This window comes from Myodes glareolus, chromosome 2 (genome assembly GCF_982192425.1).
Source record: "Myodes glareolus chromosome 2, mMyoGla1.1, whole genome shotgun sequence".
Classification (NCBI taxonomy): domain Eukaryota; kingdom Metazoa; phylum Chordata; class Mammalia; order Rodentia; family Cricetidae; genus Myodes; species Myodes glareolus.
Window position 1 is genome coordinate 116,196,122 of NC_142027.1, and position 143,413 is coordinate 116,339,534.

The 143,413-nt window shown below is 46.4% G+C and overlaps 3 protein-coding genes, 3 long non-coding RNA genes and 1 other non-coding gene across 12 annotated transcripts; 3 read left to right on the plus strand and 4 right to left on the minus strand.

Moving 5' to 3' along the window:
• Positions 1–2,346: 2,346 nt before the first annotated feature.
• Positions 2,347–58,651, minus strand: Tpst1 (tyrosylprotein sulfotransferase 1). 3 transcript variants are annotated; one of them, XM_087903590.1, is made up of 6 exons: positions 58,483–58,650; positions 36,741–37,689; positions 23,463–23,661; positions 8,072–8,122; positions 3,468–3,511; positions 2,347–2,864 (listed from the first exon to the last, which is right to left on the minus strand). In XM_087903590.1, exons 2-5 carry the CDS (start codon positions 37,583–37,585, stop codon positions 3,494–3,496), a joined length of 1,113 nt encoding a protein of 370 aa, XP_087759716.1. In that variant the 5' UTR covers positions 37,586–37,689; positions 58,483–58,650; the 3' UTR covers positions 2,347–2,864; positions 3,468–3,493. The 3 variants fall into 3 exon arrangements, with proteins under 3 accessions (XP_087759716.1, XP_087759715.1, XP_087759717.1); XM_087903589.1 differs by having other exon boundaries at positions 58,479–58,650; XM_087903591.1 differs by lacking the exon at positions 8,072–8,122 and having other exon boundaries at positions 58,479–58,651.
• Positions 2,860–4,752, plus strand: LOC125400065 (uncharacterized). Its single transcript, XR_007231872.3, has 2 exons — positions 2,860–3,628; positions 4,601–4,752. It is a non-coding gene; the product is annotated as an uncharacterized LOC125400065 (long non-coding RNA).
• A 3,698-nt stretch (positions 58,652–62,349) lies between the features above and the next one.
• Crcp (CGRP receptor component) lies at positions 62,350–113,126 on the minus strand. Of its 3 annotated transcripts, XR_014999087.2 has the most exons (9): positions 113,036–113,126; positions 104,117–104,153; positions 101,437–101,535; positions 99,974–100,068; positions 92,299–92,356; positions 82,768–82,935; positions 65,343–66,898; positions 64,626–64,697; positions 62,350–63,395 (listed from the first exon to the last, which is right to left on the minus strand). XR_014999087.2 is itself a non-coding variant. In XM_048433746.3 (6 exons), exons 1-6 carry the CDS (start codon positions 113,041–113,043, stop codon positions 82,786–82,788), a joined length of 447 nt encoding a protein of 148 aa, XP_048289703.1. In that variant the 5' UTR covers positions 113,044–113,126; the 3' UTR covers positions 78,095–82,785. The 3 variants fall into 3 exon arrangements, 2 of the variants coding, with proteins under 2 accessions (XP_048289703.1, XP_085538003.1); XM_048433746.3 differs by lacking the exons at positions 62,350–63,395; positions 64,626–64,697; positions 65,343–66,898 and having other exon boundaries at positions 78,095–82,935; XM_085681877.2 differs by lacking the exons at positions 62,350–63,395; positions 64,626–64,697; positions 65,343–66,898; positions 104,117–104,153 and having other exon boundaries at positions 78,095–82,935; positions 113,036–113,123.
• On the plus strand, positions 66,069–70,107 carry LOC125400063 (uncharacterized). Of its 2 annotated transcripts, XR_007231871.3 has the most exons (3): positions 66,069–66,118; positions 67,035–67,782; positions 69,807–70,107. It is a non-coding gene; the product is annotated as an uncharacterized LOC125400063 (long non-coding RNA). The 2 variants fall into 2 exon arrangements; XR_015737288.1 differs by lacking the exon at positions 66,069–66,118 and having other exon boundaries at positions 66,896–67,782.
• A 5,015-nt stretch (positions 113,127–118,141) lies between the features above and the next one.
• LOC146895453 (U6 spliceosomal RNA) lies at positions 118,142–118,244 on the minus strand. The gene has a single exon (XR_015000692.1). It is a non-coding gene; the product is annotated as a U6 spliceosomal RNA (small nuclear RNA).
• Positions 118,245–120,659: 2,415 nt separating this feature from the next.
• Positions 120,660–121,918, minus strand: LOC146895452 (uncharacterized). Its single transcript, XR_014999080.1, has 2 exons — positions 121,792–121,918; positions 120,660–121,049 (listed from the first exon to the last, which is right to left on the minus strand). It is a non-coding gene; the product is annotated as an uncharacterized LOC146895452 (long non-coding RNA).
• Positions 121,919–121,959: 41 nt separating this feature from the next.
• Asl (argininosuccinate lyase) lies at positions 121,960–137,303 on the plus strand. The gene is made up of 17 exons (XM_048433744.3): positions 121,960–122,054; positions 122,225–122,279; positions 127,427–127,621; positions 128,143–128,226; positions 128,461–128,517; positions 128,666–128,763; positions 131,015–131,092; positions 131,209–131,286; positions 132,381–132,433; positions 133,326–133,388; positions 133,812–133,926; positions 134,051–134,135; positions 134,230–134,289; positions 134,543–134,626; positions 136,704–136,784; positions 136,895–137,001; positions 137,101–137,303. The coding sequence occupies exons 2-17, from the start codon at positions 122,268–122,270 to the stop codon at positions 137,243–137,245; spliced, it is 1,395 nt and encodes a 464-aa protein (XP_048289701.3). The 5' UTR covers positions 121,960–122,054; positions 122,225–122,267; the 3' UTR covers positions 137,246–137,303.
• Positions 137,304–143,413: the final 6,110 nt, after the last annotated feature.

The following is a 143,413-nucleotide window of genomic DNA, read 5'->3' on the forward strand; positions in this document are numbered from 1 at the left end:
TCAGTTACTCTGTAGGGCTTCATTTGATTTTATGAAACAGTGACCTTCCACAAACATAGGCATATTTATTAAATGACTGAGGACACTTGGTAGGAAAAGGCAGAAACATGGCCACAAGGCTGAAGACTACCTAGAACAAACAGTGAATTCCAGGTCAGCCTGGGCTCTGCAGAACTAGTAAGATCCTGTCTGAAAAACTACTAAGTAGATGAATAAGATGCTGGAAGGAATCTGTGATGTCATAAGGGAAGAGAAAGGCCTTTCTTAGTGGAGCTTAGGAAATACATGCTAGACCACAGCCAGGCATAGTAGCTTATCCCTATATCCTGGCAGGTTTGCTTCAATTGTTGGGCCAGCTGGGACTACATAGTTAGACTGGCCTGGCCTACAGAATGAGACCCTGTCTCAAAATAAGAAAAAAGAGCCACAGGATTGTGGCCCATAAATTTAATCCCAGCACTAGGCAAACAGAGGTAGACAGATCTTTATGAGTTCAAGGCCAGCCTGGTCTACAGAGCGAGTTCCAGGACAGCCAGGGCTACACAGAGAAACCCTGCCTGGGTGAGGGTGGGTCAAAAAAGGAAAATGGCCAGAAAAAAAAAGACGTTATGAAGAAGGGTGTCAGTGAGGTACAGAAGCCACATCATGGACTTTTGCCATATGTAAGCGGTTCCATCTTTCAGGGGCCCCATGGAGGTTTAACTTGTCATCATGGCTGTGGAAGGTCTTGGGCATGGGCTTTTTCTTTGTGTTTGTTTTTTTTGTTTGTTTGTTTATTTGTTTGATTTTTCAAGAGAAGGTTTCTCTGTGTTAACAGTCCTGGCTGTCCTTGAACTAGCTTTATAGACCAGGCTGGCCTTGAACTCACAGAGATCCGCCTCTCTCTGTCTCCCCAGTGCTGGGATTAAAGGTGTGTGCCACCACTGCCCGGCTAGGACGTGAGTGTAAGAGGAGCAGTAAGGACTGTTGAGGAGAATTATTAAAGCTATAGACAGACAAAACATGCTGCAGCTCTAAAGAATTCAGGCCCCAGCCACCACAGACAGACATGATGAGTTAGCCGGAGGGAGAAGTCAGGGCCTACATGGCAGAAGCAGGGGTCCCTGCTAACTTTGTGAGGATGGGAAGACAATCCTCCACGCTCTCCCATTACAGGCAGGAGGCAGAAAGTAGAAAGTAGGATGGCCACCAAGACCTCCGTTAGTGCTAGCTAACTTCTCCTAGTCAGAAATCTGGTCACATGGAAGTGTGTTAGCCAGGGACTCCCTGGCAGTGTCTCATTAAGAAGCCTGTTGGAATGTGAGAGGGAGATGGCTCAAGTCCTGTGGTCTGGCCATTACCTTCTTCCAAGGTGCACCTTTAAAGGCTATGCCCATGCCTGGCTCCTGCCACTGTGCTTCCTGGCCAACTGGACTCAACATCTCAGCATCCACTCCCCATGCCTTTTCTCCAGGATGGACTGTAAGCCAAAAGAACCCTTTCTTCCCATGAAGCTGTTTCTGTCGAGTATCTTGGTCACAGCAACGCAAACATAACCACCGCAGGTTGAGTAGTTTTAGTACAGAGCTAGGAGAATCTTCCTGAGGACACCGGACCTGCAGGGACCTCAGGATAAGGAGGTAGCTACCAGGCCAGGAGCAGAGGGAACAGCGTTCCACGGAGAGAGGCCTATGGTGGGGATCGAGCAGAGAGCCGGCTAAGGCTGGATCACAGCAGTGTGTGCGCTCTACTCCCAAGGGGGCAGTGAAGTCTTCCGTGGAGAGGACGGGGCAAGAGAGGGTCTGCAGATACTGTCCCGACCCTCTACTGTAACGGTGTCAGGATGACAGAGGGTGTACTCTTTGATCAGGGCTGGGACAGAGGAGCTGGAGGCAAGTGGATAATTTCAATAAATATGTGAAGGTAGGATCAAAGGTCTTGTCTCCTTGTGCATGCGTGGATGGAAAGAGAAGAGAGCGAAAGCAGAGACGACCTTTAAGTTTCTGGCTGAAAGTGCTGTGGTTGGTGACGTAGACGTATGTGACTAAGCCAGGGCCAGGTGTGAAGATGGAACAATAAGTAAAACATCTTGTTCCGTGCCTGGCACCTGAAACAGAATCAATAATAATACCCAATAGATGTGATTATTATTACCTCTGTTATTCTGTGTTCCACAATAACGGCTTCTTGGAAATGGTAAGTTCTTTGACCTGAAACACACGCACATCCACACACACCCCAAATACATACACACATGCACACACACAGGGGAGGGACGCGAGGGAGGGAACCTACGGCACAGCCCGCAAGAAGCCGGTGTGGCACTGTCTGAGAACGACAGTACTGGAAACAAAACCACTCGAATGCTTCACAGTTAAGCTTTTATTTTGAAAAATAAAATACAAAAGTCATTAGGTTGTAAATGTATACAGTAATTTCCCAACGTCTCTGAAACAATACAAGGAATTATTTAAATAATTAAGGTATTTACTATTATCCACATCAATATATTTAAACAGGCACAAGTGTTCTACAAAACACTGGAACGTGTACAGACAACCGATTCTGAACGAGACTGCCAATTTTGTTAACAAACTGCCTTCTTTAAACTCTCCTTCTCTTGAAATTAAAGACTGGAATCTGGTAAGAACGACAAGGACAAGAGGAGCTGGAACAGAACTGGGTCCCCGCTGGGCTCCTCATCTTGAGGGCTGTGAGAGTCACTGGGCTCGAGAGCCATCACTCAGGGAGGCCGGCAGCGGCACCTCCCCAGGGACAGGAGGCTGGCAGGTGAGCAGGAGCGATGGGTTGGGTCAGAGCACTTCTCCCCGCAGAAGACAGCAGCTCAGGAGATTTCCCTTCTGTAGAAAAGGCAGCAGTCATCCCTAGAGCAAACACACACATGTGGTCACAGGCACAATCAAAGCTGCCCTTCCTGTACCATCCCCGCCCGCTTCCCTGGCTGGGTGCGCTCCTGCAGTTCAGGGGCAGGACGGACAACCACGCCTCTGAGGGACATGGAGGACACACTTTGCCATCTGGGCTGTTGCCGGTACCTGCAAATACTTCAAGGTACAAAGCAAGAGAACACAAGGACTGGTACAGACACTTCCTAATGGTGGCAACGGTCACCTGCGTCCGAAGCTACCACTAATGGCCAACGTCCAAAGCCACCATGCTGACTTTTCATTATGTGCCATGACCTTAGGAGATGAATGGGCTCTCCAGGATCACTCTTGTCAGCCCTAGGTGACTGGAATCCCAGTCTCTGGGTCCCTCCTAACGTTACAGACCCCTTCCAAACGCCATCTCCACACTTACTCCATGCCTTCATTTCACAGATAAGGGAACAGACATGGAGTTAAGATGCTTGGTGCCAATGCCAACCCAGGCTGCCTGAGGCCAGAGCTGTGCACACTATCCGGACACACAGCTGTCTCTGTCGGCTCAAGTGGAGACTCCCCCCAGCAGCACCCGGCAGGCCTCACCTCACTGTGGGAAGTTCCAGGCTCAGCTACTCCAATTGCTCCGTCTGTGGAAGGAACCATAGATACGTTAAAGTCCCGCAGTCAGCTGGTTAGCAGAAGAGGTGCGACTGCTCTCACCAACACACCAGCCATGCCTCGGAGGACTGACGGCTAACATTACAGTAAGGTTTAAACTTACCATGCTTGAGAGACTGGAGAAAAGAAAGCCTCTAGCATGCAGGCCGTGGTCTGTAAAGGCTGTGCTGCAGCAGTCCACGCCCCCTTCCCAAGACACGGACAACTATTCTTACAATTGACTGGTCTTGTCAAATCTGCTGTTCTAGCAAAACAGTAGGTCATTAAACTGACTGCTATTTCTGCTTTTGTAATTAAGCTTGCTTACTCTGCTCAAAAAGATCACTAGGTTAACTGCAAGACATACATGTTAAAGTAAGACCCTGCCCTCACACAGACAGAATTCACACATAATTTTACGGGTTTGCCTTTATACATCCTGTGCTGATATGGCTAGGGACTGCACCTTGGGAGAGCTCTCCGGTGAAGTCCTGGCCCCACATTGGGGGCCAGCACCTAAATAAAAAGTCTCTTCTTACTAAAATATATTCATGGTCATGGTGAATGACCCTCTGAGTGACCCCAGACCCATTAACAGGGTCTGCTCAGAGTTTTAGATGAACTCAGCCTGTAACTGTTCTAAGAAACTGGATTGGCCTTTCCCACACTCAGGGACGGACTAAATCCTGGACATCTCCCGAGTAACAAGGATGCCTTTGTTCCTCACGAGCCCCATGAGTCACATATGAGTCTGTGTTGGGACACGAGATGACAGGGTGGGCTCACTTTCAGGACCTTCGAGTCAGCCTGGCCTCAAGTCAAATGCTGGAGCTTTGGTTATTCACACAGGAACGAGCAGACAGAGTGTGGGCTCTGATTCCACAGGGACAGGACACGCAGAGTCTCCAGGGCCCCCCAAGACCCAGTCCCTGTACCTCCTCACTTCTGACTGACCTTGAGCTCCACTATGTGGAGCAGGCTGGCTGAACTTGCAGTGGTCCCCCTGCCTCTGCCCCCTCACTCTGGAATTATCGGCATGTGCTGCCAAGCTTCTCAAGTTTGTTTCTTTGTTGTGACAGGGTTTCGTGCAACCCCGAGGGCCTTGAACACTCTGTGTATCTGAAGACGACCTGGAATTTGGTGCTTCTGCCTCATTCACAAGTACTGATACTACAAGCATGTGCCCACACTTGGACCCATTTCTAAATTAAACCATAATCTTTCTTTTAAATTTTTATGTATTTATTTAATGTGTATGGGTATTTTGCCTACATGTATGTCTACGCATCATGTGCATGCCTGGTTCCCAAAGAAACCAGAAGAAGGCATCAGATCCCCTGGACCTAGAGTTACAGCCACATGGTGGCTGGGAACGGAACCTGGGTCCTCTGGGAGGGCAGCCGTTCTTAACTGCTGATCCATTGCTGTAGCACACATTTTCGAGATTTCTATTTTTTAATGTGTGTATGTGCGTGTGTGTGTCTTTCTGCCTGTGTAACAGTACACACATGTGAGTGTGATGCCCCAAGGGGCCAGAAGAGAGTGTCAGATCCCCCGGCACGGGCCAGAAGAGAGTGTCAGATCCCCCGGCACGAGTGCTGGCAATGGAACAAAGCTCCTCTGCAAGAGCAGCCAGCAACCTCAGTGGTTAAGGCATTTGTTGCTCTTCCAGAGAACTCAGGCTTGATTCATAACACGCACATGCTGGCTCACAAAGGCTTTTTAACTCCAGTTCCAGGGGATATGACACCCTCTTCTGGCCTCCTTGAGCACCGGGCATGCATGAGGTACAGATATGCATGCAAGAAAAACAAGCATACACTTAAGATAATAATTAAAAGTTTAACATTAGATACTATATTGAGACAGGGTTTACTAGGTGCCACTGGCTAGCCTAGAAGTCACTATATAGACCAGGCCAGCCTTGAACTCATAGAAATCCACCTGTCTCTGTCTCCCAGGTGCTGGGTTTCAAGGTTATATTACCATACCCAACTCTGCCATTCATTTTTAAAAATTCCTTGTTTGCTTATTTAGCTTTGTGTAGACGGGTGTTGGCGTGAATGCTCTGTGGGGAAGTGTGTACCACAGCACGCATGTGGACGTCAGGAGTCAGTTCATCCTTCTACCTTTATGTGGGTTCCGGGGTCAAACTCGGGCTGGCGGGCTGGGGGGCAATGCCTTGACCCTCTGAGCCACCGTACCAACTCTAGCGTTGTTATTTCTGTTAGTTTAGGATGGGGTCTAGCTCTATAGCCCAGGCTGGCCTTGAGCATGTGATCCTCCTGCTTCCATCTTCCCAGTGCTGGGGAAACGGACGTGTGCCACTATATCCAGCTACGGTAAGTTTTAATAAGCAAATATTCTCAACTCTGGTGTGTAATTTACCATTCCCCCCGCCCCACTAGAGACAGAGTTTCTCGAGTATCCCTGGCTGTCCCAGAACTCACTCTATAGATCAGGCTGGCCCTGAACCAGAGACCCACCTGTCTCTGCCGGGATTAAGGGTGTGTGCGGCACTGTCCTGCACGCTATCATCTTCAAACTCATGACCATGTCTCTATGACTGCAGACGGCTTTCCCTCTAAGTTCGGGGACTTTCTCTTGCATGCTTCCACCCCCCCCTTCCCCCATCTGGAGCTGACTGGGTGTGTGCTGAAGCACAGGGAAGTCGTCAGTTTCGGTCTCAAATCCCCTTTCTTGGTTTCTTCAAGTTTATCCTGCCTCTTAGATTGCTTTCTGGCAATTTCCAAGGCTGTGAGTAACGGTCTCTTCGGGAGTCCACCCAGGGCTCTGGGATGTCATGTGCACTCTGGGCCTGGCCCTGCTCTCCCCTCTAGGCAAGCATCAGGCCCTTGAGGAGTTCCTTGAGAAGACTCCTTTTCTTCCAACTCCTGAGGACAAATCCTAATTCCTCACTCACAGCAGACCACTAGCAAACAACTGTGGAATACATGAAAAGAATGGGAAAAAGTTAACCATGCACTGCTGAGAAGATGCCTTGAATGCACTCTGAGACCTTCTGGTACCACACATCATCATGGAGGGCTGGTAACTAGAGTGGTCAGGTCGGGCACAGCCTTCACTCCTGGTGAGAGATGGCGTCACTGAGCTCCAGAGGACGGCCTGCTTACTTCAGGCTTGCTGCATGCGACATATAAGGCAGCGTTTCCCCTGCAATCCTAACTGAAACAGTCAGAAACTGAGTTCCGTATGGACAGCAGCACCCTAGAGATAGGCTGCCTCCGCCCATGCGGAACATCAAGGCTAATGACAGGCAGTGATGTCTCTTCCCCAGCTGCTACACAAGTGACGGACCCAAGGGCACGCGGTGCTACTCCAGGCACAACCACCATGACATTCTCAGTTTTCCTCCAACTCTGGACACAGTAATGGAATGCAAGTGAGCTGAAACATTACAGTTGTGATTATAGATTGGTTTCTTTTTTTGTTTTTGAGACAGGGTCCTACTATGTAGGCCTGACTAATGTGGAACTTACTGTGTATAGCAGGCTAACCTAGACCTCACAGAGATTCTTCTGCTTCTGCCTCTCAGGTGGTACTAAAGGCATGTACCACCATGCCTGGTTCAAGGATTGGTTTCTTTGTTTGTTGGCGTCAAGGACTCTGACTAGCCCTGGCTATCCTGGAACTTACTATCACTCTGTAGACCAGGATGGCCTCAAACTCACAGAGATCCACTGGCTTCTGCCTCCCAAGAGGGATAAAAGGCTTGTGTCACCATGCTCAGTGTTTGTTTGTCCTTCCTTCCTTCCTTCCTTCCTTTCTTTTTTTGCGACAGGATTTCTCTGTAGCTTTGGAGCCTGTCCTGGAACTAGCTCTTATAGACCAGGCTGGCCTTGAACTCACAGAGATCCGCCTGCCTCTGCCTCTTGAGTGCTGGGATTAAAGGCGTGCGCCACTGCCACCTGGCCGGTTTCATTTATTTTTAAGATCATAAGAATTACAGGCTTTGAACTCTCACATTTGCTGACAGCCAATTGCTGTGTGCATTACGTATTACAGGTCTTTTAGTTTCCAATGTGAGAACAGCTAAAACACCCCAAACATGAATATAGTAAAAAAATAACAAAGGTGGCTGCATATTATTATTATTATATTATTACTTTACATCTTAATGCAATGTAGATGCTCAGGAAGCAGGCTGGACAGATGCTCAGGCATTCTCCCCATTCCCATGTGAAATCCTGTGTGGCTGAGTGTGCACTTCCCTAGCTGTGGAAGACCCTAACCTCTCTCGAATCACAGCCGCTCGGCACCACCAGCACAGGTCACTGTCCTTTTCTTCTTCCCTTACTTGTCTGCTTGTTGGCATGCAGAGAAGGGAGCTGGCCCGGAACCGCACTGTGTAGCCCAGGCTGCCCTGGATCTGTGCCGATGGCCGGCATTACGGGTACAAAGCAGCACAACTGACTTTTATTTTCTTGTTTTCACTTTTTAAACTTCATTGTCCTTTCCAAAGCTTACACTGTGGAAGAGCCAGCTCTTACAGAAGAGAGGAGGAAGGGGAAGTGGTGTACGTACGGTACCTGGGGTTTTTCTTTCAGAAAGTCAGGTAGCTGAAATTCTCCTTTATAGACCTGGAAAGAACAGAGCAGGGGTGAGTAAAGGGAACAGGAGCCTCCTGGTGCACACTGCAGCCGCGTGTGAATGAGGGCTGCGTTCACTCATGAGAGAGCGAGGGAAACAGAACTCAGTGGGACCTAACTCACTCAGACTCCCTGGCAGCAGCTGCCCCAGTGCTCCTGGGCTGGCTGACTAGGGGAGGGCAGGCCATGTCTAATATTTAAGAAATATTACATGATCCTTACAGTGACATCTACTTAAAGCTCATAGATCTCTTCTTCTGGGACAAGGTCTTTTGGGACAGACTGGCCTTAAATGCATTATTTAGCCAAGAATCACCTTGAGCTCCTATTCCTCCTGCGCCTGTCCCCACTGTGGCAGTGCTGGGGTTACAGGCCTGCACCACTGAGCCTGGTCTATACAGTCCTGGGATGGAATCCAGGACTTTTGGCATACTAGGTGAGCACTCTACAAACTCAGCTACATCCCGGTTCCATGCACATAAGTTTGAATACTTGCCCCCTGCCCCAGCTGGTGGAACTGTTTTGGAAGGGTTAGAAGGAGTGGCCTTGTTGGAGGACATGTCACTGGGACAGGTTTTAAGATTTCAAAAGATTCACACCATTCCCGGTGTGCTGTCTCTGCTTCCTGTTTGTGAACTGGGAAATGAGCTCAGCGGCTGTTCCGGTGCCAACCGCCTGCTGCTGCTGCCATGCCGACTTTCATGATGGACTCTAGCCCTCTGAAACATTAAGTCCAACTAATTGCTTTCTCTTATGTATTGCCTTAGTCATGGCATTTTGTTACAGCAATTGAAAAGTAACTAATCCAGTATGTATGCATACACAAACACACATCCACAACTTTGTGCTAAACTAATTAAATAGTTATAATTGGGACAATAAAGTTTGACGTAAGGGCATACACTATAACAAACCCTAACTTCCAGATACGATATGACAAAAGCAGTCCTGAGGAACAACACAGGTAGGATGGATAAGTACACCAGGCACAGGGATGCGCATCTGTAATCCAAGCAGCTGGGAGGTGGAGACAGGAGAACCTCACGTTTAGGGCCAGCCTAGGCTACAGAGTGAGTTCAAGGCCAGCACAGGCTACTTGACACCTGGTCTCAAAAAATTCCAAATAGGCAAAATGTGATGGCATACGCTTTTAATCCCAGCATTTGGGAAGATACAGGCTGGCCAGGGATACACAGTGACACCCTGTCTAAAAATGGGTGTGGCTCATTGGTATTGTAATATCCTAGTGTGTATGATATCCTAGTTTTAATCCTGAGGGCCACTAAATAATAATAATAATAATAAAAAATATTAAACAGTCAATGTATATAGTGTCTACTCTATAGTGAAAATAATATAAATTGCTACACAACTAACAACAACACATAATCATGACAGTGTGTATGGGGGGGCGACAGATCCTAAGAAATATACTGTCTTAATATTGTAGTATTATGAGGTGTGATCTTTTATTGATATGCTAGGCATATTTCTCTGTATATATATTTCAATAGGAAAAATCAGATAACCAAATTAACTCAAAGGTGTAATGTTAACAAGTTAGTGTTTGCTGGTTGTGGAGGTTCATATCTGGTATGTAGAACTTAGAAGGCAGAAGCAGGAGCAGAAGAATTTTGAGTTTGAGACCAGCTTTGGCTACACAGTGAGAACGTAGGTCTCTTTCCAAATAAATAAATAGCTACTAAAATGCATACATACCCACCATTTAAGTATAAAAATGTTTGTTTCAACAGTTTGCAGTAGTTTTGCTTCTGTTTTGTTTTTGTTTTTTGTTTTAAGTAGAACTATTAATGTCATAAAGAATGAAAATGCAGTCTATTAAAAATAAAGGTTGACACCAGCGTGGTGGCACACGCCTTTAATCCCAGCACTCAGGAAGCAGAAGCAGGCAGATCTCTGTGAGTTTGAGGCCAGCCTGGTCTATAGAGTGCGTTCCAGGACAGCCAGGGCAACACAGAGAAACCCTGTCTCAAAAATTCACACACGCACACACGTACGCACGCACACATGCACACACCGTCTGACAGCTGCCAGGTTCAGAATTACTGTGACAAGAACCTATGGATACTGACCAGTCACCAGATAGCTTCTGAGAATACAAAAAATGCTCTAAATGGCGATTAACAAACAAACAAACACAGAAGGAATTTGATACTAGGTTCTGTTTCAGGATATTTGATCACACTATGATATCCGAGACTGCTGAATAAAGTTTACCCCGAATCAGGGGGTTGAACCCGCAACTAGCTGAAGGAATTAGACACAGAGAAGCCAGCAATTTGGATAGGGAAAACACACAGGAAGGAAAGGATAGGAACTTGAGTTTGGCGCTTCCTTTGGATTTGGGGACGAGTGAAGAGATAGGTCTCCAGCCAGAATTAGCTTAAACATAATTTTTGTGCAGAACTGGATTAATTTTAAATCTCAGTTCCTGATGGACCCTCACCAACAGGATATGCTTTGTCTGCTATTCATCACTAATACAATTCATTATTTCTATTACTTTCCCTTGGGGAATTATGACTTAGTAGTTTCACACGTAGAGAAAACACAACTCCAGCCAGGAATGACAACACAGGAAGGAGCTAGCTTTGAAGTTTACATTTCTAGTCCCTCTGGGCTTGTGTGACTCAGAGAGACTCCTTATCACCAAAACAGAAATGCTGTCTAACAGCTGGTGACATGCGTGTTTACATGTTCTCATCTAAGTGTTCTGGCAGTTGTGCACATCACAGACGGGGTTCTTAGAAAGTTCAACAGTCTTGTCCTGTCTAGAAGCAGTGGGAACAATGTTAATGCTTCCCACCATTGTGAAGAAAATGCATTATCAGCTCAGAAGCATGAAATCCACTCTAAACGTATCTTTAATACAAAAGGAAAAGTTACAGTGCCCTAACTGTCGGGTGCAGATGAGTCAGAAAGTGATTAAATGGGGATTACAAGGTCCATATGAAATAGAAACTTTCTTATCACAGCAAGCAGTACCAATAAATGAAAGTTATCATTAAGACTTGGATTTTCAGGCCCAGGATGGTGACAAATGCCTCTAATTCCAGAATTTAGGAGGTAGAAAGAGAAGAGAATATGTGAGTTCAATGCAAACCTGGTCTGTATAGTTTGTTTTCAATGTATGTGTATGGGTGCTTTGCTTGCATGTATGTCTGTGTAGGACATTCATGTAGCACCTATGAAGCTTGGAAGAGAGTATCAGACCCCCTCCAAACTGAAGTTAGAGGCAGTTCTAAGGCACCATGTGGTGCTGGGAATTGAACCTAGGCCCTCTGAAAGGCAGCCAGTGCTCTTCACTGTGAAACCACCTCTCTGGCCCCAGGATAAGGTTCTGAAGATGACAGTTCAAGATGAGTGGGCTGGGCCATGCTTGTCGAGGACTGGTGTGGGAGGCCCTTCTGTGTATGTGTTGCTTTTATTGGTTAATGAATAAAGAAGCTGCTTTCAGCCAATGGCTTAACAGAATATAGTGAGGCTGGAAAAGATGTACAGAGAGAGTAGGTAGAGTCAGCTAGATGCCATGTAGTCGCAGCCCAGAACAGATGTGCTGGAACCTTGCCAGTAAGCCACAGCCATGTAGCGATACATGGATTAATAGAATTTGGTTAAATTAAGATAGAAGAGATAGCCAATAAGAAGCAAGAGCATACAGGCCAAGCGGTGACTTAATTAATACAGTTTCTGTGTGGTTATTTTGAGTCTGGGCAGCCAGGACCAAACAAGTGGCTTCTCACTACAGAGGACTATGACAGCCACGTTGCTATGAGCGACGGATAGCGAAGAACCAGCTAACTGTCATATTAAGACGGGTATCCTGGCCCAGCTCTCCACTATTCTTGTGCAACAGCTAGGGGATATATATGTGTGCATGCATATATGTATAAATCCTAAGTCCATTTAGTGTTGCTTGTATGAACATATGTTTAGGGCGGACTACCTGGTGTCCCTGGAGAAAGCAGGTCCCCACCTCAGCAGCCAATGACTGGCTGAGCTTTTCTACCTAGTGGAGGAAGAACCTTAGCAAATTTCCCCTGACCACACTGGCATGCAAACCTTGTTTAGGTAACTCTACTGCTGAGATTTCATTGGGCAGCATCCTCGCCATGTTTAGGACGTACTCCTATGCAGCAGGCGCTACTCCTATTTGGATACATCACTAGACCACTTAAAAGGCAGGGGAGGGTCTGGAGAGACGGCTCAGCAGTCAAGAGCACTTGTTGCCACTGCAGAGGTCCTGGGTTTGGTTTCCAGCATCCACATGGTGGCTCACAATCACCAATCCTAGGGGATCTGACTCCTTCTGAACTTTGCACTCAGGTGGTGCACAGACATCCATGCATGCAAAACAGTCATTCACATAAAAATTCAAAAATCTAAAAATAAAAACTCTAAAAGGCAGTGGACGGGGCATGGTGTCACACATCAGCAATTCCAGCACTCAAAGGGTTAAGAAGTAGACTGTGGGTTTGATCACAGACTGGGTTATGTCATGAATTCCTGAATAATTCAGGCTGCACTGCCACCAGATCCTATCTAAAAACAAAAAAACAAAAAAACACCCTGAAAATGAATGAAAAGAAACCAGATGCTAAGGGACACGGTATATACAACCTACTCAAAATAGTAAGAAATTACATGTGCAGCTAGGAACCACTGCCATGTCTGCTGTCGGCTAACATGTAGTATCACAAGCGAGAACACTGCAGCCAGTATTATTCTGTTTGTTGACAATCCCCCCTCCCTCCTTCCCTCCCTCCCTCCATTTCTTTTCATTGGTCGTAGCAGCCCAAGATCCTTGAAATTTAAAAACACTACCAAACTCTATCCAGGCTCTGCCGCCTTCTCACAGTGCTTCTCAGAAATGGTGAGAACTTGTACTGCCAGGTCGCAGCAGCCCAGAGCTCCCTGTTACCCTGTCCTCTCCTTTGGAGGCATCTATTTCTCACTGGCTGTCCCTCCGTTGTGTTTCATGTGTGTGAACTTTTGCTAATTATCACCTTTACCTCTAGTCTTTTAAAATTTTTAGTGTGTGTATGGGTGTTCTGTTTGCATGTAAGTCTGTGTACCACGTGTATAGCTGGTACCCACCTAGGCCAGAAGAGGGTATCAGAGTCCAGAGAACTGGAATTACAGCTGGTTCTGAGCCACTTTGAGCGTGCTGGGAGTTGAGCCCAGGTCCTCCGGAAGAGCAGCCAGTGCTCTTAACCATGCGACCTCATGGCAGAGCCACCCCTCCAGCCTCCTCGCCTCTTGCCTTTGACTCTGCACCCTGAAAGTGCATGTCCAGCGCCCTCACCTGGACATTTCTACGTTCTGTTTGCCTTTCCACGGGCCTGCTCCTGCAATGTGCACAGGAGAGGCTAGAGGGGAAATGTCAGGGCTGGGGTCTTCACAGGCTGGCTTGTCTCTTGAGCTGCCTGACTCGAGGCAGGGTGGCCCCTCCGATCTGGATGAGAGGTGCAGCAGAGAGGAGTCAGTCTGGGTTTGTCTCCCTGCTTTAGAAGCGTGGCTGTGTTTAAGGAGTTACAAGGCACGGTCACAATCTTAGGGGAAACACTGCTCACTCTCTAGCAGAGACTTTTTTTATGTCTTAAACAGCTAGGGTATAGTTAGAGATTAGAACAAAACAGAACCCCAACTCTGACTGTCCTGGCACTCGCCATGTAACCGAGGCTCTCTGGACTCATGGCAACCCTACCTCAGTCTCATAAGTACTGGGTTACGGGAGTACATGCCACAGCCAGCTAAAGATGAAGTTGTTTTTAGGGATTTTTTAACTGAAGAAAGTATTTCAGGAACTGGAAATCAGACCTGCAGTTAACCAGGTGCCATTTTCTACACTGTGCCATGAACAGCAGCACGGGTCTTAAAAACCAACTTCTAAATGACTGGTTTACTACGGTCCCCTCCCCACATAGATGCTGGGTCTTCTAAGAGTTAGACACTGATGGTAAGTGCAACTAATTTTGAAAGCTCTAGGCTGTCTGTTGACAGAAAGAGAACTGATATCCTTCTTTAAAATTCCCGGGAATTTTAAAGTAAATTACTTTACTTTAAAATAGTTAGTTTTAGTAACTATTAGTAACTAATAGTAAGTAGTTACCCACCTAGCTTTCATAAATTAGCCCTAACTAATGAGGGCAGAAGAGAAGGGCGGAGAAGGCTCGGAACCTGCTCCCCTGTGAGGCTCCACAGGCCTTCGGATGGGTTAAGGAACAGTTGTGAAGGAAGACAGAAGACATCAGGAATGACTCAAAGAACCTAACCACACAGCAGAGGGGCCGGCTCCTGCTGCACACAGAAAAGGAGGACAAACTGCTTTGCAAAGCCAACAGGAGCACAGGAAAGAACTGACCCAAAGACGGCTTCTGGTAGACACAGAGCAGGAGCCAGGAGAGACGAGAACGATGCGACGTGGTTTGTTGTTTTTGTTTCTGCTTTGGTTTTTCAAGACAGGGTTTCTCTTCACAGCCCTGGCTGTCCTCGAAGTCCCAGAGATCCTCCTGTCTTTGCCTCCCAAGCACCACAACCAGCTGAATGATCTGAGTTTTAAGGATGAGCCAGGCCTTGCCACAGCAACTTATTGAGACAGTTTTGGGATTTTCATTTTTACACTGACCCTGTGAACAAATCTCTTTCTTTCTTCCTTTCTTTCTTCCTTCCTTCCTTCCTTTCTTTCTTTCTTTCTTTCTTTCTTTCTTTTCTCTCTCTCTCTCTCTCTCTCTCTCTCTATCTTTCTTTTTTTCTTCTTTTTATTGTTGAGACAGGGTTTCTCTGTGTAGTTTTGGAGCCTGTCCTAGAACCCGCTCTGTAAACCTGGGTGGCCTTGAACTCACAGAGATTCACCGCCTCTATCTCCAGAGTGCTGGGATTAAAGGTCACCACCACCCAGCTTCATTTCCAATACTTTTAATCCCTTTAAAACAGAGTGGAAGGGCTGAAGAGATGGCTCAGTGGTTAAGAGCACGTGTTGCTCTTACAGAGGACCTAGGTTTGGTTCTCAGCACCCATATGGTGTCTCACAACCATCCATCTTTCCAGTTCTGGGGGAATCCAGTGCCTTCCTCTGACTTATGCAGGCAACAAGCATGCATGTGATATACATACACACACACAGGAAAACACTGATACACATAGAATTAAATAAATAAATCTACATACAAACAACAAAACCTACAGTGCAGCTGGTGGGTGTAAGGGAGCACATGCCTGTAACTCCAGTACTTGGGAGGCAGACACAGGAGGGTCAGAAGTTCAACGTCATCAGAATTTCACACTGAGTTCAGCCTAGACTATGTGAAATCCTGGCTTCAAAAAGAAAAAAAAGAAAAAGGAAAAACTAAACAAACAAACCACCACCACCCCACAGCAGAAGTCTGTATGGCAGCACATGAGCTGGGTTGAGATGGGAGGATTAAGTAAACCTACAAGTTCCAGTCCGGCAGCATGTAGGTCCACATTTCCAGAACTTTCCACCCCTTTTTAAAAAAATGCCAACACTCACCAGGAAGGAGGCAGGAGGAGCTCTGTGAGTTAGAGCAGCTGGTCTATGTAGCAAGGGCAAAGCCAGCTAGCACCACACAGTGAGACTGCCTCCAGCAACAGAAAGAATGTGGAAGGACACCAAGAGTAACAGTAAATCTCCTGGTGGGCACTGTCCCCAAGGGGATTCTGCAGAGAAAGAGGTGACAGGGCAGAGCTGGAAAGCAGGACTGCAGAGGCAGCTGACTACCTCCCAAGGAAATCAGGCCTTCATCTAGATAGCACATGTGGTGTGGTGGTGTGAAAAGTCCTTCTGTGTACAGGTTGCTTTTATTGGTTAATGAATAATGAAGCTGTCTTGGGCCTGTGTATGGCAGAATAGAGATAGGTGGGGAAAACTAAACTGAATGCTGGGAGAAAGAAGGAGGAGTCAGTGAGAAGCCATGTAGCAGCTGGAGGAGACAGACGCTGGATGAAACCTTGCCGGTAAGCCGCAACCACATGGTGATACACAGATTAATAGAAATGGGTTAAATTAAGAGCTAGCCAATAAGAAGATAGAGCTAATAGGCCAAGCTGTGATTTAATTAATACCATTTCTATCTGGTTATTTCATGGCTGAGCAGCTGGGAACAAAGAGTTGGACTAAGGTCACTATCTCCCTTAATTTACTTAACTCCAAGAGGTAAAATAAAGGTAGAAGCTGGCGTTCAAGCCCAGACAAGTTCACTGTGAGACCTGAATCAGCACTCCAGGTAAATGAAGGAGGAAAGACAGAGTGTGGGGGAAATGAATTTATTTCACTTCCTATTTGTGTGTGTGTGTTACCCATGTTCACATGGGTGTTCATGTGTACATACATGTGCACACGCATGCAGAGGCCAGAGGTCAACGCTGTTTTCCTCTAGTGCTCTCTATTCTATCTTCTCAGTCTCACTGAATGGTTCCCCCTTTCAGCTAAACTAGCGGCCAGGAGTCCTGATTGGGAGGCTATCTCTGAAGCACTGGCCTGGGACAGAAAGACAGAAACCTAAGCAGGTGTGGGAAGGGAAGGCCCCTCTCTTAGCTCTGGCTGAAGCCTCTTCCCGGCTGTAAATCAATGAGCAGCGTCGCTATGAAGGTTGCTGATGTGGAGACAGCAGGCCTTTTATACAGAGATACTTCAGATAATGTCAGCACAGCACAAGCCACGCCTCACCCCTGAGCAACGGTGACCCTGACTATGACGTCACTCCTTTCCCAAATGAAAGGTCTCAGAATCTCACAGACAGTCGTCTGACTTCTCAGCTGTAATCCCACGCAGGAACCACTCTGACATCTCACTTAAATTCCTTAGCGCTCCTTCCAAGAGACAAATTCAGAACCTTCCAAAACTATACACATAGCAGCAAAAAGACAATGGACAAGTATCTCAGGGAACTCACACTGAGGGTATCCTATCCTGATCTGTCCCTGAGCATCTCTGGTTCTAAATCTATGTTAACCTCAAATCAATGTTTTTAAGTAACAATCTTCAACTCCACCTCATACAAGCTCGGAGGGAGGTCAATAATCTGGACTTCACTTGAGTACAGAGCTTGGACACAAACTCCTCAGGCTACAGCATGGAGATCGGTTTCTGGCCAGTGTCACCGACATGCTGGAGAACACAAAAGGATGAACACAATGAAGAAATGGAAGATTCCGAAGAGAAATGGAAATTCAAGAACTGGAAAATGCATTGTCTGAAATGAAAACATTACTGGGTGGCCAATTAGATTCAGAAGATAAAAGGATCAGTGAATAAAAAATAATTTAATTTAAAACTAATAAAAAGCCAGGATGGGGGTAGGAGATGGTTTAGTAGATAAAGCGCTGCTCTGCAAGAATGAGGACCCAAGTTTGCATGACCCCGATAGAAATGCTGGGCGGCTGTGGTGTCTCCCCTGCAATCCCAGTGACTGGATGGTGGAAACAAGGGATCCCCCAGAGCAAGCTGGCTAGTCTTATCTGTGAGATCTGGGTTCAACAGAGACCTCCTCAATGAATAAGGTGGAGCGTAAATAAGGAAGACATCTAAGGTCAGCCTCTGCCCCGCCCCCCCACCCGGCTACACACACAGATACACATACTTAAAGCCAGGCATGCTCCTCTCCCCATACAAAATAAGTAAATGTAATTTTAAAATTCCCAAAGCAAAACATTTAGCTAAGAGAATTAGCAGCTAGTAAACCCCAATAAGGCAGGCATCTGGCTGAAGAGAAAAGATGCCGGGAAGAAATCTGTATCAAGAAAAACATGTAGTCCACAGTGCATAAAATATTTAATAACTGTCTGTCAGCCCTTGTTCTATAGCAAACATAATAGACAAACACAAACAGAGCTAAAATGAGGAGATGATTGCCACAGTGGATAAAGCAAAATACTAAAAAATACTTGATTAATCCAAAAGAAGCCAAGAAAACAAAGGAACAGAGATAGACAGTTCAAAAATAAGAAACACTTGATGGCAGACTTCATTCAGTCCAACCAGATGAGTAGTTACCATACATACAAGGAAATCAACACCTCACTTAAAATGAAGGAACTGTCAAACTACATTACCCACAACACCATCACTTCGGTCACTTCAATACTAAGACACAGATTAAAAGTTGAAGGATGAGGAAAACAGACCACACCGTGGCTCTGCTCTTATCTGACAAGGCCAACTCCTAGGAAAGCCATCCATGCAGAGGCCACCTCACGGCAAGAGCTAATTCCTCGAGCTCTATCCAGTTATTCTCTTAGCAGCAAAGATCCGAATGCATAATGCACAGGGGACAATGAAAGAAGAAAAGCCACAACCGTGCCACTCTCCTCAAATTTATAAATCAACTAAGAATTATCAGACCAAACAATATGATGGCATTTACAGACTATCACAACTGCAGAACAATTTTTTCGCATTAACGTGAGGCCACACGCTGGCCACAGAGCAATTTTAAGCATATTTAAAGAATCAAAACCATAGTATGTATGTTCTCTGAGCACAGAACAATTAAAACCAGGATCAAAAAACAAAAACAAAATCCTCAGATATTTAAAAGTAAATTTTGTTCTAAGAAGTCTAGCCCATATACTATACTGAGAGGAGAGTTGCTTTCTGTTTGCTTCTTTGTTTCGAGACTGGGTTTCTCTGTATGGACCAGGCTGGCCTTGAACTCACAGAGATCCACCTGCCTGTGCCTCCTGAGTGCTTGGGCCCAGCCAAGTATTGCTAGATATTTAACAATAGTTTTTAAGACTAATTTGGTTGTGTGTGTGTGTGTGTGTGTGTGTGTGTGTGTGTATCACACGCATGCAGCGGGTCCAGGCGCCCGCAGAGGACAAAGGAGGGACAGATCTCCTGCAGTGGAGTTGGAGTGGGTGTGATGTGCAGGTTCTCTGCAGGAGGAGCAGCCACTCTGAACTACTGAGCCATCTCTCCAGCCCCCACTCAAGAATTTTCCCACGGGATCTGCAGTGCTAGGTGGTCCTAAGGTGGACAGCTGGACAAACCAGCATGCCATGCACGGAGACAGACACAGGCAGAAGCAGCTTTGGCTGGGTACACCTCAACATGCAGCAGCACCTTCAGGGCTCTAGCCACTATTTGTCTCACCTGCTGCAGTTTCTCTCTTCTGTAAATAATTTAATGAAGTGTGTGTGTTGCTGCGTGTGCATGTGTGTGTGTGCAGGTGTGCCATGCTGTATGTATGGAGGTCAGAGAACAACTTTCAGTAGTAGGTTTTCTCCATCCACCATGGGTCAGGATGACAGGAGCTTTTTACCAACTGTGGCTTCTGCTGCACGGTTCAGGGTTCAGGCCATTAACCCTGCTCTCCGCACTCACTGTAAGTTCCCTCCTGTCTTATACTGTGCCCTCTGCACCCTGACCCCTGCTTTCCCACCAATTACGACTTCCTCTTTTCTCACTAGGGTGGATGAGGGCTATACCATTTCATTCATACTTGGAGCTGCTTTACCCTTCCCCGCCCCTTCCCTCTTTGCTTTCTTGTTTAAATGAGAAACAAGGCTGGGCGGTGGTGCGGTGGTGCGCACACCTTTAATTCTGGCACTTGGGAAGCAGAGGCAGGCGGATCACAGTGAGTTTGAGACCAATCTAGTTTACAAAGGGACAGCCAAAACTGTTACACAGAGAAATCCTGTCTCGAAAACCAAAAAGAAAAAAAGGAAGAAAGAAAAGAGGAAAAAGAATAAAAGGAGAAATACTTATGTTTGTTTTGGGGGATTTCCTACACGCATACTACACTTACAACATCTTTACCCCATCTTCCCCCCACTCCAGCTCCTCCATGTCTCCCCCCACCCCTCCCAAATTCATGACCTCTTCAATTATTGCTGATATATAGCTTTTCTTTTTAAATTATTTATGTGAACAGATGTTTTATCTGCATGTAAAACATACTACAAACAACATCCTGACTCTTAAGTTTAGCAACCAGGTCCTTAAACAACATCAGGCTTCCTGTGTGCACCAACTCCTACCTGCTCTCTGGCTGGCAGACTACGCATGCAGCATGCAGGCCGTCACAGCTGCACTCCTGTTACCTAGCCTGCATTTTTTCCAGCCGGGAACAGTTGCAGCTAACTCTCTAGCCAGCAAGTTTAGAGAGTAAGTTTTTCTGCACACTGGATACGAGGTTCTTTCATCCACCCAAGTAGCAGTTAGGAACAATGAACCTTCAGCTCAGCCAAAGTTCCCTCGGAAAACCCCCAGAGTGACAGCCATCAGCCAATGGGTTAAAATAAAATAATTAAAGCCTTGAGGGTGGATGAGCTTGACCAGAACACTATCAAACAGGAAACCTGAATCTGTGTTCACTGAAATTCAATGTATGCATATACCTATATTTCTGAGGAAGGGAGTATATTTGGTCATATTCTCAAACAAATTCCTAGGTCTAAAAAGGTTTTAAAAAAAAAAGTATGGAAGAGGGAGAAGCTGAAATGTGACCCAGGGAGCATTATTTATAAAAGTGTGGGGATTAGAAAGTGGTGGGGAGAGGGCATGGCATGCGTTAGCATCTCATTTCCAGTTTACTCTGTGAGTCAGGGCAACCTCAACACACATGATTTCGATTTAGAATTGGGCATTGTATCCCTAAGATGTGCTGACTCAGACATCATGACTCCTAGGCTTCGTAAACTCTGTGAAAACCAGCATTTTTAGGTCTAGAGATGGGGATTTTGACATTCCCAGTCAAAATGTGATTGTTCTCCAACCCCTGTCCTCCTCTCTCCCCTAAAGACACGACTTCTCCAGGCAGCCATCGAACTCTGAATTAGAGATGTCTGTGGGACTGTATGATCATGACACAGCTCACGGCTGCTGCAGATTATCAGCATCTGAGTCATCAAAGGCAGAAAACAAAGCAAAACAGAAAAAAAGTTTTGAAGATACACGGGAATTGGTTTGAAATACAGCTAACTGGTAAGACAGACAATGAAATTCAAATTCAAAAAACAAGGATGGGGGTAGCAAGATGTCTCACTAGGTTCCAACGGCAAGCAGTCTGGCAAGCTGAGTGTGACTCTTGGAACCTGCATAAAAGTGGAAGGAGAGAACCCGCTCCAGAGCTGTCCTGACTTCCACGTGCATGCCATACACACAGTAAATGAAAAATGAGAAACAAAAATCTAAGCATGTTAATATTGCATACATTATTACAAAGGGAACAAAAATGGAATTCATCTTTTCTTTCTCAATTCTCAACCCCCCAGGATGCATTATGAAACCCTTTCAAAAGCCACAGTGGGCATAAAACACATTCTCGAATCACATGGGTTCAAACCACAGCATTCTTCCCAACTACCACTCAAGAAAGCCAAAAATAATCTAGTCAAGACAACTTGTACATGTGAGACTGTACTGAATACTGTCCTGGGAACCTTGAACTATTACTGACACACCTGTCTTTTTTACGGAAATCCCTTCTAGTCTCGTGCACAGGAGAAAGCTACCGGTTACCAGCCCATTACAAAAAGACTGTCAGGGATTGCCAAGTGAGAGGCTAGACTAATGCTGCTTAGCAAACTGTTGTTCAAAACTTCAATACGTGAAACAATAAAACTTTCAGAAACTTAAGAGGCAGTTCATAAACACAACCAACAGTCAGATGGTGGTGGCGCGCACCTTTAAGCCCAGCACTCTGGAGGCAGAGGCAGGCAGATCTCTGAGCTCAAGGCCAGCCTGGTCTACAGAGCAAGTTCCAGGACAGAGAAACCCTGTCTTGAAGAAACAAAAACATGGGGCTGGAGAGATGGCTCAGGATTAAGAGCACTGCCTCCTCTTCCAGAGGTCCTGAGTTCAATTCCCAGCAACCACATGGTGGCTCACAGCCATCTGTAATGAGATCTGGTGTCCACTTCTGGCCTGCATGGATACATGCAGACAGAACATTGTCTACGTAATAAATAAACAAAGAAAGAAAGAAAGAAAACAAATAAATAGAAAGAAAAAATAAAACAGACAAAAACCCACATATAAACAGCCAATAAACTGGAAATGTTCAATTACATTAATCAGTAAAACCTATTAAAATTTTAGCAAAAATCTAAAACAAATTGCTTCCATTATATTGGTTTTCAATAACTTCTACAGTATACATGTGTGTTCAGCAACATATATCAAGTAACTAAACAAAAAAATCACAGACACTTTGACTGGTTTAATTTCACCTTTATTAATCTAACCTTGATAAAAACCCTAAAGTACAGAACCTGAGTTCAGTACCCAGCTCCTCTTCTATCTAGTGAGTGAAAGGCCAGCCTGAGCCACAGGACACTCTGTCTAATCCTGTCCCCAACACAGATGTCAAAAAAGAAAGTTTAAATGTTATGTTTATCTTACCCAACAAAAACTTTTATGTAAAATTCTGATTTGAAACCAGACTTTACCACTAATGTATTTATTCAGGTTAGTTCTTTAAGTTTTTAGCTGTCTGAAACAACATTCAGTAAAGCTGCAACCCTGTTTATCGTTTATTTTTATTGTACGTGTTTAAATGTTTAGCCTGCATGTATGCAGTGTACCACACGTATGCAGTACCCTTAGAGGCCAAAAAAGGGCACCTGATCTCCTGGAGTTAAAGTTATAGGCAGTTGTGAGCTGCCATGTGGGTGCTGGGAACTGAATCCAGGTCCTCTCCAAGAGCAGCCTGCGGAGACATTTCTCCATGATAAACTGTATCTAGTTTTATTATGTGTGGCTTATATATACTGGGGAGAGTGCATGTCCACGTGTGTATGGAGGTGGATATCATGCCAGCTTTTCTGTGGGTTCTGGGAACTGAACCCAGGACCTGACATCTGAGCAACAAGCTTTAAGGACTGAGCCATCTCCCCAGCCCTCCCGAAACTTTCAACACAAGGATAGTATAACATCTGCCCTCAGGGGTCAAGAAATCACACCTCATCTAAACAAAGCCTTAAAGTGTTCTTACACGTTAGGAAAGAAAAAAAAAAAACAAAACAGAAGTAAAGCCAGCAATAGTTCTGCTGTTTGTGCAAACTTGGCGTGATCAGCTATGGGAACAAATGTCACCACGCACATGGAGTCAGAGGACAACACCCTACAAGCTGAGCAGAGCACAGGGCTAAACTGTCCCCACAGCTCTTTGAAAGAAAGGTTTTGCTGACATTGCAGACCTCTGATGATAAAGCATTCAGCAAGTTAGAACAATGGTAATTTGAAATGATTTTCTGGTCATAAAAAGTAAGAAACAAAGCAAGAAAAATCTACTCAAAGCCAAATTCCATGTCTAGTTTCCTTAGTTACTTTGAGAATCTCACTTACCCTTCTGGTGTTTTCAAGGATCTTGGGGTCAGGTTTTCCATAGTTAGGGGGATTGGCATATGGATCATATCCAAGTTTAGCAAGCATGGGTGCAATTACTGCCATGTCTTGCAGAACATCTGGGGGTATCTTCCCAACCCACTTTGATAGAGCCCCCATGTTGACAGGCTTGATGACTTGGTCTGTTGATCTTTCCACTCTGAAAAATAAACGAACAATTACTTACCAAAAATCTAAACAAAACAAAAACATGGTGGCATCTACCTATAATCTCAGCACTCCAAAAGCAGAGGCAGGAGGATCAGGAGTTCCAGATTATCCCAGTGTGTAAAAACAAGTCAGAGGTCAGCCTGACTCCATGGGACAAAAAGAGAAAAGAGTTACACAACTGTAAATTCTATTTGATAGCTTTAAATTCTTTGTCAGAGCTGCTGAGATGGCTCAGTGGGTTTAAAAACACTTAACAGAAGACAACTAACTCTCAAAACTTGTCTTCTGACTCATCTAGTGTGTCACTATTCTCTCTCCCTGCTGAGCCAAACAATGTGCCCATGTACACTCACTCACATACACACTCTAACACACACACACACACACACACACACAAATAATAAACATAATAAAAATGTAAAAGAATGGGCAGCAAACAAGTGTCTCCTTCAGTCTTAGAAAGCAGGCAGCATGTGGTCTTGACGTGTACAAGGGATTTCAGTTACCATTCTGGCACTCTGTCTCCCTGGAACCTTAAAACACAGTATTTGACACACTGGTGTGATTCAAAACCCACAGCCCAGCACGCCTTTAATCCCAGCACTCAGGAAGCAGAAGCAGGTGGATCTCTTTGAGTTTGAGGCCAGCCTGGTCTACAAGAGCTAGTTCCAGGACAGGCTCCAAAGCCACGGAGAAACCTTGTCTCGAAAACAAACAAACAAACAAACAAACAAAAAACAAAACAAAACAAAAAACCTAACCAACGTGAACCAGCCTGCACCCCATCGGTCATGAGAGTGCAGCCTCTGCTCAGCGCCCACTGATAAAGCCGTCCATCTCAAGAAACACCACGGTCAGGCTGTCTGTCAGACCGCGGCTGAACCACAGTGTGCAGCAACTACTACCACAACTCAGGCCCTCCAGACTGAAGCGTCCGTTTGGACACACAAAGAGGAAGAACAGAAGTCAAGAAACTGAAGCCAGATGATCACAGGAAAATACACCATGAAATGCCACCAGTAGCCGTATTTTTAAAGACTAATATTAGAAAATGTTCAGGTTTTGTCTTTGTGAAAGATGGTTTTAATATGCACAGGACCAGGAAGAAAGCTAAGCCAGTCAAAGGCACTTGTCTCCAAACCTGACGCCTCGCGCTCGATCCCCAGAACCTACTAATTTCTACAAGTTGTCCTCTGAGTTCCATATGTACACAGTGTCATATGTATATACACAGACACACACATAAATAAATACATGTAATTTTAATAATTCTAACAAACAAACTTTTGGGCTTTTTTTGTTTGCTTTTGTTTTGTTTTTCGAGACAGGGTTTCTCTGTGAAGAAACTGGGACTGGAGACACGGCTCAGAAGCTAAGAGCACTTTGCTGCTCTTAAAGAGGACCAGAGTTCAGGTCCTAGCACCCACTTTGGGTGGCTCACGACTGCCTGTCACTCCAGCTCCAGATGATCTAACATCGTCTTCTGGCCTGGGTGTGCATCCACAGAGCACATGGGTGTACACAAAGACACACACATATGCATAGATAAAATCTTTTTAAAAGTGTGTTATGTTGGAGGTTGGAATGATGGCTCAGTAGTTAAGAGCATTTGTTCTTGCAAAGGAGCAAGATTCACCTCTCAGCACCCACATGGCAACTCATAACTCTTTGAAACTCCAGTTCCAGGTGGCACCCTATTCTGACTTCCACAGGCACCAGGCACGCAGATGGTGAACATACATACATGCAGACAGAACTCATACACATAAGCAAAATATATAAACCTAAAAATAAATATATGTGCTACATACAGATGATATTTATAACATAACTGTTTACACATGTGGGCATGTGCACACAAAGAATCATGAACAAAGGCTAACAAACAAAGTAGTGGGATAATAAAATTTTATAACTAACATATGAAGGAGAAATAGAAATTAGACTATAAAAAGATACAAGATAGAGCAAACTGATAAATCTAGGCACCGAAGATCAAGAGCTGCTAACATCACAAAAGAAAGAGAACCGCGTACTGATGAATAACACTGCCAAATCAGACTGTGGGCCTGCCTAAGCCTCTAGATTCAGCTGCCAACCGGAATAGAGTATGGAATTGAGAAAAATGTGTGGGAGAACCAGCACGCCACAAATAACCTTTCAGACCTGATCCTGAATCCTGTATACATGCCTGTATCCTGCTCTTGCAGGAGACCCACACTCCTTTTCCAGCCAATATAACAGGTGGCTCTAGGGCAGTGCTTAACTTTCCTGATGCTGTGACCCTTTAATACAATTCCTCACGTTCTGGTGACCCCCAAACATAAATTACTTTCATTACTACTTCATAACTGTAATTTTGCTACTGTTATGAATCTTTTTTCAGATCTATTTATTTTTATGTATTATGAGTGCTCTATCTACATGCATCCCTGCAGGCCAGAAGAGGACATCAGATCTCACCACAGATGGCTGTGATCCACACTATGAAGCTGGGAATTGAACTCAGGACCTCTGGAAGAGCAGCCAGTGCTCTTAAACACTGAGCCATCGATCCAGACTGTTGTGAATCTTAACATAAGTATCTGTGTTTTCCGGTCATCTTAGGCAACTCCCATGAGAGGGTCATTTGACCCCTAAGGGGTCGAGACCTACAGGTTGAGAAAGTCTGCTCTATTGACTCCATCAACCCTTCTTGGTCTCCACATGCCCAAATAGACGTGGCCCATACACAGAGACATAGAAACACATAAAAATAAAAATACCCTGCACTCAGGAAATGTGGATCTCCGTTAAGTTTGAGGCTGGCTATGTCTAGTTCCAGGTCAGTCAAGGCTACACAGAGCACCTCTCTCAACAAATAAAATAAAATCTTCAATGTGTGGTAGAGATAGCTCAGGAGTTAGGAGTGTTTCCTACCCTTGCAGAGTACCTGGGCTCATTGCCCAGGACTCACACCAAGCAGCTCCCAGCACACATGCGACATACACTCACCAAGACACAAACACGGACATATAATATAGAGCCATACAATAAATTTTTTTTAAAATGTAAGTGTGTGGTAAAGAAAGGAATGGAGCACTTGGAATCCTGCAGACTGAAGGTAATTAAGACATGTCAGATTATTACTGTTTGGTTTCTGAGGCAGGGCATCACACGTAGCCAGGCAGATTACAACTCCTGCTTTCTTTCTCTTCTTCATTAAATCCTCTAACACACGGTTTTCTTACTCCATAGACAGCCTTTATCTCGCTTTGTTTGTCTGCTTCATCCACTCAAACGTCACAGGCTTTTCCTGGCGTCCCTCCAGTCGTTTCTCACAAATAGCCATCTCTCTGCCTTACTGTTTGTCATCCGGTGTTTATTACGTCTCACAAAACACACCTTTATCTTGTCTTTTAACGTATTTATAGGATGGCTTCTCAGTGCTAATAAGGGTCCAAGGAGGGGGAAACTTTGCTTTGTCTGTCTCTTAGCACTGTCGCCCACCCTGGGGAGTGCTACCTAGCACGGAAAGGGATGTGCAATAAAAACGCAGGAAATAAAAATAATGGTTACATTGAAAGGTTTTTTTTGTTTCCTTCCTTAAGACAAATAAATTTTAAGCAAGAAAGCTCAGAACTGAATGATATAATCAGGTGGGTCTTTATTCTTTAATTCACAGATTGAGTAAATTATGTTGACAGTGCTAATTAAAGTTATTTGGTCATGATATCTTAACAGTCTTTGGTATACAGATGAATTCCTTTCATTGCTATTGTTTATTGTTGTGGGAGTAACTTCCGCTGCCTCAACCAATAATCACTGGAGCAGGAGCCGGGAGCAGCAGCCGAGACCGAGCACCGGAACCAAGAGCCGGAACCAAGAGGGCCTTATCCGGAACTGCTTCTCTTTTTAAAAGAGAAATATACCACGCCCCAGTGGGCTGGTATTTCAGCAGCTATTGGCTGACGGAGCGGAAGTCGCTCCCCGCTGCACTGTGGGCTCCTGCTTCAGTGATTATTGGTTGAGGCAGCGGAAGTTACTCCCACAACAGTTTATGGTTTGAGCATCTGGCAGACATTTAAAAAATTTATCTGAAATTTCCTTCCCACAATTTCCACTGCGAATTGTGATTAAATAAAGGTTTTATGAATTTTTTTTAATGATTTAAAATTTTTTCTTATAGCTGGGCAGTGGTGGCACATACCTTTAGTCCCAGCACTTGGAGGCAGAGGAAGGCAGATCTCTGAGTCTGAGGCCAGCCTGGTCTACAAAATGAATTCTAGGACAGCCAGAGCTTATCAGAGAAATCCTGTCTCAAAAAAATAAAGAAAAAAATGTAATTATTACTTGTATGGGTGCTTTCCTGCATGCATGTCTGTGCCTCACATGTGTGGTCATGTACACAAGTCGGAGGAGGGCACTGGATCCTCTGGAACTGAAGTTTAGGTGCTAGCAGTCAAAGCCAGGGCCCCTGGAAAAGCAGCCAGTGTTCTTAACTGCCGAGTCATCTCTCCAGCCCTATTTGGTCCTTGAGGATGATGCCTCACTAGCTCTCTCTCACTGGGAGGATGACAGCCAACCAGTATTCAGTCTCCTGGGAGGCTGCCTCACTGCCCAATCAGGTGCCAGAAGCCTAGAAGGTTTCTGAAGAGCTGCTAGTCTATTCCACCATGGACCATGACAACCCTGGTTCTGCCATCATCGAAGGAGTCAGCAGCAACCAAAGGGCAAAGCTACCCAGTATCAGGAGGGAAGCCAAACAAACAAAAGTCTTCCCCGCTCCCTGGATCTGGGCTCCCACCAGAAGGTGCCACCTATAGTGGGGTGGGTCTTCCCACATCAATCAGGGCCAACAGGACGGTTCCCTACTCAGGTGAGTCCAACTTGTGGAAAGTTGACATTAAAACAACACACAATACAGTCCTTGGAATTGGGATTACAGGTGGCTGCGAATTGCCTTGACACGGGTCCTCCGCAAAAGCAGTACTCCCTAATTATTCAGTCATTTTTTCCACCCTCTTCCCTGATTTTTCTTTGCTTTTGAGATAAGGTCTTCAGTAGCCCCACTGGTGTCTGCCCTGGTTAGTTTTATGTTAACCTGATACAAACTAAAGTCATTTGAGAGGTGAGACACTTAACTAAGAAAATGCCTCCATAAAATCGATTGTGGGGCACCTTCTATATTAGTGACTGATGGGAAAGGCCCAGCCCACTGTGGGTGATGCCATCCCTGGGCTGTCGGTCCTGGGTTCTGTAAGAAAGCAGGCTGTGCAAACCATGAGGAGCAAGACCATAAGCAGACGCTTCCATGGATTCTGCATCAGCTCCTGCCTCCAGGTTCCTGCCTTGTTTGAGCTCCTATCCTGACTTCCTTTGGTGCTGAACAGCAATATGGAAGTGTAAGCCAAATAAACCCTTTCTCCCCAACTTGCTTTTAGTCAGGCTGATTCATCACAGCCAGCAGTCACCCTGACTAAGACAGCCTCCAGCTCTCCATGTATCAGACCCTGGCAGCCTTTAACTCCTGATCCTCCTAGCTCTAGCTCGTGTGCTCGGATTACAGGTGTCAGCCACAATTCTTCCCTCTCTCAAACCTAACATGATTTATGTAACATTAGACTATCTGTTCTCTAATGCTTGGAAATAATCTAGTTATGATCACCTTATATATGGCATCTCTTCACCACCTTTAATTTCTTTGATGCTAATCAATCTGTTTAAATTTAATATCCATCCTATAAAATCAGTGATTGTCTCTAGAATGAAATTAATAAAAAAATGCATTTTCATGACTGCTTTAAATATTTCATATCTGATTATTTCTCCTCATCTACTGAACAGAAGAAACTGGGGAAATCTGCTTCTATTCTTCAGAAACAAAGGGCACGTCTCAGTTTACAAGAACACTCAAGGCAAGAATAAGGAGAAAGCAGCCTCCTGTGGTCTACTCTTCACTCCCCCACATGCGGCCATGCCTCAGCCTTTATTCTTCTGTGTGGAGACAAAGCAGTCGCGCTGCAGTTCGTCCCTGGTTGTCTTATTTTCTCTGTGGAGCAACATCTTGGTGTGTGGCCAGCCAGCCCTGCATTCTTTGCAAACAGCAAATCTGATTTCATTTTTCTTAATGACCTAATGTGGTCGTAAAAACACTGCATCCCGTTTCTCAAATGTTCCCTCACTAGCACGTTCTGCTTTGGCCCTCCAGCATGAAGTGACACTCACTTTGGTTCAATGCCGCTTACAATTCTCCAGAGCCTGTTCTGGACTTCAAGAGTAACACAAGGGGCCAGTACTAAAATGCTAACTAAAATCCTGTATGTGAACTGTCTTGATTTGCTTTCTGATGCTAGGATAAGACACCATGACCAAAAGTAACTTGGGAGGGAAGGATTTATTTGGCTTACACATCCCAATCACAGTCCATCCTTGAGGGCAGTCAGAGCAGGAACTAAAACAGGGCAGGGCCTGGGAGGAGGCACGACTTGTAGCAGAGACCACAGGAGGCCACTGTTTACCCAACTGCTCTCTCCATGGCTTGCTCAGCCTGCTTTCTTACAGAACCAAGGACGGCTTGCACAAGGGTGGTACTGCCCACAACAATCACTAGTCCCACAAATGTTGTCTCTTTATTTTTTAGACTTACTCATTTTATTCTGTGTGTGTCACTGTTTTGCCTGAGTGCATGTATGTGCACCATATGTGTTGCGTGCTGTGGAAATCAGAAGGTGTTAGATCCCCTGGAGCTGGAGCTACAGATGGTTATAAGGCACTGTGTGGGGCCTGGGGACTGAAACAGGATCCTCTACAAGAGCAGTAAACGCTCTTAGCTGTAAGCCCTCTCTACAGAGCCCCTAGCAGGCATTTTCTCAATCGAAGTTCCCTCTTCCCAAAATGACCCTGGCTTGGGTTAAACAGGCAAAAACAAAACAAAACAAAAATCCCCAACTAAGCAGCAAGGGAAAACAACGGACTCATAATTGGATTTAGGTTGATGGTTTTGGTTTTTTGTTTGTGTTTTGTTTGTGTGTTGTTGTTTGAGACAGGGTTATATAAACCTGGCTGTCCTGGAACTCACTATCACCAGACCAGGCTGACCTTGAAATTACAGAGATCTACCAGCTTCGGGCTTGTTTTTAATTAATTAATCAATCAATCAATCAATAATTCAGGGCCTGGGAGCTGGCTCCATCCACCAGGCGTTCGCCTTGCAAGTGTGGAGATGAGTCTGATCCTCAGAACCTATGTAAAACTGCGTGTGCTTACAATCCTAGAGCTGGAGCAGGGGAAACAGGCAGATCCCTGGGGCTCAGAACCACGGTGACCGCACTTGAGAAACCACCCACAGTGACTTCACAGACACACATACACATGAGCATGGGCATCAGCACATAGGTGTACCTCACATAAATGAACACACACACACACACACACACATACACACACTCCAGTTTGCCCTAGCTGTTACTTAGTGTGTAATTCTCTTCAGAATGGACCCTATAAAGTCTGCATTTCTTTTTTGATGTGTGGCACTAAAGTCTGTCTGTCAAACTGGTGGTCAGCCAACACCCAACACCCAGACAGAGTTTCTTCCTGTTTGTTTTCTGAGACAGGGTTTCTCTGTGTAGCTCAGGCTGTCCTGGAACTCACTCTGTAGACCAGGTTGGCCTTGAACTCAGATCCACCTGCCTCTGCCTCCTGAGTGCTGAGATTAAAGACTTGTTCCACCACTGCCCAATTAGATAAAGTTTTTTATCTGCCTAAACCCACAAGAGCTCTGTGTGTCTTTGGGCACAGCATTCAGGCAGCTGGTTTCTAACTCTGCCCTTGCCTTTGTTTTTTTTTTTTTTTTTTTTGTTTGTTTGTTTCTGTGGAGCTTTAGGACCAGCCAGAAGTCCTCTCCAGGCATGCACGCACGTCCAGGACCGTGGCCATCTGCGCGGGCAGGGACACGTCAGCACCCTTGTACATGTTCCGGGTTTCTGGAGTCTGTCCACACTGTTATCTGCTGCTTCAGGGGCGAACCAGTTCAGGTCAAAAGGAATCGAGAGACCAAAAGAAGGAACTACCAAAAGAGGCAACAAGGACCAATTCAGGCTGTCCATTCAGCCCCGCTGGCAGAATGACGATCAGGGCTGGGTTTGGGTTTTTTTGTTTTTTTTTTTTAAATATTTATTTATTTATTATGTATACAATATTCTGTCTGTGTGTATGCCTGCAGGCCAGAAGAGGGCACCAGACCTCGTTACAGGTGGTTGTGAGCCACCATGTGGTTGCTGGGAATTGAACTCAGGACCTTTGGAAGAGCAGGCAATGCTCTTAACCTCTGAGCCATCTCTCCAGCCCCAGGGTTTGGGTTTTTTCTTCTTAGTATCACCCTTCCCGTGAAATTCAGATATTTTATGAATAAGTACTCCCTGAGATGTTTTTTAATAGATGTTTATTTTACATGTAAGAGTGTTGCCTGCATGTATGTCTGTGCCTTACAGTCATGCACTGTTGCTGCAGCCAGAAGAGTGCCGGATTCTCTGGAGCCAGAGTGACAGTTATCAGAGGCTTGGAGAGCCGAGAACCAAACCCAAGGCTCCTCTGTAAGAGCAACAAGTTCTCTTACCCGCTGAGCCACTTCTCCAGCCCCCCAGATGTTTTGAGCTTTTGTGTAATTTCTAGATTTCTAAAAAAACTTGATTCTTACAGGTTTGGTTATTTTCCTGTAGGTTGTGTACCTGTGTGTTTCTCATATGGAAGAAGAAAATCCCAGTTCTTTCCTGCATTATCTTTTTTTCTGATGTCATCCTAAAACAGCAAAATACTTTGTTTTTAATTATTACTTGTTTATTTTGCGTGTGTGTGTGTGTGTGTGTGTGTGTCTGTGTGTGGACACGTGTGTGTGTGTTGCACATATGAAGATCAGAGGACAACTTGTAAGGTGTCAGTTTTCTTCTATCAGTTGAGTTCCAGGATCAGACTGAAACTCGGGTCATCAGCCTTGAACGCAAGACTGACTTTTAGCCAGAGTCATCCCACCTGCCCAGGAAACATTTTCAGAATCAGTTTTTATCATATGCATTTTTAGAGGTGACCTGCAATGAAGAGCATGGAGGACTTGGAGGGACCGGCTCTCTCTTTCCACCGTACGGATACAGAAAGTACCCTTATCTGCTGATAACTCACCGGTCCCCGGAAAACATTTTATGATTGCTTTATTTTTATGTATACAGATGTTTTACCTGCATGTATGTATGTGCACCATGTGTGTGCCTGATATGCACAGAGGCCAGAAGAGGGCTTTGGATCCCCCTGGAATTGGAATTGCATACTGCTGTAAGCCATCATGAGAGTCAGTAAGAACAGCTAGTTTCCAGCCTCATTTCAGTCTTACTTTGAAGATTTACTGATATTTATTTATTTGACTGTATTGTGCACCTCATGTGTGCAGCTATCAGTGGAGGCGGAAGAGGGCATCAGAGCCCCTGAAACTGGGGAAGTTGTGAATCATTTATTGGGAGTCTGGGAATTGAACTTGGTTCTCTGCAAAAGGCGCAAGTGCTCTAACCACTGAACCATCACTCCAGTCCCCAGCAAAACATTTAACAGAGAAAAGTCTGCATTCAAATAATGTGATAAATGATATTGGATTTCCAATGAAATGGCAGTAACCGTGACACTTGCGTGGAGTCCACAAGCAGCCAAGATGGCGGAGACGCAGTTGTTGAGAGAACAAAAGCCTTAGGTTTCCTTCAGTCTCTACACTTTAGGAATACATACTGAAAAGTAACACAATCATGTTACAGAGACAGAGCAGAAAATTATGTACTCAGAACAGGAAAGCTGCAACTATAAAAACCAGAACATATTAACACATGACAGGAAGACGAGATGGGATTGGTGGCACGTTCCTGAAGCTCCAACAGTCCAGATATATAAGTAGGAGGGTCAGAAATTCAAGACCACGCTTGACTATTGTGATGGCTATTTCTGGTTGTCAACTTGACTACATTTGGAGTGAACTATGAAACAGAAGTAGAGGGCACACCTGTGAGAGACCTTGCGCTTGGTTTGAAATGGGTAAATCCAATTCTAGTCTGGACCTCTGAGGCTGGAAGACACACACCTTTGATCTTGAGGTGGGAAGATTGGTGATGCGGGATGCCCTTCTTTAAGCTGTGAATACCATTGGTTAATAAAGGAGCTGATTTGGCTAATGGCCAGGCAGAATAGAGTCTGGCAGGAAATCCAAGCAGAGAGACAGGAAGAAAGAAGGCAGAAGAGAAGACGCCAGCCAGTAGCTACCGAGGAACAAGATGTGAAGTAACAAAGCAACAAGTCTCATGGTAAAATATAGAATAATAGAAATGAGTTAATTTAAATTGTAAGAGTTAGTTAATAATAAGGCTGAGCTAACAGGCCAAACAGTTTGTAATTAGTATTACGCCTCAGAGTGGTTATTCGGGAACTGGTGGACAGGAGAGAAACCTCAGTTACAGACACACCTTTTAAGCAGGGCCACACCTTCTGCTGGAAGCCTATCTAAGGACATGGAAGAAGAAAGCTTTGGCTCTTTGTCAGCTTGCCCTGGCCTTGCTAGCTAGCACACTCATTCCTTCACTAGCACTGGAACCTCTCTGGAACTCCAGCATACACTAAAGACCGGCCGACACATCCAGTCTTCTGGACTGAGCAACCACTGGAGTCTTGAACTTTACATTCATGGCCAGTCATTGTTGGATTAGCTGGAATGCCTGTAAGCCATTCCAATAAATCCTCTCTACACACACACACACACACACACACACACACACACACACGCACGTATGCACATGCACACATACACACACACACACTCACAGAGAGAGAGAGAGAGAGAGAGAGAGGGAGAGAGAGAGAGAGAGAGAGAAGCATTCTATAAGTTTTGCTACTCTAGAGAGCCCTGACTCACACAACTATATAGGGCGCTATAAGGAGCTCAAGGCCACTCTGGGCTACACAATACACGTCCCGCCATGAAGGCTGGGCCAGCAGACATTTGAAAAAACGGAACAGAAAGTCCAACGAAAGGCGAGTGGCTGGAGCTTTGAGAACAGAGACAGAGGGATTCTGGGGCTGTGATACGGGGAAAAACATGCACAATAACGCATAGGGAATTCTGTCCAGTAGACAGTACTCAGGAAGGCCTTATTCATAGAAAGCATAAAGCAGTTCTTTGACTCAGCAAATAAACCATAGACAGAAAATTCTAAACACTCAATCTGGCCAAGTAATTTAAATGAACTCCAGAACAAAGCTCAATACTTTTAGAGTATTTATAGAAAGTACAAAAATATCCCAAGACCCAAAATAGCAATAGTCACAATGTCTGGCACACAAATAAGCAGAAAACGTAATGAGTAATGAAAAAATAATCAAACAAAACATCAATAAATCGAGGATTAGAAACACATTTAAAAGCTATTCCATAGATAGTTACCCAAGCAATGACATGAACAATAAAAAAAAAAAACCCTCAAATAAAACTTTGATAGGTTTTTGGGGTTTTTTGTTCTGTTTGAGAAAGGATCTCAACTAAGCAGGTGTCAGCTGGCTTGCCTGGAACTCACTATACAGGTCACACTGCTCTCAAACTCTGCCTCCTGAGCTCTGAGATTCAAGATATATGCCACCATAGCCATCATCCAATCAAAATTTGAAAAGTAAGTATCATGTATTGTTTTTAACTAGTAGAGGAGTTTGCTGCAGAAGATAAGATGGATGCGGGGCTGGAGAGTTGTCAAAGAGCTTAAGAGTGCCTGCTGCTCTTGGGAAGGACCAAAGCTTGGCCAACAGCGCCCATGTCGAGCAGTTCACAACCCTGCTACTCCAACTCCAGACAACCTGATATCCTCTTCTGGGCTCTACTGGCATTGTACTCACGGAGCACACAAATAAAATAAATCTTTTTTTTTTAAAAGATGAATGAACTTCCAGAATGAAATAGTAAGATCACCAGTAAACCCGTGTGTGTGCGTATACACATACACACACACACACACACACACACACAGAAGAAAGAGAGCACACAGAGTTTGGTTTTGGTCTTGCTTTGGTCCATTACTTCCTCCCTGTGCCCCTCCCTACACTGTGGAGCAGGAATGTATCTATATTCTGTACTGGAAGTATGTGATCTGCTTTTTTATCTTAATTTTATAGGGGAATATATAGAAATAAAAGTGAAATTTAAGTATAACCAATTTACTCTCCTCAATTTTTTAAAAATTTATTTATTTGTATTTTATGTACATTGGTGTTTTGCCTACATGTTTATCTGTGTGAGGGTGTCAGATTCCTCAGAACTTGAGTTTCAGACAATCATGAGCTGCCATGTGGGTGCTGGGACTTGAACTGGGGTCCTCTGGAAGAGCAGTCAGTGCTCCTAATCGCTGAGCCATCTCTCCAGCCCCTACTCTCCTGAATGTAACAGCAACTTCTATTCACATGACCTCACTGTAGGAATAAAAGTCACCTACAGGTTACCAGTGCCAGGACAGCTAGTTCAGGAGAGAGAAAGCAGACACTGACATCTCACCAATGCTAAAATCACTGTCTACGCATACTGAACTAACAATCTTCTTATATGAACTAGGTGCCCAAATTTTGGAGATTGTCTAGCCTTTTGTAAAAACACAATGTATCCTTCACATACCCAAAGAAGCAAGGAATGCGGTTCTGTCCTTAGGAGAAACACAGGAGCCCAGCAGGGGCAAGCTCCGGAGTCTAACTCCGGCCTTGCTCTTTCTGTGGTTGATCGATCTCCTACCTGCCGGAGATAATGATGTCCTTACCCATCCCTGTGACATTTTCTAAATTCAGCTTGGTGATGTGACTCAGCACAGGGTTTGCCCAGCAGCCCTATCCCTAGCGCTGCACAAACACACTTGCGTAGATCTTTCCTCTTCTTTCTTGAGACAGGGTTTCTGTGGCCCTGACTGGTCTACAACACTTCACAGACCTGGTTGGCCTTGGACTCTATGTCCTGGGTGGGGGGACACACTTCCACATCTTTACCATTTGAATACAGGGTCAGAGAGAAGAAACACGGCGTGTACTCACTTTGACAGAGACACTCCCCCAGCTTTCCCGATCATTTCCTCATGGTGCAGAACTGAGTGGTTCCATGGAATGTGGAGGAACTTCAAGAGCGTTCTCATCCACCGCTCAGGGTGCAAGACAAGCTGTTCATAGTGGACCAGCATGCACTTTTTATAGCCAACCTCCACACACTGGTTGTACATGGTTTCGATGGCCCGATTCCACTTGGTCAAACAGTCCCTGTAGCTGTTCAGGTCAAATCCAGCTATGGTTACTTTTCGAGAAATCATCGAATGCACTGATGCCCGGCCATCTCGGACCATCAGGAGAAATTTGGCATTGGGAAATAACCTAGCAAGGTAAGTCAAGGATTTCAGGGCAAAGGGATCTTTGTTACATAAATAAGGTGCTGGCTCCCCGTGTTTAACAATGACCTCCAGAAGGAAGGCTTGCATGGCAGAATCGAGCACTTCATCAGTGACACCAGCCTCGTCCAGGCGGATCTTCTCTTTACTGGACCGGGACCACATCTGCTTCAGGGCAAGGATCCGAGGGATGACCCGGGTTTCCTCTCCACAGCGGATGTCAGGATGTGCATCCAGCATAGCCCTCATGAGCGTCGTTCCGCTCCGGGGCACACCTCCGATAAATATTAAAGGCATATCTTTGTGATAGGTGAATGTTTTGTTGGCTTTGGTGTCCAGGCCAGTTCGCACAGTCGTCTTGGGGTTCTCCAGTCTAGCTGGCTGGCTACGTTCCTCTATTCGGTGATGGCATTCCATGGCATGCTGGCCCAAGTAAAACACTGTCACAGAGCTAATCACCAGGCATGCCAAAAGTATGTTCTGCTTCAGCTTTCCCACCATCTTGATGTGGTTATCTTCTTTTTAAACATATATTTTACTCAAAATTATTTTGGTCAAGAAATGTTCAGGCCATGGAGATTCTACTTCAGAAAGATGGTCAGCATCTGGTAGGAAAACAAAGATTACATTATGATTGTGTACAAACCAGTCAGCAATGGTTCCAGCCAGAAAGCAGCAGAAGCAATCTGGATGCTTTACTCTACTAAGTGAGTCAGTGAGGCACATGGTGCAGGTCTGTAACCCGGGTACTCAGGAGGCTGAGACCAGCGGACTGTATTAAGGCCAGTCTACATTCAAGGACAGCGTGGGCAACTTTGTAAGTCTGTCTCAAAGTAAAAGGAAGCTGGGAATACAGCATAATGGCAGAGTGCTTGCCTATCATGAAGACCCTCTAGAAGAGAGTCTCATCCCCTCAAACAAACAAAAAATGCTTATAATTAGAAACAGCTTTTTTTTAAATTTAATAAACATGAAGCTATGTACCTGGCTCATAACAGAAAAACAAAAATATTTTTAACAGCAAATTTAGCAAATACTTAATACATTCCACTTGCATTCAAATTGCTGCATGTGTGCGCGTGCGCACACACATACACACACACATTAATCTTCTAGCTGTTCTATCCTCCCTACCCCCAGAGAGTATGAGTGTATGCCAGTGTGTGTGTGTGTGTGTGTGTGTGTGTGTCCGTGTTCTCTAAACATACCCTCCTGGCTCTGTTTTCCAGCAGCATGCTATCTAAAACAGTAAGAAAAAAATCTATGTGGAGAAATGACTGGATATACTAGAGAAAAAAATACATTCTAGGCTGGGGAGATGGCTGAGCCATCTTGCTGCTCTTGCAGAGAACATGGGTCCAATTCCCTGCACCCACATGGTGGCTAATAATCATCTATAACTCCAGTTTCAGGGGATCTGATGGCCTCTCCCGGCTTCCATGAGTGCCAGGCACATGTGATACATACATACAGACAGACAGACAGATAGACAGATAGACAGACACACACACACACATAGACAAAATACCCACACACATAAAATAAAAAATTTTAAAAATCTTAGAAAAAGGGGAGGAGGAGAATATATTCTGAGAGTCAGGACTTCCAGCTCTGGCCCAGTGACAACACAGCCAGTCCCCCCTCCCCTCGCCAATTATAGCTTGATTAACAACTGGGCCTTTCAGTGCTCTGGAAATCAAAGGACTAAAACAACCCAAGAACATTTACAACTGAACACTATAAAAGCAGGTTAGAACAGCGAGTCTGTAACTCCGCCATCCCCCAGCTCGGTAGGTAACATGGGCAGCAGGACAGTGAACAGCTGGCACGGGTACCTTTTGCTCTTAAGTGGAGGGGAGCTTGCTAATCTGAGGTGGTGAACAAGACGCATGCCCAAGTGCACTGCCAAGCTGAATGGGAAGGTGAACTTCTCTAGAAGGCTGAGGCTATGGCGCTGGCTGAGCAACGCAGGCACAAATAAGTCGGGAATGGAGAAGTTTGTAGGGCTCAGATTTACAGTCCTAAGACTTAGAAATTTGAGGCAGGTAAAATGCCAGGAGTTTGGTGCTAGCCTGGGCTATATACTGAGCTCTAGGTCAGACTGGACTAGTAGATAAGGTCTGAAAAAAAATTAAAGAAGGAGAAAGGGGAAAGGGAAAAAGGCAAAAAAGGGAACACAAAAGGAAGACGTAGATGTACAAACAGCCTGAATTTGACAGCTCCCCTGCTCAAGGCCGGATGTACAGGTGGAAGAGCTTAAGGGCTCAGTTGTCTAAGCCAAGCACTAATCAAACACCCACACACAAGTATACAGTGTATCTATACGGACAAGCTTACAGGGAGAACAGTTCGCAGAAGCAAGAATTTAACTGCCAACAGGCAGTACGGACTTTGTCCAGCAGATGAAAATTTCCTGACTGTTCTGTTGTCACAGTTGAACAACTATAAATCTAATAAAATCACTGAATTGAACTCTAACAATGGGTGAGTATTATGACATACAGATCACACCTCAACACAGCTGTTTTCTACAAATGAATACATAACTAAAAAATACTTTAATCGGCTCAGTGAGCTACACCAACCAAGATCTGGTTTTTGTTCATTTATTAATCCATTTGATGTAGTGGAGTGCCTAGTATTCTGTCAGACATTGCACACAACTTCAATCAAGAACCCTGAAAATTATGTTGAGATTAAAAGAAAGATTGACTTAATTTAAAAAAGACTACAAATAAAAAGCATTAATTAAGACAACTGGTAGCAATACAGCATTTAAAAGTCTTAATACAAAATAGTAGCCATTATATAGAAGGCACTATTAAGATGTTATCCCAGGATTTAATTTAAAAGGGAGTATGTGGGAAGGGAAAAAAAAAACAATGGCAAGAAGACCAAGAAACAGAAAACAGAGCAAGAGTCAACCCTGGAACAGCAACGTTCTGGTTGATGAAATTAGAACTATATTATAAGGATAATGGGGACCTTCCCAAACTAGAAGAGGGGGGGCATTCTACAGAACTGAGGGTCTGCTTCACCCAAATGACAACAGGCCCAAGGATGACACACAGCATGACAATTTTAAACATACAGGAAATAACTCAGCAGGATATCAAAAACTATAAGAAGGGGGCTGGAGAGATGGCTCAGTGGTTAAGAGCACTGGCTTCTTTTCCAGAGATCCTGAGTTCAATTGCCAGCACCTGCATGGCAGCTCACAATTCTCTGTAACTCAAGTAGATTTGACTCCCTCACACAGACATGCATGTCCAATACCACTGCACATTAAACAAACAAACAAACAAAGAACCAAAGGGCCAAATAACCAGCTGGTGCCAAATGTCTCAACTCAATGTTTGTCCTCGTGTGTGCGTGCATGTGTGTGTGTGTGTGTGTGTGTGTGTGTGTGTGTATGTGTGTCTGTATACAGAAGTCAGGTCAACCTTGGTGTCATCCTCAGAAGCACCAGCCATGTCCTGAGACAGGGATTTCCATTGGCCTGGAATTCACCACTTGTCACACTGGCAAGCCAGTGAGTCCCGAGGCTCGACCTGTTTCTACCTTCCCAGCACTGGGATTACACGCAAGCACCACCATACTTGGCGTTTTTTTTTTTTTAAACATGGGTTCTGGGGGTCAAATTCACATCCTTGTGCTTGTAGGCAAGCGCATACTAAAGTCTTCCCTCAAATCAGTCTTTCCTTTTTTAAAAAAACTTACTTATTAAGTATACAGTGTCTTATTACATATACAGTATTCTATCTGCAATGCAGGCCTGCAGGCCAGAAGAAGGCATCTAATCTCATTAGAGATAGTTGTGAGCCACCACGTGGAACTCAGGAAGAACAAGCAGTGCTCTTAACCTCTGAGCCATCTCTCCAACCACCAGTCTTTCTTTCAAAGTGGCACATAGGCTAGAATTTGAAGAATGAGTAGGAGTGAGGCAGCGTGAAGCGAAGGGCGCGCTGAGCGCTCAAGGGCCCATGCTGAGAAGGCATTCCAACGCTGTCCAGGAGAAAAGGCCAATGTAGTTACAAGGCAGGGAACAAGGGGACAGATGAAGAGACGAACACAGACAGGGCTGGACTTCAAACCTCACAGTCGCGTCAGGATGATAATTGTGCAGCATCATTAAACGTGACTGATGGTAAGAAGAGGCATTTCATCAAACTTAGGTTCATAAGATTTCATTCTAGCCAAAGCAACCTTGACAAAGAATAAAGTTGAGGACTCCCACTTTGAAGTTTCAGAACTACAAAGCTATTGGAATGATGCCGACCTAAAATGACTAACAGAAACAGAGACTGTCCAGAGCAATGAGTTTATTTCGAAATAGCAAGAGACCGTGACCTAGGATTCATGTGCCATGACAGGGCATTCAAGGGGAACTGTTTAAAGACAGAGGGCTGGAGAGATATTTCAAGGAGCAAAATGCTTGCCTTGAAAACACTAGCACATTTCCACCCTCAGAATCCATGCTAAGGCACACACGTGAGTGTGTGCCTGTAAACAGGTAAGCATCTGCCATGCAAGCCAGACAACCGGAATTCAATTCCTCCAACACACAGTAGAAGCAGAGAGCTGACTCCCAGTGGTTTTTCCTTTACCTGCACATACATTTATATATGTATATATACATTTTATATATACACCTGTGCACACAAGTGCACATGCACACAACATTTGTGTGTAATCTCAGCAAAGGGAGGTGGAGACAGTGCTGGTCAGCCTGTGTAACCTGCTTGGCTAATAAAAGGCGGAGGGCACCAGAGGAACGACACTGGAGGTCGTCATCTGGTCTCCCAACACGCGTGTGCCCACATGTAGACCAGACAGACTGCCTCCCAACACGCGTGTGCCCACATGTAGACCGGACAGACTGAAACTGGGAGAGCATTTCCCTGGTATGCATGAAGCGCTGAGATCATTCCCAGCACCACATACACCCAGCATGGTGGTACATGCCTGTAATCTCTGAACTTAGGAGTTGGAGGCACGAACATCAAGAGTTAAAAACCAGCCTTGCATACATGAGACCCTGTTTCAAACAAACAAAAAGTCACAAAACTGTAGAAAAAGATCAGTTTTACTATATGTAAGTTTTTGTTCTTCTTTATTTTTTTCTTTTCATTTTTCAAGACAGGGTTTTGTTAAAGAAACCCTGGGATTTCAGGCGTGCATCACCACTGCCCAGCCTGGTTCTTCTTTTACTTTTATTAGTGTGTATGTGTGTGTGTGCACACATGTGCATGTGCTGGGGGAGTCTAGATGAGGGTGCTGGATGCTCTGGAACTAGAGTTGCAGGAAGTTGTGAGGTTTGCCTGACGTGGGTGCAAAAGCAGAATCCATGTTATGCAAGAGCATGACTACTGAGCCGTCTCCCAAGTTCCTGTTTTTTCTTTTTAATGAAGGGAAATTTGAGGGGAACTGTGATATTTTTCATGGAAAACAAGAAAGTGAATTAAGTCAGGAGGCCAAGGCCCTAAATTTTCCGCTAACGACATAGTGTTTCTGACCAAACAGTACTCGGTGGTACGGGTCCAGCGGCAGTGAAGGAAGTGAACGACAAACGTCACAGATGCTGACAGAGAAGTGATCCTAGGAGAAAGTTCTCGTGTCTAGTTCACAAATTCTTCAGTGAAATTTTCAAAATGATTGAGATCTGAACAAAGCACACTCAACTCAGTGAAACAGAGCAGAGCTGATTTTCGGGGCTTTGACAACGGTTGTCACAGGGGCGCCTTCCTAGTGGACTCCCTCTGTTTCGGGGCGTTCTGAGCATGCTACAGGAAAGCAGAGAAGCAAAACTCTACAGAATTATTCTGAACGAGCAAGGCTTCTGATAAAAACTTACACTATTCATATTTTAAATTATATTTAACTTGCTAACTTTTGACAACTGTCAGGACTCAATAGATGACAGATGACTCAAAGTTACCTTAGCTGCAAGGAAAGTCAACTGAAGGCAGGGGTGTGACTCAGTGGTAGTGTTTGCCCAGCATGCATAATGCCTTGGCTTCTATTTCCATGAGGGGGAAAAATTCACTCAGTTGTAAAACAAAAACAAACAACTAGCTACCCTTCTAAAATAAAAAATAAAAAGTAGATGCTTACCAAAAATTAACAAGGTGAGCTGGCCATGGTGTCACATGCCTTTAATGCCAGCACTCAGAGGCAGAGGCAGAGGCAGGTGAATCTCTCTCTTGAGTTCAAGGCCAGCCTGGTCTACAGAGAGAGTTCCAGGACAGACAGGGCTAAACCCTGTCTCAAAAAATCAAAAAGAAAAAAAAAATAAACAAGAAAGCTGAGGCAAGATGAGGACTTCAAAGCCATTCTTAGCTTCAAGGCCATCCTTAGCTACATATGGATTTGGAGGCCAACCTGACCTAGAGACTCTAGCTCAGAAAAAGAAAAGGTTAACATGGCTGATGCCTACAGTATCTTATACCATTACCAATTTCCCACTAAACATCTCAACTACCGTCTCAACTACCAATTCTGAGCATACTGATATTACCAGAGTATATCTCAGAACACAGATCTTTGTGACCCTACATGTGACTTTTGCACACTTAACAGGCCATCAAGGTCACCAACTGGATGCTCCAGCTAAGGACAGAAGGATCACTTGGGCACGTTAGCCAGACAAAAATACCAAGAAAATCCAAGGGTCTTTCGTGTCTGAAAAACATTCTTATTTTTACAAACTTATGAAATTTGACTCCCTCTTTGGATGTTTCTCAAACTGGAAGACCGCAGGTCCAGACCGCAGCTCTGCTACAAATGCCCTCGGGGTCACCCCGCTTCACAGATGACCAAGCTGAGGCTCAGGCAGTATGTTCTCCTCAGCACTTCCCTAGGTCTCACCAAATCTTCAAACGTCCTTTTGCATTTTATCTTACATAGTGTATTTACTCCAAAAGATGTTCAATCCCTAAAGCCCAAGACTTTGTCTACACTCCACCTCTCCCACAGCAGGCGTAGTGGAAAGACGGCGCTCATTATATGTGGTCATCTCTGGCGAGATTCCAGAAGGACCCATCTGGCAGCAGCGTTCTCTAGCTAAGAGACAGTGTCAAGCGTGAGGTCCCTACTCAACCCTGATGTGATTCCTTTCAAAGCCTTGTCAAGTAGCCCTTTAAGAAAGCATGGGGCCGGGGATATGGGTCAGTGGATAAAGCCCTAGACAAGTGTGAGAGTCGGCGCCTAGAGCCCACATAAAAAAGTTGGGCAGGCTCAGCAGCTGCCTGTGATCTTAGCACTTGGGAAACAGAGACAGGGATTTCCCCAAGGCAAGCTGGCCAAATCAGTGAGCTCCTGGTTCAGTGAGAAACCTTGCCTCAATAAAGTGGAGAGAGATTGAGGAAGATACCATTGAGTCCAAGCCTACACACACACAGACACACAGTGATATACACACACAGACACACACACAGATACACACAGTGATATACACACACAGACACACACACAGATACACACAGAGATACACACACATACACACACACAGACACACACAGAGATACACACACACAGATACACACACACAGATACACACACACACACACACACACACACTAAAAAGAAAAACCATGACATGGCAGGGACTGGAGAGACAGCTCAGTGTTAAGAGCACAAACTGGCCATGCAGTAGTGGCGCACACTACTGCACTTGGGAGGCAGAGGCAGGAGAATCTCTGTAAGTTTGAGGCCAGCCTGGTCTACAGAGCTAGTTCCAGGGCAGTCAGGGATACACAAAGAAACCCTGTCTCAACAAACAAACAAAGGGCACACACTGTTCTTTCTGAGGACAGCTTACAACTGGCTGGTAGTCCAGCTCCAGGGGGAATCTCAATAGCTTTGACCTCTGTGGACACTTGCATACACATTCACATATTGCCCCATATACATAATTAAAATAATAAAAATAAATCTTTTTAAAAGACATTGAAGTAGGAGGACTTGTTGGGAAGAAAGGGTCCAGTGGGAGAAGGAACTAAGAGAGGACCATGGGAGGGTATAATGAAATATTTTATATATGTGAATATATTATATGTAAATATTTCACATATATACTACATATATTATGTGAATGTTATATTCGTATATTTTATATATACTATATTTATATATATATGAAATTGTGAAAGGCTAAGTCAGTCAAAAAAGAGAAAAGAAAAAAGCACAGTAAAGGCTGGCCTGACCATGTCCCTACACATCCTACCAGTGTATACATGCAAGTGTATATGGACATCCGTGTGATAAGAGAGAGAGACTTCTTCCCAGCACCTTAAATGTTGCATCATGTCTTTTCACAAAAGTAGGAGCAGTGTTTTCTCAGCTGGGCCTTTGCAGAGATAAGGCTAAATAGAACCAGAACAGGCCTTAAAATGTTTAGTTTCATTTTTAGCTTCAAGAGGAAGACAAAGAACTGACACGCTGTAAACCACAACTTAACACTCTGAACAGAACTGGTCCACTGCGGCCTGTTCTGCCTCTCAGGCCACAGGCCACTGGCTACTTCGGAAGGCCAGAGAGCTTCTCCTCGCCTTTTCCTCCTCTTTCATTGTTTACGTACAGTCCTGGAGAGCAGATAAACGGCTCTCCATGTTAGGCGAGCATTCTACCCGCACTCCCCAAAATCTCTGCAAAATTTCCAAAGGAATCCAGCACTGAGCTGGAGAGATAGATGGCTCGGAGGCGAACAAACAGCACTGGCTGCTCTTCCAGAGGAACCAGGTCTGATCCCAGCACCCATACGGAGGCTCACACTGTGTGACTCCAGGCGCAGGGACTCCGACTGCTCTTCTGCCCTCCGTGGGCACTGCATGGATGTGGTGCACAGGCACAGAAACAGGCAAGACACCCAAACTCATAGAACAGAGACATAGTAAAAACAGCACTGCCAGATGTGGTGGGGGACACATTTAATCAAAGCACTCAGGAGGCCAAGGCAATTGTGTCTCTTTGGGTTCGAGCCTTAAGGCAAGCTCCAGGCTTGATATTTGAGACCCTATCTCAAATAAATAAATAAATAAACAAGCAAAGTGAATTAAATAAATAAAATAAAACCAGTAATGACTGGCCAGTATTACTCATGAAGCTACATCTTCATTACATCACTCATGAAGGTGAGTTCATGAGTAAAGGTGCTTGCTGCCACATCTGATGATCTACATTCAATTCTCCACAGTCACATTAAAATAGGAGAGAACAGACTCCTGCACGCTGCCCTCTAAGCTCCACACACGCGCCATGGCACAAGTCCACCCACCTCTCCTATACACACACACATAATAAATCAGTGAAATTAAAGTCCCATACTGTGCGTGTGGAGAGGTCAGAGGACAGCTTGAGGGAGTTGCTTCTTTCCTTCCTTGGGCTTAAACTCAGGTTGACAGGCTTGGTGTCAAGGGTCTCCACTGACCCATCTTGCTGGCCCTGCTACAGATTCTGTAGTTTTCTTGTTGATTGGCGGTAGGGGGCAGGAATGGCTCAGCAGTTAAGAACATTGACTACTCTTCTAGAGTGTAGGGATATTTTGTTTGTGCTGTAACAAATGAAGTTTGCCTGAAGAGCTAGCCACAATAGTCAGCCATAGAGACCAGGCAGTGGTGGCACACGCCTTTCATCCCAGCACTCTGGAGACAGAGGCAGATGGATCTCTCTGAGTTCAAGGCCACCCTGGGCTACGCAAGACTGAATCTGTCTAAAAGAGAAACAGCCAAGCAGTGGTGGCTCACACCTTTAATCCCAACACGTGGATGCTCACACCTCTAATCCCAGCACTAGGGAGGTGGGGACAGGAAATGATATGGCTGGGTGGAGAGAGGAGTATAATGCGGGAGGAGACAGGGGCTCAGGACTTAGTCTGAGGTTTCATAGAGATGGCATTCAGCCTGGGGACTTATGGAGACAGGCTACCTATTTGGTCCGAGGATTCCGTAGAGGGAAGAACTAGTGTCTGGCTGCTCTGCTGTGATCTTTCAGCTTTCACCCCCTAGTATCTGACTCTGGGTTTTTATTATTAAGATCAATTAGAAATCAAATTATACCACAGGACCTGGGTTCAAGTCCCAGAACATGGCAGCTCATAACTGTCTATCACTACAGTTCTAAGGGAACTGACCCCCTCTTCTGGCTTCAGTGAGCACAAGGCACTCATGTGATACACATGACATACATGCAGGCAAAACACCCATATGCATGACATGACATAAAAATAAATACGTCTCCCATCTTCAACACAACTCCTAAAGCTAAGGCTCAAGGAATAAGTATAGAAGAGGGGCAGGAACATTGTAAGACCAGAGGGGCAGGAAGCTGCTGTGAGGTTTCCTCTCCTAGAAACGCGAGAGAAGCTACAGCATGAAGATGAAGCTGCACCGAGGTGGCTGCCCGACCATGGTGTGAACAAGGAGGATACCTACAGATCCCAACCATGGTGTGAACAAGGAGGATACCTACAGATCCCAACCATGGTGTGAACAAGGATTATCCCTACAGATATGCAGATATGGAAGAAGGAACGCTCAGGAGGCCTCAACCCTAGACAAAGGATGGTAGCACACTTCAATAAGACATGCTATGGTCATGAGGAATGAGAGCTGGCCAGGCATTAAGAACTGCCCCAACATCCAGCATACACTTCACGGCGGGGGAAATACAAGCTAAAAGCCCAAGCACTTTTGAAAGTTCAAGTTAAATAACATAATGTCTGAGAGTTGTATTAAGAACACTGGAGGCGTCAGGTGGTGATGGTGCAGACCTTTAATCCCAGCACTTGGGAGGCAGAGGAAGGTGGATCTGAGTTTGAGGCTAGCCTGGTCTACAAAGTGAGTTCCAGGACAGCCTGGTCTATACAGAGAAACCCTGTGTTGGAAAAAACAAAACAAAGAAACGGAAGAACTCTGGACAGTAGGTGAGTGGAGGAGGACATCTAACAAGAGACTAGTGAGCTGACCTGCTGAAACTCAGCAGGGATCACAGCTGGCTCAATATAACGATCCATTTTGCCCCCAGTGATGCAAGTCGGGGACCTGAGCTCTGTCTCCAGAACCAGGGTAAAGGTGAAAGAATCTACTCCAGAAAGTTGTCCTCTGTTCTCCACAAGTGCATCATAGTGCGTGCACACACTTACACACACACACACATGTGCACACACATGTGCACACACTTACACACACACGTGCACACACTTACACACACACACACACACACACACGCCAGGTGATTTTGCTGACACAGTCCTCTTCTGGATTCTTCAACTCAAGTCTAACAGTCAGCTATAACCTACGGCAATCAACACACATGCGTGCGCAAACACACGCACACAAGGGAGAGCTGATCCACCGGCTTATTTCCATTCGGCCACTCAACCAAGCTTATGCCCTCCTAGCAACTCTGTAGAATTAATCCAGACAAGGGAAAAGAGACGCGTCTGTCTCACAGCCAGGTGTCACAGGAGATGGGAGCTGAGCTCGGTCTGAGTCACAGTTTCCTCATCCACAGAACAGGAGCAGTGACAGACCCTTTCACAGCAATCAGAGTGGAATTATGAAAGGAAGGTACAGGGAGCAGAGGAAACAGAGCACACCTGCAAGGCTCTCCCTTCTAAAGAGTAGCTTCCAAGGCGCCCACACATGCTGGTCCTTGTCCCCCACCTTCACCTCCCAAGCAGGACTGGTGCCATGGAGCCCGCCCTCAGGACTGCTCACACCAGCGCCAGCTTGTCGACAGCTGCCTGTGCTCGCCTCCCGCGCTGTTCCCCTTTTCCTTCACACAGCTCCTCAGGGAGGGCCGTTGTCTCTGGGTACTCTTTTTCCATCCTCCAACCCCAAATCAACCACTTCCCCTTTTCTGCAACCTCAAACGACTGGGTAAAAACATCTTGTGTTCACTCAGACAGACCACTGTGAGTGGTTAGTTTACTCCAGCAGGCTGCAATCTTGGTGAAAACCCATCATCATCCAGTATGTTGTGGATACGTGAGCAGTAGGTGAGGGTAAAACCAGGAACCCCTGGGTGAATATGGAGCAAAGTGTTTCCTAAATCTTCTCCAAACACCTTAGAGTCATCTGAAACAAATATTCAACAAAATAACCAAGATGAAACAAAGAACTACAAGTAAACACAAACAAAATCACCCGAAAGGGATGTATTTTGTGTGTATGGGTGTGTCTGTGTACCACTCATGCCCTGATGCCCATGGAGGCCAGAAGAAAATGTTAGACCCCTTGGGACCAGGCTTACAAATGGCTGTGAGCCACCATGTGGGTGCTAGGAATTAAAGCAGGTTCTCTGGAATAGCGGCCAGTCTTTTAACTGCTGCGCCATCTCTCCAGGCCCATTCTGTTGTTAGTTCACTATCATCTTCTTCTTGAGACAAATTTTCTCTGTGTAGCCTTGGCTGTCCTGGAACTCACTCTGTAGACCAGGCTAGCCTCAAATTCACAGAGATCCATCTGCCTCTGCCTCCCGAGTGATGGAATGAAAAGCGTGCCCAACCACTGTCTGGCCGCCTTTTTTTCTAATCAACAAAATAACTATAGGATTCACAGAAGGAGCAGCAAGACAGCTCAGTGGGCAAAGGCACTTGGCACCAAGCCTGTCAACCTGAACTGAATCCCAAGGAGGGAAAGACGCAATTCCCTCAGGTTGTCCCTGACTTCTATACATTTGCACTGTGGCATGTGTGCACACAAAATAAATATATAAACAACAACTTATCCACAGCCTGTTGCCTGAGCTTCAACTTCCTTCACTCAGTCCATTCACTATCCCAGGGTGAAAATACACTCACCATTCCCCTGCTTAAAACCTTCAGTGAGCAGTTCCTCTCAGAAAGTAACCCACAACCAAAACGTAAGACGTCTTTGGGATCCAGCCCCAGCCTTCATCTGCCTTGGCCTCTAACTCCTCTCACCAGCAGCTCTGGTCTCCCCTTCTCTCACCCAGTGCTGCCCTTGTCAACTGAAACATCTCTGAGGTGCTTGTGCAAGGTACCACACCTATACATAACCCTTTCAACTTCAATGCCATCCTCAGCGCCATGGTACTAACATCTACCACGCCTCTCCGTTACATTGGATGGTTAATTTGTCTGCTTTTCCAATCAACTTTGAGCTCCTTGAAAGCAGGACTTTTTATTTTGTTATTGTTAAATTTGAGTATGTGTGTGCACGTAAGTACAGTGTCCACAGAGGCGAGAAGAGCATCTGGAGATTCTCTAGAGCTGGGTGACAGGTGACCCCACCTGACGTGAGTGCTGGAGCTGAACTTAGATCCTGTGTGCGCTTAACCACTGAGCCATCTCTCAAGCCCCCCAAACTGGAACAAATTTGTTCAGAATGTGTTACTTTCGACTGCCGTTAGTTTCGGTGCTGGTGACGGCTGTAACGGGAGCCTGCTGGGAGTTCCTGGAGGATGTTGACAACGCTTCACCCTTTGGCTTACTCCACAGGCTACAGCATACTGTAGTGTACACATACGGGGTATTCACTACAGCACCAAGTGGTCACAGTAAACGTCCTCACCAACACTCTAGGCAGCTAACACCTTCCTAAGGTTGGACTACTGGTCCTTTCTTCCAAGCTTAACGCTATACTTTCACCCCCCTTAGAAAGGCTAGAAACACAAAGTTCACCTTCTCTCTCTTTTCCTTTGAGCCACCATTGGCTTGATTTCTTTTGCACATGCACGTCTGTGGAATGCACATACGCATGTGTGTGCTTGAATATGATTAAGACTCAAAGTCTTAACCACTCTCCACTTTGTTTACTCAAGTGGGATCTTTCATAGAGTTTGGCTTGTCTAGCCAACCAGCTCACTCCTGGGATCTTGTTTCTGGCTCCCAAGTGCTGGAAAAACAGACAGTTGCCATATTTCCTGGTTTCTACACAGGCTCTGGGAGTCTGAACTCTAAACCTCATGCTGTGTGGAAAGGGCTTTACGCACAATGTCATTGCTCCAGCCCCCTGGAACCCATTTTCTAACTGTACATGATGTTTGCCTGCAGGTATCTCTAGGCACCACATGCATGCCAAGTCTGTGAGGCCAGAAGAAGGCACTGGGTATCCGAGACCTGGAGATAGAGATGGGTGTGAGCCACTGTGTGAGCACTGAGAATTGAACCCGGGTCATCTGGAAGAGCAACAGGAACACTCACTTATGCACTGAGTCATCTCTCCAGCCCCTAATCCGCTCTTTATCTATTGATCTATTACATCTGCTTGTATCAACTCCCACTCCCACTAATATATAAGACAGAATCTTACCTTTATTTGGATTACTTATGCTTGATGCAAGAAATAACAAGGCTGGCTGGGCCTATAGCTCGGCCATTAAAGCACTTATCAAGTAGCATTAGGCCCTAGATTCAAGTTCATGCACTGTGGAATTGGAAGGGAGCAGCAAATTAAAGGAACATTTCTAAGAATAATTTTAGATGTGAAGAAACTGAGGCTCCGAAGGATGATTTTCTTCATGCGTCTTCTTGGCAAATTGTTGGTGGAGCCAGAAGCCAGCTAGGTCTGATTCTGTATTACGGAGCTTCCCAGACACTGGGGATGACAGGAGCAAAAGCCATGTGTGCAGTGTTAGAGAAACAAAGCAAATTTAAGACTTTCTAAAGTTGTCTTTCATAAGCAAACAGCTCATATTTTCTCTGGAAGAATAATCTCAAATATACTTAGAATGAGGAGAGAAAAACCTAAACCACGCATGCACGCTTCACTTTCACAGGTGGGAAGCACGCATTCCCCACGGGTTTCGCCTCTCCACAGATCACACCCGCATAAGCTAAGGCTGGAGAAGCAGGTCTGATCCTGAGGGAACAGATCTATATGGAGAATAGAAGGTGCACACACAAGTGCCTTTCCTGTTTAGTTTTATTTGGAGGGGGGGGTTAGGATTTTGTTGTTGCTAGCCGATGGTGGTGCACACCTTCAATTCCAGCACTGGGGAGGCAAAGGCAGGCAGATCTCTGTAAATTCAAGGTCAGCCTGGTCTACAAGAGCAAGTTCCAGGACAGTCAGATTACTCAGAGAAACCCTGTCTTGCTTGTGGTTTTGTTTTTTGAGACAAGGTTTTACAATGTAACCGTGGCTGACCTAGGACTCACAGAGATCCACCTGCCTCAGCCTTCAGAGTACTAAGAGTAAAGGAGTATCCACCGCACCCAGCTAGGATTTGTTATGCACATTTATGTGCCTGTGTAAGTTTATGTGTACTTCATAGACACAAGTATTTTCGGAAACCAGAAGACAATATTAAATCTCTTAAATGTGAAGTTATAGGCAGTTTGTGAGCTGCCTAATGTGAGTGCTAGAAACCAAACCCAGGTCCTCTGCAAGAACAGTGTGAGGGTTTGAATAAGAATGGCCCCCCCACAGGATCCTATTCGAATGCTTCAGTCACCTGGCAGTGGCACTATTTGAAAGGATTAAAAGGATTAGGAGGAGTGGCCTTGTTGGAGGAAGTGTGTCAGTGGGAACAGGCTCTGAGACTTCAAGTGCATGCCAAGCCCAGAGCTTCTCTCTCTGCCCATAAATCACGATGTGGCTCTCAGCTATGGCTCCATCATCTGCTTGCATGCCGCCTTGCTCCTGCCATGATGAAGATGGACCAAACCTCTGAAACTATAAGCCAGCCCCCAGCTAAATGCTCTTGGTCATGGTGTCTCTTTACAGCAACAGAACAGTGATGAAGGCAAGCAGCATGAGCCATCTCTCCAGCCCCAGTGTAGTTTCACTTTATCCCAGTCACTACCCCACATAAATCGGTTCTCCACTTCTGTTGTGGGGAATCATTGCCACCAACCTAGTTACTCACAGAAGAAATTCTGCTGTCTTCTTTTTGAGAAGACAGACATGGAATTGCTCATCAAAAAACTACTATAATTACAATGTTTATAAGCAACATGGAAATGCCTTATTATTATTTTATCTTCTTGCACCTTTCTGAGGACTACATGACAGCGGCCTGTACAACTTCTCTAGTGTAGGAAACATCCTTCAATCCGGTACTGAATAATTAAAATGCAATCCAGAGTAACAATATCTTAAACATGGACTGTTTTTGCTATGAAATCTGACTCCTACATTTCAGTCAGACACAGAGAGCACATAAACAAACGTGACTCACCATCTACCTACAAAGAGCTGGTGGGGAAGAAGACAACAGACCCTCCGCATGCCATGACGGTCACGCGGGAGAAGTTTAGGGAAGAGCTAGGCTGATGGGCTGAGGAAGGGCAGGACAGAACAAATGACACGAGAGCAGAGGATTCGTAATGCCCCACTTTGGTGGGGAAGGGCACGAGCAGAAGAGGGCAGAAACACATTCTGAGGGACTATTAAACAGTCAGCTGACTCCCAGTGAACAGAAATAACAGCACAAAAACAGAAACAGAAAAACAGATCAGTAGCATTTCAGAGTTGCCAGTGGCCTAAACAAATGTGTTAAAACCTAATGCTCGAACCCCTTCTTCTTCATAAACAGAAGGAGAGACAGGAAGGAGGAAGCAGTCCTACAATCTTCCAAAGTCTGTTCTTGATGGGAGTACAGGCACAACAGAATCCTCAACATCAGCTTTCTTAGAACTCTGAAAATTCACCAAAGGCTTACAAAAATCCAAGGAATGTTTATACAAGAGAGAAGCCCGATGCTCAGCAAGCAGTGGGCTCTACGGTGCTATAACTGGTCTCACCCCCTTCCCCCAGCTGTGAGGAAATCTTGAAAACCACCAGCCTCATAGCCACGTTTGGAACACCAGCAGTCACCGGCTGGGACAGAACAGAGCTACAGCTCCCAGCAAAACAGTGCTGAGTGGAATCGGAGCTCCCTTCATATGGACGGTCACATCCCCAAAGCATGTGCTAAAAATAATCAGAGACAACTAATGCCATGGCTTCAGGCAACAGCAACCACAACTGGAGCGATCAAGACTAAAGATTTGGGGAATGAGATATTCAGAGAGCTTAGAAAAGCCCCCCAAATGCATGCAGGTGTCTCTCAGCGCTGCTTGGCCTGCTGTTCTGTGCAAGTAGGAGATGTGGACTGAGGCACAGTGGTCAAAAGGAGTGTCTACACACACACACACACACACACACGGGTGCACACACACACACACACACACGCACAAGCACTTCTAGGATGGTGGAGGACGGCCTTTCAAAGTCTGCTTTGTATGGAAGTAACAAGAACCCTGACAAAATGGTTACCACCAGCTTTCTCAGCACTCTGAAAATTCACCAAAGGCTTACAAATATCTAGGGATATTTGTAACAGAAGAAACAAGGCTGACTCTCAGCAAACAGAGTGAGCTCTGTAACAGATACGGCACTGGGTCGTTCCTTTCCCCTTTGAAACCTGTTCCTTTTCTGGTATTTCCTAATAGGATGAACAGAAACACCTTTAGGACAGCTACCAAACCCACAAGTGGAGAAGTCTTAGGGCTTGGATGTGGCTCAGATCAGTGGCAGCATGCTTGCTTAGCATACACAAGACCCTGAAATGCCAAGTCCCCCAAACTCTCCATCCTCAAATCTACCCCTCAGCTTCGCTGGCCTCACCCCCTGCACCCGGCACTGTGGTGATCTCCATGAAGACAGTCTTGTCCCTAATTTATCTTCCACAGCACTACCAGTATCAGAAAACTCTTTTCAGAACAGATCCTCCAAGCCAGAGAGAAGGCTCAGCGGTTGCTGATCTTGCAGAGGACCCAAGCTTGATTACCAGCCGTAAGGAAGCTCATAACCACCTGTTACTCCAGCTTCAGGTGATCTGACGTCCTCTTCTGGCCTTAACAGGCATTACACTCATGTGTACAAACCTATGTAGCAGGAGGCCACTTGTTGGTTCCCGGCCACTTAGCCCCGAAATAATCACACAGAAACTGTATTATTTAAATCACTGCTTGGCCCACTGGCTCTAGGTTCTTGTTAGCTAACTCTTACATCTTAATTTAACCCATCTCCATTAATCTGTGTACTGCCTCATGACAGTGGTTTACTAGTAAAGTTTCAACATGTCTGACTCTGGCGGTGGCTCCATGGTATCTCTCTGATTCCACCTTTCTTCCTCCCAGCATTCAGCCTAGCTTTCCCTGCCTACCTAAGTTCTGCCTTGCTATAGGTCCAAAGCGGTTTCTTTATTCATTAATGGTAATCACAGCACAGAGAGGGGACTCCCACATCAAACCTATACACTCACACACATACTATTAAAAATACAATAAATCTTTTTTTAAATCTATTCACCAATGGCCATTCATGTGGCGGGCTAGAGTAGAGGATGTAGAAGTGGAGGTCCATCTTGATTTCAAAGCCCTACCCTTAGGGCTGAGAAAGAGGAAAATGAGATATAGCACAGTAGACATTAAGCATAAGATAACCGAGTGTGGTGGCTCATATCTGTAATCTTAGCACTCAGGACCCTGAGGCAGGAGAAAGGCATGACAGCTAGGAAAATGGTTCAGTGGGTTAAAGTGCTTGCACACAACCATGAGGACCTTAGTTTGGATCCCCAGAACCCATACAAAACCAGACACAGTAGTGTGTGCCTATAACCTCAATGTTCCTACAGCAAGGTGGAAGGTGGAGACAAAAGGATCTCTGGAAGCTTGCCAGCCAGCTAGCCTGACATATATGTTGGAGAATTGGAAGAGACCTTGCCTTAAACCAAACAAGGTAGAAGATGAGGACCGAACACGTGTGCATCTCCACTCACACAAATATTCAAAAAGGAAGGCAAATTGAAAGGTTTTCTATAAGCAGGGGTGGTGGTGGCACACACTTTCAATCTCTGCACTTCGGAGGTAGAGGCAAGAGGATCTCTGAGTTTGGGACCAGCCTGGTCTAAAGAGCGAGTTCCAGGGCAGCCACGGCTACACAGAGAAACCCTGTCTCAAAAAACCCAAAAAAGGGGGGGAGGAGAGCTTTTCTATAAACTAGATACACATGAGGTATGACCCAGCCCCTTTCTTTTCCCTTTATTACACTTGGATCCCCCAACCCATCCCGCTGCCTCCCATATCAGTCTTCAGGTAAAGGGTCAAAGAATCCTTTTGGAGGCTGAAGAAACGGTTCCACTGTTTACAGTGCTTGCTGGGGGCTGGAGAGATGGCTTAGAGGTTAAGAGCACTGACTGTTCTTCCAGAAGACCTGGGTTCAATTCCCAGCAACCACATGGCAGCTCACAACTGTCTGTAACTCCATTCTAGGGGATCTGACCCCCTTGAATAGACATACCTGCAGACAAAACAGCAATGCACACAAAACAATAATAAATTATAAAAATATTTTTTAAAGGGTGCTTGCTGTACAGTCCTAAGGACCGGAGATGCCCTCTTCTGGCCTCTGTGTATATACTGGCACAAGCAACCCCAACACATACATATATGCAAACACTCATACACACTGTGTATATATAAACATATTTAAAGATTTGTTTTTAATTTTGTGCATGTATGTGTACATGCATGTGGGTACTTGCATGTGAGTGCAGATGCCCCAGAATCCAGGAGAGGGCACCATATCCTGTGAGCCATTGTGAACTGCCCAATATGGGTCCTGGGAACTGAACTTAGGTCCATTTCAAGACTAATACAAACTCTTCACTCCCAAGCCATCACTAGCTACGACTCCCTGGTTCTAAGGAGAAATGTGTGTGTGTGTGTGTGTGTGTGTGTGTGTGTGTGTGTATGCTTAGAGACCACAGGTAGAAAGAAGAGGGAGAGAGGAAAGATGAAAACTGAGACCTGATGTTCACCAGAAATGGAGACTGAATAAACATCTGTGAAAACCACAAATAGTCGGGCAGTGGTGGTGCACGCCTTTAATCCCAGCACTCAGAAGGCAGAGACAGGTTGATTCTCTTTAGGGATGAGGACCCCCTTCCTGAGATAAAAGGATAGATCAGAATCAATTAAGTACAAACAACAGGCAAAACTGACAAGCCCTTAAGAGTTCTACTACCCTCCCATTTCTTCTACTCTCTGGGGGGGGGGGGGTGTCAAAAGATCTCCAAGTACTCTAAGCAAAGCAGGGCCTACCTTCCATGTGCTAGGCCTACCGTGTGAGTCACCATGAGTACTTTACACATACTGGGTACAACTTACCTAAGGACAAATTATGATACTTATTTTTAGATACATTTTACATCGTTTATTTATTAGGGTATGAGAGGCTGTTGTGGAGGTCAGAAGACAACTTGCAGAAGCCAGGTCTTTCCTGCCACGTTTTAGGCTCTGAGGATCTTGGGTGGTCAGGTTTGGCGGCAAGAGCCTTTACCCGCTGAGCCATCTGCTTGCCCCCAGGAGTGTTTAAGCATAGATCTCAGTTGCCCACTATGGTTCACACCTGTCATCCCAACAAGTGGGAGGCGGAAGCAGGATTGTTTGGAGTTCAAGGCTACACAGTCTGTTCTGGGCAACCGAGAACCAGTTTGAGGTCCTAACTCAAGCGGGGAGTGGGCTAACTAGAGCCATTGCTCAGGGGGTTCAAGCACTTGTTGCTCTTGAAGAGGATGATGGTTCAGTTTCCAGTACCCACATGGTGCCTCGCAAGCATCCATAACTCCAACTCCCAGGCACTCAACGCTCTCTTCTGGCCTCTTGAGGCACCAGGCACACAAGCAGTGCACATACATACATGCAGACAAAACATGCATACATCTTAAATCAAAAGAGAAAGGGGGGAAAGGAACTGGCGTTAGAATCATGGGAAGTGCCTGAAGGGTCGGTCGAGCATTGAGCGGAAGAAAAGGCAAGATCTGGAGGTTGACTAAAGTCAGAAGACTTGAGCAGAGGAGAGAAATGAAGGGTCTCCAGGTATGATTCCCCATGAAGTGGAACCAGCAACTGACTCACGGTGGCTCGTGCTTGCCATCCCAGGACTTAGAAGATGGAGGCACGAAGACGGCCATCAGCCTGATCTACATGATGAGCCGGGGGCCAACCTGGGCTAAACGATGATTCCGAGGTCAGCCTGAGCTACAAAGTAAAGTCTGAAGCCAACCTAGGCTACACGCAATGAGGTCGAAGACAACGTGGGCTGCACCATGAATTGAGTTCGAAGTCATCAAGGGGTAATGACTGAGTTCAACGCCAGCCTGGGCTACAAAGTGAGATGTCTCATAAAAGGGGGGGGGGGTTGTCTCAAAAAACCGGGATGACGATCTCCATCAGGCTAGGGATGCCGAGGGAGTGTACGCAGGTGAGGCGTCGGGACGCCTGCCGGGAGAATGCGGCGGCGGCTGCAGCAACGCCTGGGATTGCTGGGCAGAGGCAGCGGGACGCGACGGGCGGCCGGCCGGGGCGATGGGGGAAGGGGCAGGCGGGATGAAGGATGGAAGCGTCCGGGGCTCGGCGCCCGCTGCGCGGCGCCGCGCTTACCTACAATAGCGGAGGCGCAGCCGTGCCGCCACTCCGGCATCTTGGGCTCCGGCCGTTTCTCCCGCCGCCCTAGCTGGTGGCCATGGCGCCCTCCCCGGGAGCGCTTCTTCACCGCCAGGCGACGGCCCTGCCCGGCCCCGCCGAGGAGCGCACCCGCAGCCGCCTTAGCAGCGACTGGCCGCTGTTGCCTCCTCTAGCACCCGCCGCCCACCGCCGCGTGGACGCAGATCTCACGCCCGCCTCCATTGGCTACCCCGACTCCGGCCGCGCGATGTGTCTGCAGCTCTGATTAGTCGGTTCCGCGGGGAGGCGGGGTTTGGGAGAGAGCCGGTGGGGCCGGCACTGAGGGGTGGGGTCTGACATCCGGGCCCAGCGTTGGGCGAGCTAGGCGGAGGGGGCTCCCCCGCCGCTACCTGCAGGGGTCGTGCGTTGCTACAGCAACGGAGCCTGTGGCCTAACTGAAGGGGAGCCAGGCCAGGGCCAGGAGTCTTCACTGGATGTCCAAGAAGGCCAACATCCCTGAAACCCAGGCAATGACACACAAAAGAGCGTTCCTAGGAAGGCTCCCTCCCTGCCTGGCCATCGCTTGACACAGCACAGCAGTTAGCACACAAATCAGTTTGCACAATATTCCATACCACAGAAAAGTATAAATGAGGGCTGAGGATGGAGCTCACTGGGTAGAGTGCTTGTCTAGAGTGAAGCCCTGGGTTCCATCCCCAGTACTGCATAACCTGGAAACGGTGGTGCATGCCTCTAATCCCAATACTGAGGTGGTGGAGGCAAGAGGATCCTCTGCTGCACAGGGAGTCTGAGGTCATCCTGGACTTCATGAGATCCAAAGCGTATAAATGAAAGGAGCTCTGGTGACCCGTGTCTGTAATATCTCAGAAGGCTGAGGCAGGATTGCCAGGAGTTTGAAACCAGTCTGGGATACAAAGCGATTTCCAGCCCAAAAGCGTATATTACAAAACGAGATCTTATCCCAGCCTCCCTTTGCTCCCTGCCCAGAAGTCACGCAAAGTGGTGCACACCTATTACCCCCAAGACTTGAGAGGCCAAGGCAGGGTGTTATTCAAGGCCAGCGGGGGCTGCATAGCAAGATCTGTCTCAGAGTTAAATTTTTTTCAAACAGGAAGGCTGGAGATGGAGCTCAGACGCTCGAATGCTTGCCCTGTATGCAGAAAGCCCTGAGCTGCCTCTCAAGCACCATATAAGCGAGAAATGGTGATGCACGCCTGTCACCACAGCACTAGGGAGGCAGAGACAGGAAGGTAGGGAGTTCAGGCTCAGCCTTGCCCACATACTGTGTCCGAGGCCAGTCTGAGCTATAAATAAATACGTAAATAAATAAAAGGTGATAAGCAAATCGTTACACGAAAGAAGGACGCTGTGGACAGGAAAGAGAAATGAGAAGGAGAGAAGGCTGGATTTCAGAACAGAAAACCCCAGCCATTCCTGCTTACAACCCCCATGCACACCGAGGCCAGGTTTTACCAAAGCCGCAATTTCAACTCTACTGATGTGGACGGGAGATAGCATGGGCTCAAGGGCCGAGATGCTAAATCCAAAATTCCTGTCATCACCCTCGAGCAAATGTCACTTAGAGAATGATGTCCAATCTTAGAAATTTACTGAGAAGACTGAAAGAGGGAACCGCGTGGTGGTGGCGCACGCCTTTAATCCCAGCACTCGGGAGGCAGAGGCAGGTGGATCTCTGTGAGTTCGAGGCCAACCTGGTCTACAATTCCAGGACAGGCTCCAAAGCTAGAGAAACCCTGTCTCGAAAAACCAAAAAAAAAAAAAAAAAAAAAAAAAAGGTGGGGGGGAGCCATGAATGTTCATGGGAACATCAGTTATACTCCTCCCCCGCCCAGCATACAAAAGAGTAAAATCCAAGATGGACGTGGCACTTGCCTGAAATCTGGTAACTAGGAGGCTAGAGTGGAAGAATCAGGAGTTCAGGACTATATAGAGTTCCAAGCTACACAGAGAGACCCTGCTTCAAAAATAGAAAAAGAAAAGAAAAGGGGGGTCTACAATGTGGGTCTCTGTGGCTCATGGCTGTACTCATATACTCCCTACACTTGGGTGGTAGAGAAAGGAGAGTAAATATTTAAGGCTAGCCTTAGCTACATAAGCCAGTTTGAGGCACCCTAAGGCCACCTGAGACCTTGACTCAGAAACAAGCTGGGTCGCTGATACAGATTGCTATGCTCTTGCTAAGGATCAGCGTTTGGTTCCCAGCACCCATGTCAAATGGCTCACGACCACCTGTAACTCCAGCTCCAGAGGATCCGACACTCTCTCTGGCCTCCATAGGCACCCGCATGTGTGTTCACATACACAGAGAGGAACATATGTATACACACAGATAAATCATATAAATGTATTAAAAAGCTAAAACCAATCACGATGCTCATTAACTGATTCATAGCAATCAAAACATGAACAAGATAATGGCCAATCATTAAAAAAAAAAAAGAGTTAAGATTGATACACTGGGTCAGCAAGATGGCGCAGTGGGCAAAAGTGTCCCAAAACCCCGCGGGGAAGGAGAAGGAACCAGCTTTCACGAGTTGTCCTCGACCTACACAGACACACAATGCCACAAGCGTGCCTACACACATACACAAATAATAACAACAACAGTAACAATAATAATTGAAATTTTTAAAATAACTAAATGACTCAGTGAGTAAAAGTGCTTGCTGTATAAGCCTGGCAATCTTAGTTTGACCCCCAGAACCCTGGTGGAAGCAGAGGACCAACTTCACAAAGTAGTCCTCTGACTTCTAAAGGAGTGTGTGCGCACACACACACACGCGCGCACACACACACACACACACACACACACACACACTACTTATGCCCCATACACAATAATAAATAAAATTTAAATTTATCTATTGAGAGGTCTGTGCAGGTGTGTGTGTGAGCACATGCATGCCCCAGTGAACGTGTGGAGCTCCTGGGAACCTCCTTTCACCACGTGGACCCTAGGGATAGGACACTGGTCACTGAGCCATCTTGCCCACCCAACACTGACATCGTCTTCTTCCTGCTCCCGAGCTGAGTCTTTCTCTACAGGCAGCCCTGAGGAGGTCGAGTCAAAACCGTAGGGATTTTGGACAATCTTGGCTATTCAGCAAGTTTGAAGTCAGCCTACTTCTGCCTCCTGAGTGCTGGGATTAAAGACATTTGCCACCATATCTGGCTTTTTTAAAGATAACAAGCCTTACCTAGAAAACTCACTGTTAAAGCATGTAGAAGCATCTAGCCCTATGACACACTTCTCTTTGAACCTGGCATCCCTGCTTCCTGGGTAGGTGTTCTACACTGAGGTATAGTTCCAGGACCCCTCATCCCTCCTTGTAAAATTTGAGATAAGTATCATTAATTTGCCTAAGATGGCCTTTAAATTTGTTAAAATTTTACATTTTACTTTGTGTGTATGTGTGTGTGCAAGCGAGCTTGTGTGTGCATGTGGTGTGTGTGTGTGTGTGTGTGTGTGTGTGTATGTGTGTGTATACACAGGTGCTATGCCATACTTATGGGGCCAGATGACAATTTGTGGAAGCTTGTTCTCTCTTCTTCCACCCTGTGGTTCCCAGGGAATGAACTCATATTGTCCAGCCTGGCAGTCAGCATCTTTTGTTGTCGCAGGGCTGGAGAGATGCCTCAGTGATTAAGAGCACACACTGCTCTTGCAGAAGACGCCAAGTTCAATTCCCAGCATCCACATCAGGCAGCTCACAATTACCTGAAATGCCAGACCTAAAGAATCCGATGCCTCTGGCTTCTGTGGGCAGTACATTTACACATACATACATGCCTTCATACACAAGACATACACACATACAATTAAAAATTTTAAAATAATCTTAGAGGATTTTTATTGCATTTATTAATGTGGAAAAGGGATACACACATACCATGGCTCACACACAAAGGTCAGAAGACAACTTTCAAAAGTTGATTCTCTCCTTCTATCTATCATGTGGGTCCCAGGGATCGAACTCAGGAAGCCAAACTTGGCAACAAACACCCTCACCTACTGAGCAATCTCAGCATCCTGCAAGCTAGCCATTTTGGTTGTTTGATTTCTGTTTTGAGACAGGGTCTCAGACTAGGGATATAGCTCATGGTAAAGAACTTGCCTAGTGTGTACAAGGCCCTGGGTTCCATCCCCAGTACAAAGACAAAACACAAAATACAAAATAAGCAACAACAAACCAGACAGGGTCCCATGTAGCCCAGGCTGGCCAGGAACTTGATTTATGACCACAGATGCCACAACGCTTACATCATCCTCCTTAGTTCTGGGTTTAAGTGTGTACCACTCTGCGTGGCTAGCCAAGTTTGGCCTTGAATTTGTGATCCTTCTACCTCAGCTTCCTAAGTAGCTGAATCAACCAAGACTCATCCTGACTATAAATATTCTTAGGCTGGAGAACTGGCTCAGTGGTCAAGAGTGTATACTACACTAAATTAAAGAATAATAATTAAAAAAAAAAAAGCTAACACCCTGAATATGTTTGTCATTCTGCCTGTGCATCTATTTCCCTGCTCCAGCCTTATCTCTTCCAGGGGACCAGAGCAGACTCCTAAACTCTCCCCGGAGACCACAAACTACAGGTGCCCCTGAACAACAAGGAGCTCAGAAGGCCTCGTTCCTGTCTGTTTCAGGGAATAGCCCCAGCAGTACCTAGAGTCTCAGAAGTGAGAAGAGGTACTTGCTGGTACCCGAGCAAGGAGCCAGAAGCCTGTCCCATTCAGGCAAGTAGCTGTGCACCGTCTTCGTCGGAGAGAAGGTCTAGCTGAGGTTAAGGACATCACATCTTGATACGGCAATGTTTGAGGATGGATGAAAAGGCACCGTAGATCTCAACATTCATGGCTTGGTTGACGGCATTGCTTTTGAAAGAGACAGAAATGCCGAAGCCTGGTGATACGGTTCTGTAATCCCAGCTACTCCAGAGGCTAAGGCGTGAGGAGTGAAGATTCAAGGCCAGCCTGGGGTTCTAATGTGAGTTCAAAGCTAGCTTGGGTAACTTGATGAACTCTTGCCTCAAAAATAAAAGCCACAGAGTTTTACTTGCACTCCAAAAGGGGCTGGGGACACCGCTCAGCGGGAGAGCTCTTCCTCACTGTGAATCCCCAGTGAGGGGATAGGGTGTGGCTCAGTGGTAGAGCCCCTGCCTAGAATCCCCCAGTGAGGGGCTGGGGTGTGGCTCAGTGGTAGAGCCCCTGCCTAGAATCCCCCAGTGAGGGGCTGGGGTGTGGCTCAGTGGTAGAGGTCCTGCCTAGAATCCCCCAGTGAGGGGCTGGGGTGTGGCTCAGTGGTAGAGGTCCTGCCTAGAATCCCCCAGTGAGGGACTGGGGTGTGACTCAGTGGTAGAGCCTCTGCCTAGAATCCCCCAGTGAGGGACTGGGGTGTGGCTCAGTGGTAGAGGTCCTGCCTAGAATCCCCCAGTGAGGGGCTGGGGTGTGGCTCAGTGGTAGAGCCCCTGCCTAGAATCTTCAATGAGGAACTTCAGCAGTACAGGTCTTGTCTAGCTCACTCAATGCCTGGGTCCATCCCTAGTCCTGAAAACAAAACAAACCTAAAAACTGACAGGGCTCCTGCTATATCATTGTTCCAGGATCTGGGCTGGCAAAGGGATGTATAGTGGGGCAGGGGGGAAGGTGTGGAGCTCAGAAGTGAAAAACTGAGCCCCTGAGAACCTAGGAACAAGAAGGCTGCAGCAAAGGGCTTACACGTGGAACTGGTCCTCGGGGGAGGGAAGGTACCTCAGAGGTGCACACAGACATGGCCATGAGGGGGACTGTGGCCACAAAGAGGGCTGAGAAGGGCAGAGAAATGATGTGGCAAAGATGGTTGTCTGTCCAACCTTCCACTCCGACCTGCCACTGCTTGGATGGGGGTGGGTGGATGCATGGGTGAGCAAGGAATGAATGAATGACAGCTCTGTAGCACGGGGAAGAAACGGGAGAGCGGTGGGGTCCTGACAGGGAAACGAAGGGAGACTCTAGGTGAGGGCATCAGAACCGAGAGCTGTGATGTACGAACTGAGGGGTAAACTTGCACCCCATAAAGGGATCCGAGAGCCTTGGCTAATTTGGGACAAGAAAGCGCTTGCTTACCTGCAGATAGCATCAAAAAGGCAGACGGCAGCAGGAGACCCCTCACCATCCATTGAAAGCTTGTGGCATAGGCTGAGTGGAGGCAAAAAGAAAACGGGTAATACAATTCCAAGGAAAAAGAGAAAAATGAGCATGCCTCCTCGCTTTTTCCCACTTCTAAATCCCAAGCCCTGGCCAGGTCAGGCCCTTCGGCCACATCAGCATCTTAAGAGCCAGCCCAACCTATGAGCAGGCATTTTCCAAACGGCTGCAGGATGCTGCACCTTCCAAAAATACCACTTCGAGTAACTCATGCCAGGGAACGAGGGCCACATGCCCAGGCTAGAACCAGCCAATGGGATGTCCTACGCCCCAGGAGACGCCATCACATGCTCTGCAGACCCCACAGACAGGAAATGCTTACTGCCTGGACGGGAAGGCAGACCAGGATGAGCCTAGGACAGAGCCTCAGGCTGAAAAGTTCAAGCATCCTCTAGATTTACTTGGAGTTTTTTGTTTGGTTGTTTGATTGTTTGGTTGGTTGGTTGGTTTTGTTTCGTTTTCACTATATAGCCCTGTAACTTGTGGCAAACCTCCTGTCTCAGCTTCCTGATTGCTGGGATTATAGGGATGAGCTAAGACACCTGGCTTTGCTCATTTTAGTTTTGCTTTTGTTTAATTTGTTTTCTTTTGTTTTGAGACAGAGTTTCATGTGTCCCGGGATGGCCTCCAACTTACTTTATTACCAAAGATACTTTTGAGCTCTTGATTCTCCTGCATTAGCCTTCAGAGATGGAGACAACAGTTCAGCACTGTGAGACGGAGACACAGGTCAGCGCTGTGACTGCAGTGAGACGGGACACAGGTCAGCACTGTGAGACGGGGACACAGGTCAGCACTGTGAGACGGGGACACGGGTCAGCACTGTGAGACGGGACACGGGTCAGCACTGTGACTGCAGTGAGATTGTCCCTCGACTAGGGTGCAGTTACTCGGTTCACGCGCTTCATGAAAGTTCAAAATTTTATACACATTTACACATCCTTAAAAAAATAAAGACTGGGTGCCATGGGCTTACATTCACAGTGAGAGGCAGGCGGATCAGGAGTGTAAGGCTAGCCTGGGCTACATGGTGTGCCCTTGCTTCAGAAAAACAAAAATGAAAAAGAAGAGTCAAAATCTTTATTTAGAAAACATAGTAAGCAATAAAATAAATGGTGAGCAGTAACCAATGTGAAATTAACTCCACAGCGCTTGCTCTTTTGTGGGAAACAAGCTGTTGGAGCAGTAGGGGTTAACAATTATCATATTTGCTAAATATAGAAGAGAGATGGCTGACAGGCAGATAGGCAATGAATGATAGATGTGGTGTGGGAGGTCCTTCTGTCTATGTGTTGATTTTATTGGTTAATGAATAAAGAAAACTGGATTGGCCTACAGCATGGGAGGAGGAAGGCAGAGTTAGGAGAAGCCATGCAGCCACTGCCTGTGACAGATGCTGAGAACTCTAGCTGGTAAGCCATAGCCACGTGGTGATATACAGAAAAATAGAGATGGGTTAGGTTAAGATGTGAGCTTAGCCAGAAATACACTTAAGCTATTGGTCAAACAGTATTGCAAATAATATGGTTTTCTGAGTGGTTATTTCATGGCTGGGTGTCCAGGATGAACAAGCGACCCTTCCCCCAACATAGATGGATGACTGATGATAGATGGATAGATACATTGATGGCAGCCTCCAGATGACAGATAAATGGATAGGTGATAGATGGATGGCTAGAGAGACAGATGACAGGTAGATGACTGACAGATGACAGATGGACAGACGGACCTCATTATCATTACCACTACTGATCCATTTAAGGGTAAACTTCAGACAGTCTTATGTTCTTTTCCCCCAGAGACATTATCAGTGTCACCTAGCAATAAGAGCACTCTTTTAAAAACATTTTAATCTATATGTTTATTTTTTTAATTTTCAAGTGTGTGTCTGTATGCCATGCCAGTGTAGTGCTCACAGAGGCCATAAAACATAGTTGAATCTATGGAGCTGGAGTCATAAATGGTTGTAGCTGCCCATTGTGGGTGCTGGGAACTGAACTTGCGTCCTCTGGAGAAGCAGTATTTGCTCTTAACAGCCGAGCCATCTCTCCAGCCACAGTGCATTCTCATATATAATGACAAAATGAACGAAATTTAAAATGGGCATGTTGGTGCATGCTTGCAAACCCAGCAGGAAAGAGGCTGAAGCTGAAGGGTCTTGGACTAGCCTGGGCTACATAGTAAAACCACATCTGAAAAAAAAAGATAAGAAATCTAGCATGAATTTGATTCTATTATCTAACAAACAACATTGTCACATAATATATCTCCTGAATCATTATCTTGTCTCTCTTACTCTGGACCATTTCCTCTCTCTCCGGTGAGAAGGCATCCTCGGCGAAGGCAGAATCTGCTGAGTGTCTCCAGTATCATGTCACCAGGGGCCTTTGTGACAAACAAGTTAAGAGCTACTTTGAGTCCACGGAAATATTCTAGTCCGACTGCTGTGGATTCCCTGCCCGGCCCTACTATGCTCGCTGGCCATTCAAGGAAAGCAGAGCTGGTCAGTGTTCAGGATGTGAGGTGACCAAGATCCGGTGCCAGGTTGGAGAGGGAAGGGAGAGTAACTAGAGCAGAAATCTATGCCTAGAACCACGGATAGACTGCAGCTGTGCAGTGTCTCACTGGAGCAGGCGTCTGTGAGGCTTGCCTTTCTACGCTGCATCATGGCTACGACGGGGGCCAGTTTGTAGGAAAGGAAGGGGCCGGAGACCAACATGTCCCTCTTCACCCTCTACTGCTCCCTGATGGTCCCCCGGGGTAAATACTCCAGAGACAGAAGCGCGGCATCATTTCCCGACCCCTTGGAGGGTGGCAGGCTTCTGGGTCTGGTGTGGCCTCCTCCGCGGCAACTCCACATGCCCCTGCCAGTTCGCTCAGCTCCTGCAAATATTTGCTGTGCTCTTGCTCCAGGCCTTGGGTTGATGGTCAGTGTGGAATGGGGGAGGGAAGTGGGCGTGAAGCTCACAGGACATAAACACAAACCTGGACGAGTTGGCCATGAGTCAAGTCACTGGAGGCTTGACAGAAGGGCTATTCATTTCCTAGGGCGCCATCTGACAAGTGCAACCTAAAGGTAACATTTCTTCTCTTTCTCTCTTTCCTTCCTTTTCTTTTCTTTTTCTTTTTGAAAGAGAGAGAGAGAGAGATAAGATCTCACTCTGTAGCCCTGCTTGACCCGGAACTCATGTTGATCTTCCTGCCTCAGCCTCCCAAATGCTGGCACTAAAGGTATATGCACTACATCCAGCTAAAGATTTATTTGTGTGTGTGTGTGTGTGTGTGTGTGTGTGTGTGTGCGCGCGCGCGCGCGCGCGCGCGCGTGCGCGAGCGTGCATGCAGGCTACCCTCAGGTCAGAGGTGTCAGATCACCATGAAGTTAAATACACAGGCTGTGGGCCACCTAACATGGGTGCTAGAAACCAAACTGTCAGGTCCTCTGGAATAGCAGCAGGTACTCTGAACTATCTCTTTAGCGGATGCATGGCTTTTTTTTTTAATGCATGGCTTTTTAACACAGGGGTTCTGGGGATCAAATTCAGGTCCCTCTTGGCTACACTACTCTCCAGTCCCTTAGAGGTATGCCTCTGAAGACAGGACTCAGTTTTGGCTCCTGCCCTTCTCTCTTTCTCTCTCTCTCTCTCTCTCTCTCTCTCTCTCTCTCTCTCTCTCTCTCTCTCTCTGCTTCCTGGTGCTGTGGGACAATAGTTTTACCCTGTAAAGATTTGTTTATACTTTAATAAAATGCTACTTGTTTAATAAAATGCTAATTGGCCAGTAGTCAGGCAGGAAGTATAGACAAGAATTATGGGCTAATGTAAGTCATAAGAGTTAATCAGAAGCCTGAGCTAATAGGCCAACCAATTTATGATTAATGTAGACCTCTGTGTGTTTTGTTGGGACTGAATAGCTGTGGAACCGAGCATGACAGAAACCTCTGCCAACATCCTGGTCTGCTGGAATGTGAACAGTTCCTTCACATGCCTCCACTACCATGACATCTTCCTCAAACACATGAAGACAGATAGATATGGAATGACGCACCCTAGAATTGCAAGCCCCAAATTTGCACTTTCCTCCAATACATGATTTCTTTTAGGTACTGTGGTCTATGAGACACAGTCTACAGTCATCCAATAGGAGAGCCTCAATTGAGAAACTAGCTAAGTCAGATTAGCCCATGGCTATGTCGCTGGGGGACTGTCTGTTACCTGATGCAAGAGGGTCAAGCCCACTGTGGGCAGCACAGGAACCCGGAGGCAGGGACCATGGAGATAGTGATGCCCGCAGCGCTGCCATATAAAATAATATATTCATAAACCATTGGGAATGTGTGTGTGTGTGTGTGTGTGTGTGAGAGAGAGAGAGAGAGAGAGAGAGAGAGAGAGAGAGAGGTGTCTCATACGGCCTATAGTGGAGGTGGGCCTGGAATTCACACTATAGCCTGGGCTGGCCTTAGACACTTGACAGTCCGGCTTCACCTTTCCAAGTGCTGGGCTACAAGCCTGCCCCACCACACCTGACAGCCATTTTGTGTGCTTATCATGTCTTCAATGTGTCAGACACAGATCACCTCACAGACTAGTGCTTCCAGAAAGATCAGGGTTTTTGACTATTTGAATTCAATTTTGATGGTTTTTTATTCTTTTGTTTTTCTTGCATGTGTCTGATGTGCATGTGTGTATGCATGCTTTTGCATGTGTGAGGTGAGGGAGCACGCGTGTAGGTGTGTGTGCATCTGTGCATATGGAGGCCCAAGGCAATGTTAGGCATGAGCCTGGATTATTCTATCACATTATTCACTGAAGAAAGGTCTCTAGATCAAGCCCAGAGCTCGCCAATAGAGTACGTCTTGCTAACCAGCATGCTCTGGGGATCTGCTGTCTTTGCCTTTGGGGGCCAGAGTTACAGGTAAGCCACCACATCCACTCAGAATTCATGTGGATTCTGAGGAGAGAACTAAGAGGCTTGTACTTGTAGACCAAGCGCTGTAACCACTGAGCCATTTCCCCAGGTTCCTGCAGTGCATTTTCATATAAACCTAAAATCCACTGACTGAACTCTATTAGGAAAAACGCCGAGTCATGTGATTCTCTCCAGTTCCAGCTCCGGGGCTAGAAGGAAGAATGCCGCAATGAGTTCACACACACAGTGAGTTCCAGGGCTATTCTCAGCTACTGAATGCAACCCTGTCTCAAAACCTCAAAAGGAACCTTTGATTCGAGCACTCAGGAGGGAAGCAGATACAGCTGGATCTCTGTGAGTTCGAGGCTGTCTGGTCTACAAGAGCTAGTTCCAGGACAGACTTCAAACTACAGTGAAACCCTGTCTCAGAAGAAAAAAGAACCCAAAAGAAAGAATATATTGACTTTTTTTTATAAAAATTATGCATAATATACAAGCTGATTTGCTTCTTCTTTAAAAGATTTATGTATGTCTGATACATTAAAAATGGAAAGGTGATATATGATAGATAATAGAGTTGATAAATAATATAGATGACAGATTTGATAAACAGCATAGATGAAAGATAGAGATAGATAAATAGATAGATAGATAGATAGATAGATAGATAGATAGATAGATAGATAGATAGAGACAGAGAGAGAGAGAGAGAGAGAGAGAGAGAGAGATGGACAGATGGATAGCTCTTGAGCAGGTTGTCCATTCCTATAATTCCCAGCACTCAGGAGGCTGAAGCAGGAAAATCCTGAGAGATCTTCACAGAGAGATCCTGTCTCAAAAACAACAATTTAAACAAAAAAGAAAGAAAGAAAGCTAGATGTGATGGCGCCAACCTATAATCTCATCACTTGGGAAGGAAACAAGAAAAGAGATTAGAGATGGTACATAGGTAGACAGACAGACAGACAGACAGATAATTTCAGGGAGCCTATAGAGTGTTCCGGGCAACTGTATCTAGGTTACATTCCCTGGAGTGAAAAGGATCCAGATTTCAGGAACTGGAACAGGAAAGCTGGAACTCTAAGTTCTGAATGGACGATGACACATTTTACTCATTAACGCTGATGCGGGCCAGATTGCTTTCCAAGAAACCCTGCCCTCTCGCTTTTTCCAGCCCTGCTTGATGGAGGACACGGAAGAACTAGGCCAGCCTGGAGGGAGCGCTGGGCCCTTGCACAGTGGCCAGCTCTGGGGGGGGGGGGGGGAGAGAGGGCATATGCAAGCAAGGTGTGAGGAATAAGAAGAGACTCCAGCAGCCAGCCCCTTCCAGAGAGACCACATTTCTCTGGGTCTGAAGGCCACAGAGGAGGCCCGCCTCCACAGTCCAGCTACGACCCTATTTCCCCTGTGCTTCTGAAATCCAACCAGAGCTCATTTCTCATCCAGAACTGCCTTACAGAACGTGGCAGCTGTAAAAAGTGATCTCATATGTCACACAGAGCTGTAAATACACCCTTCAGTAGGGCTCGTTGCTCGTTTGTTTGGTTGGTTGGTTTGAGGTGGAGACTCTCTGAGTAGCTCAGGTTGCCCCAGAACTCATTTTGTAGTCCAGGCTGGCCTCCAACTCACGATTTCCTCGCCTGAGCCTTTTATGTGCTGGCCTGACAAGTGTGTGCCACCAAAACTGCTTTAAAAGCGATGCCGCTTAACCCTGTTTGCAAACTTAATGGGATTTACAATCACCATGGAAACAGACCTCAGGGCACATCCATGAGTTTCTAGGCTGTGTTCACCCAGGAGGGAAGGCTCACTCTAAATGTAGACAGCACCAGCTTTAGGGCTGAGGACTTAGGCTAAATAGAACAGTAAAAGGGGACCCGAGCATCCATATTCACTTTCCCTGCTTCCTGACAGCAGGTGCTTTGTGACCATGACTTCGACAAAGAGAATTTTCCTCGAGTGGCTCTGTCATGACAGAGAGAACAGTAGCCAAAATAACCCCCCCCACTCTAACCCCACCCATTCAGATCTGGAGAAGAGACCATAGAGAGCCTATGGCCAGCCTCACATAATTAAAGACCGATAAATGTAAGTCAACCCATTGAGATCTGGAGAAGAGACCATAGAGAGCCTATGGCCAGACTCACATTAAAGACCGATATGTAAGTCAACCCACTGAGATCTGGAGAAGAGACTATAGAGAGTCTATGGCGAGCCTCACATTAAAGACCGATATGTAAGCCAACCCATTGAGATCTGGAGAAGAGACCATAGAGAGTCTATGGCCAGCCTCACATTAAGGACCACTATGTAAGCCAACCTTTTCCCATTGCTGGTACCAAGTCCTGACACAATACAATTAGAAGGATTTGCTCTGGCTCACAGTTTGAGTAGACACAGGCTTCTGTGATAGGGAAGGCACGGGGCAGAAGCATGAGGCAACTGGTCCATTCCATCTTATCTGAAAGCAGACAGATGAACGACAGTGCTCAGCTCACGATCTCCTTTCCATGTAGTCCAGAAGCCCAGCTCAGGGAACAGTGCTACCCACTTCAGGAGCGGCTTCCTCCCTCATGAACCTTCTCTAGAAACTTCCTCTCCGCCACACCCAGACGCTCCTGGCTTCAGTTAAGTTGGTGATGTTAGACATTACACTCTGCTGAGTACAGAAAGGGAGGTTAGATAATAAAGGAGCATCTGAGGACTCGGGAGAAGTTGGCCTGGGAGCCTCTGGTCACGCCAGGCAGAATCACCAGTGGCACACTTTGTTCTGGAAGGGGTTCAGCGCCCCAGCTGGGCTGTCACGGGATGCTGGCTGGCCTTTCTCTCACCCCATGCTGCAGCGAAGCAGACACTTCCCATCCACATAGATCTGCTCCAGCCTCGGGCTTGAAGCACAGAATCTACCCAGTACTTTGAGAGATGACAAAACCTCAGCATCCAGTCACCTAGAAAAGCTAGGGAGGTGGCTCAATTGCTAAAATGCTTGTCATGAAAGCAGGAGGGCCTGAATTTTACCCTCCAGACCCCAGGGAAGAAAGCTGGGTGCAGCAGAATGCGCTTGTGCTCTCAGAGATGTGGAAGCAGATTCTAGAGAATGCCTGAGTGAACTCTATCTTAAGTTGTAAATATTGGGGCTGGAGAGATGGCTCAGTGGTTAAGAGCATTGCCTGCTCTTCCAAGGGTCCTGAGTTCAATTCCCAGCAACCACATGGTGGCTCACAACCATCTGTAATGAGGTCTGGTCCCCTCTTCTGGCCTTCAGACACACACAGAATATTGTATACATAATAAATAATTTTAAAAAAAGTCGTAAATATTGTCTCAAAAAGTAAAGTGGGGACCGAAGAGACACCTCAGTTCTTAAAAAGCACGTATTGCTGTTGCAAAGGACCCATGTTTGGGTCCTATAACCCAGGCCAGGTGGCTCACAACTGCCTGTGACAAAGGGAAAAAAAACAGATTAACAGATTAGAATTAATTAACAGATTAATTAATTAATAGATTAATTAACAGATTAGAAAGTTGGGAGGGTGGCTCAGTGGTAGTACACTTGCCTATCATGTGCAAGGTCCTTGGTTTCATCCACAGCACTGAAACCATATAACAAAGAGAATATCCTTGAGAATCCTAACAAAGGTCTCCCGTGTTTATGTGGCCTATAACCCACCCACCGAGTAACCATCTCTTGTGATGGTTACTAGTCATCTAGATTTGGCGGAACATTAAAAGCAATGGCACGGAGGCTCTCCCAAGGGAGACCCGCTAAGCATTTTGAGATTGGGATGGTTGGGATTCCAATGGGGGGTGGTAGGAGAATCAGAACTGCCAAGGGGATCTGTCCAAAGCATTTATTAGATCTCACTTTCAGAAGAATTATGAGTTCATGACTATTTTTGATTACACAGTGAGTTTGGAGCGAGCCTGAGCTACCTGAGACCCCATCTCAAAGAAATGAGGAAAAGAGGGAGGGAGGGGTGTAGGAGGAGACTGCTTGCTCATTTCCTGGCCACCCAGACCGAATAATCACACAGAAACCATATTAATTACAACACTGTTTGGCCAATAGCTTAGGCATATTTATAGCTAACTCTTACATCTTGAATTAACCCATTTCTATTAATCTGTGTATCACCTTGAGGCTGTTGTCTGTAACATGACAGAGCCGGCTTGTTGGGGTATCTGTACCCCCCAGTACCCCCCAGCCGGCAACTCCCAAAGAAAATAACACAGAGTCTACATTAGGTTATAAACTGATTGGCCCATTAGGTCAGGCTACTTATTAGTTTTTATGACTTATCTTAACCCATTATTCTGATCTATGTTAGCCATATGGCTTGGTACCTTTTTCAGCTGGGCCAGTTACATGCTGCCTCTTCGGTGGTCTGCACAGGAGTGGCGGAGGGAGCTTCCTGTTTTCCCAGAATACTCCCAGTCTCTTTGCTCCACCCCTACTTCCTGTCTGGCTTTCCTGCCTATACTGCCTGCCTGGCCAATCAGCGTTTTATTAAAATATGATTGACAGAATACAGACAATTCTCCCGCATCAGTTGTCTACCAGTAAAGGTCTGGCAGATCCTCCTTCAGCAGCTACATGGCGTCTCTTTGACTCTGCCTACTTTCTCTACATCTCTGTTCAGATTTCCTGCCTGGCTTTGCTCTGCTAAGCCACTGGCCGAAGCAGCTTTATTCATTAACCAATGGTAATAAGACATATTCAGAGCATACAGGGGGGAATCCGACATCAGAGGGGGTAGGAAATAAGGAAGCAGGCTCCACGAGGAACGCCTGTCAGTGAGGAGGACAGGAAGGCACACCCCGTGTTGGTGCTGGTGACAGGAGCAGGTGCAGCTCTGCGTTGGCAGCCACGTCCATGGCTCTGCAGTGAGAATACTGGTATCGACCTCAGGTTAGTTCTGCAACGTGGCCTGGGCACTGTGCCTGGAGGCTCGGTTGTAGGTGGTTCTGAGTTACCCACTGCCCTGTGACGAGGGCTTCCTCTGTGCAAACTAACGGCAGGAGGTTTTGCTATACATCATGAAGTCTTATCTGACCCAGTAAGCAGGACTCAACAATGAAGGCGGTGTGTATCCAGATGAACTCTAGTTATGGATGCTTGGTATTTAAAGTGTGTGTCATCACACATGGATCCCTGGGAAGGGGAAGTAGGACAAGATCTCCTCAGTAAACTGGAGTAGGGAGGAGAACATGAGGGAAAGGGTGAGTTGGGTGAAGGACAGAGAAGGAGAGTAAAGAGATATCTTGAAAGAGGGAGTTATTATGGGGTTAGCAAGAAACCATGCACTAGGGAAATTCCCAGGAATCCACAAGGATGACCCCAGCTAAGAATTGAAGCAATAGTGGAGAGGGTATCTTAAGTGCCCTTCCCGGTAATCAGACTGATGACTACCTTAATTATCACAGAACCTTCATTAACTGATGAAAGCAGATGCAGAAATCAACAGCTAAGCACTGGGTCAAACTCCTGGAGTCCAGTCATAGAGGGAGGAGCAGTATTATGAGCAAAAGGGGTCAGGACCATGATGTGCAAATCCACAGAACAGCGAAGCTGAGCAAGTGGAAGCTCACTGACCCTGGACTGACCCTGAGGAACCTGCATAAGACCAAACTAGGCCCTCTGAATGTGGGGGACAGTTGTGTGACCTGGGCAGTCTGTAGGGCCACCAGCAGTGGAACCAGTATTTATCCCTAGTGCATGAAGTGGTTCTTTCGAGCCTACTACCTATGGAGGAATACCTTGCTCAGGGTATACAGGTGGAAGGGCCTTGGTCCTGCCTCAAATGATGTGACAGACTTTGCTGACTCTCCATGGAAGGCCTCACTCTCTCTGAGGAGTGGATGGAGGTGATGGTGAGAAGGTGGGGGAGTAGGAAGGAAGGAGGGAGAGGGAACTGGGATTGGTATTTAAAATAAGATTAGTTTATTTCTAAATAAATATTAAACAAACAAACAAAGTGTGTTTCGTGGCCAGTGGCACCAGGGACTTGGTAATAAATACATCATTTGGAGGTTGGGGCTGTAGTTGTACAAAATTCTGAATTTGGTTACCAGCAATATATAAAGCAGGTATACTGTCATATGCCTGTAACCTTTGACTCGGGAGGTGAAGGCAGGAGGATAAATTCAAGTTAAGCGGGGCGGTGGTGGCGCAGACCTTTAATCTCAGCACTTGGGAGGCAGAGGCAGGCAAAAGGTTCAAGTTTGTCCTCAGCCTCACAGCAAGTTTGAGGTTAGCTGAGGACACATGAAAACCACCTCAAAAACAAAATAAAACCAACTAAAAAAGAAGCACACACATTTAAAAAAAAATGAGTACTTCTATAAACTGGTATGGAATAACTTCCAGAAGATATTAAATAGATATACTGAATTGCAGAATATAGCAGAATTGCAGAACAGAGCACACACAAGTTATAGAACAATCTAGGCTATAATGTCTCAAAAACAAAAAAAAAAGGGATATAAATTAGAAACAATGGAAAGAAAGCAAGAATTGAAAGCAGATTGCACATAATGAAATCAATTTTATTTCAAATTTGTTCCACAGCCACACTGCAATTTTCTAAAGAATAAAGCCCACTAACTGAACACAGGCTTTGACTCTATACCCTCAGCTGGGGGCAGAGAATGTGGTGGGGAGGAAAGAGAATCAACAAATCCTAAACTGTTTTTTTTTTTTTTTTGGTTGATGTGGGGTTACTTACTTACTTACGAGGCAGGGTCTGTGTGGCCCTGGCTGTCCTAGAACTCACTATGTAGCACAGGCTGGCCTTCAACTCACATATATCCATCTGCCTCTGCCTCCCAAAGACTGCAATTAAAAATGTGTTCCACCAAAGCCTAGCTTAAACTTTTTTTTTTTCCCTTTTGAGACAGGGTTTTTCTGTGTAGCCCTGGCTTTCCTAGAACTCTCTCTGTAGACCAGGCTGGCCTCAGACTCAAGAGATCCTCTGGGGTCCTGGGACTGAAGGTGTGCACCACCACTGCCAAGCCTTAAACTCTTAAGACTAAAACTTTATTTACTAGCAATGTGCTGTGTGTGGGTGAGTGTGGTAGGTATGCAGAGGTCAGAGGACAGCTATGTAGAGAAGGTTCTCTCCTTCTGCCTGTGTCTGGGGCCAGGTTTGCGCAGGAAGCACCATTACCCCAAGCTATCTCACTAGCCCTAAACTCTTTTAAATAGCTGCTGTGTCTAACGGTACGCAGGAAGCCATTCGGGAACTTTTTAGAAGGAAGAGAGGATTGGGTTTATACGCTGATATAGTTGGAGGCCAGGAGTCTTAGAGGAGGAACACAGCGTATGGAATGGGAGGGAATCAGGTGCGGTACTACACATGTACAAATTTCAGCATCTGGAAAGCTGAGGCACGAGTACAAGCTTGAAGCAACCTGGATTAAACTGTGAGACCCTGGCTCAGTGAACAAAACGAAAACACTAAATGTGTAAGGGAGCTGGAGAGACGGCTCAGCACTTAAGAGCATGTGAGTTTGGCTCCTAGCAACCACGCCAGGTGGCTCAAAACCACCAACTCTGGCTTAAAGGGGTCCAATGCCCTCTTCCTCCGATGCCCTCTTCTGGCCTCCACGAACACTGCAATCGTGCACACAGGCACACACAGAAATAAAAATGAATCTTAAGCAGAAAAAAGCCTCTATTATCTTCTGCCAGCGATGATGTAAAGACCCTAACCCTGACCTTGACCTTTAGCACCATGCATTACTGATAGGAATTAGACTGCTTCACTAGGTGGTGGTGGCGCATGCCTTTAGACACAGCACCAGGGAGGCAGAGATAGGTGAGCTCTATGAGTTCAAGGCCAGCCTGGTCTACAAGAGCTAGTTCCAGGAGAGCTAGGGCTGGCTGTTACACGGAAAAACCCTGTCTAGAAAAACCAAAACAACAACAAAAAAATTAGAAATTAAACTGCTACTTTGAACTACTTTAAAGAAGTAATTTAATCCACAGCTGGCAAGATAGACATCTGGTTCGATCAAAGAGACTTTTAAAAGGATGGGGTTATGACACAAGGACCCAGGAGATATCTTAAAGTGGTTTCTACTAACAAATCTGAGGCAATTTGAACACCAAGACAATTTAGAGAATTTTTTAAGCTAGAGTCTTGTGTAGACCAGACTAGTCTCAACCACACAGTTCAGCTAAGGTTGACCTTCTGAAAATCAAATGCACACCATGGCATCCTCCACACACATAATAAATAAATGCAATTTACAAAAAACAAAAGCAAAGAAAGCCAGATGTGGTGGCATGCATTTGCAATGCCAGAACTCCAGCGGCACATGGGCCAGGAGACTGAGTGGTGAGCTCTGGGCCAGTGAGACACTGAGACAAAAAACAGGGTGAATGGTCCCCAAGGAACAGCACCTGAGGCTGTCCTCTGGCTTCCACATACACACATATACAAGTGCACACTCTCACAAGCGCTTGTGCACACACACACAAATTCAAGGAAAATGTACATTTATTTTTATATCACCTGCTTCTATTCTTTATCACATTTTATAAATTTGTTTGCACACATTTTGAAAGGAAAACAAAAAGTCCTAACACGGAAAGTGTCTGGACTGAGGCTTCTGAAGAACGCAGTGTTCTTCCAGAGCGGTGAGGATCAACAGAAAAGCTACAGCTGAGCTGCAGCAGCAGGCGCCCCCAACTGAGGAGACTTCAGAGAAGCTGGACCCTCATGTAGTTAGGTAAGTCTGGGCCTGAGGGGTCTGTTGAATGTGCCTCACCACAGCTGGAAAGCTGAACACTATGATGCCTGACAGACACCTATCTGATGCACCCTCCAGCCTGGCACACCCCTAGTCTGAGCTGATTATCCCTCCTAGTCTTGAGCACTTCCAGCGTTGAACCGACCAATCCAGCAGGCTTAGGCCACCATCCACCTTGAGAACAGCCCAGCAGCTCTGGGGATCTGCAGACACATGCCAGCTTCTCCTATCCCAGCCCTTGAGATCTTGCCTTGCTAGGTTTGTACTTGGCCCTGAGCTTGACTGCAGCTCCCTCTTGTGACCTTGCTTACTGCTGCTGACTTCTACCATGCTAATTCAGCCTTTGGCTTTCCTTCAGCAGCTCTGGCATTGTGTGCCTTGCCCTGGCCCTGACTCCCTGGCTCCCCTATGACTCAGGACATTGACTCCTTGCCCCAGAACCCCACCCTGCCAATGCATGCTCTGGTCCTCCTCTCTGAGGCTCTCACTGGGAAAGAACTGGAATATTTAATCTAAAATCTCCCAGGTTTCCAGGCCCCTCCAGCCTGCCTTGCAAAAAGAAACTTGGAGCTTCTAATTCTGTGAACATAATTTCCGACCCAAATATGAGAAAGGACCCCAAAGACACGTAGGTGAATAATGAGGCTTTAAGCAGGAATAGCTGCAGCTCTATCCAGGAACTGACTACAGAATAAGGAACGTAACTACCCAGCCCCAAGATTGCCTGCTCTACCCTGGTGCTGGCTAGTTTTATGTCAACTCATTACAAGTAGAAGAAGGAACCTCAGTCGAGAAAAAACCTCCATAAAATTTGCCTGTGTGAAAATGCAGTGCATTTTCTTAATTAGTAATTGATGTGGGAGGACACAGCACCATCTCTGGGATGGTGGTCCTGAGTAATACATATAGCTACAGATAGATGCAGGCTGAGCAAACCAAGAGGGAGCAACCGGTAAGCAGTGTTCCTCCATGGCCTCTGATTCAGTTCCTGCCTGGCTTCAGCAGTGATGGTCTGGAAGTAAAAGTTGCTTTTGGTCAAGGTACTGGTCACAGCAATAGAAACTAGCTGGGTATTGGTGGCATACACCTTTAATCCCACCTTGGGTGGCAGAGGCAAGCAGATCTCTGTAGTTTGAGGCCAGTTTGGTCTACAAAACAAGTTCCAGGACAGTCAGGGCTACACAGAGAAACCCCTATCTCCAAAAACAACAAACAAATCCTAATTAAAACAACCCCTTTTATTTGCTCAGAAATATTCAGGAACCCAAGGAAGAAAGATCAGTAAAAGGATTGCTCAACCAAGTATGGTGACACAGCCTTTAGAGCAGCGACTTGCTGGAGCCAGATGGTTAGGAGCCTATGTGCTTAGCCTGTCTCGAAAAGAGAGAGAGGGCAAGGGATGGAGTTCAGCAGTACAACTAGCCTAGAATCCATCAGGGAAGGACTGCGGAGGGTCACTCAGTGGGAGAGTGTTTGCCTAGAATCCTCCAGTGAGGAGCCATAATTGTGGCTTAGCAGGAGAGCTTTATCTGGGATTCCCCATTGTTTCTGGGAGCATGACTCAGTAGCATGTCGGGCCTAGGTTCAACTCCCAGTTAATAAATACACATTTAAAAAAGAGAACCAGGCTTGATTAGTAGGCCTGATGATCCAGTCTGTGGAGTCTATGTTTGGAGCAGATAGTCCTGGAGTGTGTACCCCACTTTTGCTGCTAAATGGCTCTGATTCCTCAGGCCAATGCTTCTTTCTGCTGGCAGCTTCAGGGTCTCCATCTGTGACTCAGGAACAACTTCCATACTAGAGACTTTTTTGTAAGCAAAGCCTGACAACAGCATTATAAGGGAGTTTGTCTATTTCGGCTCATGGTTTCAGAGGTGTCAGTGTGTGGCTGTCAGGTGGGTTGTGTTCCTGGGCCTACAGTGAGGGAGAACATCATGGTGGTGGGAGCACAGGCAGCAAACAGAAAGCAAAGAGGAGAGAAATGGCAGAAGAGGACAGACACTACAGCCACCAAGGTATGTTCCTTCTGACCTACTTCCTCCAACCAGATAGGAATTTCTACCTGCCTCAACAATTCATTCTAATCCCTCAAGCGATTGGGTCTAGCTCAGTCTTCATGATCTATCTCTGGAAACACTCTCACAAACACACCCAGAGGTGTGCTATTCCCTCTTTCAGAGGTAGACCTACTTGATTCTGAGGCCAACCAGAGCAACACAATGACACCCTGTCTCAAAAAAACAAAACAAAGCGAGGAGGTGATGGTACATGCTTTTAATCCCAGCACTCGGGAGCCAGAGGTAGGTAGATCTCTGAGTTCAAGGCCAGCCTGGTCTACAAAAGCTAGTAGTTCCGGGACAGCCAGGGCTACATAGAGAAACCCTGTCTTGTAAAACTAGAAGAAAAAAAAAGTTTCAAAAGAATCAAAACAAAATAACAATAGCAAACAGAAGTCTTTAGAAGGCTGGCACACCTGGTCCCGATGGTCCTTGTAGGCAGCTGAGGACACTGACAGGGACCCTGTGGCCAAGAAAACAACTAAAGACGCAGAAATGAATTTACGACAGAGAATGTATCTCTGTGGATAACAAAGTGTGTTTCTTCATCAAGGTTCATCATGGTTGTCACAGCAGATCAGCTGGCTGGAAGACAGTAAAGAGGAGGGCTGGAGATGACGGTGTCCTCAGGGAGAGCCACTGCACCACACCTCTGAAGGGCAAACACACATAAAGACTCTACCTCCAGACCCAGCAGTGAAGATACCTGGTAGAGAATCTTTGCCTCCTGGACGTCCTCCCAAGGACAGGAGTGACGACATGTTAACGGGGCAACAGCCCCATCAGAAGAGAACTGCAGCTAATGTTCTTGTAGAAGAACTACTTCACAACTCTGACACAGGGCTAAGACAAAGGGAAACTGAAGGTGACAGGTACTCAGCTGCCCATCTGCAGCCTCCCTGATGGGGAAAAACGGGCCAGCTAGTCCCACACAGGAGTCATTTCTTAACCCCTACCTCGGGGAAAGATTGGAGGAGAAGATGAAAGAAGGTACTGAAACCTCTGAATCTGATGCTTCTGATGAAAAACCACTACCTTGTACTTCTGACAATACCCTCAACTAACAGGATGAAGTTTCCAGCTAGTACCGGACTTTACGCCCTTCAGAGGTCATCCCGAGTACAGAATGTCTTTAGTTATGAAGAGTCATGGCAATGTCCGATAATTTTTTTTTGAGGGGGAGGGGAATCTATGGTACTCAAAAAAGATTACCTATCACTGCACATTTTATTAGATAAACTATGGTGTCTGGAGAGAAAGAATCTCCCCATTACATAATAATGCCATTAAACTCCTATTAAATATGACAAAAAAAGGTCTCAAAAAATAAACTAACCTCCTCTCCCCACAAAATGCGTGCACACACACAGTATAGTGGCACATCATATGGTCATATGGTGTGGTTTTTGTTTGTTTTTATGAGACAGGGTCTCACTGTGTAGCTCTGGCTGGCTGGAACTTGCTATATGGACCAGGCTGGCCTCTGCCTTTCAAACTGAGAGGCATACACTTTTAATTCCAGTGCTCAGGAGGCTGAGGCAAAAGAATCATCAAAAGTCTGATGACAGAGTGGGCTACAGACTGAGTTCAAGGTCACTTTGGGCTGTCAGTGACTCTGAAAATAAACAAATACTCCTCATTTTCATCAGGTGGTGTCCTATGCTACCCAAGCACTCGGGCAATAACAGGGCCATCCCCAGGTGCCCTTTGACCATGAACCAGAACCATGGGCCAAAATAAGTCTCTTTTCCTTGTCATTTACCAAGGCTGTAAGAATTGTTTTTAGCAATTAACAGAAAAAGGACTAATTTTTTGTATGTATGTGGTATGCATGCATGTTAGATGTGTTCACATGTGATTTCCTTCCTATGCGGACCAGGCTGGGCTCACACTGGAGTTTGCTCTTAATCTCCTTTTCTAACGTCCTGTTTCTGCTAAGGACATTCCTCTAGAGTGAGCTAAGCTCCGGGTCATTTCCCCAGGAGCAGCTGTGTGCAGCTCTGGAGCTCTCAAGCACGAGCCATTCTTACAGCTCCGCTCTCACCCAGCCGCTCCTGCCATAGTCTACGACACAGGCAATAACGCGCTAAATAGCTTAGCACTGCGTACAAGTGTGGCAGAGGCCACAGAAGTCTTTCTACCCAGAAAGTCCCGTCTTGAGCTCTCTGCCCTTCTCTGACCCCATGTTTCTTGATCTCAAGGCATAAAGATTTCTTTATATCTTATTTTTGCAATTTCTCCCAACCAACCCTGAGATCAGGCATATAAAGAGAGGGTAAAACCAAATAAACAATCCTCTGAACATCCAGGAAATGGCTGCTGGGGCTTTGAACTCCACGAACAACCTTGCCAGTTGTGCACATCTATGCTGGGTCTTCCTCTTCCATCACCACATCACTGCTAGTGCTTTTACTCTGTTCATCCTCTGGTCCTGCAGGCAGAATGCTAGTGACAGTATGCAGAAGGGCTTCAATCTGCTCCTCCGTGAGCCGCTCTTCACTCTCTTCTACCATCTACAAGGGAAAGGAAACCTGTCAGGGGTTAGAAGTAAGCCTCCCTTCATTGCCCACCTGAGCCATGCAGCCCACAGTGCAGTCCAGAACCTGGACCTGAGCCAGCCAGGTCTTCATCTAGGATCTACAGTAGGATGAAGTCAGCTCAAATCCAAGATCAAGCCAAAGCAAGCATGCAAAATGGGTCTGGAGAGTTGAGCATCTGTCTGTCTTTCTCTTCCTGCACGTTGCTCTTCCTTTTTTTGACAAGGTAGCCCTGGCTGTCCTGAAACTCACTATGTAGACCAGGCTGGCCTCCAACACACAGAGATCTGCCTGTCTCTGTCTCGTGAGTGCTGGAACTAAAGATATATACCACCACTAACTATGTCCAGCTTGTTTTTTTTTTAAATAAAGGGAAATTCTAACTATTCTGTTCCCATTCACATCCACACACTAATATGTTAGGTGTGCAAAGAAACTCACCTTTGGGGGGTGAAAGGGCCCTAGATAAACTTTAGGATTTCACAACAAACTACCTCCGTCGTAAGTGGTATAGCCCAGTCATTCGATGCTGCTTCCCCTGTACCAGTTTCTATCCTCCAACAGTTCTCACCAGAGCTCTGCGGGGCCCTCGTGATCTCTTTCAGTACTCACTGCAATCCTAGCAAGAAGTAGGACTGGACTCCCAGCCTGGCATGCCCAGGTAGAAAGTCTACAGCTAACACATATCACATTGTGGTTTGGCTCCTAAATATCCCTCAAATACTGTGCCTAGGAAGCTTGGTCCTCAGCCTATGACACTACTGGAAGGCTGAAGAACCTTTAGTAGTGGGGAGTACAGGGAGGAAGTCAGGATATTGGGGGTGCTAGGACCCTAGGCTTTCCTCAAGTTTATGGCTTGGTCACTGTCCAGGCCTAAAGCAGCAGAGCCATCTGTACTTGGACTGAATCTGAAATCATGAGACAAAATAAACCTTTCTTCTTTGTAAAGTGGTTATGTCAGGTATTTTATTACTGCAGGAGAGACTAACGCAGCCCACTAATCTCCAAAGGCAGAAGAGGAGCCTGACGAGTAGTAGAGAGAAAGAGAAGCGGAAGAGATGATGGCTCAGCAGTTAAGAGCACTGGCTGCTGGTGCAGAGGACCCATTTCAGGTACCAGCAGCCACATAGCAGCTCATAACCACCTGCAACTCCAGCCCCAAGGGATCCAACGCCTCCTCTGGCCTTTGCAGGCACCCACGTGCACCCTCACACAGACACAGGCACACACACAAACATCAATAAAAACTAAATTTTTAAGATTTTAAATTTATTTTTACTTTTTACACGTATGAGCTTTTGCATGCATGTGCACCACGTGTGTGCCTGATGCCTGCTAAGACCAGAAGAACACATCAGATCCCTTAAAACTGGAGTTAAAGATGGCTGTAAACCACAGAGGTGCTGGGAACTGAACCTGGGTCTCTGGAAGAGCAGCAAGTGCTCTTAACTCTCCATCCTCATAAAAATACAACTTTAAGCCAGGTGGTGGTGGCACACGCCTTTAATACCAGCACTCGGGAGGCAGAGGCAGGTGGATCTCTGTGAGTTCGAGGCTAGTCTGGTCTACAAGAGCTAGTTCCAGGACAGAAACCCTGTCTCGAAAAACTAAGCAACTTTAAAAGCAGTATGCAGGTATCCAAGACTGTGTTCACAAGGAGGCATGAGCATGCGACAGATACCAGATGAATGTTTTTTTAACAAATAACCTGAGACCCAACAACTGATACAAAAAGGTATTTCAGAAAGAACCCTGGTAAATGTGCAGTGGGAAGTCAAATAAGGAAAAGGTTCCATCCTGAAGAGAACGGCAGTCTGACTGCCTCCTCTTGCAGACACAGTAGTGCTGATCTGAAGACCACATAAGACACACCCAAGAACACATCACAGGTGCACAGAACACTTTCCTTTCGGCAAAACCGTTTCTGTAGCTAGAGAATAGTTTTGGGTGTTTCAAGTATGAAGTGTCCTGACCATTTTCTAATGGTTCTTTTTTTCTTTATTTAGGGAAGGTCTCAAGTACCCCAGACTGTCCTCAAACTTGCCATGTAGTCAAGGATAACCTTGAATTTCTGATTTGGGAGCCACCACCACCCAAGTGCTGAGATTATCAGGTGCATACAGCAAGCTGGGCTTGTGCAGTGCCAGGAAAGCAACATTTGTTCAACATTCTCAACCATCAGGGAAATCCAAATTAAAACTGCTTGAGATTTCACCTTATCTCAGTCAGAAGACCCAAGATCAGTAAACAAACGACAGTAGATGCTGGCGAGGATGCAGGGAAAGAGAAACACTCCTCCATGGTTGATGGGAATGCAAAGTGGCACAGCCACTATAGAAATCAGTGTGGAGGTTCCTCAAAAAGCTGAGCATCGATCTACCTCATGATCCAGCTACAGCATTCCTGGATATATACCAAAGGACCTACATCTTACTACAGAGATACTTGCTCATCCATGTTCACGAAGCCAGGAACCGGAAACAGCCTAGATGTCTACCAGCTGATAAAAAATGAAAATGTTGATACACTTACGCAGTGGAATACTGAAATCTACAGATAAATGGATGCAGCTAGAAACAATCGTCCCAAGTAAGGCAACCCCAGATCCTGAAAGACAAACACTGAGCGTTTCCTCTTCTATGATAGTTAGCTTTTAAGCTTTAGTGTATGTGTTTCATTTAGAATGCCCAGAGGTTAGGTAGTTAGTAAGTAATCCGCAGGAAGGATGGGATCTTCCAAGGAAGGAGAAATAGAATACGATGTTATAAAGGGATAAAGGGTCTGGTATATGGGTGCACATTTAGAAGCAGAGTCAGGCAGATCTCTATGAGTTCAAGGCCAGCCTGGTCTATATAGTAAGTTCCAGGACAGCCAGGGCTATGTAGAGAGACCCTATCTCAAAAAAACAAAAACAAAACAACAGAAAGAGATAAAGGGGAACTAGAATAGGAGAATAAAATGGGGGTGAAAGAACAGGGTAAGGGAAGGAATGTGGGGAGGGACAGTTAACACTAAAAGCCCTTGTTGGTGGTGGTGGTGCACGCCTTTAATCCCAGCACTCAGGAGGCAGAGACAGGTGGATCTCTATGAGTTCGAAACCAGTCTAGTCTACAGAGCAAGTTCCAGGACAGGCTCCAAGGCACAGAGAAACCCTGTCTTGAAAAACCAAAAAACAGGGCTGGAGAGGTGGCTCAGTGGTTAAAAGCAAGCACTAGCTGCTCTTACAGAGGTCCTGAGTTCAATTCCCAGTACTGACATGGTGGCTTACAACCACCTATAATGAGATCTGGTGCCCTCTTCTGGCCTGCAGATGTGCGTGCAGGAAGAACTCTATACATAATAAGTAAGCCTTTAAAAAAAAATCCACATGGAAACCTATTATATAGAAGTTTGCTGAAATGTACACATATGTGAAAGAAATTCCCAGCAAGACATCTTATGCTACCAAGTAACCATCCCCCCACTCCATTGCTAGGAATGGGTTACAACTTGGTAAGTCATTGGTCAAAAGGATCCCAAAGAATTCCCCCCAAATGATAGAGTACTGCCAAGGCTATTGGTTATCCTCCATAACCTAAGAGTAAGGACATATATGAAGATACCACTTACTAAGCCGGGTGGTGGTGGCACACACCTTTAATCCCAGCACTCAGGAGGCAGAGGCAGGCAGATCTCTGGGAGTTCGAGATTAGCCTGGTCTACAAAAGCTAGTTCCAGGATAGGCTCCAAAACTACAGAGAAACCCTGTCTCGAAAAAACCACAAAGAAAAAAAGAAAAAAAGGATGGAGAAACAGAGCTGGTGCCCAATTAGAAGCTTCTCCCCTACTGGATCACGTTCACGGTACTAGAAGGTACTATGCACATTATCAGAGAAGAAAAGTAGTCTTCAATAATCACCTAGCTACGAACATGTCTGCAAGATGTACTGCTACCACAGTAGCACAAATGTTACAGGAGTAACCAGCTGTCTTTTGATTGGATTTAAGACCCACGCCATGAGCTGGAGCCCCTATATGGTACTGCTAAAGGACCAAGAACCTGAGACTAGACAGGTCATCGGTCCTAAGGGAAGTAAGTCTACTACAATTATTCTGCTCAAGGAATGCAGCAATAGAATGACTCTTAATGACACACCGCTGTACCCACAGAGCAGCACACCACACACCCTCACTAGTGAAACTTCTTGCAGTAGATGGGACCTAACACAGAGACCTACAACTGGACACTGAGCACAGAGTGGGAGATTTCGGAACACTCAACTCTAATGAGATCAACCTCCTGCTATCAAGGCTCAGAAATCTAAGCTGAAGAGGAGGTGGAAAGATTCCAAGAGCCAGAGGTGATGGATGATAACAAGGAGTCTTCAAGGCACATCAAGGATGATCTACATAACAACTCAGAGGGATTATGACAGACAAGTTTAGCTCATCACAGAGAAGGGGAGGTAGACACAAAGTCCGACTCCTAACCAAGAGGCTATTTGCAACAGAATTCTGCAGGGAAAAGGAAAATCTGTTTTCTCCAATGGAGTAACACTGGGCACACCAATTCTTCTCCAGGACAAGACCCATGCCCAGGAGCAGGCTAACATATAGCAGACTCCATGTTCTTTATGCCTTCTGTTTTAGTTTGGTAATTTTTGTTTTATTAGGGATCTTTTGTTTATTTTGATTTTTGTGTTGTTGCTATTGTTGCTGTTTTTTCTCCTTTGAGAGAAAGAGAACATGAAATTGGGAGGGTAAAGAAGTGGGAAGGATCTGAGAGGAGTCGGGGAGGGGAAAGAATATGATCAAAATAGACTTTATGAAATGTTTTAAAATAATAAGAAAAGTAAAAAAAGCCCAACTCTTTAAAAATGCATTTTTAGACAGATATGTTGATGCATGTCTTTTTTGACAGTATTTAGGAGGTAGGGACAAGAGAATCAGGAATTCAAGATCATCCCAGCCTCAACTACATATTAAGTTTGAGGCCAACCTAGGCTACATGAGACCTTACCTCAAAAAAATCCACAAAATCAGATCAGACACACAAAATTAATGGCAGTAATCCAACACAGTATGCCATGACCCCAAAGAAGAAAGGGAGTTGGAGTGAAATATCTGATTTGATTATTTAGTGCAAAGGAAAGACTGTAAGCTGGTGAAATACTGCCAGACATGGCCAAAGCATCTGTGAAGCGCTCCACCATGTAAGGAGCCGCAGTATGGCGGCTCCTGCTATGGGCGGATGGACCCCTGAGGCTTCCTTTTTACACAGAACCAGTGCTGTTGCCCATTACTGACTCTGGGTCTGGCAGCTGCAGTGCCAACCAGGAGTCACCAGGTGCGACCTTAGCAGAAGGGTAACAGCTCTCCAAGCTGGCGACTGTACCACAGCTATACCCACAGGGTAACTGTAGTTGGAAAGGTGGTTTGAAACATAAGACTCTGAGTTTTCAGGCACAGGAAGAAAATGAAAGCTTACCTACCCTCTTGGACCACCAGGGTGAGCAGCAACTATATCCAGCCTCACCTTTCCTCCCATAGGAGAAACTCAAGGCTCAGCGCACACCTTTAATCCCAGCACTCGGGAGGCAGAGGCAGGTAGATCTCTATGAGCTCAAGGCCAGCCTGGTCTACTAGAGCGAGTTCCAGGACAGGCTCCAAAACAGCAGAGAAACCCCATCCCCCAAAACAAAAACAAACAAACAAACCTCAAGGCTCCATCTCAATGTTCCCCAATACCAACACGTCAAGTTGTTCACAATATAAAATCAAATGAGTATGTAAAACCCTAGCAGGCAGACAGCTCTTGGTGATGACAAATCTCTGCAGACACAAAACTCTCTAATCCCTGGAGACTGCCAAATGCTCCAGAAGAGGCCACTCCCCACTGGAAGTTGCCAGTCCTAGCACGGGGCTTTCCTCACATGACCCAGCCTAACAGGCCAACAGCAGCAATTAGAAATCAAATGCTTAAACACTGAAAGCAGTTTTAAAGCTTTTCTTGTTTTGTTTTTTCAAGACATAGTTTCTCTGTAGCTTTGGAGCCTGTCCTGAAACTCACTCTGTAGACTGGGCTGGTTAGTCTCAAACTCACAGAGATCCGCCTGTGTCTGCCTCCTGAGTACTGGGATTAAAGGCATGCACCACCACCACCCAACTTACTTTTTTCTAATTTTCAAAGTTTTTCATCTTTGTGTGTGTGTTTGTGGGCATGCTCAAGTGAGTGTGCCACAGTGTGTGTATCGGAGGACAATCTTGAGTCTGATCCTCACCGTCCACTGCTCATGCATGATAGGACAGTTGGTCTGTTCTCCTCTCCCTGCCCCCATCTCCCTAAAGGAGCACTAGGATTACAGACGCTCACACTACACAACAAGCTTTATGTGAGTTTGGGGGATTTGAACTCGGGTCCTCAAGCTTGTGGGGACAAGCACTGTACCCACGGAGCTATTTCTTCCACACCATCGCCTTAGAATCGGGACCTTTCTGAGCACTAACATGACACTTCCTTAGGGAAGACTTGACAGGACTGCTCTGCACCTAGGTAGAAATTTCTACTTCTGACCTCATTTGACAGGTTGCAGAAAATGAATAAATACAGCAAAATTTTATCAAAAATACTGTATACAACTACTTTCAATCTATATGTTACAGTACATATAAAATATAAATCAGTCCTGTGTTGAAACTTGGGCCTTAAATGAGACATCCTGGGAATAAGGTTCAATACTAAACACAGAGTTGTTCATCCTGGAAAACTCAGCTGTAGCAACAGCCATGACTCCCAGCTATTTGGCCCAGCAGAGCACTTGGCCTCTCAACATCAGCTTCCTCTGACCAACTGAAAGTGACGCCTACAGAGAGCACCACTGGGGCTGGGAGGCTGTTCCAGAAGCCATGGGACTTGATGGGTACAAGTTGGAATGCTGGGCAGGACAAGCATCTGTGATGGACCACAGCAGAGCAAGCTGGAGCCTCCCAGTCAGTGGACGGCCACCAAAGGACCACAACACCCTAGCTGAGGCACTTCTTGCTCTCAACCGAACTCTAGCAAGCATGGGTGGTGCAGGCCCTTTCTGAGTCCGGGGAGAACACATGGCTGTAGTTACTACAGGGAAGTCAAGTCCGTTGCTTTCTGACCTCTGTGAAACCCTCATTCCTTGTGCTCTCTGGCAGACAGGATGCTGCTCTATCTAAGCCCCGCTGCTCGCTATCTTTTGCAGCTAATTCTAGGGTAGGAAAAAAATCTGATTAGAAAATGCTCTAGCTGCAAGGAAAGAAGGGTCTGTAGAAAAAGACATCTGAGGGAACACCACACTAACCATCTCACCAGCTGTGACAAGTGATTCTAGGCACCACCTTGACTGTACCTGGTCGACTGGTAAGGTTCTAGGTGCATCTGTGAGGTGTCTCTGGAAGCCTGTGTGTGAGCTAATCTACTTGCTGGAGAATGTCTGTTAATGCCGGTGAACACCACTCAAGTGGCTAGGGTCAGGACAGCACCATCCTTACCCCAAGTGGGCCACTCGTGTCCTGGGCAACCTCAGCACAGGCTCTTGGCCTTAAGGCTGTAGAACATACAGCAGTCACCCTAAGCTCTCAAGCCCTACATTCTTAGACTGTTTAAACCATCCGCTTCCTTGATTCTGAGAACTTCCCACCTGGACTGAGCCAATCTACTAGTACCTTGGGGGTCTTCAGCTTGTAGATAGCTTTCTGGGGGCTACTGTGCTCCCATAACTTTGTGGTCTATTCCCCTAGTAAATCCCCTCATCTCTGTCTCTGGTGATACAGACCCCAACTGGCCACTCACTATCCTCTAAAATAAAAAGGTGAGAATATCTGTCCTCTTCCAACACTGAAAGGGACATGGACAAGGCCCATGGAGCACGTCTAACATGTCAGAGCGCTCAGTATCAGCTCTTCCAACAAGCAAGTCCGGAGCTTTCCCCAGGCTCGGGATGGAGCCATTCTAATTCTCCTCCTCATCTGTCACTTGGCCACAAACAGCATATGGTGCTGATTAGAGCTGGAGGAGACCCAACATGTGATCCTTAACCCATGGGACAGAGATTGGTTTCTTGATCCTTCCCTCTCCTGTAAGCTGAATCTGTCTAACATCTAGAACAATGAGGACACACAGATGGGGACCTCTGTTTAGCATAAAGGTCAAGTCCCCCAGGAAGCTCCCCAGAATGGAAGGAATGTCTATAATTTAATTTTGGGTACGTTTGGAAGGACAGACACAACTCTAGGAAGACAATGAAGGCTTTAGTCAAAACTTAACTACTTTATAACCTTTGAAATGTTTTAGATAAATTGAGAAGAGCATAGAGGTTCCTGGTCACTGTTTTCCATACTTTGCAAATTTTACAAAGACCCGAATGATTCTTCTGTACTTGTTTTTGTTTTTTATTATATGTGTTTTTCAAAAAAGGAGCATAATATGTGACCTGGGCTGGCCTCAAACTGTCACCCCCCTACTCCTGCTCACAGGCATGCACCCCAACCCCTGCTAAGAGCTGAATATTTCTAAGATAAACTTTGGAAACTATTTTACTAATTCTCAAAGCCAAGTTTTCCTGGTGGTGACAGGACCCGCTTAACCCTCTCACAGCTAAATGATGCTCTGCCTGTGTACCAGGAGGCCCCTGCCGCACCGCACGACACGTGAGAGGAGTCTCTCGCTGGCTTGCACCTTTACTTCCTCCCGAGACACCCTGCTTTGTCTTTGTCCACCATGGCTGAAGGCCTGCAATGGGACTGCAAATTGTGCCTTACAAATTCTTGAGCTGTACCAGATACTTTTATGCAAGGAAATGAGACCACATTCATGGGTTTAGAAAGGGATCTGTAAGACAGGTGTGGTCACACATGCTTGTAGAAGCAGAAGGAAGGATGAAAAACTGCAGGGGTGAGTTATGAAATGCTGACAGAAATTAATGTTATATGCTGGAGAGAGAGAGAGAGAGACTAAGTAGAGGTGGAAGCAAGAGAAAGCGGGAACAACTGAGCATCAGCTAGAACCAGAACTTCTGCTGAGAAGGCCCAGGAGGGCAGGCGAGGAAGACAGCATGTGGGGAAGAGAGAAAGAGGTGGGGGAGGGGTACACTCTGAGTCTAATGTTTTTATGCAACATCTGGTTGGCTATAACTCCTACAGGCCAGCCATGGCCAGAAAGGCCTAGAGCAGCAGAGGACACAGGGTCGCCAAACCCGAGGAAGGAACTGATCTTCCAGAGTCCCACTCTCTCTCAGGGGTGGGTGTGCTGTCCCTGGCTTGCTCACTCAGCCTTTCTGCATCTCAGACCCACAAAACAACTCCTGGAATCCAGCAACCTCCCCCACTCACCAGCTGGATCTCAACAGCGGTCATTGGCCTGTGGTTCAGCAGCTGAAGCTTCTCGGCTCTGTCAAAAGAAAAACATCAACTGCTTAAAACTCTCCTGCCCTGAAGGACCTTGGGTCTTGATCAAGTTCCTGTCAGGAAAGAACTGGAGAATCCCTGCCAGGTGGCCCTGTAATAAGGAAGATTCAGAGAGAAGGGGACACCAGACCTCTCCTCAGTGGCCCATGTGCCAGCATCCCACAGGGGACACAGGCACAGCGCTTCCTAAGGACTGAGGGATGACTTCCTGCACTCCTAATGACTGGAGCGCCATCCCTGGGCTCTTCTAGAAAAACCTGCCTACCAAGGGTTGTCCTCTGATCTCCACACCCTGCACAATGGCACATGCATGCCCACACTCATAGAACAAATAAGAACATCTAAAGCATGTTTAAAAATATAACACTTGCCATTCACGGGGGCACAAACCTCTGATTCCAGCACTTGGGAGCTAGAGGCAGGCAGATCTCTGTGAATTAGAGGCTAGCCTGTCTCAAAAAATACAAAACAACAACAACAGAACTCCCCATATTTGCTACACTAATTTTTATTTGAAAAATGAGAAAGTATTTTCTTTTTCTTCTTTACTGCTTTACCATTATTTTTATTTATACTTTTTCTAAATTTTATTTATTTTTTTTAATTTTATTTATTTTATTTATTTATTTATTTTTTTAAAAAAGAAAGTGTTTTCTTGATTCAATTTAAAGAAAATGAAGAGAAGATTCTCCTCATTGGTTAGTCACTGCTTAGAAATGGCTAAGAATTCAGTTTTGAGAGTAAGGTTATATATTGCTCAGATTTGTTCTATCTTGATTTCTTTTTAGAAGAATTATTTTTTTAGACATGTATTTATTTATTTGTGTGTGTGAGAGAGAGAAAGAGAGAACGAGAGAACATGTGTGAGAATGTCACAGCGCATACGTGGATAAGAGAGAGAGTGAGATGCCACAGCACACGCGTGGATGAGAGAGAAAGAGAGAGAGAGAACGTGAGATGCCACAGCACACACGTGGATGAGAGAGGGAGAATGCCACAGCACACGCATGGATGAGAGAGAGAGAGAGAGAGCGAGAACGTGTGTGAGATGCCACAGCACACACGTGGGTGTCAAAGGACAACTTGCAGTTGTTTCTCTTTCTCCCATGTGGATTCCAGGAGTCAAACTCAGATGTTCAGGCTTGGCAGTCAGTACCTTACTTACTGAGGCATCACATTTTTATTTCTTATGATAGGTTGGCCTTGAACTTGCTATCTAGCTGAGGATGACTTTGAACTCATGATTCTTCTGCCTCAATGTCTTAGATGCTAGGATGTGATGACAGACGGGGGTTGTCAACTTGACTGGATTATCATCATCATGGAAACAAACCTCTGGACATGCCTGTGAGATCGTTTCCGGGGAGATCAACTGGGGTGGTAATGTGAGTACTGTGACTGCCACCAACCCACTAGGGCTGGGTTCCTACTGAACAAAAAGGAGAAAGGGAGCTGAGCAGCAGCATCCGTCTCTGAGTGCAGACTGAGGCTGCACTGTGACCAGCCGCCTCCCACTCTGCTGCTATGCTTTCCCCAGCATGGTGGACCAGACCCTTTCTCCTCCAAGTGGCTTTGGTCAGGCATTTTGCATAGCAAAAAGTAATTAATATACAGTGTTTGAATTATTTTAGTAAATTAAAAGAAGCCAGGCATGATGGCTCAGGCCTGTTATCTCAGAACTGGGGAAGCTGAGATAGGATATCAAAGTTGAACCAGCCTGGGCTAATTGTAAATTTCCATAACAGATTTAAGTAACAGTTGAAGATAGTAATTACCGTATGACCTCAAACTTGGTATGAGGCCAAGGATACTTTAATACCTGATCTTCCTGCCTCCACCTCCCAGCAGGATTATAGGTCACCATACCCAGTAGCAATTTTCACAAGAGATACACAGCCCACTGTTGAAGAGGTTAAAAGGTGACAGGATTTCAAAGATTAATTTTACTTCATGTATGAGCATTTGTCTGCAAGAATATTCTGTACACCACATATGGAGACCAAAGGAGGGCATCAAATCCCATGAACTAGAACTAGAAACAGTTACGAGCCTCTGTGTGAGTGTTGGGAACCAAACGCCAAAGGCAGCAAGTGCTACTAACCATTGAGCCATCTCTCCAGCTGCAGTGACAGGGCTTCAGGGCGAGGAATGACCCTACCTTCGCCATCCCCACACAAGTGCTAAGTTCTACAGCTCTTCCTGGGTCTGACTAGACTTTCACTCATCCTGTAGTTCTGTCTGACACAAAGAGACTCTGGATAAAGGTGCAAAGCTACAGCTGCCTACTGTCTGAGGCAGTGGAGTTAAGGACCTCCCCAAACCTCAGGTTCACGTCTGTAAAACAAATGAAGGAGTAGCACTTAGAGCTCATGAGGACTACGAGAGGTGACATTCTCATATCTCAAGTGGCCGCTATCACCATTTACTGCCTGTTCTCTATTTGCTGCCAAAGGAGAAAGAAGTTTAAGTGACAATGAGATAGAAAGTAACCTGTCCGCAGTTCCCAGCAGTCAAGACAGGGACTCAGCCGCCAGCGCTCACACTGGCCATATGCTTCCAGCAGAGCATTCACCATGACGACAGCCCCACCACAGCTCCACAGTCACTCAGGCACCATGACAGCACACATGGTCAAGCTCTACTCCTCACATCCCCGGAAACATTCACCAATCGTTTCCTCAAATGAGATTTCACAGTAGCAGAGCATTGGCCTCATATGCAGGAGGCCTTGTGTTCAATCTCATGCAGGATGGGAAGGGGGGAGGAGGGAGAAGAAAGATGAAAAGAAAAGAAACAAAGGGAAGAGAGGTGGGACGGGAAGAGAAAAAGACTTTGCACTGAGCCCTGAGAATTTTCTGGACAAAACCGAGGGAACCAGGGCTGGGGATGTGGCTTAGTTACTAGGGTTCTCGCCTGGCATACACAGAGCCCTGAGTTCCACTGCAAACACTACATAAACCAAGGCATCCTGGCACTGCCTACCCTGCCTCTGCTCTGCCAGTCACTGCTTCCTTCAGAAGTTCACCCCCGTGGATTCCACAGTGTCCCTCTTCCTTGTTTGGCCCCTTCGCTGACTAGTCCTTCTTCGTGTGTCGGGTTCTCTCCCTTTGTCTGGCCCTAGCCCTCCACACCGTCCCCTTTCCCTCCAAGCCTCTTACTGATTTCCTCATACAAAATGCACAATCTCCACAGATACCACAGGTTTTGCTGAAGAAATTCATGATTCCAAGATATGTGAGCTGAGCTCCAGACCTTTGCAGCCAAGTGTCTCCCACACAGCTCCACGTAGACATTCCAGATGCTTCGAAACCAACACATCTGATGCAATTGTGACTACTTTCCAAAAACTAGCTCCCCCCTGTACTTCTCGCCTGAAAGAGCCTAAGGTCACAAGTCTGGCAGCCACTCCACTTTTTCTAACCCACTGCCAACACTGTTCCCAGGTACTTATGTTTCTCTGAAGGTGTTTGTGCCCTCCTCACCATTACTTTAAATTCTTCAACCTCTCGGTTACGGGACAGCGGCTCCACCACTTCCCAACTTCAGCTTTTCAGTATACTTTCCTCTTACAAGCAAATGCCTTTTAGAAGACTGTGAACTTGTGACGGGAAAGATGGCTCAGTGACTAAGAGCTTTTACAGAGGACCCAAGTTTGGTTCCCAGCGCCCACATGAAGGCCAACAACTTTTCATAACTCCTGTTTCAGAGGATCTGACACCCTCTTCTGCCCTCCACAGATGCCAGGCAGTGCACATAAATACACACATGCCATTCTCAGGGAGACCAGAAGGTGCTGGAGATTCTGGGTGCTGGGAACTAAACCCAGGTCTTTAGCAAGAACAACAAAGTGCTCTTAATCACTGGCCTACCTTTTCAGCCATGGTCCTCCCAAAGGTTTTGGTATCAGTTTGAGTTTCTCTAGTTCACCCCCAAGAACCCTGTGAACTCCACTCTTGGGCAGTTTATCTTCAGATGGCTCCACTTTCACTCCATGACCCGGACAAACTGAAGACATGATACAGCAAAGCCTCAGGCCAATTCCCAACTCGGTGCCTTGCCTAGCAAATGGTATTCCTCACCCAAATCTGGAGACTTCCTTTATCTCATCATCACCTCTTATAATCAAAATAGTACCCTAAAACCGACACTTGTGCGCCTCTCCACTGTGTCCCCCCCATCACAGCACCAAGAGAGACAGAGCAGGCACGATACAAATGCAGTCTGAAGGGTGAGCTGAAGGAAGGGCTAGGGAAGCCTCGGCTTCGAGCAGAAGCTTGTGGCGATTCCGAGGACACAGGAGGCAGGGGTTGATGTCCTGAGAGCAGACTGGGTAAGACCCCCAGGGAAACCTGAGAATCCATCGTCAACACTTGAGCTCTGCTGGTCTGCGGTCCACGTCAAAGCCCTGCAGTCATGTGTGTGCAGGAGAGAAGACGGGCACAATTCCTACAGACCTAACTGAGCTGGCCTCTCCGCAGCTGTGTGCCTTAGAGGGTGATCTCAGGATAGCAGCAGGGGCTGCTAGTTAGGCACCGAGAAATAAAGAGATCAGGCCAAATCCAAAATAGTAAAAAACCAATTTTGGTGGAGATTGGGGTAACACACTAAACAAAAAAAAATTACATAGCTCATGGTGTTAGTAACTTGAAGTTGAATTCCAACTGTATTATTTTGTTGATGAAATCTACGAAGTCAAACAAACATAACTCCTAGCCTATACTCAAGGACTCCAGTAAAGATATCTTAGCAAAGTAATGAATGGATCCCCAAGCAAAACAGAAAGAAGGTGACTTCAAGATCAAATATGAGATTGAAAGGACATATTAAACATAGTTTTAGCGTGATTCCTGGTTAGCAAGGCTGGCCACCGTCTTATTTGACAAGTCGCCCCTTCACCAGTCATGCAGGCAAAGAGGCAGAAGTCAGTCACAGTGCAAGAAGCTTGCTGGCCCCCTCTACTGGCCATTGTGCAGCACTGTCGGAAGCTTTTGCCCAGGCAGTCATAAAACCAAGAGGTAAAGATGTAAAAGGCTTTATAAATGATTAGTTTGAAGACCACAAATTGGAAAGGGGAGCCAGTTAATTCTCTACTGAAGTGGGCTTTAAGTTAATGTGTATTCAACCAATTCTGAAACAATTTCCAAAGCGATTCCTACTTTATAGATTTCTTTCTCCCTCTCTTCCTCCCTTTCTCCAACTCTTCCTCTCCTTTTCTTTTCTTTCTTTCGGTGACACTGGTGACAGGATCCAGAACCTTAGCCATGTTAAGCAAGTTCTCCACCATGGAAAAGATACAGGGACTACATCCAGATAGACAAACGCTTGGAAAAGGACTTGAAAAATCAATCATTAAGATTCCTGTCACATGGGGCTGGCGGGATGGCTCAGAGGTTAAGAGAATGCACTGCTCTTGCAGAGGACATGGGTTCAGTTCCCATTACTCACGTCAGGCATCTCACAACCATCTATAACTCCAGCTACAGAGGATCCCAAGCTTCTGCCAGCCTCAGGCATCTGCACTCACCTGAACTTATCCACATGCAGACATGCAGACACGCAGACATGCAGACACACACACACAATTAAAAATAAGTTTAAGGGGCTGGAGAGATGGTTCAGCAGGTACGAGAACTGGCTGCTCTTACAGAGGACCCTGGTTTGATTCCTAGCATCCACATGGTGGCTCCAACACACTGTAACTCCAGTTCCATGGGATCCAACAGGCACACATGTGATGCACATACATACATGCATGTGGGCAAAACATTAATACACATAATAAATCCAATAAGACATTTTACTGGGTGGTGGTGACACCTTTAACCCCAGCACTCAATTGGCAGAGGCAGGATGATCTCTGTGAGTTCCAAGGCCACTGAAAGAAACCATGTCTCAAAATACAAAAACCAAAAAAAGCAAATAAATAAATACAATTTAAAGAATTTAGAGAGCAATTATCATGCCTTTAAGACCAATTCCCATTGATGACAATGAAAAACCTCAGTAAGCTTGACTACACACTACATAACAAAGGGGCAGCATTAACAGAGGCTTGTAACAACAGAATTGCCCCTCTAAACTATCTGAATATAACAGTCAAAAGACCCAGAATACAATTCACAGTTATTTCAATCAGGAAAATATGACTTATTTTCAAAGGAAAAGAAGAGATAGTAAACTCATGCTAACTCAGATCTTAGAATATCAAAGGTGTCAGCTATTATTATAACACGAAGAAAAGGAAACAGCGCTGAACTGAATGGACAAACAGCAGGTCTAGCAAAAAAATCATTCATAACCGTGTGCAGACAGTGGAAGGGGAACTGGAGAGATGGCTGCCCTACCAGAGTCCAGACTTTAGATCTTAGCACCCACATTAGGAAGCTCACAAACTTCTGTAACTCCAGCTCCAAAGGATCTGACATCTTCATCTGGCCTCCAAGCACAACTACATACACACACAGTTTAAAAGAGGTTTGTCTCCAGTGTTCACTGAAAGAACAGAGGTGGAGAAGTGTAGCAATCATCATCCCGAACAATGTAACAAAAGTGACTGGAGGGCTGGATCAGTGTTCAACAATACACACCTAGCATGTGCCAAGGCCTGGGTTGAACGCTAGTATCAACAAACACCAAAAAACAAAAACAAAAACAAAAAACAACCAAACAAAAACCCAAAAAACAAAACAAAACCAAAAAAAACAAACAAACAAAAGTTTACGAACCAGCTTTTGGAAGTTATCAACATCAACACTAATCCTAAAAGACATGGACTGGTTCTCTCCTAATGTAAACCCTTAACCTGTGTTTTTAGCTTTTGTAAACTGAACTCACATATATATTAAAGGCCAAGAAAAGCTGCCGGGAGGCATCTGAGGTGCAGGCAGACTACAGTCAAGCCACTTCTACCTCAAGCAAACACAATGCCAGGTAACTTATAAAAAAAAAACTTCCTTATAAAAAGAACTTCCATTGTCTTTTTTTGTTTGTTTTGTTTTTTCATTTTTGCCTGCCTTCCTTCTCCCTCCCTGCAACCCCAAACCTAAAATAGGTCTGGGGGTGAAACCCTCACACATTCTAGCACGCTAGCTAACGATGAGCACTGAGCTACACTCTCAACTCAGCACTGTTAGTTCTGAATCCTACTTTCAGTCTCATTTGGCTGTAATGACAGGCGGTAAAGAGCTTCATGAACACTAAGGAAAGACTCTGAGATAAGGACGCAGTGGTTCTACAAGGCCATGTGTCTAATTTTCAGTTGTCTTTCCTCGCAATACCATGATCCCACCTTAAAACAGTACTGTGTACGCCCTTAATCCCAGCATCAGGAGGCAGAGACATCTCTGAATCTCTGGGCCTGTGGCCAGCCTGGTCTACAGAGCGAGTTCCAGGGGAGCCAGGGACACAGAGAAAAAAACGGAAGAAAAGCAAGAAGCAAAAAACTAACCAAACAAAAACTCAACAACAACAAAAAATAGTACTATGTGCAATTATGAGACCAAAGTGCAACTGAATGAAGATGCAGCTGTTGTAAGAAACTAGAAAAGACATCATTCTCATTGCATTTTGTGTTACCTGTTGCCTTCTGAGGATAACTTACTTGGTCAGCTTGTGGCTTTTCATTGCTGTGAGGAATTCTTGAACAATTGCAGGACTCTGGTTCCTGCATGGTGTTTTTGATATGTATTTTAATGTCTAAAAAATAAATACACAAAATAAAGCCAAACATAAGATATAAAAATTTCGAGGGTTTTTTTTAAAGATCTAGTTTTATTTTTAATTATGTGACTCTATGTGGGTATGTGCCCTTGAATACAGATATCTGTGGAAGCAAGAGGCTTCAGAACCTCCTAAAACCAGAGTTCCAAGCAGTTAAGTCACTCAGCATGAGTGTTGGGGAAATCAACATGGACCCTCTCTATAAGAGCATTATGCGCTCAAAACACTGAGCCATTTGAAGCCCCAGGACACAGGAATTTGAATAAGGAGCCGGAGAGATGGCTCAGTGGTTAAGAGCACACACTGCTCTTGCAGAGGACTCAGGTTCAATTCCTAGCATCCACATTGTGGCTCACAACTATCTATAACTCCAGTTCCAAGTATCTGACATCCTCCTCTGACTGACACACCCTTCTGTGACTATCTAAGGAGGGGCCAGTTCACTGGTGAGAGAGCTACAGAAGACACCCTCGCCCTCCGTGTTGCAGCCCTTCCCTGACATCGCCACATGCCCAGTAAAATACTTCTCTCAGCTGGTTTCTCTATTTGTCAGCGTTTTTTCCTGTCCCGTGCCTAGCACAGCAGCAGAGGCAGAGCTCAGCGGCTCAGCAGCCAACCACAAAGGTGGCGCGGGCAGGCTGCTCTGACAGCTGAAGACGACACAGAGCTTCAAGGCTGGCAGCAGCCTCCCAGAGCAGCCAGGGAAGGACCAGGAGGGACGGTGAGTGGAGAGTGGGTGAGGCCTGAGGCTGAAGGGCACAAGGCTGTAAAGAGTCAGGGAACAACCAGGGATATGGCAGCATTTGCCTGTGTAATCCCTGCACCTGGGAAGTAGAAGCAGGAGGATCAGGAGTTCAAAATCATCCTGGGCTACATAAGAAGCCTGCGATCCTATCTCAGAACAGACAGACGGAAGAGTTCCAGAGAGCCATCAAGTGCTTAAGACCAAAGCTGTCAGGCACCCCAGGCCTACAAAGTATAATACTGGTACTACAAGGGCTGCTGGGACGCTACCATGTCAACTGCTGCCTGACTTCCTAGGCCTACCCAAGAACTGGAACAGGAAGTCGCACTATCAAAAGCCTGCATGAGGTTATAGCACTGGAGGGCGCCACCCGCGGAGTCTCCCATAGGCCAGCTGCTGTCACCTCCAAGGAAAGAGACCCAGCACTAGCACTCTAAGAGCTTCCCACCTACCCACAACTCTCATCCAGGCATCTGGCTGGGAGCATCTGAGGGTCATTCGGGTGGGGACCCAAATACGCACTTAGTGTCTACAAGTCAAGGCATTTTACTCTGTCTCATCTACTGGCAGGTATCCCCATTGCTCCCACCCTCACTCACCTCGTAGGTGATGGCGTTCAAGTTCTGCTGCCCGGCACTGTGTTTGTTCTTCCCACTCTCCTTCCGCTGCTCCTTGAGATCTGTTAGCAGCTGGTACACCTAGGAAGAGACACAAAAGACATTTGTCAGTGAAGCTGAGATGTGTTTCCTCCAAGGTTCTAAAAGACAGTCAAGTTATGCACTTTCTTCCCACAAACCTGCTTTCCATGAGTTGATCTAGATCAAGTATTTCATCCTAGAATTGTGCAGCATCTTTCAGATGCCCTCTTAGCCAAACCAATTCAAGGCCTCCCTTATCTACTTATCTATCTATCTATCTATCTATCTATCTATCTATCTATCTATCTATCTATCTATCCACCTACCTCTATCTATCTATCTATCTATCTATCTATCTATCTATCTATCTATCTGTCTGTCTGTCTGTCTGTCTTTCGAGACAGGGTTTTTGTGTAGCTTTGGAGCTTGTCCTGGAACTTGCTCTGTAGACCAGACTGGCCTCTACCTCCCGAGTGCCGGGATCAAAGGTGTGCATCACCACCACCCTACAAAGCATCCATTTATTTAAAATACTGTAGAGAAAGCTCAGTGACTAAGAGCACTTGCTATTCTTGCAGAGGACCATCAGCTAGCTCACAATTACCTGTAACTCCAGGTCGAGGGGATGGCCTAGCCTGGCCTCTAGGGGCACAATATTTACATGTACATACCCATACACAAATACATACATGTTAGAAATTAAAAATAAAATCCTTAAAATAATAACTGTGAACTACTACTTTAAAACATGTATAGCCAAGCAGTGGTGGTGCATGCCTTTAATCCCAGCACTTGGGAGGCAGAAGCAGGTGGATCTCTGTGAGTTCAAGGCTAGCCTGGTCTATAGAGCTAGTTCCAGGACAGGCTCCAAAGCCACAGCTCTCGAAAAACAAAACAAACAAACAAAAACATCTATCACAGGCCAGAGAGATGGCTCAGCTGGTAAAGGTACTTGCTGCCAAACACGGCAACCTGAGTTCAGTCTCTAGACCCACACAGCAGAAGGAGAAAGCAACTTCCACAAGTCCTCTGTTCTCCATGTCCATGCAGATACATATCACACAAATAAGTAAGATCTGATTTAAAAATTAAAAACATGCATCACTAATTCCTTCTTATCTCAAGCTATTATAACTATTTGAAAGTAGATTTTCCTAAATATTTTAAGGGGGCTCTGCTTAACATACAAGTCTAGGACAATAATTTCTTTCTATAACAGAAAGAGCAAGAGACAAATGATAAAACACAGCAACAAAAGAAAAAAAGAGCTGAGAACATTGCTGTGGCAAACCATTGCCTAATATGACAAAACCCCTGGGTCCCCAGCATGCTGAGAAAAACAAAGGAGAAACACTATGATTCTTGGAAGAAAACTTTCCCCCAAAGGAAAAACACAGACGCATCAAGCTGGGCTGGAGGTGACGGGGACTTTACTCCTGTTTCTGAGATTCTACCAGAGATCTGAGGAAAATACAAGCTCACAGATCATTACTAGACAGGTGTGTAACACCCACCTCCAATAGTCCCCCAACCCTACCACCTTCGAAAACCGGTAGCGTGAGATTCAATGAACATAATGTTTCCCCAAAGAAACAAACACCCAAATACTGAGCAAAGGCCAATCAGTACAAAGTAGTTCCTAAAATCAACGAACAGTTCCTTCCTGAGGCTAAGCCACAAACATTTAGGCGGGTCTTTAGTAAGCAATATGGCAGACTGAGTTGATTCTACACACACACAGCCCAGAATGGAGACTTTGAGTTTCACCGTGACATGGACCCTGATAGTGAATCTATACGCAGGCTCTTCTGCACCTGGAGCTGCCCCATCAGATGGCTTTGCAGCACCAAACTAGACCCCGGCAAAGCAGAAGGCAGTAAAAATACTAGGATCTCCCTTCTCACCAACTTCTTTCCTCTTTTTCTCCATCAGCCCTAAATTATAAAGCTGCTCACTCTTACTAAATTACAAAATAGTGAGTCAAGTCAACACTTAGTCTCAAAATGAGGGTATCAACATCTCTGAGGCCCTTTGAAGATCCAAATGAAACTAAGATTTTTTTTTTCTTTTTCTTTTTCTTTTGTTTCTCTGTAGCATTGGAGCCTGTCCTGGAACTAGCTCTTGTAGACAGACTGACCTGGAACTCGCAGAGATCCACCTGCCTCTGCCTCCCGAGTGCTGGGACTAAAGGCTCTACAGCAGCAGCTCCTCCTCCTGTCTAGTCTAGTGACAGACCCTGCGATTTACAGAAGGGCACTCATGAACCAGAGCCTCCCCGCTTCCCTAAGGAACCATGCATAATTCACAAAACTCAGACCATTCCAAGATCCACTGGGGGCCACCTACTTTGTGTTAAAGTGGAAACTTCAAATGAGTTGTTATTTCTAAAGAAAACTAATCTTTCTTTAAGCTGGGCAGTGGCTGTGCACGCCCTTAATCCCAGCATTCGGGAGGCTGAGGCAGGCGGATCTCTGCGAATTTGAGGTCAACCTAGTCTACAAGAGCTAGTTCAGGACAGGCACCAAAACTACACAGAGAAACCCTGTATCGGGAAAACCAAAAGGAAAACTAACCCAACATCTTCACAAGCAAAGACAAAACCAAAAGAAGAAAATACAACAGCCCCTGTGCGAGCCCTTACCTCGTAGTTACTGAGCAGTGCCGCGCTCGCGTTCTTCCTGCAAAGGAACAGTGAGCATCGTCAATCCGGTCTCAAGTGTCTAGAAAATAATCCCTTTAGTTGAGATCCAGCTAGCTAGTTCAGGAATCGAGAACAATCTAACACTAGAAATGCCTTAAGTCCTGCCTGGGTTAGCTAGTCCTGCATCAGCAATTTTGGGTAGAAACAACTTTCCTTTCCTTTCCTTTTAAAATTTATTTTATTTACGTGGAGTGTGTGTGTGTGTGTGTGTGTGCGTGTGTGTGTGTGTGTGTGTGCGCACGCGCCTACGAGAGCTATGTATATTCTACATGGGTGTGTAGATTTGCATGCCTGTGTGCACAGAAGACACTAACCCCCTCAAAGCTGGAATTACAGATGTTTGCAGAATACCTAGACTTGTCACATGGGTGTTGAGATCTAAACTCTGGTTCTCATTATGTAGCAAGCATTCTTAACCACTGAGCTATCTCTCCAGCCCCAAGGCTTTCCTTTTTATAGACAGAGCATATCATGTGCCCATTTCCCCATGGATGACTAAGATACCACATTATTCCAAACCTATGTGGACAGAAAGTTAGGTACAAGAACATGGAAGGTAACCCTCAAAAGAACCCAAATATAGAAGGTCTGTAGGCAGCAAGAGCATTATAAATGACTGAAGAAACAAGGTGTTGATTTGTCCTTGGCGAACATCCTTCTCTCATTCTTGGACAACCTGAGTCCGGCCACGCTGACAGAAATGGCCTATGTACTTTAACACGAATACTGCCACTAGAAACCCCAGCAAGGGTCAAGAATCCCATGAAAGTCACAGAGACGTCATATATTTAGTTGCTAAAAGCCTGGTTTTTCCCCTGCATAACAACTGATTAAGCAAGCTGTTACCGCTCCTGTATGAACACGGCTACGGCACAAGATGACAACTGATCCACTCCACACTATCACATCAGTAATGACTCAGATCATAACTGGCCCACCCCACACCGGGACAGCATAGGACACACTGCTTTAAGCAGCCCAGAGTCAGATACTATGACAATTAAAGACACAGTTTTGAAACCAGACATATTTTGGTTCTGATTTCCTCTCTGCCAAGTTAAGATGTAGATTTTATTGGGCCAATTTCTCCCCAAGCTTACCCTAGCTAAAACAAAATATGGGAACAATCTAGTGTAGCATGGTGGCTGGAGAGATGGCTCAGTGGTTAGGAGCTCTTCCTGCTCCTGTATAGTCCAGTTTCTAGCACTTACATCAGACGCTCACAACTGCCTGTAACTTGTTCCAATACCTCCTCCAGGTTCCAAGGGCTCGTGTACTCACATGGTGCACAGACAAGCAAGCAGACATACATAAATATAAATTATATATATTAAATTGAAGTGTAACCTGATTCTAAACCCCATGATGTCTGTCATTGGCTGTGTGTATTTTCTAAAGTGATTTCATCTCTATAATTAAATCTTCACATTTACAACATGGAAATTATACTATACACCTCTGTAAGATTATATACAGGATTAAATGTTATACACTTTTGTAAGATTATATACAGGATTAAATGTTATACACTTTTGTAAGATTATATACAGGATTAAATGTTACACACTTTTGTAAGATTATATACAGGATTAAATGTTACACACCTCTGTAAGATTATATACAGGACTAAACGTAAAGATGTGGGTAAATAGAACACTGCAAGCGCTTACAAAATGTGATTATCATTACTTTCATCTGTGCTATCAAATGTTTTACTTCATGAAGATTTTCAGTTTCATGAAGATGGCAGATTTGAAGATTACGACCTCCACGAATGGAGGCCATTATTTAAAAAAAGATTTCAGACTGAAGAGATGACTCAATGGTTAGGAGTACTAGCTAGCTGCTCTTTCAGAAGACCTGGGCTTGATTCATGACATCCACATGGTGGTTCAATCATTTGTAACTCCAACCATGAGGGCATTAGCCTTCTTCTGACCTCCAAAGGCACCAGGCATGCACATGGTATACAGACATACATGTAGACAAAACGCCTATGAGCATAAAATAAATTTTAAAAAAATATTATGTCAACTCTCACTAAAGTCCTCCAGTGCAGGGGCCTATCAATACGATTCCAACTTTCAGATGACAAAGCTGAGGCTCAGAGAGTAAAGTAACTCTCCACACAGTAAGAAGTTCCATGAACTGGAAAATAATCATGACTATGAAAAATGAGAGTGGACTAGGTGAAGGGAAACTAGAACAGAATCTAAAAACCCAGGTAGAGCAGTCTGGAGCGGACACACGGGCAACATAACCACTGTGCAGTCTGTTGCCGGGAGTGGACCTGCATGGTGAAAATGACAGCGCAGAATTTCAAAACCATGGCGTGAGAGATAGCTGCTTTCCCCAGTCAACAATTACAGCGGAGCTCTTCCACAGCTAACACGGGTCAACAAGGCAACAGCACAGTGATGTCAGCACAGAAATCAAATTGGTGAGCAGCGCCTGGTCAAATGCTCCTGGTAATTCAGCAAACGCTACAATTGCACAAATCTGCTTCATCCCAAGGACACTGAACCCAAGGCAGAGTATTATATTTAGAAAGAATCTAACACAAGAAAAATAGTGCAGGGCTCAGCTGGCAGAATGCTTGCCTAGCAAGGACAAGGGCTTTGGTTCCATATCTAGCACCAAATACACCAGGCATGGTGGCCTGTAATCAGAGGCAAAAGTATTAGAAATCCAATGTCATCCTCGGCTATACAGGGAGTTTTAGGCCAAACTGAGTTAAATGAGAGCCTGTCTTTTAAAAAACTAAACAGACAAATCAAATCATGTCTACTTAATCAGGAAATCAGCCCACAGGGCTTCCTATCGGCTAAAATTGAATTACAGTCCCCTTGCTCTCAGAGGAACACTGCGCCTGTGATCTATCACTGCAAGGCCAATGGATCCATTCCCACCGTCACTGGTATATGTTATTTCCAAATCACAAACCACTCTGTGGTCATGCACTGAGAAATTCCAAGTCATTGCCCAACTACTCGAGTCAATATTGTACACACAAAATCAGGGGCAAAATGGTGAATACTTGTAAGCACAGCACGCTGATGGATGGGGAAAGAGGGTGACATTGGCTACATGGGGAGACCCTGTCTCAAACACTCACACACAAACACACACCAACACTCTCTAGGAAACAGAGATGTAAGAACCAACAAACGTCACCTGCCTTTTCTAGCAAGAGAGAGAGATGGGGAAGAGAACTGGGAATTCGCTTTCACATACAGTTTGAAAAAATGGAGAGCTGGGTCAAGCTGGGGGTCTGGCACAGGTTAAGCAAGAACTCCACCACCAACCTATGCAGTCCCTCAGGGACATTAAGTCCGCCTGAGGACCAGGTGAACAAGGCAGACATTGCATCTTGCAGACTCTGGCTGGCAGAAACCAATTAATTCCTGGAACTCACTTTGTAGACCAGGCTGGCCTCGAACTCACAGAGATCTACCTGTCTCTGCCTCCCGAGAGCTGGGAAGAAAGGCGTGCGCCGCCACTGTCCGGCTAGTTTCCATTTCTTTCTATTTTTTTGTTTCGTTTTGCTTTTTTGCGGGGGGGGGGGGCAACGACAGTATCTCACTATGGCCTTTATACTCATGATTCCCCTGCCTCAGGCAGGCATCTGAGTGCTAAGAATGTAGTTGTGGGGCTGGCGAGATAGCTCCGAGGTTAAGAGCACAGGCTGCTCTTCCAGAGGTCCTGAGTTCAATTCCCAGCAACCATATGGTGGCTCACAACCATCCATAATGAGACCTGGTACCTTCTTCTGGCCTATAGGCATGCATGCAGACAGAATACTGTAGATATAATAATTAGAAAAAAAGAATGTCGCTGTGTACCACCAGATCTGGCTGATTTTCTTTTAAGACCCAGCTACTCAGATAAATATTCAGATTAAGTGCCAATATATTCTAGGCATAATTTCATCCAATAGAAAGCCAACGAGAGAGTGGGATACAGTTGAATGGTAGAGCATGTGCTTAGAATGCAATCCCCAGGACCAAATCTTTGGTCAATGGGTATACACCTTTTGCCATGAGCTGTACATGAGCTGAATATCTTGAAATTTCTTTTTATAAGACGTATTATTTATTTATGTGTATGCGTGTGTGTGTGCGCACATGTGTTCAGGTGCCTTCCAAGGCCAGAATAGGGCATGAGATCCCCTGAAGCTGAAGTTATAGGCAGCTGTATGTCATCTGATGCGGATGCTGGAAATAGAACTCAGGTCCTCTACAAGGGCAGCAAATGCTCTTAACCATGCAGCCATCTCTCCAGCCCCAAGGGAAGTTCTTTTTTGTCTGCTTGGTTGGTCGGTTTTTGGTTTTCAAGACAGTTTTCTCTGTGTAGCCCTGACTGGCCCGGAACAAGCTCTTTAGAGCAGGCTGGCCTCAAATTCAGAGAGATCAACCTGCCTCTGCCTCCTGTGTGCTGGGAGGAACGGCATGTGACACCATTACCCAGGTTAAAAACTATTTTTTAAAGGTGTAAAATAATGACATGATGTCTGTAACTCTCAAATGGTTCAGTACAATGTGTACATAGATGTGTGTATGGAGAGAACGCTTGGACAAACCATAAGGCAAATATCCACACGGAAACTTTAAAAAGTGGGCCGGCAGGACGGCTCAGGGAGTAAAGGCACTGCTGCCAAGCCTGACAGCCTGAATTTGATCCCATATGGTGGAAAAAAGAACTAACTCCCACAAGTGGTCCTCTGACTTCCACATGTGTGCTGGAGCATGTGTATCCCAATACATAAATAAACAGAACTCAATTTTTAAAAAGTTTTTAACAAGTAAGGCCCCAGTGAGATGCCTTAGTAGGTAAGGCACCCGCCACCAAGCCTGATGACCTGAGCTCAATCCCAGGTACCCACAGAGTGGAAAAAAAGAACTGACTCCCACAGGTTGTCTTGACCCCCACATGTACACCAAGACATACATATACTCATAAATAATTAAGATGTAATATGTTAACAAAGGAGCTAGATGCAGTGGCACCCAGTGTAAACCAGCACCTGCCAGGTTAAGGAAGGAGGATCAGAAATTCAAAGGCAGTCCAGGCTATAGGGTGAGAACTTTGGTTGGTTTACTTTTAAATAAACTCTTTTATATATACATTTATTTATTTTTATTTCATTACATTCATGTTTTCCTTTCATGTATGTCTGTGTGAAGGTTTTACATCCAATGAAACTGGACTTAACAGGCAGTTGTGAGCTGCCTTGTGGGTGCTGGGAATTGAACCTGGGTCCTCTGCAAGAGCAGCCGGTGCTCATAACTGCTGAGCCATCTCTCCAGGCCGTTTGTTTCTTTTAAAACTGGGTACTGGAACTCACAACTGTAACCTCAGCATTCGGAAGGTGGAAGCTAGATCTCCTCAGCTCAGAGTTTGTGGTTTTACTTTATTTTTAAGAGAGGCTCTACTGTGTAACAGACTGACCTGGGACTGCTATGGGCCTGCCCTTAACCTTGTGATCCTCCTGCTGCTGATCTTAAATGCTAGGATTAAAACCTGGGCCTAAGTGAACTTTAAAGACTATGGAATCTATGCTATAGGTAGGTAGTTACTTAGTGTCCCGTAAGTGATTCATTACTGGACTGAAGCTGTCTTACTATTTGAAATTTAACCTGTAAAGTGTGCTTAATGTGCTGAGTCAACTTAATGAAAACAAACAACCACTTTGGAAAACAGAAGTCTGAATAAACAGAACAAAATGATCTGTTGACACTTTCCTTAAAAGCACACATAAACACCCAAAAACAGAACAAACAAAGTGAGCCGTGTCTATTAATTGCCACACACTTAACTTACGAACGAAATGACGAACAAAGTTGCTAAACTCTTCTATGCTTAAAACATGTCATCATTTCATGTTCTGAGAAAACTAAACTTTGATACAGGAAAACTGAAAGCTTCAAAGTCAGTGAACACTAACCTGTACCTTGCACTTCCTAGCCAGTCAACAAGCACACTCTTCCTAAGCCCACTGCTGGGCTGTTGCGTATCCTTTGCTTCTCTTTCTAAATCTCCAAATTGCTAGCTGTAAAAGAACAGCACTCCTAACGCACACACACTGCAGAAGACAAGTCCATTTTTTCAACTCTGACTATACACTACATCGACAAAGCCACAGCAGGCTGCAGAGGCTCAGCAGTTAAAAGCTTGTACTGCTCTTGCAGGGAAGTTTGCATCCCAGCACCACATCAGGTGGCTGATAGTAGACAGTAACTCCAGCTCTAGAGGATCAGGTGCTCTCTTTTGGCCTCCAAGGGCACTGCACGCACATGCGCACATAACTGATTTTTCTTTTTTTTTCGAAACAGGGTTTCTCTGTGTAATTCTGCTGTCCTGTAACTCACTATGTAGTCCAGACTGGCCTTGGACTCCGCCTGTCTCTACCTCCTGAGTGCTGGGAGTAAAAAGTCATTCACCACCACTGCCAGGCAAAATAAAATAAAATAATAATAATAATAATTTTTAAAGCTGGGCTGGAGAGATGGTTCAGTGGTTAAGAGCACTGCCTGCACTTCCAAAGGTCCTGAGTTCAATTCCCAGCAACCACATGGTGGCTCACAACCATCTGTAATGAGGTCTGGTGCCCTCTTCTGGCCTGCAGACATACATGCAGACAGAATACTGAGAATACTGCATACATAATAAATAAATAAATCTTTAAAAAAAATTAAAGCTTTTAAAAGGGGGGGGGGGACCATGAGTTGGGAATGTAGCTCAGTTAGTAGAGTGCTCTTCCAGTATGTGTGAAATCCCAAGCCCCATCCCCAGCACACAGCATAAACAGGGTACAACGTCAAACACCAATAAGTTCAGTAGTCAAGGCCGTAGTTAGTTCAAGGCTAAACCTTGGACACAAGAGACCCTACCTTAGGGGTGGAGCGGGGGTGGGGACCGGAAAACAGGAAAAAAGACTGTCTAATGACTGGGAAAGAGCTAAATTTTGGTTTAAACAATCAGATAGAAAATTAGTGAAAAAAAAGGTCATAAACATTGAGGAACCACCATCATATAAATGAATAAAGTAACAGAATGTATACAGAGAAAGTGCCTCAAGATGAAGCACTAAGATGCTCCTCGTTTAGACACCAGCAAGGGAAGAGTAAGAGAAGGACTTCCAAGCAGTAGGAGGAAGGAGGAAATCCAGGGGCATGTCAGGGAGCTGAGAATTCCCAGGGTTTCTGGCATAGCTACTCAGAGGTGGAGAAAGCTGAAGCAGACAACCTGAGCTTCACAGTGAGAGACCCTCATCTCAGATACTGAAGGGCTAGTCTGATGTGGTGGCTTGAGAGGTGGAGACAGGCTATCAAAACTCCAAGATCATCCTCTGCTAAAAATAGCAAGTTCAAAGCCAGCCTGGGCTACGTCTGACTCTGTATCAAAAAAGCCTGACAAACTGTCGCACACATAACAATTAAACAGAACATAAAGATGAATTTAATAACACAATTTAGGTATGTCAACCATGTACACATATCAAGTCCACAGCTAGAGTAGATGCAAATCATTCCACTTGCACATCAAATCATTTAAAAAAAAATTACGGAGAAAAAACTGTTAGGATGGCTTTGCTGGTGGAAGAGTAACTGCCTAGAATGTTCAGGACACTGTCATTCCAAACACCACAATACAAGGATGGGGGTTTGGCTCGGTGTTAAAGTGCTTGCTTAGTATCCCTAGTTTCCATCACCAGCACCACAAATAATAGCAGCAATAATAGATGTGTGGAAGGTGCCAGTCAGTGGTACCCGCCTAGCATGTGCAAGATTCTTGGATACCATCCCCAACATCACAAAATGATGGTGATGGTGATGATGGTTGGGGAGAGTTGGGGAGGTATATAGCTCAAAAATTTGCCTAGTCTTTTTTTTTGGGGGGGGGGGGGTTGTGTTTTTGTTTTTTTTTTTATTTTTCAAGACAGGGTTTCTCTGTAGCTTTGGAGTCTGCCCTGTGAGTTCCAAGGCCAGCCTGTTCTACAGTGTGAGTTCTAGGACAGTCAGATACACAGAGAAACCCTGTCTCAAAAAAAAAAAAAAAAACTAGAAAAAAAATGCAATAAACGTTTCTATCCCTAAGTTGATACACCTTTTGCTCATGGTGTTTATCACACAACAGAAAGGAAACTAGCAAACTAGTACGCCTAGTACGTTCACAGCCCTGATTATCAGTATCACAAAATAACGACGGAGAGAATGGCTGGGGATGCAGTTCGGTGGCAAAGCCTTTGCCTAGCACGCGCGAACTCCTGGGTATCATCTCCAGCATTACAAAACGATGATGGTGGTGGCTGGGGAGATATGGATCAGCAGTAGAGTGTTTCCCTAGCATATGCAAAGCGCGCAGCCCAAAATGGTAAATGTGACTGCGAGGTACTTCGGGGATAGACTACTTGCGGAGTACGGGTAAGGTCTTGAGTTTCAAGCCCAGAACCAGGAAAAAAATAAATAAGAAAGAAAGTAAAGAAGAAGGGAGAGGAGGGAGGGAGGGAGGGAGGGAGGGAGGGAGGGAGGGAGGGAGGGAGAGAGAGAGAAACGAAGGAAGAAAGAAAGAAAGAAAGAAGAGAGAGAGAGAGAGAGAGAGAGAGAGAGAGAGAGAGAGAAAGAAAGAAAGAAAGAAAGAAAGAAAGAAAGAATTTATTCCTCCAACATCCCCTTCCCTAAAGAATGTGTGAGGGGAGCCGGTTGCCAGACCAGCTGGATCCCTCCCTTGCCGCCCCGGCACCAGGTACTTCCGGCCCGTTCACTCCGCCCACCCGTCCAGCTCGCGGTCCGGAGGTCCGGCCGCCAGCCGCCTCACGGTCCCCAGAAGAGTCGGGTTTCCCGTGGACGTGCCGCTTACACTTCCATGTCGCCTCGGCTTCGTGCTGCAGCCGCTGGAAGGGACAAGCCTCACGTCGCGCAACCGCCGCACGGCGCTCCGGCGCTGTGCGTGCCGCAAGGCACTCTGGGACGGCCTGCTGCACGTCGGGACCGCCGCAGGTCCTAGGTGTCGCGCCGTTCAGACTTTCAGCCTGTCGAGTGTTTGGAGACAGAATTTAAACATCTCCGTGGTCTAGGTTTTGTTAGTGTTTTAATAAGATAAGGTTCCGTCCATGGATGCTTTAAAACCCCCAAGCCGGTCATGTTCGTTCATACCTGTTAGTCTAACCCTAGAGAGGTTGAGGCAGGGGGATTGCCACGAGTTCCTGGCCAGCTGTATAGTGAGTTTCAAGCCATCCTGGGCTATTGGAGACCCTGTGTTAAACTAATGAATGAATTAGTGAGTGAATGAATGAGTGAGATTTAAAAAAAAAACAAAACAGGAATTAGAGGCACACGCCTCTAATTCCAGCAAGGGGAGGTGGAGGCAGGCACACCTCTGAGTTAGAGACAACCAGGGCCACACAGAAACAGGGAGGGAGGGAGGGAAGGAGTTGGAGAGATGGCATAGCAGTTAAGAGTACTTCCAGTTCTAGCAGAGGATCAGGACAACATAGTGGCTCACAACAGCCTATAAGTTCAATTCCAAAGTATCCAGAGCCTTCTTATAGCCTCTCACCAGGCATTCATGTTAAGTGTATACATACACGCAGGCACTCACACATATACATAAAATCAACCTTTAAAAAGGAAAAGGGCTGGACCTGCTGGCCCATATCTGCTATAATTCCAGCATTTGGAAGTAAGAGGCAGAAGGATTAGAGATTCAAGATCATCCTCTATACAGTGAGTTCAAGGCCAGACTTGGGTACAGGAGACCTTGTTTCAAAAAAAAAAAAGAAAGAAAGAGAGAGAGAGAGAGAGAGAGAGAGAGAGAGAGAGAGAGAGAGAGAGAGAGAGAAAGAAAGGGAAAGAGTCTAATAATTAAATCTTGCCAGGTGGTGGTGGTGCACGCCTTTAATCCCAGCACTCAGGAGGCACAGGCAGGCAGATCTCTGTGAGTTTGAGGCCAGCCTGGTCTACAGAGCAAGTTCCACAACAACACGCACTACACAGAGAAACCCTGTCTCTAACATGCACGCACACACACACACACACACACACACACACCACAAAACAAAAGTAGGAGAAGGAAATATATAAAGATAGTAGATTAGTGGTTGATTAGTGTAAAAAAGAGAAGCTGGACAGAAATAGGGAGTGACTTAAAAGATAATTTCTTTTAGAGGGAACGTTTTAAATCTTTAAATCTATTGTAGGAAATCTAGGGTGGTAAACGTATCTGTTATCCAGGTACTTGGGAGGCTGAGGCAGGTGGAATTTGAAGGCAGTCTGGGCTACATGGTGCATTCTGGGTCAACTTGGGATATGTAGGAAGAGCCTTCCTCCCAAACAACAGCAACAAGAGGAACTACATGAGGATGATGGCGTAATTACGGGAATATTGAAAACATTGACTGTTGAAGCTCAGCCATGAAGGGTGGGTGAGTCCTACTTCTGCAGGGGACCCAAGTGATCACTAATAGACATATAGGCCCTGTATTCTAGCTCAGGGGCTCCAGTGCCCTTTTCTGACCTCCTGGGGCACCTGCACTTACATGCACAGGCACACTCACACATGCACACACACACTTGAAAATAAACTTTTTAAAATATTGAATAAATTGGGAGGCAGAAGCAAGAGAATTTCTTGTGAGTTTGAGGCCAGCCTGGTTTACATAGTGAACTCCAGGACAAGCAAGATTGCAGGAAGACACCGCCTCAGAATAGATGAATAACATTGAGTATTGAACTGCATGCTTTAAATGAGTGAATAATGGAACATATAAATTATGTATCAAAAACCTGTTAAGATGTTTCCAAGGAAGACAGGTTCTCACTGTGTAGCCTTGAGTAGCTTGAAATTTCATGTAAACCAGGCTGACCTCAAACTCAGAAATCCACCTGCCTCTGCCCCCCAGTGTTGAGATTAAAGCTATGTAACCACGACTGCCCAACCATGTTAACATGGTTTACAGGGGATCATATCTGAGGAACTGATTAAAAGTCGGGGGGAGTCTGGTATGGTGACACTTGCCTGTAATTCCCCCACTTTGGAGCTGGAGGCAAGAAAATCAGTTTAAGGTCATTTCAGCTGCATAGGGACTTGGAGTGAAACCCTGTTTAAAAATAGTAAAAACTGGAGCTGGTGAGATGGCTCAGTGGTTAAGAGCACTGACTGCTCCTCCAGAGGACCCGGGTTCAATTCCCAGCACCCACATGGCAGCTTGCAGCTGTCTGTAGCTCCAGTTCAAGAGAATCTGATATCATTGTACCAATGCACATGAAATAAAGTTAAATTAAGTTTTAAAAAATAGTAAAAATCAACAAGTCAACAAAATGTCATCTCAGGTCCAGCTGACAGAATATGCACTGACGGGTGCCCTGTACCTGTACCTGTCTTGAACAGAGAGAGCCCCACAGTGATGTTCATTGTGTCTTTGTGTTCATTGTGATGTTCCATTGTGTTATTCACTCAACAATCTTACAGCAATTGCCCACTGGGTGCTGGTGATTCAGGTATGAGTAATACACACTCCCTGTCCAAGCCAGATGACAGCCTAGTTGGAGGACCAGTTCTGGACGTAAATAACTATGACACACTGTGTTTGACTCTGTAGTATAGAGGAAGGGTTAACTAACAAGGCAGAGAGGCGTCCCCAAGCCAGAAGTGTTTTAAGGTGAGTGGAAGAATGAATAATAAAAACCAAGGCTTCAGAGATAGATTCTTCTGGAACACAGGCTAAGTGCCTCTGAGAGCCACACCATAAAATGGCTCAGAGATGAATTTAAGTAGGAGAATTGGTTTGCATCCATGTTGAAATGGTATCCATCTAGGTACCTGCTAGGTACTTGTATCAACCTCATTGATACATCAGTGATTGTCTTGAAAGTAATGGGCTTTTGTTTGAGTTTGGTTAGTTTTTTGATTTGAGATGAGGTCTTAAGTAGTCCAGGCTGGTCTCAAAATGGCTAACCAAGGATGACCTTGAACTCTCGCTCCTCCTATCTCTACCTCTCAAGTGCCTGGACTACAGACAAGTACCACCACACTTAGCGTATTAGGTGCTGGGAATGGAATACAGGGCTTTGTGTTTGTGAAACCAGCATTCTACCAATGATCCACATCCCCAGCCCCTGAACTAACTAGTAAATATTCTCTTTGACCTTGGTAGGCTTGTTATCATTGTGATATATGGGCTTGTGAACCCAAGAAAATGACCACACAATCCAAAATACTTTGGAACACACACATAAGAAAGGGAACTCTGTGGTGCCAAATCGATCAGGGAAGTGCACCCAGAGCAAGGGCACCCGAAGGGCAGGGCAGCCACGCTGGGTGCTTATTCCTAACCCAGAGGGTCCCTGTGCGTCACCCTAAGTGCCCAGAACTTAGCCTCACAAACGGATGCAGTTGATAAGCAGAATGCAAGCTTGAGCAAATATTTTGATATCAAGAAGAGAGAACTGGGGCTGGAGAGATGGCTCAGCATTGAGAGCACTGCCTGCTGTTCCAGAGGTCTTGAGTTCAATTCCCATCAACCACATGGTGGCTCACAGCCATCTGTAGTAAGATCTGGGGCCCTCTTCTGGTCTGCAGAACATTGTATACATAATGAATAAATAAATTCTTTAAAAAAAAAAGAAGAAGAGAGAACTGGTCGGGTGGTGGTGGTGCACGCCTTTAGTCCCAGCACTTGAGAGGCAGAGGCAGGCAGATCTCTGTGAGTTCGAGGTCAGCCTGGTCTACAAGAGCTAGTTCCGGGACAGTCACCAAAACTACAGAGAAACCCTGTCTCAAAAAACAAAAACAAACAAACAAACGAAGAAGAAGAGGAGGAGGAGGAAGAGGAGAGAACTGACCCTGGAGGAATTTTTTTTTTTTTTTTGATTTTTCGAGACAGGGTTTCTCTGTAGTTTTTGGTGCCTGTCCTGGAACTAGCTCTTGTAGACCAGGCTGGCCTCGAACTCACAGGGATTCGCCTGCCTCTGCCTCCCGAGTGCTGGGATTAAAGGCGTGCACCACCACCGCCCGGCTTGGAATTTTTATTTCTGTCATGCATTCCAGGTTTTTTTTTTTATGGAGTTTTTGTCTTATGTAACCCATTAATAGAAGAGGCAGTACATTTTGTTTACATTTCCCACACCATAAAGAAATAATTGATAAATAGAATAACACAACAGTAATAACTTCCATTCAAGATTAATCTCTTAAAATCAAGTTTGGGGTGAGTGAGTCAGCGAAAACACAACTCTCTCCTCAAAGGGTATAAGAGACAGTTTATCCTGAAGTCACGTGTGAGTGACAATGGCCCATGGGGAAAAAAATCAGGGTACCCAAAATTCCATGCCCTGAAATGCTCCCAGCTAGATGAGGTTTTTATAGTAGCAGTAAAGAGCATCACAAATTAAAACATTCTTTGAATGCATTGGTGGAAACAGGAAAATGGGCTACAGAAAACCAGGGACGTGTCTGCTCTAGTCCCCAGATTCCTCTGCTAACGTTCCCGCATTTGGGTCGACAGAGGCTAGAGGTTCTAGAAGTTCCCATACATTCCCAAAAGTTTACTTGATAGTCACAAAATGTCGGGTCACACACAAGATAAGTTACAATTAGGCTTTGTATCTGCAACATTTCAACCTCTCCATGATCTCCAGGTTCTAACAGACTGTGGTCAAACAGGTATGTCTTCCTTCTAGTAATTTCGTCCCCAGGTGCTTCACATGTGGGTCCGAGGGATGAAACTCAAGTAGTCGGAATGGGCAGGAGGCAGCCTCCCTGGATAAGTCATCTTGCTTGTTGGTGGTTGTTGTTTAGGGGAGGAAAGTTTACTTTGGTTCACGGTTTTCAGAGGTTTACGTCCCCGGTAAGCTGACTCCATTGCGTGGGTCTAGGGTGAGGCTAACGTGTGGCCAGCAGCAGTTGGTGAAACACCGCAAGCTCATCTCATGGCAGATGAGAAGTAAACAGCTCTTTTAATGCATCTTAAATACGGAAGGCTTCACACGAGTGTCATCCCTGTGCAGGGGCCACTTAATCTTCTCGGTAGAATTCTAGTTTTAAAGTATGCAGTGCTGAGGTGAGCAGCGCTGTTGTTTTATATTTGTGTGTGTGCGCGCGCACGCACGCGCATGCACATCCCATAGCATTCATGTGGAATGTGGGTGGGTGGGTGTGCGCACATGCACATTCCATAGTGTTCATGGTGTGTGTGTATGTATGTATGTGTGTGTGCACTCGTGTATTCGCATCCCATAGCATCTGTGTGGAGTGTGTGTGTGCGCACGCGCATGCACAGCCCATAGCGTTAATGTGGAGGTCAGAGGACAACTTTCACGAGTCATTTCTCGCCTTCCACCCTGTGGATTCTGGAGACAAAGCTCAGTCATGAAGCTTGGCAGCAGCGTCTTTCCCCGCTGAGCAGTCTCTCAGAGCTCCCCCATCCCTCTTCTCTGTGATGCTGGGAATGCTTGGTGAGCACCCTCTCTCACCGAGCCATACCTCTCCAGTCTTTCCATGCCAAATGTCTGCTTTCATTCCCGGGACTGGAATGGCAGGTGACTATCATGTGAGGTTCAGTAGCAATCCTGTTAGCCAGTTGGTCATTAATGTGATCCCTCGGGTAATTAATTAGCCTCCGACTAGCCAGCTCTTGGAGAGCTTCCCAGGCAGATGTCATGTTTATCCTGAGATGCTAGATTTAGTTCTTGGCTCTGCAACTTCCCGTCTCGGTGTCTTTAGGCAAATCACTCATTCTCCCCTTAACTGTCCTTCCCTCACCTGGAGAACCATGGGGCTACCGGGGTTGCCTTCTAGGAGTGCTTGTGCGAACATAATGCTTCCAAGCTTCTGAGGCTACCCATATGAAACACTTAACATGGTGCCTATGATACTGTTAGAATTCAAGCTATTGCCCGGAGTGCTGGCACACACATGCCACTCCAGCCCTTGGAAGGTTGAAATAGAAGAATGTCAAATTTCTGACCAGCCTGGGCTACCTAGTGAACTTAAGTCTAACGACATAGAGAGATCCTGCCTCAAAACACACAACAAAGTAAGCAAAGGAAATACAATTATTGTTATTTCGTTTATTCTCTACACATAGAGCTAATGCCTCAATTAGCTCCCTTTAAATGTTTTTCACTTGTTTTGTTTATTTGAGGCGGATCATGCAGCTTAGTCTCAACTTGAACTCACTGTGTAGCTGAGGATGACCTGGAACTCCTGACCTTGCCTCTGCCTCCTGAGAATTGGAATTCCAGGCATGAGCCACTATGGTAGCTTTAGGCAGTACTGGAGATTAAACCCAGAGCTCTCTGTGTGCTACGCGAGCACTCTACCAACTGAGCTGTGACCCCAGCCTTCTCCTAAAGTGTCTTGAACTTTGTCTGTCGTTTGGGAAAGAGCCAGAGATCGAGGTTTTCTAGGGTGATGCTTGCAGAGCAAGGAAGAATTCAGACTCTCTCTTTTTCCTCTGAGCCACGCCCCTAGCTCCTCACTGGGGAATTCTCAGCAGGCATGCTAATGCTGAACCAACCTCCAAATCCTTATGGGATGACTCTAGGCAAGTGTTCCCTGCCGAGCCTTGCCCCCAGCCCCTCACTTCATAGACTGTAGGCAAGGGCTCTACTTCTGAGCCATGCCTGAGCTTGTACACACTTACAGTCATCTAGGCCTGTTGGCAATGAATTTGAAAACTTGTCACTTCACAAGGGACGAACATTTGATTAAATTCTTACCATTTCAACTGCACTGTGTGATGCAGGCACCCTAGCAATTACTAGGAGCGGTCTCCAATGCTCCCAGTACTGTCTTGACTAACATATCTGATCTGCTGGCGATCAAAATACGTCCGCAGTCCACAAGCAGCTGGAGAGATGGCTCAATGGTCAAGAGGACCCAGTTTCAGTTTCCAGCACCCACATGGTGGCTCAAAACCATCTGCACCTCCAGTTCCACGGGTGCCGACACCCTCTTCCGATTTCCATTGACACCAGGCACACACGTGCTCTACACACGCACATTCAGACCAAACAACCTCCACGATAGGGAGACACTCACAGCTGATCTACACAGTGGCCACTGCCCAGTCTTCTTCCAGCCATGGTCCCAAACTGATTCCGTGGAAGCCTACACTTCCTGCTTCTAGGATGGACTTGATAGACTCAGGGATGGGCTGAGTGTTAACTCTCAAATGTATGAAATAATCACTTTTAGGATCTCCTTTCTGGACTCTCTAGAGACTACCAACTGGGCTACATCCCCCAACTTTTTTGGTGCTTTTTTTTAAAACTTTATTTATTCATTTATTTGTTTGGGGTGGTGTGTGTGTGTGTGTGTGTGTGTGTACACGTGTGCACGCATGTGTGTACATGCACACAGACAGACGTTAGAGGGCAATTTGGTGGTGTCGTTCTCTTCTTCCACCATGTAGGTCCCTGGGCTCAAACTCAGACCTTGACTCTAAGCACCTTATATCCAATGACACGTATGGCTAGATCCGTCTTTTCTTTAACAATTGATTTATTTTGGGTGTGAGAGGTGGGGAAGTGTGTGTACCATGTGCCACAGAGCATGTGTGGAGATTGGAGGGCCACCCTGTGAGGTCAGTTCTTGCCTTTCCCCTTATCCAGGCAGGGCTTCTCTTGGATTTGCGCTGCTCCGAGTACTCCAGACTCGCTGGCACCCAAACTCCCAGACGATTCTCCAGTCTTCTCTCCTGTCTTGAGTTGGAAATGCTGAGATTACAGATGGGCCTCACAGGATCAAACTCAGGCTCCCAGCATTTCGTGGCTGGCTCGTTCACTTGCGGAGCCGTCTCTGTAGGCCAGCGGTTCTCAGCCTGTAGGTCTTGACCCCTTTGGGGGTTGAGCAACTCTTTCTCAGGGGTTGTCTAAGACCATTGGAAAATACAGATATTTACATTACTTAAAATGTAGGAAAAATGCAGTTATAAAGTAGCAATGAAAATAATTTTATGGTGGGGGGGTAGAGGGTCACCACAACATGAGGAACTGTATTAAAGGGTCACAGTATTAGGAACATCGAGAACCACAAGGGTCTAGGAACACTCTTGATATTCCTGCCTCAGTTTCCCAAGTGCTGAGATCACAGGTATTCGCTAGCACAGGAGGCTTAACATTTAGCAGTTATCTTTCCACACTCTGACTACCGATCTTTTTATTTGTTTGTTTGTTTTTAAATTGGTCTTGGGTAACCCAGGCTGCCCCTGAGCTGGTTTATACATCTCAGGACGACCTCAAACTTCTGATCCTCCTGCCTTGATTTTTCCCAATGCTGAGATTACAGGCCTGCACCGCCACAACCACCATACAAAGCCATGTCTGATTTAGCATGTGCTCGTCCCCACGTCCTCTGCTTTGAGACAGGGTCTTAATGTATAGTCCTGATTGGCCTGGAACTCACTACGTAGATCAAACTGGCCTTGAAATGAGAAAGAGCCTCCGGTCTCTGCCTCCCAAGAGCTGAAATTAAAAACACAGGCTAGGGGGCACCGCCTCTGTGTCGGCTTTTTGTTTGTTTTTGAAACAGGTTCATTTGCAACCCAGGTTGCAACTCCCAGCCGTCTTCCTGCCTCGGACTCCTGGGTGCTGCTGGGACGACGTTCCTCTCACCTTTCTTCCCTCCTAGCGTGGGTCTCACCTGTCTGAACCTCCAGACAGTCAACAGCTAACTGGTTGAAAATCCCCGACTTCCTCTGGCGGTTAGTAGCTCGGCCAGAGGCGGTCCCGCCCATAGGCGGCACACCCACCTCTCCCAATTGGCTCTACGCTGCCAGGAGGCGGGGACAAGGCAGAGGGGCAGCAGCCGCCATCCGGGCCAGGAGAGGCCAGAAGAGATCAGAAGGCACCTGTCCACTGAGAGTCTGTTCGACCAGGTCCGGGGAGCGTGGGACAGAGGGACAAACACGAGGGAACGCCGAGGACTGTGGCGCGCTTGCTGAGTGCTGCCCACGTCCCGCAAGCCGAGCGTGTGTCCCCAGCTCTGAGCTATCCCTGCCCCTCAGACCTCCAGAGTCGAGGTGGTCAGTTTGATCTTGTTTTCCAGATCGTTAGGACCGAAGCTCCAGGAGAAGGAGGAACCGCCCAGCATGGCATCGGAGGTGTGTAGGACTTCGGGGACCTTGCAAACGAGCGGGGAGGAGCCACTTGGGTTGACCCGTGCTTGGGGCCACCTCCCGCCAGACAGACCTGCAGTGATACAGAAATTCCCGGCCACATTTCCAAAGCCCAGTTTAAAGTAGATTCACTCAGGGATGCCGCCAAGTGGCTCGGGAGGTGATCTCACTAATGACTGCAAGTGGCCACCATGTGTGGCTGTCCCCCCCATTTTTTTTTTTTTTAAAAAAATTGTATTTTGAGGCAGGGTTTCCCTATATAGCCCTGGCTGTCCTGGGACTCGCTCTGTAGATCAAGCTGGCCTCGAACTGATCTACCTGCCTCTGCTCGAGTGCTGGGATTAAAATCATGCACTATCACGGCCGGCACTGTTTTCCCTTAAAAAAAAAAATTAGTTTAGAATTTTATTTTTTTAAATATTTTTTTATTTTATGAGCATTGCTGTTTTGCTGGCTTGTATGTCTGTGTGAGGGTGTTGGATCCCCTGGAACTGGAGTTACAGACAGCTGTGAGCTGCCATGTGGGTGCTGGGAATTGAACCCTGGTCCTCTGGAAGAGCAGTCAGTGCTCTTAACCACTGAGCCATCTCTCCAGTCCCTAGTTTAGAATTTTTATGTGTATGGATGCTTTGCCTGCATGTATGTTTGTGTACCACGTGGGTGACTACTGCCGATGGAGGTCAGAAGAGGGTGTGAGACTACAGGGACAGGACAAATTGTTGTGAGCCACCATATCAGTGCTGAGAATCAAATTTGGATTCTCTGGAAGAGAAGCCAGTGCTCTTGATGGCGGATCCATCATTCCTGCCCCCCCCCCCCCCGTTCTCCTTCTGAGCTCACTTTAGCCCAGGCTAGACTGAAACTCACTGTCTGCCCAGAGTGGCCTCAGATTTCTGGCAATGCTCCTGCCTCCACCCACGGAGCTTTCAGATCCCAGGTGTGAGTGACCACATCAGAACTTTCCGTTTACTTTTGTCTTTGAGGATTTTCTTGTTTGTTTATCTGTTTACGAGTATGTGCATGTGTAGGCATGGTTCACACGGAGATCAGGGAAGACCTTGTGGGAGGAGATTCTCTTTCCAACCGGCTTGGCAGCGAGGGCCTTTACCCAATGAGCTCCCTAACCTTTCTCAACACCCGCCTCCCCTCCCCCACATCCTCCTGTCAGTCCCTACCCAGTAGGATACCCCTCATGCTGTGCCCTTGTCCTCACGTATAGAAAAAGTTGAGTCCCTAAATAAATGTACTTGGGCTCTGTCATATGGAAAAAGCCAGAAGGTAGGAACCTCTCTCTGTGGCTCCAGTGACCCTCTAGGGTCTGTCCTCTTATTTGGGCCAGTATTTCTGGCTTCTCTTCCTTTTTAATGACAAGTGTGCCAGACATACCTTCCACGGACTTGGTTGGTTTATCTAGTAAATGGACTAATGAGAGCTAGTGGGCTCTGCCTGTAAGGGCTGGATCATGGAGTCCTCACTCTGACCTCACAGAGGAAAGGGGGCTGTAGGGAAACAGATGCCAGCGTGCCCAGTCCCCAGTGATCTTCAGTAACTGGCGAGTCACTTCCTTCCTCTCCGCTCATCTGAACACGTTAAGATGGCCTGATTTCCTTAGCTGCTGGGTCGTGCGGAGGGTCAGGAACAAGGACTGGACTTTGGAGCCAAACAGATGTGATTTGTACACCAGGGACAGCTCTGACCTGTTAGCTCCTTTGTGAAGTAGGGGTAATTGTGTCTACTTCATAAAAGGATGGAGTTGCAATGCCAGGTGTCGCAGCGCACACCTTTAAACCCAGCTCTCGGGAGGCAGAGGCGGGTAGATCTCTGAGTTCGAGGCCAACCTGGTCTACATGTGAGTTCTAGGACAGCCAGGACACAGAGAAACCCTGTCTCAAAACAAAACAAAACAAAGCAAAAAGCTATTAATCCTCCTGCCTCTACCTCCCTAACGCTGGGGTTAGAGGTAAGCACTACTATGCCCAGCAAGCAGTAACCACTCTGATACTTCTCTTGTGCATTTCAATTGAATTTTGCTCATACTACTCGGCCCAACTCTGAGACACTTTCGCCTTGTCCCAGACTCCTAGCCTGGAGCAACGCCCTCTCCAGCTGCATTGGTCCTTGCCCATTTACTGCCCAGTTGGAGACGCCTCACTCAGACCTCCCAAGATCATTTCAAACGTTTTGCAGGGCTAAGTGTGGGGGTGCACTTGTACCCCCAGCCTCAGGAGGCTGAAACAGAAGGATCACCAATTAGAACCCAGCTTCAACACTGTCATGAGTTCTAGGTCAGCCTGAACTACATGGCATGGCCGTATCTCCACAGGCCAAGAACATGGCCGGGGTTGTTAGCTCAGTGGTAAACTACCTACTTAGAATCCTCCAGAAAGGGGCTGCGTATAACTCAGTGATATAACACCTGTGTTTCACACACAAGGCCTCAGGTTCAATACCAAATATCGGAGGGGAACAAAGGGAGTGTGTGTTTGGAAGCCTGCTGGTGGAATTGGGGCTGTTTGCTCCCCAAACACAGTGGACTGGACTGCAGATGACCTCAGCTTGCCTTAAGCCATTCTGTGGGTTGGTACTAATTGTTCTGGCTGCTGTCCTGCTTGTTAAGGGGTTGTTACTACCAACAAACCAGACGCAGAAGCCAGAAATCTGGAAAGGATCTTCCTGGGCCTTTCCCAACAGACTCCTGACTTGCTCCCTAGTCTGATTGGCTGGCCCTGACCCCCAAGCCCCATGGGCCCACACAGCACTTTGAAGGAGATCTGGCTTTTGTTGAGACGGCTAAGGGTCAGGTGCAGAACCTCTCAAAGCCGGGGGTGATGGTGGCGGCTGGCTCTATGGGTCAGAGCCCTTTGACAGTAAGACTGTTGGGTACCGAGGTCAGCTCCAAACCTGGAGCCAGAGCACAGTGGATGTTCCATGGCACCCACAGCACCAGACCCAGGAGCACAGAGGGTAGAGCAAGCCCCAGGGATCGGGAGGTGGCTCGGCTGGTGAAGTGCTTGTTGTGCAAGAGAAAGGACCTGAGTTTGGGTCCCAGTGCTGAAGAAGGTGCAACTGTTGGTTGAGGATCAGGGTCAGTGAGAGATCCTGTCTCTAAAGATGTGATGTGGGAGGCAGAGGCTGGCAACCTCTGTGAACTCCAGGCCAGCTTGCTTGAGGTAGTGAGTTCCAAGCTAGCCAGGGCTACATAGCGAGGCCCTGTCTCAAATGTAATAAACAGCAGTAATAAATAAAAAGGCAGAGAGCAATTGAGAAAGACACTCAACACTGACCTCTGGCATTTGCGCACACACATGAACATGTACATACAGAATAGAGAGAGAGAGAAAGAGAGAGCACACCCTGTCCGTGAGCACCCCCAGCTCCCCTTCACTATGCATGCACTTTCGATCGATATCAGATCGAATGCTTATAACAGTGGTTCTCAACCTGTGAATCTCGACCCCTTTGGGGGGTTGAACTACTCTTTCACAGGGGTCCCCTGAGACCATCAGAAAACACAGATATTTACATCCCAATTCATAACGGTGGCAAAATGACAATTACGACGTAGCAATGAGATAACTGTATGGTTGGGGGCCACCCCAACCCGAGGAACTGTATTAAAGGGTCGCAACATTAGGAGGGTTGAGAACCACTGGCTTATAACAAGCCTATCATGTGGGTATATTTCCTGCTTTGCAGAGAGGCAAAACTGAGGTTCCAAGGAGTTGTATGATAGGTCCAAAGTCAGTTCAGAGTTCTGGGGCAGAAATGATATGTCCCCAGTGGCTCTTGTAGGCACCCACACACAGAGAGAAAGGTTGCCAGCGATGGACATACCATGTCTCTTAACTGAGTCCTGGCATTCTGCACGCTCTGTGTCCCGTCCTCTCACCTGTCCACATCCTGGCCTGTGCCCTCCTCTTCCAGACCCACCCCTCTGCCCATTGGTGCCTGAGGTTGGGGACTAATGTCTTTTAAGAACTACAAAGCATTGTCTTTGTAAGGTCTGGGGTACAGGCCTGTAATCTTAGATGCTTGGAAGGTTGAGGCAGGAGGATCTGCCTAGGCCACAGAGGGAGCTCAGTACCAGCCTAGGCAATTTAGGAAACTCTCTCAAAATTAAAAGAGGACCATACACGGTGGCTCACACCTTTTAATCCCAATACTCAGGAGACAGAGATAGGCAGATCTCTAAGAATTCCAAGCCAGTCGGACACAGTGAGAGCCTATCTCAAAAAAATAAATAAATAAGAGACTGGGGAGATGGCTCAGCGAGAGCACTTGCTGATTTTGCAGAGGACCAAGGCTCAGTTCTCAGCACCCACATGATGGTTCATAATCATCCATAACTCCAGTTCTAGGGGGCCCAACACACTCTCCTGGCCTCTGCGGGTACCAGGCGTGCACATGGTGCACAGACACACATCAGGCAAAAAAATACATAAGATAAAACAAATAAATCCAAAAAATAAAAAATAAAGTAAAAGAGGACTATTAATATAATTAACTCTCACAACTTTGTAAACTGTAAACGAAAAAGCCAGGCGGTGGTGGCGCACGCCTTTAATCCCAGCACTCGGGAGGCAGAGGCAGGCGGATCTCTGTGAGTTCGAGGCCAGCCTGGTCTCCTAGAGTTAGTTCCAGGACAGGCTCTAAAGCTACAGAGAAACCCTGCCTCAAAAAACCAATATATATATATATATATATATATGTATGTATGTATATCAAACACAATGCTTGTCTGCCTTGCCAGAGCCCCTAGGTTTAATCTTCAGTATTAATATATACATATACATAAATATATGTATATATACATACATATATATGTACTTATAAATATACATGGCCATAGAATAAGTATATACTATGTTGTCTGTCCGTTAAAGAAAAAAATTCCATTGTGCTCCAAGGAAGGCCAGCATCTCCCTGGTCCATGCCATGTGGTGAGAAAGAGCCCTGATTTCTGTGTCTATCACATCCCTTGCACAAGCTCTGAATCTCAGCTGCCCCATCTGTCCAGTGAGAATAATGCCTAATATCCCCCCCCCCCCCAACACACACACACATACACCTTTCTGGGCATCTCTCCTAAGGGTTCCTTTTGAGACTGTGTTCTCTTCTGCCCTCTTGTCCAGAGTGGGAAGCTATGGGGTGGCCGGTTTGTGGGTGCTGTCGACCCCATCATGGAGAAGTTCAACTCATCTATCTCCTATGACCGGCATCTGTGGAACGTGGATGTGCAGGGGAGCAAGGCCTACAGCAGGGGCCTGGAGAAGGCGGGGCTTCTCACTAAAGCTGAGACGCAACAGATACTGCAAGGCCTGGACAAGGTAGCCTCCGTGACACGAGGTCCACCCTACATCCATTCCCCTGGGAACCTAGGCTCCGACCCAAAGTCCCAAGGCACTACATTCACCTTTATTCCTTCCGCCTGAGGCTGGAGATGGAACCCAGACCTGTGGTGCATGCTGGGTAAATGCTTTGGTGCTAAGCCACGCCCCCAGTCCCTCACTGGTAGATTCTAGACAAGTGTTTAATTCTACCATTGAGCCATATTCCAGTTCTTACACCCCTGGGTACAAGCTGTAGTACCCCAGATTTGTTGTTTGACCTTGTCGTAAGTAGGTGACGGGAGAGATGTGCTATAATTACCAGCTTTGTCTTTTAATGACTCCTCGTGGCTCAAGACCAAGGTGGACTGGGTCAGAGATCATCCCTCAGGGGTGGGGAATATTCTATGGCTCAGCTTCCGTACAAGGGCATTTAGCAGACATGGTGGATCCAAGACCAAGGCAGGGAGACTCCTGATGCCTATCAACCTGACACCCTGGGTTGCTGCCGCCTGCTCCAGGTAGCTGATGAGTGGGCCCAGGGCACCTTCAAACTACACCCTAATGATGAAGACATCCACACAGCCAATGAGCGGCGCTTGAAGGTATGGCACGCCCTTCTTCCTAAAAATCGGCCTCTCTTTATCAACCTTACCCTGGGCACTAACCATCACTGGCAGAGTAAAAACAGCAAGAGACTTGGGCATAGGGAGGTCCCTGGCGTAGGGAGGGAAAGCCATAGGCTGGCGAGGACCACTACCTAGACTCAGTGTCCCCACTGAACTGGGATTAGGGTGTTCTAGCCTATCTTCCCTATCTTCATGCCTCTCCGCCCCTAGGAGCTCATTGGTGAAACTGCGGGAAAGCTACACACGGGACGAAGCCGCAATGACCAGGTGCCACCAGCCCTCTTTGCCCTCTGCCGTGACCTTTTCAACCCTGGGAACCCCGGAGGCTCTTGGCGCTGCTCTGCGGCAGTCCTGGTTATCCGGGGAAGGAAGCAGCAAGCTCCACTCCCTGAGCGTGGCCTTCTCCTCCCCACAGGTGGTCACGGACCTCAGGCTCTGGATGAGGCAGACCTGTTCCAAACTCTCTGCCCTGCTCCGCACGCTCATTGGAAGCATGGTCGACCGGGCTGAGGCGTAAGTCTTCTGGGGGGACACCGCCACAAGAATTCTCTCCCTGGGCGGAATCCGAGCAAGGAACGAGTGTTAGTAACCCTAAACCAGCCGTGCCGGAAGTATGCAACCAGCGTGGATGATGGTTTCCCCGTGACTCACAGTAGATGGGGCCCTAGTCTTCCACTGGGACCAGATACGAGAGCAGGTACAATTAGGGCAGAATTGAACATAAAGGCCTGAGAGAAATAGTTAATACTCAAGTGCAGGATCAAAGAACCTCCTTCTCCTTTCTAAGGGAAGCGAATATCAACAGTCCACAGGCTCGGTTGGACTTGGGGGGCAGTGTTTGTTTGTTTTAGATTTATTTTATTTTGTATGTATGAGTGTTTTGGGTTTTTGGTTTGGTTTGGTTTTTTTGAGACAGGTTTTCTCTGTGTAAGAGCCCCAACTGCCCTGGAAGTAGCTCTGTAGACTAGGCTGGCCTTGGACTCACAGACGTCTGCCTGCCTCTCCCTCCTGAGTGCTGGGATTAAAGGCGTGAGCCACCACCGCCTGGCGCGTATGAATGTTTTGATCGCATGCATATATGTGCCCCACCTGCATGTCTGATGCCTGTGGAGGTCAGAAGAGGTCATCAGATCCCCTGGAGCTGAAGCTGTGAACAGCTGTGAGCCACCATGTGGGGACTGGGAATCAAACCCCTGGTCTTTCTGTGAAAGCAAGTGGTCTTAACCCATAAGCCATCCCTCCAGTCCCACAAGCCCCACTGTGATAGGCTCAACTTCTCTCAGGAAGACGGCAGCGGGTCGGTTCAGAGGATAAAGCCTTAAAACAGACGCCGAGAGTCACAGACGGTCACCAGGCTCTGTTCTCTGATGGCAGGGGTGAAGACAGTTGAAGACCAAGGCCCCAAGGTGTTCGAGGGCTTAGAGGTCCAAAACCAATACAGAATTGTAAGGAGTGGGGAATAGCTTTCTTTGGTTTGGTTTGATTAATGTTTTTTGACACAGGGTTTCTCTGTGTAGCCCTGGGTATCCCAGAACTCGCGCTGTAGACCAGGGTGACCTAGAACTCAGAGATCCGCCTGCCTCTGCCTCCCATGCACTGGGATTAAAGTTGTGTGGCGCCACCCTCACCACCTAGCTAGGAGTGGAGCACGTCTCAGTAGCTCCTACCCAGGCCAGCCTAGATCAGAGCGCAGTGACCAGTCATCCTTTAAGGATCTTTGGAGACAAAAGTTCCAGGCTCCCAGGGAGAGGCCCCCAACTCCTCTCCCTGGTGAGCCAGCAGCAAGCAGTCACCCTTCAGTCCCTACTGTCCCATCTTACCCACATCCCGCCCTAACATGGAAGGCAAACTATAGGGCCAAAGGCTGCCTCCCACCAGCCTCGTCCTGCTGGCATGTTCTAATGTCCCTGGGACTGGCTTTGTCCCCTGAAGACTTGACATAGGAATCTCTGAAAAAATCTTAGGCGGTCCCAGAATCAGGGACGGCCCCTCCTCTTTCCCAACTCTGTGTTCCCCACTCATAGGCCTCAACTACGCCCGCCCAAGGGCATATGACCTGAGGTAGGGTTGGGAAGCTGGGAAGAGGAGGAGGGTGAGGGCTAGTGAATACAAGGTTGTTTTTGATGGCATGATGACGGTATTTCTGAAACTGAATGTGGTGATGATTCTACACTACAGGTAGCCTGGAACTTGCTATGTGTAGCTCAGGCTAGCTTCAAATTTAATCTCCTTTCCTTCCTATCCTGGACTTTCTTTTTCTTTTTTCTTTTCTCTAGACAGCCCAAACTGGCCTCCAACCCACAACGTAGCTGAAGCTGACCTTGAACTCCAGGTCCTCCTGCTTCAGCCTCCCAAATGCTAGGGTCACAGGTGTGCACCACCACCTAGAGCTGGGCTTGGTTTTTCAGACAAGGTCTCGTCTGTAACCCAGGCTACATAGGACTCACCGTATAGCCAAGGCTGATCTCAAACTTACGGCATTCCTCCTGCCTCAACCTCCCCAGCACTGGGTCTGCAAACTTGCACCACCATGTCCTTCCTGGCTTCGTGTTTGATCTCACTGACTTGCTTCGGATCTCTTTCCTTAAGGCCTGTTTTGTCCCCTGGAGAGCATCTGGTCCCTTATTCAGGCAGAGCTCACAGATCTGTTCACACCTTCCATGCAAAGAGGCTAACCTGTAGGATTCCAGGTGTCCTAGGCAAGCCTTACCTGTCCCTGCTGGACCCCAGCCCCTCAGGTGCCCTGCTTCTTCCCCTACTACAGGGAACGTGATGTCCTCTTTCCGGGGTACACACACCTGCAGAGGGCTCAGCCTATCCGCTGGAGCCACTGGATCCTGAGGTGAGCTTTGTGGAGCCGGGACAGTAGGAGGAGCCTGACTGGGGGCCTTGGTAGAAGGGGAGGCTCCTTGGTATCCATCACCCGACCACCGTTCACCCGTTTCTGGTTTCCCACAGCCACGCTGTTGCGCTGACACGAGATTCAGAGAGGCTGCTGGAGGTGCAGAAGCGGATCAATGTCCTGCCGCTGGGGAGGTAAGGCCCCAGTGTCCCCAAGGCCTGATGGAGGGTGAAGGCAGATTGCTACATAGTCAGCAAGACTAAAGAAAACCAGATTAGAGGGAGAGGCTTGTGAGGTCCTGCCCCTTCCTCAGAGTCTTTATATAGACAGTTGTGGTTGCTGGGAAGGGACATTTCTTCAGTGACTGAAGAAACTGTCCATGCTGTTATTGGTAACCACTCACACATGGCCCCGTAAGCAACCCCAGCAAAACTCACTGGGTCACCAAAAAAGACATGAACGTAGAAGGAGCTGAGGAAAAGGGATCAGTAGGGTAGGAGGGCAAGAGAGGATAATGGAGAAATGATTAAAATACATTTTACACATGAATAAAAATGTCACAATGAAATCATATGTGTACAATATACATGTTAATTAAGAATTCTAATGTAGGCAAAGAGATGGCTCGCTGGTTAAGAGCACTTGCTGCTCTTCTAGAGGAAGCAGGTTCAGTTCCCAGCACCCACATTGGGTGGCTTATAACCCACCCATAACTCCAGCTCCAGGGAATCCAATGCCCTCTTCTGGCCTCCATGGGCGCCTTCACACATGCACACTTATGTACACATAAATGAAAATAATAAAAGCAAAACAAAGTTGTAAAGGCTGGAGAGATGGTTAAGAGCACTGGCTGCTCTTGCAGAAGACCCAGGTTCAGTTCCCAACACTCACATTGGGAGGCTCACAGCTGCCTCTAAGTTCAGTTCCAGGGTCTCTGAAGTCCTCTTCTGGCCTATGTGGACACCTACATGCATGTGGTTCATGTACAGACAAAAAACATGCACACACACACACACACACACACACACACAATGATTTTATCATCAACAACAAAAAGCTGCCCCTACTTGACCTTCCAGATCTCTAACATGGGGATGGCCAAACTTGAGAATTTGCTGAAACTCCAGCCGACTTCCCACTGGGCACCATTTTCCCTGCATGATGACAAATGTTTGGGTCCTTAAGGTGGCCAGGCCAGCAGAGGGGCTGAGTTACTAAGATTTGACCCAGCATGTTGCGTGTGTGTGGTATCCAGAACTTTAATCACCATGAACCCTTGTCTCTACAGTGGGGCCATTGCGGGCAACCCTCTGGGTGTGGACCGGGAGCTACTCCGAGCAGGTGAGGTATACCCTGCTCATCCTTCTCTGGAGATTGTCACTGTTAGCCCCTGCTGGGTCCCAAAGACACAAGGGTGACATGTGGAAGACACGTAGGTCCTCATGCTCACAGAGAAGCCCTAGGGAAGCCAGGAATGTTAAACACATGGGGTTGTAGGTTCAACAGTGTTGGTTCAAACTTTGGGAGTCTTATCCCACATATTTTATTTTAGGCGTATTGAAGCACGCCACAATTTGATGAAATCTTTCCTGGTGATGATTAACTCAATCCCGTGTCACAATAAAATTTATGACATGATTACCCTGAAACTCTTTGAATAGTCCATGTGGCACCATCCATAAAGATAGGTTCTGTAGATTGACAAATTCGCGATAAGGGTCCAGGGGAGGATCTGGCGAGTCTCAGCCACACAGATAGTGCAAAGGTCACCAGGCTATTAATCTCTTCTGCTCCCAGCCTTCTGGGTGGAAAACAGGTTATACATCTCCCCATGTGAAGTGACAACCCTGTGTGTTTAGCATTCCTGGTTCTCCTGGTGCTCATCTGTAAACCCAAAGACTTCCATGCCTCCCACAATGAGAGGGCTCCTGGTGCTCATCTGTAAGCCCAAAGACTTCCATGCCTCCCACAATGAGAGGGCAGAGGCCCTCGTATTTGCCTTTGGGCATTGAGGTTGATGAGGTTGCCTGTGGAGGGGTTCCTATTGCTGGGAATACTTAGACCTCCATCCACCCTCCTAAAATCGGTACAGAGACCCCCTTCCCCACCCCAGACTCCTCCTCGATTCTCATATCCAAGAAGGGATCAAAGATGAGGCTGGGCATCCTGGTTCAGGGTAGAGAAGAGCACTTCTCAGCTCCCTGTCTGACTGTTTTTCTTCCCTCACATCCAGAACTGAACTTTGGAGCCATCACGCTCAACAGCATGGATGCCACCAGCGAGAGAGACTTTGTGGGTAAGATACAGGGCTGGGGATGCAGAGTGCTTTCTTAGGGTGTGTGAAGCTCCAGGTGTGATCCCCAGAACTGCACAAACTGGGCATATTGGCACACACTCACAATCGCGGCACTTAGGAAGTGGAGGCAGGAACACCAGTAACTGAAGGGCATCCTCTGCTAGTTAGCTTGAGACCAGCCTGAGCTATCTAAGATCCTGTCTCAAACAAACAAAACCAAAAAAGCTCCACCAACCAACAATAACGACCCGCAAGATTACTCCGTGGGTAAAGCGCACGCTACCAAGCCCTATGGCCCCAGTGTGATGCCCTGAACCTACGTGGTGGGAGGAGAGATCTAACCCCTGCAAGCTCTCCTCTGACTTCTACGAATGAACGCGCACAGAAGGTAAATTAAAAGAGAAAGCCTGCTGTCCCTTCTAGCGGAGTTCCTGTTTTGGGCTTCTCTGTGTATGACCCACCTCAGCAGGATGGCGGAGGACCTTATCCTCTATGGCACCAAGGAATTCAACTTTGTGCAGCTCTCAGATGCCTACAGGTAAGGCCCGTATCTCAGGACGCTGAAATGACTTCCTCCCACCCCAGTCCGCCCCGCCCAGTGCCTCTGCCAGCTGGCCAGCCAGGCATAAGCAGAGCCTCAGTCCTCACATCTCTGTCCCCAGCACTGGAAGCAGCTTGATGCCCCAGAAGAAAAACCCAGACAGCCTGGAGCTGATCCGGAGCAAGGCGGGCCGAGTGTTTGGGCGGGTGAGCTGGGAAGAGAGGACAGAGCCGGTGGGTCCTCAGGGGACTTCATGACTGGCTCTGGTGTCCCAGTTCCTCAGTTTCATTCTTCCTACAGTGTGCTGGGCTCCTGATGACGCTCAAGGGACTTCCCAGCACGTACAACAAGGATTTACAGGTAGGAGGCTGGGGATGTGATGAGGACCCCTCTGGCGGTACCACGTACTGCTTCTCAGAGCCGTGACACCCAGAGAGGAGCCCCTAGAATGACTCCTTCCCGTCCTGGGCACACAGTCTGTGACTACCCTCAGAAGTCCCCTGCTGCTCCTTGGGGCAGGAAGGAGAGGTGCTAAGTGTCTCCAATAGAACAAGGGAAGAGGTCTGGGTGAAGGGCGGGGCTGCCGGCCCCTCACCTGCTACACGCCTTCCAGGAAGACAAGGAAGCTGTGTTTGAAGTATCTGATACCATGACTGCGGTCCTCCAAGTGGCCACCGGAGTCATCTCTACGCTGCAGGCAAGACTAACGCTCCCCACATCTCCTACCTCCCCTCCCCAGACAGTGATTTGTGGGGGACGGGGGATGAGGCCAGAAGACTGAATCGGGAAGGCAAGGCACCAAAACCTGGCACAGAAGAATAGGGATTGCTTAGACACCAAAGTCCCAGGTTTTGACCAGAATAGGATTTTTTTTTTTTTGAGATAAGATCTTACTGTGGGGCGCAGGCTGGCCTCCAGCTTGAGGCCTCAGCTTCCCAAGTGCTGGCATTATAGGTCTGCCCCGCTGTATTCTCTCCTCCCCTCTCCTTCTGAGACAGGGTCTCACATAGCCAAGGTTGGCATTAATCTCACCATCCTGCTCTCTTAATCTCCTAAAGACTGGGATTGCAGGCATGCACCTCACCACTAGCCACATTTCCGCTGTAGCCTTTTATCACAAAGATGCATAGAGAACCCCCGTGTGCTTTAAAAACGAGCGCATCGTGGCCGTTCTCTGTGTGGTTAAGACAGAGCCTCGCTGTGTGGCCACATGTTGCTTCTGCTGTCTTTATTCATCTCCTTTCCTCTCCGACAGTTGTTCGGGAGTCAACTTCCAACTTCACATCATTTTGCCCCTGAATAGTTCCGCTGTTTCTAAAGTCCTGGTTCTCAAAATGTACCTCTGCTTACCCGATAGGGACTGGGGGAGATTGCCCACTGGTTAGAGCACTTGCTTCACAGATGTGAGGTCCCAAGTTCCAATCCCTAGAAACACATGCAGATACCAGCCAGGCATGGAGGCACATCTGTAATTCCAGCCTCCCCCACAAAAAAAGGCAGGGTGTCTTAGAGTTTCTATTGCTGTGAAGAAGCACCATGACCATGGCATCTCTTAAAAAGGAAAGCAGAAAACACTTCATTGAAGTGGCTGCTTACAGTTGAGGGTTAGTCCATTACCGTGACAGGGATGGGGGAGTGTAGGCAGATATCATGCTGGAGAAGGAGCTGCTACATCTTGGCTTGAAGTGGTCTGAGACACTGAGCATGGCTTGAGCATGTATGAGACTTCAAAGTCCACCTCCACGGTGACACACTTCCTCCAACAAAGCCACACCTACTCTAAGAAAGCCACACCTCCTAATAGTGTCCCTCACTCCCTTTGGGGACCATTTTCTTTCAATCTCTCACACGGAGGATCCCCAGAGAGAGCTGACTAGTGAAACTAGTCGTACCTGTGAGCTCTGGGTTTGATTGAGAGTCTCTTCCCCAGTGAATAAGGTGGAAGAGCTAACAAAGATGATCCCTGCACCTCAGGTCTTCACATGTATGGACGTGCACATGTGCCCACACATATTTAAAATAAAAAAAAAAACCAATGGGAGGGGGACTCTGCAGAGATGGCTCAGAGGTTTAGAGCACTGGCTGCTCTTCCAAAGATCCTCTTCCAAAGGTTCTGAGTTCAATTCCCAGCAACCACATGGTGGCTCACAACCATCTGTAATGAGATCTGGTGCCCTCTTCTGGCCTGCAAGCATATATGCAGACAGAACACTTATACATAATAAGTAAATCTTAGCCGGGCAGTGGTGGCTCACGCCTTTAATCCCAGCACTTGGAAGGCAGAGTCAGGCGGATCTCTGTGAGTTTGAGGCCAGCCTGGTCTACAAGAGCTACTTCCAGGCCAGGCTCCAAAGTTACTGAGAAACCCTGTCTCGAAAAACCAAAAAGTAAAAATAAAAATAAATAAATAAATAATCTTAGGCAGGCAAAAATAAACCCTAAATAAAAAAAATCATGAAAGACACATAAGCACAGCACACATACATAATGGAAAAATGTAATCCTATACTGAGAGCATGGATGCACCCCTGTCACCCCAACACTAAGAACACTGAGACAGGATTGTAAATTTGAGGCTTGTCTGGGCTACCAAGTCTCAAAAGATAAAACCAAATTAATATTGATGAAAATGTTCAAGCAGAGAGAGGATTGCTCGTGGGATGAGGAGGGGCTGAGTGGGGTGGGATAGGGGCAAAAGAGACTAGTCAGTTGCTTAGAACATGGGAGGGCAGGCTCCACACCATCCCCCAGCTCACATTTGCTGGTGCCCCCAGATTCACCGTGAGAACATGACACAGGCGCTCAGTCCTGACATGCTGGCCACCGACCTCGCCTATTACCTGGTTCGCAAAGGGGTGAGTGTGAAGCACCTGGGCATGGGGACAAGGGTGTCCCCAAAGCCGGGCACTCAGGTCGGTTCAGAAAACAAACTCCCGATGGCACCACCTTCTGCCTTCGTATCTAGATGCCATTCCGCCAGGCCCACGAGGCCTCAGGAAAAGCCGTGTTCATGGCCGAGACTAAAGGAGTCGCCCTCAACCAGCTATCCCTGCAGGAACTGCAGACTATCAGGTGTGGATCACCGCCACCATCCCCACCCCATCCTGCAAGCGGACCCTGGGCAGCTCCAGGTTGGACTGCACTATCCTGACTCATTTTCTTTCTCCCCAGTCCCCTGTTCTCAGGTGACGTGAATCACGTGTGGGACTACGGGCACAGCGTGGAACAGTATAGTGCCTTGGGTGGCACAGCACGATCCAGCGTCGAGTGGCAGATCAGCCAGGTGAGGGCCCTGCTGCGGGCCCAGCAGGCCTAGGTTCCGCCCTCCTAAAGCTGCTCCCCAATAATAAAGTGGGGGCCCTGAAGAGACACCACGTTTCCTGCCTCCGACTGCCTTCCTCGTGGGTGGAATGGGGATTTGTTGAACTGGCCCATGAGGGCAAGAAGGAAGTTGTTATGGTAAAAATAAACCGGTGCTGTTCCCCGAGTGGCAGCAGCTGGCAGTGAGCCATGAGGAGCAGCAAGTCCCAGGCAGGGAGCCACACAGTGGGTGAGAGACCTCGGAGGGGCAGCCAGACCCACGAGGAGCTGCAGACACTGCGGGTGAGAGACAGAGAAGGGATTGGCACGCCATGCAGAGTGAGGTTGGATATTTACTGGGTTATGGAGTGGAAGGGGAGAAGGGAAAGAGCAGAGAGAGAGAGAAAAACAGATCGGGGAGAGAGGAGAGGAACCACAGCAGCAGCTACCTCTTCGCGAGGGAGACAGAAAAGAGGGAGCTTAGGCTGGAAGGAGAAGAAAGATCTGCTTGCCTCAGTGGATGGAGGAGGGAGTGGGCGGGGCTTGTCTCTTAAAGGGGCAGGAAAGGCCATTACATTCCCATCTCTTTTTTATAATAAAAAGGAGGGAGGTTAGGTACAACATGTTAAAGGAATTGGGACAGTGGATTCTCAAGACTTCCTGTTTATTTGTGGGCGTCATCTTGGGGGTGGGGGGCTGAGAAAGCTGCGTGTTGGTCACATCTGATATAGCTGGTCTCTTTGCTCCTGTCTGGTGTTTGTGGTATGGAAATGTCTGGTGTCTCTTATACCTGTTTAAGGTATTTGGCAGAACAGAGGACAAAGTTAAGTTTAGAGAAAAAAAATTTAGGACCAGGGAATTGAGAAGGGTGTATCTGACCTGTAATTCAGATCCCTGAAACTCACAAGAATTCTTTGAGTTTGTGAAAACATAAGTTTTAGACATATACATTGTATAAACAACTGCATATTTATGTCAGAATGACTGTGACAGATGTTTTTGCACAATGAAAAGTGTTTTTAAGACTATGAAAGGCAGCATGAGAGAGATTTGATAACTTGTACTTGTTGAAATTTGTTTGGTGAGGCTGTCTTTTTAAATGACAACACCTCTTAGCTGTCAAACTGCATCAGAGATCTTTGAGAAGGATAAGTTTTTACTTGATTAAATTATTGATTAAAAACAACAGTAAACGTATTTGGTTGGCACCTAGAGCTACTCCTCAGGGTTCTCCATGGTCACTGAGGGTCATATTTGCTTTTTGCTGTTTAGTGCAGGCTCCAGAAGATCCTGTAGACTAAGAAATCTGTAGGAAGACAAGCCTACCTTGACCTGAGCAGCTAGGCTGTCAATTCCAGCAATTCTGTTCACGTCTGGAGAACTTCAGTTTAGATGAAAGGCAGTTTTTCCCAGTGGTCAGTACTCAGCAGTTGAAGCAAATTGCGAATGGACGTTGTTCTGTGTCCATCTGTCTTCTGTCTTCTTTGGAGGAAGTAGAGTGCTACTGCTAGGAGCCAACCTGTCTCTTTTTGTTATGAAAGTTTTTTAATAATTAAATATTTAAATGCCATATTCCTCAGATCTCTGAGAAGTTGAGGGCTGTTTATCAGGTGTAACTACAGTACAGAATCTGCCAGGAGAGCTGGGTCCGAGCTAGACTGTACTGGTTCTCAACTTATCATGTAAGATTTACACTCATAAAAAGACAGAAAGAAGAAAAAACTGCAATTAGAAGGTTAACGCCAGAACTAACAATAATAGAGAACAGCTTAATATATTTTATACCCTATTTTTGTAAGAGACTTAAAAGTACATAACAATTTAAAACATGAGACTTATTGTTTTGTAGTCTGGAATGAGATACAATGAGCAGACAATTATAATATTTAACAGTAAACATGGGTGCATTTAAGTTACATGTATGCGCACACAACACAGAGTGAACAGGAACTGGGCGAAGTGAATTCTTTGGTGGGCCCTACCAAAGGCATGCCACTGCGTAAAACACACATGCAACTGAGTCAGCACTGGGGAACCAGACAGGAAATACCTCAGTAAAGATGGGGGGACTTGGTCACCTGATCTGACTCTCAGTTAAGATGACGGTGAAGTCACTTGACCTCAGTTAAGATGGCGGCAGTCATATATTGGATGGAGAAACCACGTTTTTTGAGCTGCAGGAAATTTAAACATAATAACAAGAGAGACCTAGAGGTGTGATCCACCCTGTTGCTGAGCCACTGCACCACAAGCCACGCCACAAGCCACGGAGAGGAGCAAAGGCTGAAATTGAAAACAGGTGCCTTGCAGATCCGACTAATCTTATTTCTGTGGGACCAGTGGTAGTGGTGGCAGGGATACTTTGAGGAAAAGCAGAGCTGGCGGGATACCGGCAGAGAGTTCACAGGCGGGTGGCTGATAGTGTGAGGGTTTATACCATAGCTGAAGAGGCAGCGAAAACAACAACCGAACACCACAGGGCCTGTAGAAGGGAGTCCTCTCTCTGCAGGCAGGATGTTAAAGCCTGACTCATTCCGTCCAGGCGACTCAGCAGCCAAAGGCCAGAGGCCACTCCGAGTGGTCTCTCAGGGCAGGGACCACCTACGAGTGGTCCAAAAGAAAAGAAAAAGAAAGGAGAAAGAAAAATCCGAGGAAGCCCGGGCCCCAAATCGAATGCACCACATAGCGTGTGCATGGAAAACCAACCCTGGGTAGTCCGACTACATTTTTTAGCTATGGGAAACAACCAGAGATGAATGTCAGCAAAGGACTCAACTGTAGCCATGAAGGCTGTGGTTGGGGCCTGGAAGGGGAAAACTCACCACCGAAGCCACTTATGTGCATAGAGGTGGCTGTTCAGGCAGATTTCCGGTTCCCGAGTCCAGAGTGTTAGGAATATTTCTTAAAGTCAAGCCTCTTCGCCAATGCAAATAATCCCAATCAGACCAAATCAGACCAAATTAAAAGATATCCATGTTTAATTGGTCATCTGCGCTCTCAGGTGGCCCAAGGGAACAGGAAGCCAACACGACCACCAAAGAGAAAGAGGGAAGACCACATGTTTAATCTCTGAGGGGCAGTTTAAATAGCCTGTGGGAGTGGTCCTGACCTTTTCTGGGGAGGGGTCAAGGTTTGGTGGGCTTCCTTGACCCTCCCTGTCTTCCAAAGATGGATACCAGGGGCTGGGATGAGGTCCCCAACTTAATATTCCAGACTCTTTGTATAAGGGGTGACAGGGAGCTGAGGTGATGCTTATGACCAACATTTTAGGCTCTCTTTGGTTAAAGGGGTGTCGACTCAAGTCTGGCTTCTTCCTGCGGGCATGGGGTGATGTCGGGGAGGAAGAGAGGTGGGCTCACGCTCAGCAAGAGGTGTGGCTGGAGAGACATCCTGTTTACTGACATCCCGGAGAGGCCAGGCATCTGTTCCTTGAGGGAGATGAGAAGGCAGGTGGTTAGGAGAAAAATTATTGTTATTACCCATCTTGTTTGTATCAACAAAGATGAGTGTGCCAGGATAAGGAGCAGATAGGCCCATCATTGTGGCATCTTGGAAAACCAGAGGGTGGAAGGTCCTAACTACTGGACAGACAAAGTATCCTGAGTAGGGACCCCGCTTGAGCCTGAAAAGATGGTACCAGCATGGATGTCCCAAGAGTTTGGCAGTCAAGGAGGTAGTAAGGATTACCGTGTGAGGTCCTGTCCATCAAGGTTCAAGAGACCTAGGAACTAGCTGTTTGAGGAGTACTCTGCCCCCTGGAGAGAGCGGGGCAGGTTCAGGGGCATTAGGGTCCCCTGGTGTGGGGGCAGGTAGACAACTGTCAGCCTGTGAGCAGAGAAGAGACCTCACCTCAGAAGGGAGAGTTAGGGTAGATACCCCACCAGTGGAGAAGTTTGGGCTGGGAAGTGATGGTTAAGGAGAAAGGGCCTGCCGTAAAGGAGCTCAAAAGGGCATAGACCTGTAGGGAAACGTGGGGTGACCCTGAGGTGAGTAAGGAAAGTAGGGAGAAGGGAGGGCCAAGATAACCTGAGTTCAAAGGAGAGCTTGGTTAGCTGCTGTTTGATGAGTCTATTGACCCTCTCCAGCTTTCTTGAGGATTGTGGGTGGTAGGGGATGTGGAATTTCCAGGAGATGTTGAGAGCTTCTGACATGAGCTCCATACCGTGGAAGTGAAGGCTGGCTCACTGTCCATCTGGATGCTCCATGGGACACTAAACCGAGAAATGATATGGTCCAGGAGTACCTGAGTCATAACATCTGCCATTTCCCTAGAGACCAGAAACACTTCTATCCACCCTGTAAAAGTATCCACAAGTGTTAGGAGATAACAGAGTTTTTTTATGAGTAGACATATGGGTGAAATCAACCTACCAATCCATGCTTGGTTGGTGTCCTTTAAGTTGATATAGACTGACGTATGTGGAGAGCCCCCTGTGGACTGGTCTGGGCACATGACTGGCAGGAGGAGTGAACCTGTGAAATAGATCTCGGAGATGGGTGGGGTCAAAGAGGGGCTCCAAGAAGTGGAACAAAGCTTTGGGCCCTTTGTGTCAGGTCTGGTGGATGTCTGAAATGATTGACAATGCCTGGTCTTGAGGTAGGATGGGATAGTTATTTAAGTAAAACAATCCATCCTTTGTTTTTGTGCCCCCCCTTTTATGAGCTTGTCCCTCTCTTTTGGTTGGTAACAGGGCTGATAGAAGGGAGTTAAGAACAAAATATGTTCTCAGGAATCAGAAGAGCTAGAGGCCAGCCCCTGGGGCCACTGAGTCAGCCTTGGCATTGCATAAGGCCACTGGGTCCTTGGAGGATTGGTGTCCCCAACAGTGAATAATGGCTACTTCTGCAGGGAGCTGGAGGGCCTCCAAGAGGTTGGCTATAAGGAGTCTGTTAACTATGGTAGTGCCCTTGGTAGTAAGGAAGCCCCTTTCCTTCCAGAGTGCAGAATGGGTATGGGCCATTAAGAAGGCATATTTAGAGTCAGTATAGATGTTAGTCTATTGGCCCTTGGCTATTTGGAATGCCCTAGTGAAGGCTATTAATTTGGCCTTTTGTGAGAAGGTTCCCATTGGCAGGTGGGTCACTTCAACTGTGTTAGTGGAAGTGACCACTGCATCCGCTGCCTGGTGGTTTCCTGATTTATCTATAAGGGAGCTTCCATCAACAAACAGGGTGACTTGGTGATGATGGAGAGAAGGACGCTTTAAAAAAAAGGAATCCCACACTAGCTCAGAACTAAGAAATAGACCAGTGTTTATTAAGGGGTAAAACTTACAAAGTTGGAATCCTCTGCTTGAATGATGGATGAAGATCAGATCCAAAGCAAACCAAACAGCAAACGGTGCCCAGGAGGAAGCAGAGAGGAAGGGGCTGGATGCACTTCCACATCCAGGTAAATAGTCTCTGAGGCCATTACCCAGTAGGCGGGTAATTGCTAGCTATAAACCTTCCCACAGCTCTTCCCCATTTTGTTTAAATAAGAGTTCTAAACCTACACAAAATTATATACAATAAGAACAAATATCCTATTCTAACTAGCTTAAGTCTTGTATAATAAATAACTTGGCCAAGTCATGAGAGGAAAGTAACTACATTTATCTAGTCTTCAACCCCATTGAAGATCCGAGAAGGGAAATAGTGTTACCTGAATGATTAGGAAGTGCAATCAAACAACTTCCAAAACATGCAACAAATCACAGAGACAACTGATTACCTAGGCAATCACCCAAAGTCACATTTGCAATGTTGAAGCAACCAACTTTGGCTAAGGCCTAGAATAACTGACAGATTATTTTTAAAGGCAAGAAAATTTTCAAAACTGTATTACCTTGTCTTGGCAAGATTTGACAGTCCTGCTTATCCATTTCCGAATATTATGTATTTTGTCAGTGGTTGAGGTATGGGCAGTTCCTTGCCCAAAGGCCAGTTTAGCCAAGAAGAAAACAAGCTCCCAGTGGAGTGTCTTCAGTGTTCAACATTCTCTCGGAAATAGATCGGTGCTGCCAGGAACAATTGTGTCTTGCTACCACAGAACTCTAAGTTAAATTAAATGTCATTTTCTACAGCTCTTTGAAGAGGTTGAAGATTATCTATCTATACAGAATATAATCTCTATGTATCTAAAGAACCTGATTAGTCTAATTATAAATATGACAAACATAAATGACTATTGACCTATATAATT

What these genes read in the sequence shown, in the direction of transcription:
- Asl (XM_048433744.3), top strand. An exon ending in ATGGTCGACCGGGCTGAGGC is followed by an intron (nt 128,764 to 131,014) that starts GTAAGTCTTCTG and finishes CCCCTACTACAG; the next exon opens with GGAACGTGATGTCCTCTTTC. An exon ending in CAGGAACTGCAGACTATCAG is followed by an intron (nt 137,002 to 137,100) that starts GTGTGGATCACC and finishes CTTTCTCCCCAG; the next exon opens with TCCCCTGTTCTCAGGTGACG.
- Tpst1 (XM_087903590.1), bottom strand. Translation starts at nt 37,585, where the DNA reads ATGGTGGGAAAGCTGAAGCAGAACATACTTTTGGCATGCCTGGTGATT. An exon ending in GGGGGAGTGTCTCTGTCAAA is followed by an intron (nt 23,662 to 36,740) that starts GTGAGTACACGC and finishes TTTATTTTTCAG; the next exon opens with AGTGGAAAGATCAACAGACC. An exon ending in TCCTTGAAAACACCAGAAGG is followed by an intron (nt 8,123 to 23,462) that starts GTAAGTGAGATT and finishes TGTTCTTTCCAG; the next exon opens with GTCTATAAAGGAGAATTTCA.
- Crcp (XM_048433746.3), bottom strand. An exon ending in AAAAGCCACAAGCTGACCAA is followed by an intron (nt 92,357 to 99,973) that starts GTAAGTTATCCT and finishes TTCTTTTGACAG; the next exon opens with AGCCGAGAAGCTTCAGCTGC. An exon ending in CCGCTGTTGAGATCCAGCTG is followed by an intron (nt 82,936 to 92,298) that starts GTGAGTGGGGGA and finishes TTTCCCTTGTAG; the next exon opens with ATGGTAGAAGAGAGTGAAGA.